This window comes from Anser brachyrhynchus (genome assembly GCF_964034855.1).
Source record: "Anser brachyrhynchus genome assembly, chromosome: 2".
NCBI lineage: Eukaryota > Metazoa > Chordata > Aves > Anseriformes > Anatidae > Anser > Anser brachyrhynchus.
In genome coordinates this window covers 15446802-15571086 of record NC_137695.1, presented here as the reverse complement: position 1 = coordinate 15571086, position 124285 = coordinate 15446802, and the positions used below count along the sequence as shown (strand labels likewise).

Genomic DNA, 124285 nt, shown 5'->3' with positions numbered 1-124285 from the left:
GGGCGGCAAGGTTTGGCTCATAAACCCTGCACATAGATTTAGCAAAAAAATGATGTGTCTGTTCAGATTGGAAGAATAGTTTGTTCTCTTATGAGTCCGTATACATACGGACTTTGTTAATTACTGGGGCTTCCATAGTGTTTATCTGTTCACCAGCATATTTATTTCCCCTAACATCTAACGCACCTTTGACCTTTAATATAGTACCAACATTAAGCAAGCAAACCAATAAAATGACATGGTTACTGAAACTTATGAGTTTCTCTTGTATTGTCGAACTATCCTTTTTGCAGTCTCACTCATTTCCTGTCAGGGGAGTTTGGCATTCAGTCTCCAGTACATAAACAAGCCCAGGAGCTGGCCCAAGCCAGACATTTTGCACAGCTAACTGCGGAAGATGCTTTACAATGAAGTAGATAATTCTCCCCACAGAACCTGATCTGTTTTTGGGTGTCCTATGTTCCTATGCCTGGCTTTTTAAACATCCCTCTCCATCCTTTTGGAAAAACAGCCAAACAAAAGCAATAAGAAAGCTTGCTATTTTTGTGCTGCATTTCAAGTGAAATTTCCCGTTGACTCTAAGACAGTTTCCTGATACACATGTGGTTGTTCCTCATGCAAATGAGATGCACTGGAACAGTACCTCTTTTGCAGGTGGCGAAAGGAGGTTACAGTTGCAGCTCCATGGGGGGGCATGTGCATCAGCTCAGGCAGTGTGGTAAGCCCTGTGTGGAGCACTGTCATCTCCAAATGAATATTGGCCATTAGCAGAGCATTGCATCTATATCATTTGGGGAGCCAAGGTAGGTCTTACAGAGACAACTTGTAAACCTCTGCTTTGCATCACTGCATTTTTGGCCTGCTGACATACTCATACCAATGTCTGAGCCTGAGTCAAAAAAAAAAATTCTTTTACTCCAATAGTGTTTTTTCTTGAGCTTTTGCCACAGAATAATCCTTTTCTCCCCATAAACATTGAGCTTTAATTGCCTTTTGGGGACTCTTATCCATTTACTTGTTTTTCTTTATGTAAAATAATTCTGCATTAAACTTCCTTGTTGCACCTTGGGCCGACAGTTTTAAAATATCCCCCTTTGCCTTGTTTTCTTGGTTGTTCTTTAAGTGATGCGAGTTTACTGCTGATACTGCATTAGTGATCAATCAAAGCTTTGCCAAGAGCACGCAAAATAAATAAATAAATAAATCCTCCAGTATATTTTGATGTGCCTTTGAAAGGAGGAAAATTCCTTTCACATGGCCTCTTGTCCCTAGAAATCTACAAGTTTCTTTGTCTTGGCAAGTGGCCAAGCAGCACCGTGATGTACCATTTTTCTTGGCTAGTGTTTTTAGGTCTTTTGAAACCAGACCAAGTGTTCACATGGTATTTCTTCATTTAACAGCTGCAAGACAGTGACCGCAGCTGCATGTGCCGTGAAACCCAGCTTCCATCTATAGTAAGGGTTGCTGTGTTTTTGTTTTTTTGAGATAGCTGACTAAACGAATTCAATCTCAGGGCTGATATAAGCAGCTCTGTGGCTTCCTATGAAGCCATTTTACTGTACCTATAAACCTTGGTGCTTTAAAAAGCAGAGCTGGAGAGAGGCCTTTGCGGGGTAAATGTGTATATGCATGCTAATTTTCTACATGCGTAGGATTGCATTAGCATCTCCCTAGGTGAATGCCATGCAAGTGGACTGAATCTGAACATCTGTAGCCCACCTGGCAGCAATCTTTGCAAGCCCACACTGCTTGGTTCCTCCCCTAAACCCAATCCAAGTCCCTTGAGATTACAGACTTGGCAGCCTGTTTAAATTGACCCTGTTTAGAGTGGTCCCTTACATCATTTCATTTCATAAGCTGTTAACTAAACTGCTTGTGAGATTGGCCCAAGTTGCTTGCTGACAAATTACAACGATGCTTGTAAAAAAAAAAAAAAAGGAGAGAGAGAGAAAGAAAAAAGGGAAAGAGAAAGAAAAAGGAAAAAAAGAAAAAGAAAAATTAAATGAGAAGAAAAAGAAAAAGAAAAAGAAAAAGAAAAAGAAAAAGAAAAAGAAAAAGAAAAAGAAAAAGAAAAAGAAAAAGAAAAAGAAAAAGAAAAAGAAAAAGAAAAAGAAAAAGAAAAAGAAAAAGAAAAAGAAAAAGAAAAAGAAAAAGAAAAAGAAAAAGAAAAAGAAAAAGAAAAAGAAAAAGAAAAAGAAAAAAAAGAAAAAGAAAAAGAAAAAGAAAGAAAAAGAAAAGAAAAGAAAAAGAAAAAGAAAAAGAAAAAGAAAAAGAAAAAGAAAAAGAAAAAGAAAAAGAAAAAGAAAAAGAAAAAGAAAAAGAAAAAGAAAAAGAAAAAGAAAAAGAAAAAGAAAAAGAAAAAGAAAAAGAAAAAGAAAAAGAAAAAGAAAAGAAAGAAAAAGAAAAAGAAAAAGAAAAAGAAAAAGAAAAAGAAAAAGAAAAAGAAAAAGAAAAAGAAAAAGAAAAAGAAAAAGAAAAAGAAAAAGAAAAAGAAAAAGAAAAAGAAAAAGAAAAAGAAAAAGAGAAAAAGAAAAAGAAAAAGAAAAAGAAAAAGAAAAAGAAAAAGAAAAAGAAAAAGAAAAAGAAAAAGAAAAAGAAAAAGAAAAAGAAAAAGAAAAAGAAAAAGAAAAAGAAAAAGAAAAAGAAAAAGAAAAAGAAAAGAAAGAAAAAGAAAAAGAAAAAGAAAAAGAAAAAGAAAAAGAAAAAGAAAAAGAAAAAGAAAAAGAAAAAGAAAAAGAAAAAGAAAAAGAAAAAGAAAAAGAAAAAGAAAAAGAGAAAAAGAAAAAGAAAAAGAAAAAGAAAAAGAAAAAGAAAAAGAAAAAGAAAAAGAAAAAGAAAAAGAAAAAGAAAAGGAGAAAAACCCTCAAAGGATGGTTCATATGCAAGGTGAAGTCAGCCAGGAAATATTTATGCTGGGTCCTGAATGATCAGATGTTCTGGAAGGGGAAAGGAGGAACAAATGTTTCCCTGTCTGCTTGTTAGGGGTTTTTGTGGTGTTCCAGTGAAGAGTGATGAGGTTTTTGTGGGGTTAAGATATCTGAAACTAAGCCTGGCAGGATGGAAATATTCTGCCAATGCTTAAAAAGAGACCATGCATCTGTGCACTAAAACATGCTGTTTTAAGACCTTAATAATAATATTACTAACTAGTTGGTGGTGGTTTGAACATGACCTGAGAGTGGAACAAATTCATTTTAAAAGCCATAACAGGAATAGTACCTCATAACTTCTGAGACAAAATTCCCAAGGATTTTAATGGTTTTTGTCAAGACCGGAGGACTGAGTCTTGTAGTGCAGTGCAGTGGTCAGTCAGGTGAATGTGGTCCCCTCTTAGATTTTGGAAGATACAAGGATGTGCAGATTTTTTTATCAATTTGTTTAGGAATTGGGATAATCTCATCATGAAAACAGGATTACTGCCCAGATCACCTAATCTACACACAATAAGAAATAGATAGACAGATGGGATGAACTAACAAAGACAGCATGAGATAACAGCCATAGTTAGTAAAATAAGCACACTTTTCCCTTTCTCCAGGTTATTTTTCATTTTTGTTCTTGTAGAATAGTGGTGGCTTGAGGCTGGCAAGCAGCTGAAATGTGGTACTTGTCCTGGGGCTAAACCTGGGCAAAATGTGGCAAAGGGCCTGTGCAGGGAGGTGGTATGTGAGCTGCATCTGTTGAGCGAGCCAGAGCCCTGGTAGCAGAGGCAGCCAAAATTGCCATTGAGGGGGGGGTCACTGGGAAACTCAGCAGAGCAGCCTCTGCACACCACCAAGTCCTCGGCCGTGACGGCAGGGCCCTGGGGAGCAGCAAGTGTTTCCTGCCTCTGAAACTCTCCTGGAGGTCCCCTTCCCTTCGGGTCCCTGAGGTATGCGTCTCATGGCCCTCAGCCACACAAAGATTCAGGCACGTGGCTCATAGGGCCAAGAGGAATGGCCACCCTTGTAGTAAAACAAAGTTCATCTGTGTTTATGGAATTCTTTCAGCATGTTGTTTTTACTGAAGAGAAGCCATCTCAGCCCGCCTCCTCTCCCAGCACAGGCCACAGCACGCTTGCTTCGGCCCTCCTAACATTCGCTCTCTCTCTGTTGTTTATGCACATACGCCTCTGCCACCTTGTCTTATGCTCCACTCTGATTTTAGAGATTAAAAGCAATGGATTGATAAAATTAAAGGGAAAAGGATTACATGTTTTACTGAGGATTTACCTGCAAAATACGTTCAAAGGTTTGCTAACACCTTTCATAGCTGTTCATAGATGTTTAATAAGGTTGTGAGCAGTCCAATGGGTCAACAGGTTGCTTTATCCATGGTTCGTCACTAACAATAGTACTGTATGCCAGAACACTTACATCCAGCTGTGGCATGGCTTGTGTCTATTATTTATTCAGACATCATTAATAATTGATTAACCCTTTACAAACCACTTAGATGTGGAATGTCTCTCAAGTAGAAACGGGAACTGATCAGACAGAGGCCTGTCAAGGAGGCTATTAGGCAGCCTCCTTCCTGTCCAAAGAAACCACATCAATGATCTCGTATGTTCATTCAGGTAAATTCTGCTCCAGTTTTATTTATTTAATTTCTATAAATTAAAGAGTTTAATATAATTATTATAAATAAGTACTTATTAATTTGTATTATTTATTTCTTCTTTGTCTTTTTCTCTGTTTGTTCAATAAAGTTCTCAAGTATTGTAGGGGATTTGGGTTGTATTTTCTGTGAAAGGGTTTTCTACCTATGTTATTTATTAGTTCACTCATCCTCCATGGCCTGGTCTCCTCATGACATACCAGGAGTTGTGTACATGCACTCAGAGATGAGCTGTAATGATTTCCCCATACAAGGTTGCCAGTATGTTCATTTTCAAAACGTTACTATACAATAGCTGAGCTCTGGAGGGAGAACACGTGGAAATTGGACAATGGCTTTGTCTGAAGTCTTGTAAACATGAACAAATGGAATTTTTATCACAGGTGTAAAACATCATAAAATGTATAGGTGTGTGTCTACCAGTGGCCAGGACATTGGTGTCATTGTTCATGCTGTGCCCAGGCTATAATTCTTTAGAAGTGCAAAGCATACTCATCCTTATAGGCTCTGACAGAAGGACCTCTCTCGCCTCCTTTCCCAGGCAGCATCTCCTAGGCAGTATGCGATAACCTGCCAATGGCAAAGAAGGGATAAGCACACATGATTTACAGTAACTTTAATGGAATTCACTTGATGGCTTAAAAGCTTTCTATATAACAATATTAGCTCCTACTGACTCCCAAACAAGCCTTTTTCTAGTTAAAAAACACAGGCCTGCAAACGGGGAGGCACCAAAGGGACTTGGTTCAACAAGAGAGTCTGAGTTGCACAATTGAAAGGTATTCCTGGCAGCATGCTCAGGGGATTTGCTATGGAGGTTTCATAAATTTAAAATAAAGCACCTGCTTCTATGTTGAGTCCTTCTGTGTTTCTGTGCTACTGAATGCTCCTTTGAAACCAAAGATATTGATATATTCTACACTGCAGGGAAATCAATAAAAACTTTAATCACAAAATTAAATAAAAACCAAAGCTACAGACATTACATGGTAGCATTTTGGAAGGAGCAAAATGATGTTTTATGGTTCTGCTGCATGTGGACTTATTTACAAAATAAATAAATAAATAATCATTAGCTTCTTTAGCACAGTTGAAGTGGAGAATAAGGACCTTCCCATCACTTTGAGTTGACATCTTAGTGGTTTTACTGCAGTTGCAAAGGAAGAGCAATGCCTAGGTCCTTCAGTGATGTAAGGGGTTTTGACAGAAGGAATTAGCTCTTAGATCCACCTTTATTGTGGTCTCTGAACTTTGTTAAAAGTTTGTGCCACCATCCTATTCCATTCATCATTGTGAAATAGCAAAGTACATTGTACAGTGAAGTGGCACACCTGAATCACATATACATTGCAGTAATGGACATGAAACTGAAGATCCTACATTGTATCAAGCAAAATGTATCTAGAAATACTTTTTGGCAAGTTTGCATATAGAACTGTGCAGAATAATATCAAGTAAACATAAAGCTACATTAAAAGTCCTTATTTGTACAAAACCTAAAAATCTTTATGTGTAAAAAGATTAAAGCCAAGAGTTTCTTAACAAAATGTACCTGTTTTTCTATGAACACATTTCTTTGAAAATGTGTTGCAAAAGTGCAAAATTGAGTCCTTTAGCATATTAACATGAAAACACTTTCTGAGAAGAATAAAGGTGACAAAATTCCATGTCCGTGTTCTTCATGGAAATTCCTGGAAAAACTCCACCTCAGGTTTCCTTCTTCTAGCAAATATGCTTTAAAATGTGAAACATTTTTCTACAGGATTAAAAACAAAAATAAAGTAAAATAAAATAAGATGCATTTGTACATAATTCTACTGTATTCAGCAAAGATTTTCATTTCGAATTCTGCAAGAAACCAATGACTTTATTGATAAAGAGGAAGATTTTCCATTTATAATATTCATAATTCTTGCTATGATGATAATTATTTGCAAAATCAGAGAAAAAAATCTGATTAATCTGAAAATGTTTATGAATTTGACCCATCAGATGATATATATCTTCTACAACAAGAGAAATAACATAACCAGGATTCTATGAACCTATAGTCAATCTTTGCAGTTCTGATCTGATGGAAACCTGTGTAAAAGGAATAAAAGGAAAAAAATATATAAAAAACAAACAGAAGCAGATATTTCTTCCCCCTTAAATGAATAGGTGTATACAGGTAAATGCTGTATACAGGTAAAAGCCAACAGATAAATGCTGCTAGAAAAATGAAAGGAGAGATTATTTTCTACTTAAGACTATTTAATATTGTGTAAGATAGAAGTAAATACAAGCATTCATTCTAAACCTAGGGTTTTTGTTTGCCTTTTTTTTTTTAACTCTTTAGATAATTACTTCAAGAATATGAACAGTCAAATTAATCAACAATGGCAGCAATTCTTCTCCAAGGAATGGCTTTATTCTATAGGTTTCATAATGGGAGAAATGGGAACTGCAGGTTATAAGCCTTTTTTTCTAAATTGGTTTTGGACTTACTCTAGAATGATGGACAGATTCCTAGTTTTTCACATGGATGGGATTTTTAACACCAATTCCTGCTCATAATCAAAGGCAGAAGGAGAGTAGTGCAACACTTTTAGTTAAGCTTACTCATGCCACATTTAGGTTCATTTATTCTGAATATGTTCAGCGATATTATTCTTTTCCTAATTATCACAATAGTCTGCAAAGAGTTGCTCTGTAGGGGTTACTTTGAATTCAGGCCAAAGAACAGGAACCACCTGTTGAGAGATATGTCCATGCAGCCATTTCCAGAATGGGGACTTGCTTCTTGAATGTTGCTTTTCATGGAAGTAACCTTAAGGGTAGAACTTATATAAGAATCCATTAGGGACAGACACAATTGGATCTATCATAGCATATAATGACTTTCTGGGCTACATGTCACTTTGCTTTGCATCTTACAGGCAATTTGTGAATGGCAGTTGGCGAGACAAGATCTGCTATATATATTTTCCCGTAGAATATTGAACATGACACAATAAAGTCTGATTTTAAACTCAAGATAAATAATAAAAAATAACATAGAAAAGCTGTTAGTAAATACTGCAAAAGGAAGTGCTTGAGGGCATTTTCTGATAGCGTAGTTATTTATAAACCTTTCCCTTCTACATGCTAAAAGACTCATTAAGGATGGGGATTCTGGATAAGAGCAATAGAATGTATTGTGCAGTGGGTAGCATGAAGTAAATATTCAATAGGCACTGGAGAGTCCTTGTTCAGGGACCAAGCTCGGGAAGTGATGTAAACTGTTCACAGAGCACTTAATTTGATTCTATCAGTGATTTATTTCAGCATGTGATTGATGGAAACTGACTAAGTGGTAGTGTGGCAAAAGTACAAAAGCTATTGAACTATTAATGTTATTTATAAGGACAGGACTAACTGTGATAAGCAAGGACCAATATGAAATGTTTGCTTGCTTATTTAGAGTGAAAACCCTTCCTTTGTGAGGAGAAAGCACTATTGCACAGGCTTAATGGAAACTATATTAAAATGTAGACCTACCGGAGTCAACATAGACTCAACTCCACGCTGTATGATGGTGTGAAAAGCAGGTTAGGGCTGAAAGTTTTTGCAACAGATTTTGGAAGCACTTTATGGTCAAAATGGTAAAAAGCCATTAGCACAAAGATGCTGAACTCTCTTGGATTCAGAAAATGTTGTTCTTCATCTGTGACCTGTCAGCCGCACTGGGCTTTGCCATTTTATTTCTCTGTTAAGGATGGCAGAAATGGGTAAGCAAAGTGGAGCAGCAATCAGTATTCTTTGTATTTGACAACTATTTCATCTCCCAAAGAAATCACCCCTTCCTTAGGTCCACATTTCCTGAGTGCTTGGAAAGCATGACAATATAAATATATGCCAATCAAGTGGTTAGCATAATAACATATTGTGAAATTATATGTAAACATCAAACTACATTGATTGGGCAATTTCCTATCCAGTTATTCTTGAATTACCACTTCCCTGAATATGTCTTTTAGGAATGTCTGGGCTAAAAAGCAATCTGCAATGTTTTATTCTCTTTAGACCTAATTTATTCAAAATATACCAACTACCACATACTGGTTGATATATTGCAGGCTCGTGGGCCAGCAATAGCAACCTAAATTGGCAACCGACTGACCAGCTACAGAACTCAAGGAAGAATATGGGTAATTGATTTTTAAATATTTGCATGAAATAATTTAACAACATCTTGCATGTGATTTACTGCATGAGCTCAATCTCTAACCCATTTAAAACCATTTCCCTGAACTCAAGCAGAGGGATCAGACAGACCAGCATTCCTAGTACTGGAATCCTCATGGTACCATTTAGCTTGTAGAAGGAAGGAAGGTTTAAAGCCGCAGGTGGCCTCACAATTCCTGGGAAAGGTCCCACTTCCCATGCAGGTCTCCTCAGCAGCTACACAAAGCCAACCAACCTGTCAATCAAAAAGTAGTGATTAGAAGTCAGTCCAAACATCTGCCTTTCTTGTGTGGTTTCCCTGGGTGTTCTGCTTAGATTCTGTTGTATAGAAATACGTGACATGAAAGAGTTTGTTCACTTCACAGAAAAAGGCACAGCAGCTTCTTGGACTTCTGTCTTATTTGCTTTAGCCAGCCAATCGTCTGCATGACAGAGAACATTTTTTAATTTGATGCTGGCACACTGATTAACAGCTCAGGTCCCTTTACAGATATATATTTCTTAGACTTGCCAATCAGCAAGATTAAACAGTAAGCTTGTAGTAATTTACTTATAAAGAGTGAGCGGGTGACAGCCTCATATCAGCTAATGTTGGCATATTATCTACTAAAAGAAAAATGAAACCAAATATTTTGTCTCCTAAGAATCAAAGTAGGAAAGAACAGGAGGAATGTGTGGCATTCTTCCCCAGTGGATAAGGCAGTCACATCCCAGATAGTAATTAGGTCTTTTTCCTTCATGGACATTGTAGGCTGGATTTATGCAGAAAATAAAGTATTTGAAGTAATGTGATATCCATGATCTACTTTTAAGTTTATTCAAAGTTCATAAAGGCCAAGGAGAGTTTTGTCTTAACGGAGCTTTGAATTGAGAGCTCTTTTGCCCACAAAAGTCTCCACTACTTGGTTATCTGGAATAGTTTTTTTTTGTTGTTTGTTTGTTTGTTTGTTTGTTTTTCCTGTAAGAACAGGCTTTCTGACAGTTCTTGTAGACAACAAGGTCAGAATAACATCTAAATATCTTCCAACTGGCTAGATACTAATTCTGACAAGAATCAGGATGTGTAGAGACCATTTTAATTTTCACACAATTTTAACCATATTTTCTCAGAGGCATCCACACAAAAAATCCTGGGTTTGCAGTTTTAGGCCTAACTGTACCTCATCTGTCATTAGAACCACATAAACTCAGGGATCTCTGGAACTTAGGGAAAACATTTATGACAGAAGGATCTTCAAAAGGTTCAGGTGAACATAGAATTAGTTCTGCCTGTCCATTTTGTTCTGTATGTCCAGATCCCAGTCACTAGCTGGAGCACTGAGATCTCTTGGCCATGTCTGCTGTATCAGAAGAATGAAATAGTAAAATAGATAAAAGTACCATGACTGTGATCTTCCTTTCCTCACCGTTGGCTTCAATTGGTCTGTTGACCAGCCTCAGTGGGGCCACACAGTGACTGAGTTCAGACTCCCAGCTGTTGGACATGTCCAGCCCTGCCCATATCCAATGCATCCAGCATCAGCATGAACCCTACAAACCAGCAAACCTGCCTGGGCTTACCCAGGGCAGCCCCAGTGGTTCAGTGTCATATCTGTTAACAAGCCTCAACAGGCAGGCTTGGTGGGGCTGGGATGGACACCTACGTGACAGTTTGAACATTTGACTGTGTCTATACTGTGCAATTAACAGTCATTGAGCACAGGATCAAGACTTGGTCCCCACTGTTTACAGGTACAGGATCCCTAGTGCTGCTTTGACCTGTACAATAGCATGCACAGGTCAGGTGCTTGCACTGGCTAGGATGTCTTTCCTGCAGGCACTTGGAGGAGGATATCTGGCTTTGTGAAAGAAGAGAGCACTCTCTTCCTTGTTTTGTATCCTGCTCCTGTGGCTCATACTGTTTATGTATACACATGTAATGAAACTTCATTGCATGGTGTCTGAAATATAGGTTTGATGCTAATTTTTCTTGTCTGGTCCGTATTTTAATTTGACCCGACATATTTTTCCCCTTGCAATCATACCATCTTGAGTGTCTGTTACAGTGATAAAATGTCTCACATGCTCTGCCAGAAACTGTCATGTTCCCATTGTTTAGTGATTACAGGCAAGCTGAGTCATAGTGGCATTCAAAACAAAACAAGAAAAGGAAAAAAAATGTCATGTCTTCAGCACTTCAGGCAAAAGAGAATATAATTTAGAAAGGTAAATCATAACATTACAGGAGGTCAAAAATAGATCTCTTGCCCAGTTTCTTAAGATGAGACCTGTATGCAGACTAAAATTCTATCTAGGCTGATCAAACTCAGAGGATTTGTCAGGAGTGCCATGATTATTGAGCGATAAGTAAACTGGAAGAATATAGATAAATAAAGATAAAGATAATGGACTAGTCATATATTTTAGGCATTTAAGTTTGCTATTATTTTTTCCTTTTATGGAGAATATGAATTATTTTCTTGAGGTGCTGGACTCTGTGTTGTTTGTTGGACATTGCAGCTGCTTGCCCTATCTTGGCTTTTTAATTTTTCTAATTGGTGAGGCAATAACATAGGGAAGATGGAATGTGCTACACAAGTGCAAAGCACAGGCCAGGCTCATTGATTTTAGTAGAAATTAAGGCCTACATCTATATTTTATGCTTATATAGCACATTCCTTCTTCCACACTTTTCCATTTATGGGATAACGTTGTCACTGGAGGGAACACATCACATTCACTTCTGTATTATTTAGCCATGTAATGTGATAGTGATAAGATCAAGATGTTTGGCACTAAAATCCCAACTGTTTCAGCAAGTGCTTCATGGTTGCTTGGGGTGTCATATCTGTTAACAAGCTTGTTCATCATCTTTGCTTTTTCCTTGTGGAACAGGTAATGAGTGGTAACGTGTATCTTTTTCTCTAGTCATCCACTGCCCTGTTACCGAAACAATTGTCCTGTACTGAATGGGAGTAAATATTTCCATAAGCTGGATTTTTTAATTCATGCTAAAATCTATAGACTAATTCACTTAGGAGATTTTCATGCAGAATGGCAAAACCTGAGATGCAGAACTCTCTGTTTTTTAAATACAGGACAGCTGGGAATCCCCAGCCCGACACATGCTATTATAATCATAGACCAGTCACTTTACCAGTCTCCTTTTCCATTTCTCTCTCTATAAAAATGGGACAATCTGCTATTTACCCTCCTTGTGGTCTTGTTGTGTGACTTAAGAAATGTTTATGACACAAGACTGTTACTAGCATAACATTGTTTACCCCTCCAAATGTTGATTAAGGATACTGAAATTATCTGGATGATAACAGTACAGTATAAAAGGAAATGAAAATGAGTCTTTAATCACCGTCTCTGTGCATAAAGGAAAACAGATAAGACCATCCCCAATCAAACTATAAATGGGACCTTGCCTACTGAGTACAATTTTGTCACACGTTTTGTCTCTGGGTATTGCATCATGGCAAAACCTTCTCTTTGCTGCCTGCTGCTGTCAAACATAATGAAAAGGATAAAGACAAAGAAAGTTAATGGCCACAATATCTCATATGGGCTTTGCTTCCACAGATCTGGTAACCTTGTCTGGAGCTGCTTTCACTACATGCAATGGCATGCTGTGGCTTCAATTACATGGGTGCTGCTGTGTTGCTGCTCTGCCTACTGACACTAAGATACTGCCTGGATAAATATTGCCTCCTGAAGGATTTCACTGAGTCAAGAGTGATGAGAATTTCTTCTGGACGAGACAAGTTAGCATTGCTCTTGCTGACTCAAGCAGTGGGGGGATCCTTTGTGACTGGTGTAGAAACGCTGCTTTGTCCAAGTCTGCAACTGCTCCCCTGCTCAGGAGGCACAACCCCAGCTCTGTTTCTCCTAATTTGGTTGGTGTCTATCTTAGCTTGCTGTGATACTAGCACATCAACCCATGTGTTTCTTTGTCCTCTCTGAGAAACTGAGCCACTGCCCCCACTTTCATTCACTTCTTAACAAGCCCAAAAATTCTCAGAAATCTCGGGAAATCATAGTGAATGTGAAAACGTGGAAAGCTGAGAAATAGTGTCTTTGATGCCTTCATGAGCCTTATAAAAATCATATATTTACTGAGTGTTTTAAAAATCTTCAGTTCATTACTGTTTATTTCACAGTGTCGTTGTCGTTCCACCTCCCCCCCCGCCCCTCCCCCCCAGTCTTTGACCCTTGGGTCCCTAGCAAGTGCATGTTAACAACGTGCATGTAAGATGCTTTGTCTTACAGATGCAGCAGTGTGCAGTGCAGATCATAAAGCACCTTTAACTGAGTACCAACTCTCTTTCATTCGGAGTCTGCCTTTGTCAGCTTTTCCCCTCTTGCAGCTCAGAAAAAGCAGAGGAAAGTTAAAGGTTTGCCATGGGCTCTCCATTACTTTCCTATTCAAATTTTCAGTTATTATGCTAGACCTCCATAAAAATCATTCTTTCTACTTCTTTGTGCCAGATCTGGATGATCATAATCTCTTACAGTGTTAAAAGTTTCTAGCCCCATGAAATATGAACCACTCATCTATGTAGGCTTCAGCAGCACATCTACTGGAGCTGGTAATTGAATCTGGTTTGCCTCTCTCTATCCTCAAAACCCCTACCCTTTTTCTGGGATGCTACAGCTACACCTGTGCCAGTAAACTGAGTAAGATTAGGGCATGCCCCAAGCACTGGCACACACTATCCATACTGTAAAACTACTAACATGGTACGTGACATGTCTTTGGATCAGACAATCCAACATTCTCTCAGACAAGTAGTGGGCATGGCTCAGGGTTCAGCATGGGCTAGAGACTGTTCCCAGTTCTCCATGTAGATACATTTACTCTGCCTGGGAGTTAGACAGAGTGAGAGAGAGGTTAGGTAGACATGAACTGTGCTGTATCAGTTGGCAACAGGTGCATCCACATCAGTGTTTTAGTTCAGATATGAAGTGTGTATTAGAAACTAATTTCCTGATTAAAGTTTCCTGTTACCCTAAATCCCATCCTGAACAAAATACAGGGTGCAAATATTCTCTGTCATTGAGGGCAACACTGCACCATGAAATAAAATGATTGTAAGTTAGTGACAGTATCATAATTCCCAAGCTACTAGCTATGGTAGGTAAAACAAAATAAAATGTTACTGTTAAAAAAAGTATTTCAGTGTCTCAATGTACCTTTGAACATTGGAGGCGACCTTCATTACCACGCTGAGCCTTGGGGCTCGAATACAACATTTGATATTCTTTTTCTTCATGTCCCTGTAACAGTGCTATAATGTGTAAAATGGTTAAGGTTTTAAAGGTGCCATCTAAAAACTCAAGGCTCAATGTACTAAACCTTTGTGCTCCAAACAAAAGATGTCTAGGTTAGATCCGCAAAAGATGCATCAAGTTCAGCATAAAAAAAATCATATAATAGCTGCACAATAGTTCTCACTCAGCCACAAAGATTAAGCAGCCTTGAATGGCAAGTGTGCAGTGATGTCATGGTCCTAACTGGTATTGCTGTTACTATATCCTCTAGTCACTTATATGAAGGATCTACTGCTTAGAACAAAATTTCCAGGGAGTATTGCAATGGGATCTCCTCTCCAGATGATATTTCCAATTCACACCATTATTTGAAGTCCCACGTAATCTCTGTGAGGTTGTAAGACTTTTCCTTTGAAATATTGCTGCTGTGTTTTGTATAATGGACAACAGTCCTCAGGACAGAGAAATATTGATTGAAAAAGAAAGCCTTTTTAGAGGGGTACCTAAGGAATGGATATCTACCTAAAGTTTGGTAGGTTAATTTTAGGGACAAGTACCATGCTTGTCCTATGCCCAGCACAGGGAACAAGTTAATTCAAATGCGTATCTCTGGGAGGCCATTGCAGAACTTTCCACTGCTACTTTGGGCTAGTACTAAGATCAATGACCCTGTACCAAATGCTTTGTTTTTCTACATTTCTACAGTTCTTCTGTTGCCAGTCCTCATGTGCCCTCACAAAGGAGATTGGACAACCAAATGGGAGTATGGAAATGAGTACTAGAAGATAGGAGATACTTCATCTAATAGATCTAGAAAAAGATTGCCTGGAACACGTCTACAAGACATCATTTTGTATTGTGCAAAGATAGATATCTGTTTGGTATAATCTGTACTCTGAGGAATTATCACTTAGGTCCAGCCCTGGACCATACTTACATGGGACTATGAGAACTCCTTCTCTGGCTGTCCGTCTGCCCAACAGATGGACATGATAGATCTGGCTTTTTGTCTTTTTTCTTCTTTTCCCATATCCAGTTGGCAGATCTTGTAATTTGCTGGGATGACCCTTCCAAGGGCTTGATATTGAACCTGCCATCTGTCTAATAATGTGGCCAGCTGGACACTAACACCAAGATTCAGTTCCAGACTCACATTTTCTTTCTCTGGCCCCTTTTTGATCTGTTTGTTCTTGCTTTTATCTGGACCCAGTAGACATGATGTTGTGCAAAGTCTCATAAATTCCTTAGCCAACCTTTTAGTTTCTGGGTATACTTCATGATGGCAGGGGCATTGTTTTCCTGTCCCCTCAGACAACATTTTTTTGTTGGACTTGGACCACATAGGATGCCAAAAAGGGGAAAGCCTGATGAAACTATTCTATCTGCTGATAAGCAGCAATATCTTCTGGTTGAAGCAATCGGTTTACATAAATCACTTGATCATTTCCCTCTGAGTTTAATTGAACCACTGCACTAACTCATCAGTTTGATTCACATGACAGCATACACAGATTCTTGATTCATTAGAAGCACATACTATGTTGTTGTTCACTAAGAGATCATCCTTTAGGACATTCAGAACATTTGAATCTGACGAAGACATTGGGTGTTATTAGATCCAGCTAGGTTACTGAGTAGCAGGTCTGACTGTAAAAGACCATAAAAGAATTGTATTCTGCATAAGCTTGCTACAGGACCCCATCATGTCAAGGACACTACTGTCAATGAAATGAGAATTACTGCATCTAGGTGGCTTTGCTGGCTACACACAAGTGACCACACACACACAAAAAGACCCTAGATGTCAAGGAACGGGAGAGTGGGCTGCTCAGTAAAGGAAGGCAAGTCAGGAGCTGAGCACAGCAGCAAAGCAAGCAGGGCATGGCTCTCAGCAACCTAGCCCTGCAGCACCCCAGCAATGCGGGCAAAGCAGGTCCAGGGACAGAAGCTGGCTTCAGCTAAGAGTCAAGATTACTAGACAAGCCTGTAGTGACCAGGCAGGTCTGAAGTCAAACCAGGAGGCCAAATCTGTTTTTCAGGGTCAGAACCTACCTCAGTAGGTTGTATAGCCAAGAACAGGAACAGCTGAAACTTTGCTCAGAATAGGACCAAGGCTTTTGAGCAACAGGTTTAATGGTTCCTGTCAAAACATATAGGGTGAATCAGATCTGTTATCCTTTACAAGTTTAGTTTTAGTAATGTGACATAACAGGCGTCTCACTTTCAAATACAAAAATATGAAGTAGCTATCCTTTTTCATGAATATACCAAAAAAGTCTTTATTGCTCCATAAAGAAGTGTTTCTCTTTATTAGCATGATTTTCCTTGCTTGATCCATGAGAGGCTGTAAAGCCAATGTCTGTGCTCTGATAGTTCCCCTGCTCCTATCCAATAACATGTCAGTGCCATGTCTTCACAGAAGAAAAAGATCATTCTCCCCCAAGGGGAGAATCTTGTTCAACATCTGTTCTATGTCTTCTGCAGCTTCTGCTGTTGCTTCTAACACAGATAACGCCACTCTCAAGTGTAAAGACCTATGTTGAAAACGATCAGCTTCTTGCCAGATGTTAAATGAAGTACAATACAAGGACAGTCCTTCACATGTCCATGGAGATAAGCTAATGATACTATGCTAATCAGGTGTGTGTTGTCCCCATTTAGCAAGCTTTACTGTGTATAGAGGAAGGTCTACTCACCCTGAATCCACTGAAGCTTGTCGTGGCAGACCATTGATTTATGCTGTTGTTGTTGCCTTAGAAAGCACAGAAGGGTTCATATTGGCAGGGATGTGGGATCAATCCTGTAATTACAGTCCATTAGCAGGGATGCCACTGTCAGGGCTCTCTTACATTAGAAATAGACCATCATTTCTAAAACTGTCTAAAACAATGAGGTCTATGAAAATAGCTCCCACTTGTGAGGAAGAGACTTGTACAATCAGCAGCAGAGGTAATTGCATTGGAGCACAGGTCAGCATGGAGGGGAGATGGTCCTTGTCTCCATGCATTAAAAGCACTATGGCTAGGGCTGGCTCCCTTGGTTTCAGAGTGATTTGCAAGACCACATTTGAAAGCAATCTGCCTGCAGGTGGTTTTCCCCAGAAAGATTTCTCACCAGACTTCTAATTAGGGCTTTGCACTGTCTTCTTCAGCTGGCAGAACTTTAAGGAATTGCTTTCAGATTCCCCATTCAGCTTCTTACAGACTCTTCCAGGCCTCTGCCTTATCAGCTCCATCTGTGACTTTAGTTTTGAACCAATGCACAGCCACTCCCCTCTTCTCCTAACCAAATCTCTTCTTGATGAATTCACAGTTGGTATTTCCCACTGTTTAATTCCAGAAGGTGAAGTATGACTGTAATTAAACATGGTGCTACTCATGGTCACATTGTCAACTGCTGTTGCAGAGTGTAATACACTAGTTGCATTATTTTTGTGAGAACAGGTGCCAGCCAGCTGACACAGGGTGCTGGGTACTTGTGAGCTCAAACAGCGAGCTTATCAGTTGTAAATCTGGCTGCCATTGGCTGTCTGGCATCTCCAAACACTCAGGATGCTAATTTGGAGATAGTGCTGCTGGTAAATTATCAGCTCTAGTATCTACAGTTGACAACTGTCAAGCATCCGCATTTTCTTTGTTCTGCTACTGCTCCACCCAGTGAAGTAGTAGATTGAGGACCCTCTCTGTTGCTGTTGTTCCAAGGCTCCAAACCCTTTTAATGGGCCAACAGTAGGATCATGTCCTGCATTATTCAGAATTTATTTCTTTGATACAGCCTACCATCCTGTGCATTGACCGAAATGCAACTCAATTTCTGTGAATTGTATTCACCTGAATGTGCTGAATGTGTTCAGCATTGCCTTCACCACCTGCTTTTATCTCAGAGAAAGCCTCAATGAGAGAAGAATGAAAGAAATCTAAAGATTATTAATAACGTCTTCTTCCCTTCCTCATTCCCTTTTGCCCTGTGTAAATCATTTAGCCATGCCTCCGCTTACCCGATCAGACCAATCTATCTCTCTGTCTGTCAGCTCCCTGTCTGAGTGTCAGCAGTTCCAGGTATGGTGGTGCTCAAGCCCTCCAGCTAGGTGGGGCTGAGCAATATATCCTCGGGGTTACTGGAACAGTTTATGCTAATTCAACTCCCTGGATTTCAGCCCAAAGACTGCACATAAAAGAATTGAAATCAGCACTCCCTAGTCTCTAATTCCTAGCTTAGTCTCTACACACTTATTGTAATCTTCCTGGACTGTCTGGGCAGTTCTTCTAAAGGAAGGGCAATCTTACTCGCTGACCTATAGCTTTTTTCTCTCAGCTAGGTCAGCAAGCTGCCTCAGCCAAGAAAGTGTTTAACCCTTTAGCAGCAAGGATTGCACTGGATGACATTTCCCTGGCTCCTCTACAAGAACAATGTCAATGATCATTAAGATCATCATTAATGATCATTTGTTTAAAAACTCAATGATGCGATTTCTTGGCATGAAAATACAGCCCGGACCTTTGGGAAATTCAAATTCACTTGCAGAACTTCATTCTTGCAACCTCCCCGTAACATATGCACAAACAGGTTTAGAGAAACTTGGAATTCTCTGCAGTTTTTTATCCAAACTTTACAACTTAAGCCTTTTTCAACCTGTGTGTTGAACGGTACCTGAGCAGTACATTAGGAGCACTGGCTCCTCTGAAGCACAGTACTCATGGCAGTTCCCCACTTTGCCCCGTAAGTTGCACTTAGTAGTTGAAGAGTTTCTTTTGCTTGATCTTGGTACAAAAGTATTAAAATAAAAATCTAAGGAACCAGGAAGCTGCAGGAAGCTGCACTTCTATTAAGATAGCAACTGTTCCTCACTTCTGTTGCTACCCTCACTTTTATATCACCCTCTGTGTAAAAACGGCTCGGTTACACTGTAAATAATTGCATTTTATTCCTCTCCCATGTTCTCCTTCTTGTCCCAAGTGACCTGTTTGAGTCTGGCAGCAGCTGTCTTTTGAAAAAGAGAAATCGACATGAAATATCAGTGACAGTCAATATTTAAGGTACATCTTCAATATATCCCCGTACTGCTACACACAGATTTAGGGGCTCTTGTACCACCTGTCTGAGCAGCAGGTAGCAGAAGGTGTTGCCATCTTTCTGTGTTGTTTTACAGAAGAGAACTGAACAACTACCCTGCACGTGCTTCATAAAGCCACTCATTCCCCAGCAGGATCAACAGCCGTCTTTTCCATCAGATGTTTGAGCTGTATAGATGGATTCCTGTCATATGGTCATGAGGTATCTGCTGTCCCAGGCACCAGGAACAAAATGGTAGTCAGGGCAGAGCAGATCAAAGCTGTGTGACAGGGGACAGCCACCTGGGTTGGAGAGGACAAAAATCTAACCCTCTCCAGAGAAGGTCCACATGCAAGGGAATTCTCCTGCACATTTCACAAGGGCACAAAGGAAGCAGGATTTACTACTCCGCCCAAGCACACAACACACCATAAACAAGAACACTTTTTGTTTCTCTGCCTCATGCTCTCTTGGCTCCTGCTGTGCTCTGTGGGTGACTGGGCCAACACAAGCCCACCCTGTGGGACTGTGCGCAAACAAGGACACTCACCTGCCAGAGTGGGTCACGGGAAAGTGAGAAGGGAGCTTGCAGGGTTTGGCATGACAAGTCCATGCTACACAGCCCCTGCCACCCCACTGCACCAGCATCACAGGAGCCATAGCCATCAGTCCGTGTAGGTGCTGCTATGACTTCCCTTCAGGTCTGGAGGCTTCTGTGGGAGCTCTGCTGTGGCATGTGTAAACAGAAATGCGGTGTTACAGCTAAATGCTTCTTTTCAACCAAGATAAAGGCCATTTTTGAATCCCTCAGGAACAGGAACAAATTTTCAACAGTGACTTGCAAAAATCACGGGAGAACCTTTGCTAATATTGCCCTTCACTGGCTGCTGCGCAGGCACAGAGACAGCCCCATCTTAAAGTTCTTCCACTCCAAGAGAAAAGACAATAAGTGGGTATGAAAAGCTATCTAAGAATTACAAGGAAACAGCTAGAAAACTGGTCAGCACAACAAACACTAGTTTCAGCACAGCAGCAGCCTGCCAATTGTCACATCTTTTGCAGCCATCACAGCAAGAGAGAATTTTAAAAATGGATTTTAAGGAGGGGCAGCCTCCACAGAGGTGCTTGTTTGAAAATTGAGAAAGGAAAAGAAAAGAAAAAGAAATAATAATTGAAGTCCAGAGTGACATTGAGTGTTCCTTGCCTTTGTTTTTGAGACTGAGCTGTTCTGGGTTGGTGGGGGGGAGCAGGGAGGGAGTGTTTCTTGGCTGAGAGAAAGAATCTTTTTGAGTATGTGAAAATACACACACGTGCACACACACATACAAAACATTTCCCTGTTAAGATGTTTTCATTGCCTACATCTCAGAACCTTTGTTACGGTTACATTTGGTTCTCATTTAATCTGTGCTGCCCCCCTCACGCCTCTGTCTCTCATCCCTCTATTGTTGTGCTGAGGCTTTTTTCAAGCCTCTCTCCTCACAGTGCCACCAAGGCCTCATGCCAGTCTTTCTTCTCTTCCCCTCTTACTATTGTTTCTATCTCTTTTTTCAGCATTCCGAGTACCCACTCTTATTTTAAGCCTTTGTTTTTCTTTTTTCTTTTAATTTTCCACTCTCTCCCTGTCATTATTCCTGTTTCTTTTGTCTGTCATCTTCTTCTCCTGTGCTTTAAGCATGCCCTTGGACTTTATTTATCCTCTAGATCATTTCTAGCCTCTTCTTTTTTTCCTTCTTTTTTTCCCTTCCTTCCTCCCTTCTGATTGTTTCATTCCCCTTCTCTCTTTTTCATGCTCTCTTCTCCTGTGTGAGCCAGTTGTTACTTATTTAAACAACTCTTCAAGAAATAATTTTTGTTCATTGTGAATCCATGGGTCAAAGTCCATCTTGGCAAAGAAGGTACCTCCGCTGACTTCAGTGGGTCAGCCCGAGTGCTGAAGCTTGTATGACTTTTTCTTTTCTTCCAGAAACTGAATTTCTGAAGGCTTTGATTACAAACAGAACTATTTACATATTAAGCATGTTTGTGGCCAGAGTTTGCACTCAGTGTGCTGCACTGAGATCACTTAATTCACAACAAAAATATTTTTTTTCCTGCTACCTATTTATTTCTTATTAAAAACACGTGAAATTTTGTTGTAGAAACATGGTCTGAGATGGGGACCTGCTAATGCTCCATTCTGTTTAAAAGGAACAAATTTTCCTGACAAAAATGATGCTACAGCAACCCTGTGCTTGTGAAAATATGTTGATGTTAGCTTTTGGGGTATTCTAGACTCTATCTGCCATGATGCTCTGGATTCATCTTCGCTGAGTGAAAACAGTGGGACATCTGAGTCTTATTCTTTTAAACAGCAAAATATAATCTACTTCTGAAGACAATGTTTGAGTATTTTGCTGCTTTCTGCAGTTTAAATAGTCACTTTTTTGTCACCTATTTCTGTTATTTGTTTTTTGTTGTTGTTGTGTGTTTTTTTGTGTGTGTTGTTTTTTTTTTTTTCCCGATGAGAAGAAGTACAGATCCAGAGGAATACAGATGGGCTGAATATGTGGGAAGCAGTCAAAGTGATCTTAATGTGAAAGGTCAGAAATGCTCTTTATTAGCCATATGAGTTTTATGGGTTGTAAAAGGAACCATCAAATTCAAGTCAGGTTCCTTGAATTGCAGGAACTATGCCTTTTCTCCATTCTGGATAGTTAGAGAAAATGAAAAACATGAAAAAAAAATACATACATAGGACAGAAGAGTTCTTCAGTTGAATATGTTTTTAATTAAATCTCAGCATTTGATGTGAATATCCATCCTGCATGAAGAAAGGCATTGGGAAATTTTTGAGTTGTATCACTCTGCTGAAGTTGTTGCCTACTTCTGACCAATGGTCTATTTCCCTATTAAAAAATATTCATAGTTTTTTTTTTTTCTCCCTTTTCATGGTGTTATTTCTTTTCAGCATCTTTTCTTTTTCAGTCACAGCCAGACAAATTCCTTCTCACAGCTACATAAGTGTTTCCCTCTTCCACTTTCATCTGTCATGTTGCAGGATCCATTTCCTCTTCCGCTGCCATTATCTGGAATGGGCTTCTCTGTATCAGGGACTCTTTCATCTCCTTTCAAACATCATGTACATCAGTCAACCTCTCCCTTAGATAGCCTGCTAAGGCCCCCTGTCACTTTTACATTTAAATTATGGTTTAAATTATAGCCTCATTGTATAAGCATTTAAGGGATATAATTTGTGAAAACGACTACAATAAGACAGACTAGTTCCGTTTTATACAGCAGCCAAAATGCACAGGTCGTGGACATGTTTAGCCCATATCTCAGCTTGATTGAAAAAATAATAAGAGAAAGATGACTGGGAAGAGGGCTAAGAAAGGTGATCCTGTGACCCACCACCTGCAGGAAGGGCACTGCTGGTGCAGAACCACCCCCTTGCTTTTGACATCTCACCAAATCACTGTTTGGAGCTCAGTCCTCCTGCACTGCATCGATAGCCAAACTTGAAATCAAGGCACGAGGTCATAGCTGACAGATAACCTCTCAACCTCCCTTCACCAATGATATAGCTTAGGTCTCAGGTGCCTAAAATTTAGTTTGACGAATCTGGAGCCCAGCCCCTTGCCTAAGGCATTGCTCCCTTGGAAAAAGTCACCACCATCTCTACCTGGTTTCCCTCCCCACAAAGAGCAGGCCAAAAGCACAGTGGCAGCTTCAATCTGAGAGCAGACCCATGGGTTGCAGAAGATTATTTGTATGAATGCGGAATGAAAGCCATGCACGTAGAGAAGAGCCGTTGTGCTGCTGGAATCCAGCAAATCTCTAGCGATGGCCACAGATTAATGCGCTTTCTACAAAGCTATCTGCAGGTGTCAAGCCCATGCCTGAGCTCTGCAGCAGCAACACCTCGAGTCACAACATTCCTGTGCCCTGCAAACCTCTGGCACGCCACTCTGCTACATCTTTCTTGCCTGAGTCTTCCTCTGAGCTCTGTTATGGCTCTTAGAGGCAGAACAGAGTCCAAAGCATAATTGTGCAAAGTTGCAAGAACAGGTAAGAACACATCTTATATGCCCATCAGACAGGCTTGAAATTAAAATCTGGTATAACAGACAACTACTCTCAGATCTAGCTGCAAACGGTAAATAAATCCAGCTTGTAACTTAATGATCCTTGTGTTTGCAACCAGCATTGAAAACTGCCTGGGGAACAAAAGCTGGAACTGTACGTGGAAGACAGAATGAAGTCATCGGCAATCGTATACCAAAAGCACCTGGATTTTATCATTCTGACCTGGAGATACACTCACGTTGGCTCTGGCCAGAAATCCACCAGTCAGGGAGGGCTGGGCTTCAGGATCAGTCCCCTGGATATTAGGTCTGTGCTGCTGCTCATTTCATGTTCGTATCCCGCGTTAGACACCCTGTGCTGTGCAGAGGCTGCGTTACGTTATCCTGCTGGTCCCTCCTGCTACCCCCTCCCACAGCTCGGACCAAAATTGTCTGCCTTACTTGGAATTCATTTCAAAAACAGATTCATGTGGTGCCTGCTATTCCCCAATAAACAAATAAATTAGCTGCTGTGATATGGAAATTTGCATGATTCACTGTACTTAAAAACTGTTAGCTGTGAACTTATTAATTGAAAACCACAGGACGATAATAAGTGTGTCCTTCAGTCTGAACATGAGTCCCTTGTTATAATGAATTTGTAAAGCAATAAAGATGTGTTTTTCCAGGAAAACACCACTGCCTCAGGACAGTTGAGGCTCAGTCAAGCCTCACAGGAGGCAGAGGCGCTTTCGGGGAGGGAGGCGCAGGGCCCCCTGCCAAAGCTGCGATGCCCTGGCTGCTGGGCACGGCAAGGCGCTGGGGTACTGGGGGGCAGGTGTGCTGCTCTGCCTGTCCCGGCCCCTCCAGCAATCCTGCCCTCGCCTTCCTGCTGGTTATTCCCTTTTCCCTTCCCTCTGCTACCCCCTGCCCCGGGGGCTTTCCCTGCTTTCCCTCCTCTGGCATCCCCACAGATGGGCGGGGAGAAATGATTTAGCCCTTGTGTAACGGCACCTTTCAGCTGACTCTGCTTTCCCTGCAGAATGCTGCACGTATTGATTTACTCGCTCTGCTTTAGTCGTACGTACTCAGATGGGATTCTTCTGTCTTCCATTTATGGCAGAGAGACCATTTCTCCTCTATCTTTTCAGAAAATTCTTAAGCAAACCATTTAGTTTGCAAATGAGACACAAAGGCTAAAATCTGGCAAGCCTATGTTCTCTTAAGGATATGTAGGCAAGGCAGATCTCATATGTAACCAGCTACCCAAATGCATTCATGTGTCGAACACAGAGGGCCTGGGCCCCCTTCTGAGTGGCGCTCTGTGCAATCCCAGTGCAGCCAGTAGTAACCACCAGTCTGCATTAGGTTATTGTACCATGCATTTTCATAGTCACTGTGATTTTCAAACAGGAAACATTACACCTGTATTGAATAAGCACGGCAATATTTGGTGTGAATCTTGGCAGAATCATCCATTGCTTTGTTTTCTGTATTTTTCCTTCTTCTCTGTTTTCCTTCATTTATTCAGCGAGAAAGAAGGAGACTGCCTCTAGTGCTTGAATTTTAATTCTTTGCTGCACTGTCCTTGGGCAGAACTGAGTGTTTCAGAGAGGTGTAATGCATTGTACGGAAAAGCATGAACGTGGTGCCAGTGGTTCTAGTGCCAGGATTCATCACTGCTTTCCTTATCAATGGCCGTTATATCTTATTTTTTAAATACATTGAAAAATACTGATATTTAAGCTAACTCAGAAATTACAACCCTCAGAAAAAAAACCAACCAACCAACCAAAAAAAAAAAAACAGAAACAACTGTCAAAGAACCATAGCATTTGTAGGATTTAATTTAAACGCAGATTTATGTTTCTGTTGTTCTTGACAACAGTAAACTACTGCATGCACTGCAAAGCCAGGGTTTTGTTTTTTCAGAAACATGCAGTAACCACGTGAACCTGCTGCCGGTATTGGCCCAAAAAGGAGACCCATATGCATTGCTGGAGATATTGTTTTGTGAAAGATCCATTTTATGGGGTAGGACAAGGGCATGAGGCAAAGAACTAAAACTTTTACAGGCAGGAATTGCAGAAAAAAATATATAGCAATTTAGTAAGATTTTCCTTACCTGCCCTGTAAAAAAAAAAAAAAAAAAAAAAGAACTGATTTTGCCCTGTCCCAGCTATATCTCAACTAACTGGTGTTTCTCAATCTAACATGTTATACCACTGTGATTTCTCATCTACTCATCTACTGTTAATGGACACAAATTGCTGCAGTGGTCCAGCCAGCAGGGCCACGTCTGTGGGAGGTTCAGCAGATGTGCATCATCCAGGGATCATCCAGGGATCCTTCTTCAACAGGGATTCCCCATCACTAGATTCTTACTGTTATATATCCCATAGCTATTTTGCACCTTGCATCAAATGGATGAATTTAGTTCACTCACTTTCCTCAATCCTTCACTGAGGGGAATTACAATGCTTGTGCTTTGAAACGTAGAACAGAGTATCTGCAACAGATCTAGCCACTGGGTAACTAGTGTTCCAAAGCTCCTGTAGGAATAATTGATTTCAACTTGTAGTCCATCCGCTAATCATCAGTACATACCAAATAAATAAATAAATAAATAAATAAATAAATAAGCTTATATATACTATCAGTATCTACACTTCCTCTCTAAAATTTATAAAAATTCAACTCAAAAGAAAGTCAGGAGCATGGCAATCAGATTTCGGAGGAAAAAAAAGTACTAGTCTGTCTGTAAATTTTGGTTCTTGTTAACTAAGACTGCTATTTGTCGAAAGGACACCTTTTAAAAAAGGCATAATTTAACCAGAAAGGCAGGAAAATTATTTGAGCTCACTAAATGAATGCACATGACTAAAACGTGAAAAAATCAAGCTTGACATTCAAGATACATCTGAAGTTAAAGGGCAAGAAAATCTAACAAATCAAAAGAATACTTTTATATCAGAAAAGCATAAAAACCTCTTCAATGTCTTTCAGAGTCACAGAAGCATGGCCCATGTTATGATTTCCTATTTATTTTAAACTAAGTAATATCTCACCATTATCCCACAGAGTTCAGAGAAAATTGGCAATTGTACTTATGAGCAAGTACATGAACTGCCCAACTCTTAAGACACCTTTATTATATGATTCTTAGTGCCTGATTCTAGTTGCTTAATGCAAATTAAAGGATGTCTTAATGAAGCGGGAAGGAGACTCAGGAAATGAACAGATAAAAAAGGAATCCAGTGACACACTAGCCTAGATCCAGATCAAAACCACAAATATTAAAATAACGTCTCTTTTTGAAGCATTTTATTTCATTGTCATTACCCTATTTTATCATTCTGACTGCCCTATCCAGTTTTGCGTTAATATATCATTAATGTGTATCAACACTTTTAAGGAGGTAAAAAAGAAACAAAATCACGAGAGATAAAAAGAATCAAAATAAAGAGTAAAAATTTGACTCTTACATATCCAATACTCAGGCATGTTGCAGGGCTTTTTGTTTGCTTGTTTATTTGTTTTGTTTAATAAAAAGTACTTGAATATTAGCTTTGCATCTATCAAAACCAGCTTCTCAGGCTACCTCCCTTTATCAGCTCCAGTATTGTTATCAGGCATTTTTTCTACAACAATCCTTCTGAAGACTTTCTTCAGTGATAACAGGAAAACAACTGACTAAATAGCAAGGAACAAAACTCAACTGAAAAAAAAGAAAAGAAAAAAAAAGTACTTCTTAGATCATTTAACATGCCAGAAATAAATGATTGCTACATGACCAGGGTCCCCTTGGATTAATCTGGGTATATAGACAGGGTTGTAATGCTCACTTTATGAATCAAATCTTGAATCCGCAATTTTAATTCTCAGTAGGAAAGAATCTGTAATGTTTTTCTCCCGGAAATATTAAGGACATGCACTTTTCATCCTGGCATGCCAAAGGCTGCAACCCAGGAAGTCAAAGAGGAGATGGACATGAGCATCACATGTTCTTCCCTACTGGCGAAAAAGGGGAAAAAAAAAGGCTGCACTCATCCCACTCAGACAGACTCTCGCTGACAACTCCTTAAGTTAAATATAGTCATCTCAGTTTGAGTGTCTGCTGCACTGCAGCTGCTGCTAAACACCATTTCCCTGACATGGATGTGCAACTCACAGGCTGCATCTGCGGGTAAGCCCGCAGCCAGCTTTGGGGATGGCTTTCCCTGATCTGAGGGCACTGGGGAAGTGACACATATGTGCATCCCCTTGCTGTGCAGGGCTAAGACATGCTGATTTGTCATTTCACAACTATTTGCTCAGTGGAAGCCATCAGATGCAAAGTAAGTATGATTTATTTATTTATTTATTTATTTGTTACCAGCAAAGGAGAACATGAACTTTTAGAGAAAAGTTGTTCTACCATCCTACTCATGAGAGCTGTTTTAAAACCACTGCACTACGTTAGTAGCAAGAGGTCTCCTTGGAAGAATGAGTCATGTACTTTTTGATACTTGTGGGCTTCCTTTCTTCTGAATCACAGCAAGTTTATTGTGGGATAGGGATACCTTCCCAACAAGAACCAAAAAAGAGGTGAGGGAATGAGAAAAGTGGCTTGGATTAAGCAAACAAATCTCTGAAAACAGAGGATAAGGTCAATGACCTTCATTCCCCCCCCCTTTTTTTTCCTCCCAAACTTTAAGAAACTGAGTGAAGAAATTGCAGTGCATACACTAAGAGTGTTTACAAATAGCAAACTATGTCCTACACAGAGGTCATTATGCATTTGGAAGTGAACACCATCCTCTGTTTTTCTCTTGGATCAGCTTGGTACGTTCTCATCACCTCCTTACTTTATGTCTAACAACAAGTAGCAATAGGTGAACTGCAAGACGCAATGAGTTCTGCTTTGTTTAGCCTGAGAATTGCTATATGCTTATCCAAAACTTATCTGCATCCCCCTACAAATATGTGAACCTATGGGCATTAGAAATATTCAGGCACCTGTTATTGAAGTTAATGGGAACTGCAAGCACAGAGTTCCCAGGACAATCAGATATCCTAAGTCCGCAAAATTAGGTTGAAAATCTCTCAGGGACAATTTTTCTCTCTCATCATGTTTACTACTTCCCAACAGGCAGGAAATATTTGAAGCACAGGATCACTTGTGGTATGCTGGCAATCCTGAATTTTTTTATGGGAAGAAACCAGGAGACAGGCAAAGCCATCACAGATGGAAAAATATATATATATATATATACTTTTAAAGTAACTGAAAAGATTCAGTGTCTGAAAATGCTCAGTTTGGGATTGTCTCAAGATTCTGGGTGGATTTTCAGTTGGTTGTAATTTTCATCCCGACAGATTAAGTACTCTTTACTAAAAGGGAGGTTCCTCTGGAAAGTGCAAGGAAAATGGCTTCTTAGGCCCCTTCTTATAATGGAAAACACATGGGCACGCTGCTAAGCTCATGCACTGCATTTCTGCATTCAGTGGGTCTCTGCAAATGCAAGAGTTTTGGGAAAGAATGAGGGCTGCAGGTTTCAGGCTGGTAGGATCAGGATAGCATTTTACACACTCTAAATCCAGAGAAGAGGATTCTTTTCCATTTAAATACTGCCTTCAGGAAAAATGGCTTTAGGATGACTTCGGCAATTTCTAAAGCTTAAAATGATCCCCTGGAGAAAAAGGATACCGTTATGAGGAAGAATAGGAACAGTAAAACAGCTTGCTGCAAAGGTCCTTAGCAGAAGAGAGAAACTGTCTGGTTTGCTTGTAATTCTGCCTTGTTTGGCTTTATGATTTTGGTTGCACTTTTTAAAATAAACCTAATTGGTGGCTCAATTGGCTGTTTCCAACACTGATCAAATACTGCAAAATATAGACGTACACACACATTTTAGTGGAATGAAAATATCGTACTCGATCACATCAAATAAGCTCCTCCACAAACATTCACAAAAAGTCATTTTTTCACAAATTTTGACATGCCTGAATATGCAGTACATTCACAGCAACCAGTCTCACATAACTGAGGACACAGCTGACTGCACACAGACCACTCCAAGCCTGAGTAAGCCTGTCATAACTCTTTCCTTCCCCTTAGCCTCAAGGCACTGAATGTAGTCCAAAATGTAACATCTCATGTACATAGATGGAGATGATCCACAATGTGTTCCACCATTTTATGAGCCTGTATGGGGCACCTTGAACACCATCTATCGAACCCAAAAGTTGAAATCAGCCTCACTTCATCTTGTAGAAAAACTTGGGCATTGAGTCAGCAGCTGAAATTCAGACAATGGAAGTTGTGGTTGTGGAAAGCAACCACAACCTTCCCAAATGCCACTACTGCATTTCCTCAGGGTTTATGCAGCATTTATTGTCCCAGCCTTTGCAGAGGCAGAACAGGCTAGAAATGTCCTTGGGGAAATGAGTGAGTTGTCTCTGTAGTTATGGCACTCTCCCCAGGCACGTTCCTGTGGCGCTGACAGGCATTTGGAGATGGTGCAGGAGCAGCTACCTCTCCTTTACTGCTCTCCAAAAAGGTGTCCATGATGGCTTTGAGTAAGCTTTCCTGTTCCCCTATCCTCTGTACCTTATAAAGTCCTGCCTAGGTGGTAGATACAGGGAAAGAGAGAGGCCCAAAGAGACCTTTCTGCTCTTGCATCGTGTGAATTTGGAGCCCTGTTAACCATCTGTAAATGTAAGCTGGCTGGTGATCAGCTGAATATTCCCATAAAGTTGCTTTCTTTTAACCCTTGGGGGTTTTGTTTCTCAAAAGGTCTTCTGCAGCAACAACATTGGCTGTGAATTCTTCACCAACCTAGATCATTAGCCAGGGTTTCTTAAGACTAAATGGAGCTCTATGCACTCCTCACATTTGCAGAAAATCAAAAATGTGACTTACAGTGTGTGTGCGAAGGGACTCAATCTCGCATAAGCACAGTGAGATCAGACAACTTTTATAAAGCATAGTTAAAGCAAAGGAACACATACCTGTAGGCTGTTGTTGATGGTGGATATTTCTGTGCTTAAAGAAGTTTTTAGAAAAGTGCTTAGCAAGCAGCATCGAGGTCCATCCAAAAGGAAGAAACCTCCTTTGGTTCAGGAGTGCCCTGACCTGCAGATTGATGAAAAGTGGAACGCTATACAAAATGTCACCATATACTCACCTTTGACTGACATTTTCATCCCTACTGGCCATAAGCCATTTGCCATTGTTGGTGACATGCTGACTGACCTAGACAGACATTTAACCTGAATTTTTGTGGTCATTTTCACATTCTTTCTTTTTAAATAGCTTTGCTCTATATAGGTAAGTATATATGTTATTCATTGGCAAAGGGGCCCTTTCAAATTGACAGCCTGGGTTATGGGACAAAGTCATAAGACAGGACTATCCTAGAATCCATTTTGAATCGCTGCTATTCAAGAAGCAGAAGGTATTATTGCCATAGGTCAAAGTCTTCTTAGGTTTTCAGCTTTTATACAGAGGTGGGCATCAGTCAAAATCCTAGGTCTGAATAATCCAAAACTGAGATTTGAGGTTTCACAGACTCATGGTGCATGTAATCATTTTCTTATACTGTCTTGCAGAAAGACTTGTTAGAGAGTAAGGTTTTCATTTTCTTCCAGTACGGCTCCCCAAAAGACATTTAGCAGTGTGTAAATTAGCTGGTGTAGGTAGCCTGTCAGCTCCACCAACCACTGCATTCACCTCAAGGGCTAGAAAATCCCTGCTGAAGATCTGCCACACCCTATTGTGCTGGAGATGCATATATATAGAGATACACTGAATGCAATAAGTTCTGTTTTCCATGTGTTAATAACGCTAGAAATGCTTACAAGGATGCATAATAATGAATGTAAGTAGAAAAGAGTGGGAAGCACATGTTCATGGGGTGGGTGGACATAGGAAAGAAGATGCTTTTACCTATTAAGTGCAAGATATATGGGAAGTCTGCACAAATCTTCCTGGCTTTCTGTCACATAAAGGTAGGCTCACTTTCCCATTTTAAAGATGAATTTAATAAAGTGAACGATAGGGCCAGATTAATTTTGTTTTCATCTGTAGGTATTGTACCAGTGGGAAATGCCATCTGATAAAGGGTCTGATTCAGCTACCAACCTTTCTTGAAAAGGCATAATAGAATAAAAGCTATCTTCAAAGGACATTGATGTATTTATGTACTGAAATTAAAAAGTAGATACTTCTGTCTTTGCTAAAGTTGACTGAGTTTATGCCACATTTCTCCAGCAATCTAGCAGCTTGGCTTGGTGTGAACAATGTTCTGCTTTTGTGTCTCGGGGTCAGTGGCCCTGCCTGTTATTCTTGGAGCCTTTTTTTGGTGTGTAATAAGCTAACTATGTGAGTTACCAGATCTCAGTTCTGCATAAGGAGATGAGCATTGTTCACAGAGAGAGAAGAGACAGTTTTGAATCTAAGGAAATAAAAGGCAGTGCAGTGTCTTTATTTTCATTCTAGCCTAGCAAAGCTTGATGCTGGCATGCTTAAATCTAGGCAGAATGCTCAAATCTTGACAGTCTTGGAATATCAGCAAAATTAAAACTCTGAGCACAGAGGGTTTTTCTTTTAATTGGGCTTACTGCCTCCACTAACAAATTGCAAACATAGACTGAACATAGCTGTAAACAAAAACCTGCGTGTAGAACCCCATGTATTGTTCAAATAGACACCAATAAACTTCTCAGCATAAATGCTCCTTCTGAACTACCCCCTACACTCTCTTTACCTATATACAGATATATAAACAAAGCCACACATTTTCATTGGCTTTTTTTTTTTTCCTTAGAAATTATGGGCATTTATCCCCACCAGACTGTTTATAATGATGCTCTAGGTTTAGCTGCATGTCCCCTTTGGCTTTTCTCCTGAAGCAGAGAAACATTTGCACAGAGCACACCAGGTGTTACTTTCATATCCTCAGACATACTGGAATATATTAACACAAACACTAAATCAAAACACAGCAAAATTAATGATCATGGCTAGGCTAGAGAAACCAAACTCCTTATTACCAAACAAGACTTGTGTGTATTGTTTCTGTTATCTTAGTTCCCAGATTATTATAAAATCAGATACCAATATCTAATTAGCTGTTCTAATTGTTGGTTTGAGTTTGCATAAATTATGCAGAAATGCCCAACTTTCTCCTGCTTTAATCAATATAATATGTCAGAAGGTTGCTTGGGGTTGTAAGATAATGAGATAACTAAAGCAGTATCCTGTACACTTCATTATTATAGGCCACAGCCAAAAGAAATATCAGTATTTCCAAATTATCCCCACTTAAGGCATGCAGTCTGAAGCCTACTGCTCATCAAGCAACTGCTTATCAGCCCTGTTTTCTTGTAATACTGCCTGACTATCAAATAAAATGATCGAATGATGTAAATTGATATATCTTTTCCAAAACCCTCCGATTCCTGAACACTATAAACTGCATCGTTTCAATGTATGGATTTAATCTCTGTATGGATAGACTTTTAGAGAGGAACTAGTAAACCTCTGAGGGCATAATTTTGGCCTAAACTAACTCTCATTTCAGGTATGACCACACTGCAATCCAAGTTCACTTCCAGAGCACTGTAACCTGCTCTTGCTTGTAATGTTAATACTTTAATATAAATGTTACCTCTATGAGTACTGTGGTTATTTACAAATGAAGAAAATTCTTTAATTTCCTACAAAGCTGACATCTCTCTTCCACTTTCATCTGCTGCTTTAACAGCCTTAATTATGAAGAGATTCAAACAATTTTATATAGAATATAATTTTATGTATTAATGATGTAAGTGTCATTAATAAGAATTAAGAAAAATACCATTGCAGTGGAAGAGGTGGGAATAAGTACAGTGAAAGACGTATTACTGCTTGTATATTCTATATGCTAATCTTCATAGTATTAGGCAGCACTATCACTTCAGCTGTACAAATAAAACAACTATTCATCCCAAATCCCCCCAAATTACCTAAGTACCCAAAGGGCGATTTAAGTGGAACTTAGGCAGCTAAGTCCAAAAATTGGATTCTCAAAACGAATTATGCACTTACACTTGTGCAAATTAAGTTCCCTTAGAGACAAAGGTTTTGTCGGTGTTCAAAGCCTCTTCCACCTTGTCCATCAAAAGCAGGCTGGCACGTAGACCATACTTAAACTCATTAAAGGTCTACTATCAAGCATTCCCCAACTAGATCCTAAAAAGGAGTGATCCCACTGATAGCACACACTGGAAAAAAAACAGATTGTCCACAAAATACAGAGAATTTGATAGTTGATGGCATCTGTCAAAATTAAGATGAAATCAAGACCCAGCTAAACCAGAGGGGGGAAAAAAGGAGGAAGAATGATTATTTTGGTGAGAGAAAGGTTCATTTAGTTGGGAAGCTGAGAACTTGGGTACTAAACACCAGAGTCCTACCATCTTCCCCTTGCCCTTTCTGTTGATTGTCGTTGATAAGTCCTCACTCAGCTTCTGGCTGTTTTGAATTCCACTGAAAGTCCTTGACCAAGCAGCAGCAGAAGTTCAGCTTGAGCTTTGGATTCTACAATAAATAAATAAATAAAGGTACTTAGGGTGGCTGTGGTCACAGAAAATAACACAGAAACAGTGGGGGCAATGCAAATTAAACCCTAGGTTCTGAACAATCTTTTGTCATCAGAAGGGATGAAGGAATAGAATGCACATTCAGATCAAAATTTCACACTGTCTGTATATTTACTTAGGCCAAGATTTTCCTCATATGTTTCTCATGCTATTAAACCATTAAAACGAGAAGAATGTGAAAAGGAAGATGGAAATCAGGCTCCAGACTTAAAATTTGCTGTTGGATTCTTCCACTAACATCAGAATGTTTACTTTTCAAAATAATCATGGGTGCCTTTCTATCTAGAATGAGTGGGATTGATATTATTCAGAATCTCAGAGAAAGATCAGGGAATGGGATATGGCTGTGGCTGAACCAGTCCTGGCAGAACTGAAAATAAGTTTATCCATTGATGTAATGTAATGGAAGTAGTTTCTGCATAACACCTTCAGCTATGACCTTGAAGACAAATCCCTCTGGATTCAAAGGCCATTCTTTCCCAATGAAAAACATGGAGACAGTTAAGGTAAACTATGTAAGAGCACAAATATAAGAAGTCAGATTGGAATGGGTGCTCTGAGAGAAAGTCTGAGTCTTTTCTTGAAAGGAGGTGAGGACGCTGTTGAAATAAATACATTAATTAGTGCTTTGTCATAGAACTTACAGAGGGGGATGGGTGGCAGATGTCAGAAACACATGGACATCTCCCAAGTGGGGAGGAAGAGATATTAAAAAGAAAAACAATTGAGGGTCATAACCTGACAGGTAATCAAGAAATTGAAATGTCTGAAGAATGACAGAACTTTGAGGCCAGATGGGATCCAGCATGCTGGAAAAATATGGCATTCAGAGACATGGGGGAAAGAGTAATCACTTTAGTGCCCTGCAGATTTATAACATACATCCATAATGGCAGCACCTGTGTATCCAAGTTCACTGTATGCACCCATTTCATCATTTATGACTTCTGAGTGCATAGCATATCTCCTTTGTGTTTATTTTTGTTTCCTGCTAAAAAGCTTACATTAGATGGAATTTTTTAAGTTGCTTTTCTTCCTCCAGCTCCTCATCATTTCAGTCTGTACTTCCTTGCCCTCCTCTTTTGTCCTGACTTCCACTTCACAATTGAACAGCAAATGAATCCACTTACTGCCTCTTTATTTTTTCGTTGGTACAGAAAGTGAACAAAATTGATCCTAACACTTATCATTATCCCCTTCCTCAAGGCACAGCCCTCCATAGTAAATTGTTCTCATTCAAAATGTCTGTCTTGGTAGCCAGACTAATTCTTTGTTCTTAAGCACCCAAACCGTTTCCTAACCTATTTGTTTGATGAATGACCTTTGCATGTTTTAGCAAAAACCCTGGTCTCTTTGGAGCAGATTTGCAGGTTACAACTTGGTATTAAAATCAAAATCGAACAACAACAAAAAAAAGGGAAACTTCTTGAATACTGTGCAGGGCTGAACACATCTGAGATGTGGGATGAGGATGAGGAGTTTGCAGCTGCTCCCCCACTATGTGATCAGAAATACATACAATACTAGCCAATGTTCAAGAGAAAGATACGGTCTCTTTTGTCCATGCCTGACAAATCCATTCCTGGTTGTAAATGAAATTTAGAGTTGAAGAAAAGAGACAAAATCCAGGATTCTCAGCACAGAGCACTTTCAGGTATCCTAAGAAAGACACAATTTTACTTCTATTAAGCCAGGCCATCTGCAAAATAGACCTAATAATGTTATGTACTGCTAGTGAAGGAATCTTTTTCTTTTTTTTTTTTTTGGTAAGAAGCTGGAGACAGGGTGTCCTGCCAGAGGAATGTTAGCTGTGGGGTGACTGGGTGAATGAATGTGATACAATAGCAGGCATGAAGTCTTTTTTTTTTTTTTTTTTTTTTTTTTTACTTTATTTTTCTACAGCTAAAGCCTTCCTGTTACTCCAGTATTGTACATCTTTCTGAAAATCAGCCAAGGAGATTGAGCGGGTCCTCAGCTTTAAAGAGAAAGGCACTTGCTCTGTCCTCCCCCTGAGGAGGCTGGGAGAAAGGGAGCAGGAGCCAGTGCCAAGGCAACACGGGAACCGCACCCCAGTGGAGCACAGTGCCTGCCAGCAGCCCCTGCTCAGCTCAGGCTGAGCGACCGCAGAGACAAGTCTCTACAAAGACATCTTCACTTACAGTGGAGTTACAGCAGTGTCAGCAGTTACTTCGCCAGCTCTGTTTAAAGAGGCTGGACCCCCTGCTAAAACCAGTCTGATGATGTAACCTTGGGTCCAATGCCTCAAAAATATTTGCTTAGATGTCTAATCCATAGTTAGATGCCTACAACCTTTGAGGAGTTCCATCTTCAGCCAAGACCATTTGATAAAGAAACTCTACATTGTTGTGCCAATCATTTAATACTTATTTTTTCATGGATCTCAGTGCCTTACAGTTATCTGCACAAGATTCCCGAAAGATAGGAAACTATTATCTCTGCTCAGAAACGTGGTACTAGAACATATGGTAGGTCAGGTCCATTGTCTAAATTCACACAGGAAACCTGTCTGAGCCTGGGTTTAGAGCCAGGTCTCCAGAGTCTCAGCCCACTGCACTAGATGATAGGCTGCCTTTCTCCTCTGGAAAGGTGACTGAAAACCCTCTGAAGCAAGAGACCTGCATTGCTTGTCTAACTGCAGCAGTAGGAAGAAATTTAAATGCTAGTCAGGGTCAGGCAAGGGGGAAATTATGATTTAATTACAAAAAGTCAGCATGGATTCACAAAAGGAAGCTTGTGCTTAACAATCGACTGATGGGATTTTTTTTAGGTTGGATAATAAAAAATATCTGATAACAGGAAGCTATACATTCTGTTTAACTATATTTTTATGTAGAAAAAGATCAGGTTCTTTGTGTTCTACATCTGACTACAGGGATGCAAAAGAAATCCCCTTTTAGCACCTGCTGATGACAGCTTTCTGCTAGAAACTACAAAGACTTCTCTCTCACATCAGAGATGGGGATGAGAAGACAGCTTTAAACCTCCAGAAACTTCAAAACATGATCGAGAACATTAAAAAGGAGGGAGTCTCTCATCGGGCCATTCACAGTGAGACTCACCAAGGAGATGTAAGCCCAGAGCAGGATACATATCAGCCTCTGCTCCCCACAGCCAGCTTGCCCCTGGCTAGAGAGGCACATGGAGGTGTGAGAGGGCTGGAGACTGTTGGACTCTGGTACAATAGAAAAGTCTGACGGCTACCAGGTAATGCCCCATCTTCCTATTCTATTTCTCTATATTCGCCTTCTCTGGATATCTAAATTTAATAAGCTACAAAGCAGCATGAGTATTTTTTAAGATGCATCTGCGAATGTTAAAAGTTTAACATGTAAGGATGTGACTAAAAGAGAGTCACAAGGATTAGTATGAGGATCAATTTTCTTCACTTTCTATATCAGTGACCTGGAAGAAAGAAGATGCAGTAAGTGGATTACATTCACTGATGTTATAAAGTGAAGGGGCAGTCAAAGCAAAGAAGGAGGGCAGCAAAACTCAGAATATACAGTCTAGGAGCCACAGACAGATAAGTAGTTTATAGGTTTCAAAGTATGTAAGGTAATGAGTCTGGAAACAAAAAAAAAAATCCACTCAATAGTCATGCATTATGAGACATTAAGGAAGTGCAGTATATGGGGTTAGTGGTGGATAAAACTCTAACATCGTTAGCAAAAGTGCTGAACAGCAGCAAGAAAGTGAGAAAAAAAAATCTCTAAGCTGTAATATAGAGAAAGGTAACTGTAAAACAGAAAAAAAAATCATTCAAATCCTGCAAATGAGGCTGGTTTTGTGACAAAATATTGCATATTTCTAACCAGCTATGAAAAACATGTTGTTGAAAAAAAAATGTTAGAATAGGCTTCTGCCAGAAACTGACAGCTGTTGAAATATCTTGATTATCCAGGGACTGGAGATGAAATCCAGGTTTGTATTACTGAGGATAGAAGATTAAAAGGAGGCCTTGCTGCAGCACACACAGTCCTAAGGGGAAAAGAGGAGAAACGATACCTGGTTCTTGGAGCCAGTGACAACAGTGAGGGCAGGGAGGCATGGACTTCAGCGAAGGGCAGGCCTTAGAGGGGCCGGGGGGGGGGTGGGTTTCTTTGCACAGGGAACGAATCATGTAGCAGACCAAGGGCAACAACCGAGACTAGGAGCATAAAGAATTTTAAGAAGGAGTTTGAGGTGTATTGACAGAGCAGGACCAATATACGGGGTACACTGGTAGCCCATACAGGAGGCCACACACTGACATGACTCCCATACCTGTTGTTCTCCTCACTGTCTGTGGGGCTGACTGGGAGGCTGCAGGGATGAATAGGGATCATTGTGAACACTGGATTGGATTCCATATGAAGCATGGCTTTTCTGCCATTTTTTTTCCTTCCAACAGCTGCTAATTAGCTCACTCGTCCCCTTTTGCTGGCTGCACTACAGTACGTAGGCCGGGGTGGCTGCTTGCAGCTGCTTCAGGAAATGGCTGACCCGGCCATCCCCAGCACTCCTCTTTCTTTTTCTCTGTGTGATCTGTGCTTGCTACCCATTTGTCACAGCCAATAAGTTGTCTCAAACCTTCCTCCCTGGGCTACTGACAGCTCTCCCCTCCCCAGCCCTCCCCAGCCACAGGAGCAGCCATGTCCCTCACCTCTTAGCCCAGGCCCAGCCTGCATCTTCTCTTCCCACCACCCTTTCACAGCATTTCTCTGCTCTTTCATCCGCTCTGGGTAATTGCTGCCTCTGAACGGGACCTTCTTGGCCACCCCTGACACACACCACATCCAGCAGACTCTTGAAGTCTGTTGCCAACTGCCTCCAAAGCTGCTGCTCCATTAGTCCCGTGTCATTTGATTTGCTGGCCTGATGTAATGCACACTCTCTTGCTCGCTGCTTCTAAAGAGAAAGATCCTACTACATAGTTTGTGTGATTTTTGGTCTTAAAAGAATTTCCTGAGTCCACAGTGTCTGAGTGGGTTGGAAATTTCCATAGTGTTTTCCTCTCAACCTTGAAATAAATGTTAACTGAACTGTGAAAAGCAAACCATTGACCATGTTTCTGTCTGAACAGATTCATGCTAACAATATTCAACCTTGCACTATCACCCAGCATTTCTTCTTTGCATCAAAGCCCTTAGCAGACACTTCACAATCAATGTTGCTTTCCCAAGCCACAGTAATTCTCATCCGAGCCAACAGATTGGTCCTGCAGTACGGATGGCTGTACTAGTCATTGTAACCAGCCTCATGAAATCAATCCTTGCTGTGGGCTTACAATGAGGTCTTGGAAACCCTATGGTATGGTGCCCTACATCGTGTGATGTGAGCAGCTGGGAGTCCTGGTGAAGCTCAGGGACAGACCCAGCTTGTACCTTCCCAACATCTTCTGAGTCAGCCTGACTGCATCACAAACCATGGAGTCAAAAACTGAATTTTTTTTTTTCTAATATTAAAATAAATGGAATAATTTGGCTTATGTGAATTTCTTTATGACAGATAAGGCCAGAAACAGAAAATTCCCTGGTGGGTATATATGATTAATGTATGATGAATTTATAACATTTTTGCTTCTGACAGACATTCGGAAGTTGGGGTCTGGTCTACAAACACTCTCTCTAAATAAAATTTCACTTTTTCTTTTTCTGTCAGCAAACTTCCTGCCAAGCCAGAAAAGATCAGAGAAATAGATACATTTGGGAGAAGGTTTTACATTATTATTGGGTCTTTGTTCCAAGCAATTTCTGCATCTTAGGGATCAAGGTGAGCCTCCCATAATGCACCTGCTAGTAAGCAGGTATAAAAAGAAAGTATTTTTAGGCATTTATCTTTGAGATATCAGACTCTAAGATGAAAAGACGACTAGGGATTTACTGACCATCATAGACAATGGCTTGCTATGATTAAAGCTACGTATGGTTACCTGGACAAAACTGCATCAAAGTGCTAATTAGGGAATATATGCTCCTGACTGGATCACCTCTGAGGCTAATATGCTTTCATTTGTGTTAAAACCCCTGGCAGATGCAGAGAATCAGTGTGAGCTAGAAAGATATATCCATGTAATGGACAGTATTACTGCACTCTACCATCTTCTCTGTGATATATTCTCTTTATGCAGAGAAACAAAATTTGTGTTTATCTCAGTGCCGAGACATCCAATTAAAAAGCCTTGTCCTAAAAAATTATTTGGCTGAAAGTAAAAATGAAAGAAAATTGGTCTGATTCACTTATTCCCAATGATAGGTACTTAACTGTCACTTCTCAGGAGCTCCTAATCCTATAATATTCCCGAAAGGCTTGCTGTAATCAGGATAGAACATATTTATGTGGAGAAGAAGGGAAAAATACCACCCACATCTTGTACATGAATACAGAGGCATTTGAAAAACAAAAACAAACAACAAAAAAACAAGCACACACATATATATATAAACTAATATATAATGTATAAAAATATATCTATATTTATATATATATAAACTAAAACAATGGCTAGGTGACAAAGCAACCCGTACATGGAGGAAATATATACATTGGCAATAGAGCAGCCAAGAGTACTTTATGCTAGAGAGTTCTGAACTTCCCTCTGGTTGTGGAGGGTCTGTGGGGAGCAAAGCTGCACCTGCTCTCTGGGGAACACTGTCTTCCTCTCCAAAACTGACACATAACAGACAGTGGTACAACAAATCAAGTCATACTGAAGGAAGGACGACATTGTTTAACCTGAAAAAAGCAGCACCCAGCTAGTCTCCTACTGAGCCAGAAAACTGCATACACTTAAAAGTAAAAGAAACCAGACCTATCTCTACAAGTCAGACAGTCTTTGATACTCTTTTATCTAAGAAAGAACAGATCCCCATTGTTTCCCAATTGGACATGGACCATTTGGAGGCCATATGGACATACAAGTTTTACTGCACATGCGAAAGATATTTTACAGTAACAAGTCAACACTCTCAATGCTTCTTCACAGAGTGAGCGTGAGGCTGTGGGGTAGATCAAGGTCTTCCTTAAGGAAGAAAACAAAACAGTAGGACTAATGCTACTAAGTGCCTTACATTTAGCGCTCCACTTCATCTAGTATAAAAGTAGGTAACAGTCGCAAAGGTGTATTGAAAATGACTGCAGAGGTGCTGACCCTCCGGAAGCTCAGCCGCTTTCATTTATTGCTTACTTGAAGAAGTAATTAGGGTTCTCACTTCTTGGCTAATGCCTCCTAATGGTCACTTTATTCTTGAAAATTGTACAGTACTGTAACGGTTGGAAGGTAAAGTAGTTGTGTAAAAAGGTTTATTAGGAATGGCCCAGTAAAAGTCTAAAGGGGGGAAAAATTTCTCTCAGAACTATGAAGGCTTGTGGCCTTTATTTCTGGAGAGAGGAAGAATAAAATAATTTGTTTGGTAGTGTGCAGACAATACAGGCAATAGGAATACATAATTTAGCCCAAGTGCTGTGAATGCAAAAGGCTGATCTTGTGGCCAAACAATGCCCTGTCAATATGAGCTCCTGCTTGTCTTTGTCCTTTGGATGTTTTTATTGGAGAGCAGAGTTTCTTGCATCCTTCACACAATGTAGTTTCAATTTATATTTGAGAAAACTAGAGGCAGCGCTCTCCTCTATTCAGTTATTTTATTCTACTTACCCACATGCTGCTTCCACTGCAGTGGTGTTAGTTAAATGCATGGGCGAGTGAACAAATCTGGAGTCTTTTCCACATGAAGGCTGTGCTTCTGCTCACAGTGAGTGTTCAGGCTGTTGCACCTTCACCTGCTGGAGCAGCTTCATGCAGGACAGCAAGTACTTGCCAACCCGACACATGTGAGGACGCAAAAACTGCAGTTTAGCAAATACTCTCAAAGATGGTGAGTGCCCAGCACTGGTGGGATGCACACACTCCTGGTGGTGCCAGGACTGGATGGGTGTGGGAAAGATAGCAGTTTTTATTTTGTCAGTGGAAGCTCGACTGGCTTGAAGCAGTACTGGCCTGGCTAGGAGATGAGTTATAGCTGAGGAAGGGTTTCAATACCTGATCTATCATTTGTCTTATAGAAATTTCGTCTTATTCGGAAATGCATCATTTCCAGTGCTTTTTCAGAAATCTTTGGCTTCTTTATTACACTTGATTCCCTACTTCCAGTGACGAAGCAAAAGAAGCCTTTAAATCCACAGACTCCTGACTCAGCGTCATCAATAACTAAGCTGTTAAATCAGCTCCTTCTTGCTGAATGGCGCTTTATTCTTGACTAGAGCCAGTTGCATGAAGACCGTGTTGCTTTTAAAAACTAGGTTGTTCTGAGCTAAAATTCTCCCAATATAAACATGCTTTTCAAACCTCTGATTGGCTTTGTCAATGTGTAAAATCCCATTTTTTCCACATATTCACAGTAATTCAAACGTAGATGTCAATCACTTTTTCATTCCCAGGAAACAATTTTGTACCATGGAATACATTTCATTCCTGTCACGGCACAAAGTGAACTATTTGAAAAGGATAAATATCACTTAAGGAAATATATTTTTGCCCTGCTCCTGCAGTACTGCTTTTAAAATGTTATTTCTTATTGTATTTTCTCCTACAACCTGGCTTTGTGATGCTGCTGTTTGCATGCAAAAGCTGGTTAAGTGGAACGTTGCACCTCACTTGTTCAGAGCTTATAATGAAGAAAAATGTGCAAAAGCATTACTTTGTGAAAACCGATAAGTAAGCATACTGACTGTCAAATGATGTCACCCATGCTTGGCAGACAAAAAAATAAATGACTGCATAAGCCCAGTACAAGAGTCTGCGATCCACAGAGCATGAAATGTCTTGGGGACTAAGACTCTGTATTCTGCATTTCTTCACACGTCTTACTGATTTTCTGTTTCTTTTACTGCCATGCAGATTCTGCAGCGTATTGCAAAACAACTAGCTGTGAGACCCCTTAAATGTATGTGGGATCAATCCCTTATGAGATATTATCTCATTAAGACTGGCCCAGACCCCAGCCTGCTCAGTGATATTTAGGTTACTGCATTAAGTTGACAGAATGCAAAGAGTCATTACACTGAGGTACTCGGCAGAGAGTATGCATTTCTCCATTAAAAAAAAAGAAAAAAAAAAAGGGGGGGGGGGAGCATTTTTAGCTTAACTGTTCTCATAAACAGACAGAGGTAAGAAACCCCGTATTAAAACTATTGTTACTCTCACCCAATATCTGCCTGGTGCTAGTTCTGTGTTACTCATGGCATCTGGCAGTGTTTTCTCTTAAACAGGGTTGTTGTTTGTTTTCCTTGCCAGCTCCGCAATCCGTATCTGCTTTTGTTTGGAGAAAGTGAGACTATTTGGTGATGCTTCTGACAGAAAGACAATAAGCAGTTTGTATGCATCCCATGTACGTGGGCTCACTCCTCCGCTGTGCCTGGTTAATGGTGCTGTGTTGCAGAGGGGAAGGGCGGTAAGGTAGCTGTGCCATGTGGGAGCTCTTGAAATGCTGAAACCAGGACAGCAGCTGCCTCGTGCTCTGAGCTGTACCTCCAAAAATGCTGCCTGGAGATATTTTCTCCCAGCAAAAATTTACCGAGGGTGCAGGCTGCTCTGGCTTTGCCCTCTCATGATCTGACATGTCCCCTGCCTCCAGAGATGATGAAAAGGTGGCTTAAAACCATAGTGGGGAAATCTCAACATAATATCTTATTTAGAGGAGTAACTAAATTGCAGTGTGCTAGAAAAGAGCTACAGTATCCTCCTTTGGAGGGCTTAGAGTGGGGGCAGGGGTCTTGTGTGAGATATTTACCCTTGCAAAAAGGAGCAATTTAGGCTCCTCTCTTAGCAGCCAATTACTCTGAGTAACAGGACAAATCATAACTAGAGCTTTAGAGCTGCTTCCCTACCTGGCCATGGAGGCACAGCAATGAGGAACTCATGAATCACGAAGATCTGTGTGACACTGAGCTATAGATATGACTAGATATTTCCTCTAATGCTATCTAAATGCAATGATGAGTCTTCCTTCTCATGCCTGTCTGAGCAAGAGATGTGGCAACCCCAAAGAGAGAAGAGATAAGGGAAAGTGTAGAAAATAAATTAATACGGTTATAACCATATAAAGGTACACGAAGCACGGAGCGGAGCTTGAAAAGGAGAACATTTTGCTTTGTAAATTCAAATCAGAAGAGCTGATTCTTTCTGCTTTCAAGAACACTGCAACACCACTTGTCTCCCACAGCAGGCTGAAAATCAGCATGAGGGAAGGAAGTGAAGACCAAAACTAAAATAAAAGCTTGTGGCATCCAGGTGCTCAGGAGAGACAAATGTGCCTTTGGTTATGAAGTTACTGGCATAATTTTTGAAATAAAAATGTTGCTCTGTTAGACAAGAGCTTCTATTCCACGCCATTATTTCTGAGATTTGTCATTCCAAAATTAACCACATTTCCTGATGAAACTGGAAGCTCCAGGCTTTTTCTGCATTATTTTTCATGTGTTTTGAAAACTTGGATGACCAATATCATAATTTAGACTAGGTAATAGTTGTCTTTTTAAAGTATATCTCTGATTGCAGCAACTTCCCATTGCTATAGTGAGCAAGCAAATAAATGCACAGATATGTGATAATGGAAATGTTTTCTTCCTTTGCTCGTTGAATTTTTCATTAACATGCTTCAGGAAAAATATAGTCAAGTGTAGTAGCATATTTGGAGGTACTCTTTCCCTCATGGTCTTCAGAGAGGTTATGTACAGGTGCAGAGTGGAGATTGTATGCCAACAGTATTCTGTATGCTCTAACGTATCTCTGAACTGCTTGTGGAGATTTAAGATACTATAAAGAAAAAATGAACAGGATTCTGCCGTTATGCCTTTCTTTGGTATAGCTATGGGAGAGACTAAGGAATATCAACTGAACTGAATAAATTGATTTTAATCACTAATTTGCTGGGGAAAAAAAATCTTGCTCCAATCATATGACGTTCTTGAAAGATCTTCCTTCTTCAACACCCACTGTGCCAGTATTCCTCTGTTGCTCATTCATGAGCAGTACATTACTGACATTCAATAATCAACATATTTTTCCTAGAAATATTATGTGGCATTTACTGAAAAGCAATGTTTAAGGAGTTGTTTTGATGAAATTGCCTTCCAGGAAACTCGTTTGTACACGCCTTCTGAAAAATGAACAACATGATCTGACACAGATAATGTTAATGTACTCATAAAGGTGAATAAGAACGTGAGTAGCCACCCATACAAATAATACTAAAATATTAAAAACTCCATATCTATCTCCCCAACTTTTGAAATGTATTATAGGCCATATGTTAGCCTGTACCACCAAGCAAGATGTCTTTTTGTACATTTTTCAGCAGCAGCAGAGCTTTCCAATGCAACAGGCTGAGTCCTGGGGAAATTTCCCTTCATTTCATCCAATTTTTCCCACAAGTGTACAAGTGAGATAACTTGACTTAATGATGTCATTTCAGTGCCAGCCTCTTCAACGGTAATTACTGAAGGGGAAAAAAAATAAAAGAATGAATTCCCTGGGTGCTTTTGTTAGCTCTTCATTATTTTCTCTTCGAAAATTATTCTTCCATACTTCATCTTGAGCTGCCTTTTTTCAAGCTGAAAAGCCCTGTTGCTTCCGCTGAATACATGGACATGACCACCCACACTAGAAAAACCTTACCTCTTGCTGAGCTTCTCTGAAATGGTAGGCAGCAGGGCTCATGCAGCAATAAAACTTCATGATCACAGGGGAAGGAAATAGCGCAAGGCTAGGAATCCTCCTGCTGCTTCCATATGATTTCCTAATTTCAAAATAGGTTGAGAAATAATAGGGGGGAAATATATTGTGAGAATTTCCTCTGTGTTCTTCTGCGATTTCCCGCCTGGCCAGTTGTATGTGCAAGGAACTCTATTAAACTGCTACCCCGACAGCAGCAGCTTGGTACTCGGTCTAACAAGCAGGAAAACTTTATTCTCCAATATTGTTAAAAGGAAGTTTTCCTCTTGAATCAAGGAAGTAGAATCACAGGGGTTACTCTGTCTGGCTTTTGATTTTTTCCTGCCCCCCAGCATGAATGAGATCTTGATTTTGAGCATGTGAAAGGTTATGATTGTTTACACTCAGTGCTCTGTTTTGGTCCAGTATGGAGGTGAGATCCAGCTGTGATGATTTTGATGCTGTCACACAAACAGTCAGAATGGCTCTGCAGTTTGGGATGCAGACACTTTGTGTGGGCTTCGTACTAGGAACAGTTACTGGGAACCACCTTTCATATGACATTTTGGGGCTGAAGTAGTTCATATTACTGCTATACTTCCCTCCTTCCTTGTAAGCCTTTTTCTGTGAAGGGTCAACCTGTCTGTTCCTACCTCAGTCTAAAGTTAGAGTTTCAAATAGTATAATAATTTTTTAGGGAAAAAAAGGAAACCTAGGCAGAGTTTAAGTTTCACACTACAAATGCCATGGCAAAGTGGCAATGCTACCTAGAAAAATAATGATCTTAAACTTCCTTTTTAAGAAAAATAGCTAAAATAAACACTGTTATAAAACGTATTGATTAAAAAATCCAGGGCAAGCCCCGATTTACTCCTCCACCCAGAGGACTGTCAGCTTTACACTGCATTATGAACAATCACAGCAAAATCAGCTAGGTACTAAATTACCAGTTCTGCCATCCACACACTTGAAATATCTTTATTTCAATGTACCATTTTCCACACCTCAGTACACTGAATTCTGTCGAGTTGTCCCATCAGCCACGAATCACCTTTTTGTGTGTGTGTAAGTCTGTGTCTCTGTCTGTGTGTATGGTGTTTTGGTTTGGTTTGGTGTTTTTTGTTTTTCACTTCAGAAATTTTACTTCAGTTGATTATCATTATTTGAACATGCATTTTTTGTGGTTTCCTTTTCCTTTCTGTCTCTAAATTGTTTAAAGAATAACCCACTGAAGGAAGTGAATGAAAACTGACATCACACTGTGTCAGATGATTAAGCATTCCAGAATTTTTATTTCAAAATATAGTGGATTATTGTCCCTTTAGACAGTGGATTTTTACTGTGTTACCACCTAATGAGAACACATGTGGTCTTCAGAGCTGAAGTCACAGAGGGGCACTGCTTTTAAATCCCATGAATTGTCTGGTAGACTTGTTATTTGCTTTCCCCTCTTCCTCCCCAGAGTTTCATAGCCTTTGAACACCTCAGAAGAAGTGCTAATGCTCTACTTCACAGAAAATGTCCTAGATACAAACTGGCCCGCTACAACAACAGCCTGAGTCCCATTGCTCCCCAGTGCCGGTCTGGCTTCACTATTTATTTTTAGCCAGATATGAGAGCGGGGAGGCAGTGAAAGGTCAGAAGAATGGCTAAAATATGTACTTAGGGGGGTCACAACTGTGGGAAGAGGAGCTCAGCCACGCCAGGCCTCTCCGCCAGCTCCCCCTGTGCTCTGATTTCTCACTCCGGGTAGGTTGGACTCTCCCACCGCACATTTGCTCAGGCTGAATCCCACCGTGGGACTGTTGCTCAGCAACAGCAGCTAGAACAATTTGTTTTTGGACCATTCGGAAGATGATTACATTTGCGGCATGTTTCCCCCCCCCTCTGGTACCTATTCCTGGATGTTGTAAATATTCATCTGAGTTTTGCATATACAGTAGTTTCCCCTTTAGGTAAAAAACATACCATCTAAATGAGCTTTTAAGAGTACTTTACTCTGATGCATGCCTACATTTCTTCTCATTCAGTAGATATAATGTTGCACATGAAATGGCTTTGTTGGGCTTCTGGGGGTTTTGTTTTGTTTTGTCTATGTCAGACGGATTTCAGCTGGAGCAGGGCCGGCCTCTTTATGACAGTGCTGCTTCATTGCTTTGTTTGAGACACATAAAACAAGTGAAGGATTTAAATAGTTGTGAACACCTGAATGACTTTAAAGCATTCTACTAAAAGATAGGTTCAGATCTCCAGATTTCCAATTTCCTTCCTAATTGTTTCTTTATCTACAAATCTTTCAGCGTCCCATCAGAAACAGATTTCCAACGCTTTTATCTTAAAAGAATTTGTATAAGGACTATAATGCAATATTCAAATCTTTGTCATACATTTGCCTGTGCTTTCACCTGCAGTAGTAATTTATTCTGAATCTTCTCCCTTTCTTACACAGAAAATACAGTTGCAATGGTCACTTGCCAGTACTGCTATCCTGACCTGGCACCCTTTTGGCAGGGCATTCTTTCATTGCTGGAGAGCAAATAAAATGTTCTTACTTTTATGTCTTTATGTACCTGCTTCATGCCAGCATATGGACATCCACCCATCCCTTCCATGCTTGGTGAGGCTAATTTAGATATCACAGCTACAAACATCCCCTATAGCCACTCCCTAATGTCTTGTCCTCAGACCTGATGGAGTACAAGAAAGGAAAGAGAGAAAAGGTGAGGGAAGAACCAAAAAAGAGTTCAGAAGTCAAATATTACTGGCTAAAACAATGATATGGATGTGTGTGCGTGCGTGCGTGTGTGTGTTTGTGTGTTTGGAGAGGTTGGGTCCCAGCCCACTGAAGCACATGGACATGTTCCTTTGTTTGCCTTCAGTACTTTGTTTTTAGCTAGGTTATGCTTCTGTACCTTACCGCCTTGGACAGGGGTAGTTTGCTTTCTGTTAGAGTAGATATATGTTGGGAATCAAGCATTTTAGCACAGCCCTTGCTACACCTATCCTGTCTCAGTACCCCCTTCTGGACTGCCAACTTACAGGTAGGGAAAAGGAAGAAAGCAGAAAACATGGCATTTCTCTCAGGTTTTCAAGGGCTCTGTTGTTAGGGGTACTGTTCTCATTGGGCTCCCCAAGGAACAGAGGATGCATCTGTTCCTCATGGGGGCTGGCTCTGGAGCTAGCACACCGTGTCCCAGTGCTCGCACCACTTCGGAGGCTCCAGCTAATCCCTCTCCTCAGCACAGCACGGCTCCTCACTCCTGCAGCTCTGCCCTGAAACCTTTAACAGGGAGCTGCTCTGCACAGAAGAAACCTTTTATGCACAGCAGCCCACAAGATACGCAGGGAGGAGGCAGGCAGGTACACAAACACACAGAGTCAAGGGGCACTAGGATAAGCTCTGCTTCAGACTCCCCTCTGTGCATGCCCAAAAACAAAAGCTATTTTTTCTTCCTAATTAGTTGTGTAAGAGCAAACACTAATGCACGGTTGACCTAAATACAAAATCATATTTTTTCTCACTTTCCTCAGTGCAATCTATATTTAGCTTTTAAGTGTACATTTTATTCTTAAACTTTTTATTATTATTATTATTATTATAAAAATGCAGGTTAAATGTTAATCAATGAGGTAATCTTCATTAAAATTTCTATATATTGATATTCAGTTCAAACCAGATATTCCCTCATTACTTTGAAGGAACAAATTGCCAACTCCTGCTTCACTGAACTCCTTGATACAACACGCATTTATCCATGCCCCATGGGGGTCATTACAATGAGATTCACCTCTCTGTGTGCACATGTATATGTTTAAAAATAACCCCCTCAAAACTTCCCTTTGGTCTTTCAGCAGGAAACATATCAAACATCAACTGCAAATTTCAGACACACATCAATATCATGCTAACGTAGTTGAGTTTCACTAAACCCAATGCCAAATTAACTTTTACAGAGCAATTACAAAATCTTATAATCATGCAAATTAGTAGTAAGCAGCTTACATCTTCCAATTAAATTGCCACCTGCTATTCTAAGATCCAAGTTAGTCGTGGTAAACTTTTTCTCCTTCCGCTTTAAAGAAAGACTCTTAATGTGGAGAGGCATCAATGTATGGATTAGCCTTCCCAGGGGCAGGGGGTCCAACTCCAAGCAAGCATAGGCAGGTTGTTACAGCAGAAGAAAAACAAGTACATACGATAGTGAGAAGAGAAAAAAGAATCAACCCTTGAGTCTTTATCAAGTTTGAATGTCCAGATGTATGTCATGAACTCAGAACCACATCCTGGCTGCATTATAAGTCCATAACCAGGCATAATCTACGCCCTTCTTCCATCCCCTCCTTATGTGAAGCAGAAAAGATGCTGTTGCCTGGACAAGGGCTGGCCTCCGACTCTGGAGATCAGCACAGTATTCCCCAGCACAGTGTCTCCCTTTCTGCTTAGTCCACAAGCAACTAGATGCACTGTGCAATTTTCCTTACAGCACAACCACACAGCACATTGCACAACTTTCTCCTAGTGCTCTGTAGGGTAGGCAGTGGGCAAAAAGGACCAGTGGCTGTAGTTCTCTTTGAGGTAAGGCAATAAGGTGAGGCCAGGCTGCTTAATGGATTTACAGAAGCAAATTAGGGTTTTAAGAGTTAATTTCCTAAGTTCACCACAGTGAAAGTGTCGTTGCTTATTACTCATTAAGTATGGGCTTTGTAGAAAAGGAGAGATTTTTCTTGCTAAAAACAGACAAAAAAAAAGAAAGAACTGCTTGGGCTTCTAAAGCAGCAAAGATGCCAAAGCTTACTGTGGCCTACAGAATTAACTACGATGATGCAAATCAAATGTCCCAGAGTAAAAGTCAGGCATGAAACATAGCAGATAATGAAAACCAGTGTCAACTCTGGAAAACATTATGGAATTAATTTTTTTTTTTTTCTTTTCTGTCTCCTTCTCTCCTCCTTACCTCCCTGCTCCCCAAAGGGTACACTCCAGATATGATTTGTGCAGCTGGGACAGGATGTGTGCATGTGTAGCGCACTGCCTGCAGTTTCCAAGAGGTCAATTATCAATGGTTGTAGCCAACAGTGCTGTTCTTCAAAATCAGTTTAGCTGACATCCATCCTGATGAGATTCATGCAGTTTTGACAGAAAGCTGTGCTCATACAGAGAGCTGCTGCTGCTTAAACTTTCGAGGCGTCATGAGCAATTTGAAGCCAGCAATCCAGGTTCTTCTCAGGGACAGCTTTTCAGGCCAGCTTGGCGGATCTCCCCAGGAGCTCAGCATTCCCTGGGCTGGACTCTGATCTCAGGTATGTTGCCCCCCTGGCAGTGTGAGTTTGATGGCTTTTCTGGAGTGGGTCCTTACTTATGCAGCCTAGTATAAGAGATCTTTCATGATGTGCAGTTCATAAAGTTGCTTGTAACTAAAAGGAGTTGGTTTTTCATTTTGTTATTTTATGTGAAAACTAAACTTCTAAAGAGAAAAAATAAACAGCTACTAAGCTGTAAAAATGAATTCTTATTTCTTCTGCCACCAACCTCACTGCAGCTGCACATAACTGCAGACATACCATGTTAAGTCCAGCACAAAAAAAAAAAAAAAAATCCCTGCAAAGGATAACAAAATCCATAGACATTTTCATTCAGACTAGGAACTCCACTGTCTTCTTTCATCTGAGACATGGCAAATGCAACAACATCAGAGGAAATGTGGATTAGACTTCTTGTCTTTGGATGCATCAGTGCTTGAAAACTCTGAATATTTTAAAGCATCTCCTTCTCAAGGATTTGCCAGTGGACTTCCATCATGACAGAGATTTTGATTCATGACTGAAGACAAGAATGTTTTTGTTGTTATATGGCTAGTTTTCACTGATGATCAGAATACCAGATGACTACAGAAATTCCTATCTTGCCTTACAGCCTGGCATTTCTAAGGATAAGCCAATATATTTGCAATCAGTAGCAGTTACAGTTTGTTTACAAGCAGTGTATCAAAGCACCTTTTCATACATGGAAACTAGGGAGAGAAAAAAAAAAACACGGTTCTTGTGCCAAATAGATGTGAAAGATTACACAGCTGCAGTGTCTTGAGGTTACAAAACTGCCAGTTTAACAAGCAAGATAAGCAGCAATGCTGATGTATTTATAGGAGTTTAGACACTTATATTGCTTTTTAAAAGAAATGTAATGAACCAATCCATAAATAGCATGGAGATCATAGGTTTATTGCCTTCTTAGCGTAATGAAAGCCTACAACATAAAAACATGCCAATAAGAAACTTCTGTGATAATGTCATTGGCAATAAGCTCTTTGGGGCAGGGACTTTGCTTCTGGCATATGCGTGCAGAGCCTAGCGCAAGGCAGCATCTGACTGGGACCTCAAGCTACTATTATAATGTAAATATTAGAAAATAGTGATAGAACTGAAATCTATACCACCTTGTGATAGGAAACAGGTCGTTATCTGGAACAACAAAAAATCAATACCTGTTTAATATTTGGGGCCTAATCTAAAGATCTTGTACATACTTCAATAAATTTTGGAGCAGGTCCTTGGACATTACAGGTGGCGGATGTGCTGGATGAAGCAACTCAAATCTATAAACAGTGCTGTAGGAAAAGCAGGAAAACACAAGGCTCTACAGGCTCACTAGCCTTTAGGGTAGTGAGATATTTTCTTGTTTATGTTAAGAAAAGGTATGTCAAACAATGACTTAAATTCTTGCTTGTATATATATCCAGCAATTTACACTGTCTGTTTCACCATTGACTGGGAAAACAAAAGAGATATAAAATTTACCACCAAAAATTCCTTCACTTTCCTTGGTCATATGTAAATGGCAACATTTTCATTTTTTTAGTGTTGTCCTAGGTTATCGAGTGGGGTGACTTTGCCTTTTCCTATCAGCCAAAATGGCTTTGTGCCATTTCTTTCATAAGGGGAGTGCTGAGATAACTGAGCTGTCACCACTGAATTCTCACCCCTCTCCATGTCATGCAGCTCTCTTCAAGAATAAAGTTATTGACTTTCCCCCTTGACCAGCCTGTGTTTTAGCAGCATAAGTGAACAACATACTAGAGGTTAAAAGTGATTTCCCTGCCAAGAACACTTTTCTGACTGGGGACTTCCTTTTGAAAATTCTGGCTCCAAGAGGAAAGTAGAAGAGAGTATGCTAAATCTTTTACCACTTAATTTTGAAAGTATCAGGATGATTCTCTCCAAAATAAATATTGGAGAGGTTCTTAAGCAATATATGCATTAGACTGTAGCTGTAGGCTGGCACTCAGCCACAGTTAGGTGGTGTTTGGTTATGGTTTCCCAGCCAACCTCTCATAAGTAAGTGTTAAAATGTGGTGTGAAAGAGTGATGAGGGAGAAGTGATGAGGGAGAAGTTGAGATTACCTCTCTGACACAAATTGCCCTACTAAGGTCAAGGGAAATGTTATTAGAAGGAAAAGTTGATCAGAATTCAATACTAAATGTAACCTAGTGACATGGAATTTCCTCTTTCAGAAATTTCAAGCCTGCATTCAAATGAGTGATGTCCCACCTAAACTGCTCTTGCTCATACTCTTCATCTAAATCCGCTGCTCTTCAGACATCTCCTAAAAATGGAAGCTCCAGTTTTTCACTTTTGAATCCTCTGATTTCCTACGAAGTCAGGGAAAGCCACTTTGCCCACAGCTCTTTCTTGGTACAACTTGCACAGCTATGGAAGACTCCCACTCAGTGTTGCTGTCACTCCGTCACTTCCATCTCTGAACAGAAGCTCAGGATCCCCAAGATGCCACTGCTGTTACATCTGCATGGGACTTTCAGATTGCTGTACATCAGTGCACATGTGTTTGTTTTCAAACTCAACAACAAATGTAACATTAAACACCCTTGACTGCTCCACTGAACAGCCTTGTCTGCCTCATGTTGCAAAACAGACCTAATTCTTAGTGTAGCTGGTTTGTGATTGAACTAATGGTGCATGCAGAATCATAATTCAGCAAAGTGAATTAAATTATCAAAGAGTCTTTTACACTCGACACTTATCACTGCCTATACAAAAACCAAAACAGTGTACTTGTGGGAGGGAAAATTTTTTTCACGCAGCTTAGAGGTGGACCGCCAGCTGTGGGCAAAGAGGAGGTAGAGCTGGCAATTCACAGAAGAGTTGAAGGGCTGGAAATATGTAAATGACAAATCTAAACAAATCAGCAGCCCTCCAAAGGAGAAGCATCAGTGGATTGCAGGAATAATTTCCTCTTGCAGATCCCATCTGTAAGGCACTGACTGTCATTCATTATCGATGTAGTTTAATAAGGGACATGAATTATTTATTTGGGATTATTTTTTTTCTTTTGGGAGCAGGGTCCTCCTGTAGTTCCTGGCTCTTTCAGGCCCGATTTTTCCAAATAAGAACCTGACTAAGGATCTCTGCATGTAAATTGAATTTTTTCTTTCAACATGTCCCCAGTGCACTCCAAAATAGCTTGCACTGTCACCTGGTCCAGGTGCCATCAAGGCAATGTAGCTGCATTTTACACAACTCACCAAATGACACATCTTCACCTGACACAGGAAAACTGTTGACTTTCAGGAACATGCAGAAAGGCATGTTTATGGAGCCTTTTCTTTCTCCCCTGAGGAAGTTATCTGAAGATTGCTATGAAGTTTTTGTTTGTTTGGCTGGGTTATTTTGTCCTGCTCAGTAGGGAAGTTATTTTCCTTACAGGATATGCTTTGGCTAATCTTTAGGGCCAGAACACATCCCAGGGGACACACAGCTGACCGATCCCAAATAACACTCTGAGTCCAAGACAAGCACTAATCTTCAATGGGTTTTGTACAGCAAAGGAGAGTATTGGCTTAGTAAACACTATCTCTTACAGGAAGTTAGCTCTGGAAAGTGTCTAGCCAATCCATCTATTTTCACAGGTTTAAAAAGCCCTTGTATTTTCTCAGCAAAATAAACAGGTCTGCACTTGGTTAAGTACGGAAATGTAAGGTGCAAGAGAAGAAGGTGCCACTCTGCCCTTCTGCCTCTGTAGAGCTAGAGACTATCTCATTCTTCTAAAATAAATAGCAACCTCGGCTTCCGTTGATCTCAGATTCTCTGTTCTTGAAAGATCATCCTTTTTTTGAAATCTTAATTCACTTCTTTTATTTATTTATATTTATATTCATATTTTTGTTTTTGTTTCTATTTCTTGACAGATTTAGGACTGGACCTGAAGTGCAGCAATTAATTTTTTACTGCAAAGCTGCTATTCAGAACTGTTGCTGAGACTACAGCCAAGTTACTCCAAATTGGAAAGATCAGAGAGTTGGAGGCTTCCAAAGCAAGATCACTTTAACTGTATCCTATCTGAAATCAGTTTGTTCCCCTTGTTTTAAAGATCTGTACAGCTGGAGATTTCACTGCCTCAGCAGATGATCTATTTCTTTCTTATCTCTACAATTTGAGAGTTTTTTTCTAAATGTCTGGACTCATTTTTCTTTGTAACCATTTAACCTATTACTTCATGACCAAGACACAACACTATATTAAGTAATAACTATATTAACAAACTTCACTGTCTGTTGATCACACTAAGCATCATTTGTTCCTTCAGTCACCCAATTAGTTGGTTTTGCTACAGCTCTGATTTTTCTTATTTCCTTTCCTCTGGCCTCTCTTCCTTTGGTCACCATCTTTCTCAGAGTGCCTCAAACTGGCAAGTCTGTTGCTGAGTCCAAATTGAGCTGTGTGGAGTGTGAAAGACAGCTTCACCTGTCTTTCCAGCTACGCTTGCTTGTACATTCCTGTAAAGGAGGAGAACATCATACAACAGATTGATGCTATTGACTCATGTTCAGATGCTGATCCGCTGTAATCTCCAGCTCTACCAAGCTGTCTGGTCCCCATTATGTATTTATGCAGATGATCAGCCCTGCCCAGGTGTATTACCCAGTGCTTCTGCCAGATGAATAACATTCTGGCCTCTAGTTTGTCAAGACTATTTTACATTCAAGGGCTGCCCTGCAGTAAATATTCTTGAAGTCCTTTCTGGGTTTCTATCGTCTGTATAATCTCTATTCTATCATCTGTTAATGAAAATACTAAGCCAAGAACAGCCCCTGTGGAGTCCCATTTGATGCACCCTTCCATTTTTATCCTGCCTGTGGGATTCACGTCTGGTCCATATTTTGTTGACCCCGGGCTGCTGATGCTGGGCAGGAGAGAACAATTTGAAATTCTGACACAACCCCTATTATTTTCTGCTTCTATTGTGTCCTAGAATACAACTAATAATAAGGCAATGAAATCATTGCCTCCAGCTGTTTCCCAATGGAATTTACCAAAAGGGTAGTGAAATGATCTCATTTAAATCCCTTTCCACACAAAGCATTGAACCGTACCAGCCAACACCAACAGTGGTTCCAGTGTGGTCATAGTGCAATTTCCTTGACAGTCCTGGACAGTTTCAGGGAGATTACAGATGGATGGGGCCCATTTGGTTCCAGCTGGATTGGAGTGCAGATGGATCCCAAATGTCAGAAAAAGGATCCTCACAGTTGAAATACTTGTAGATACTCAAATTCCCTTCGAAAGTGACAGTTCTGGAAATAACATTTTCAGTACCAGTAAATTAGCCCCAGAATGGCATTTCCTGGCATGTCCACAATCTGGATGTGGTTAGCTTGAAAGAGATGCAGAAAAAATATTGAAGCGAAGATACTATTGAACTCAGAGGTGCCCCATGGGAAAATATCTAGGCTTGTTCTCTCACGTTTTAAAGCCCTTCCTTTTGTTTAAATAGTGTTAAGATGGATACAGGTAATGAAATTTGTGGAGGCTGCTGGCTTGTGTGAAAAATAGGACAGCTATTTGGATGTGATAAAGCAACTCAGACAGACAGCTAACATAATCTACTGTGAATATTTTATTTCCTCACAGTGGAAGGATAAGTCTATTTGGACAAAGCTGTTCAGCCTCTGACTCTGGTGGTGGCATGTGGTAGGAGCACTGCAAAGAATTAATTGTCCAGCTAAAGCCCTGTGATATTTGACAGTGCTCAGCATTTTGCAGGACTGGATAACAGCTGGTAGGAAGAATATCTTGAAGTGAAGGGTTAAGAAGATAATCAAGCATGTTTTCCTAAAAGCAAACTGAGCTCAAATGCACTGAAGGACCTGAAGCCGGTGCTACCACCAGGACTGCCAACACCAGCGGGCTGAGAAACCTCTCCTCCCTGGGGTGCTCCCGAGCACCTACAAAATGCCTGGCAAATTCCAGCACTGATAAATGCAGCCATAAGCACAGCAGGTTCAAGCCAGGATTTTCTCCACGCAGGCAGAGAAGAAAGAAAACTGCTAAAATTCCTGCTGATATCAAAGGAAAATCCTCAGAGATTTCTGCCAGTTAGCTCATTCTGTACTGTCCCTTTCTATAATGGAGCCGGGAACAGAGATATGCATCAAATATAGACCAGCTGCTCAGAAGTACATGCAGATACCAACACTTTAATCACTTTTATAGGTAATGCTTTATGTCAGTTCCCAGTAGGGACTGTAGCCTGGACTATAATTTTGAATGAAAGACCTCAAATTCAAGATTAGTTTTGAATGTGTGTGGGAGAGAAAACAAGAGATATCTCCTTTATGTGCTGTCCAAATTGTTTATATTTGGGCTGAGTGATCTGCTGAGCAGATGGCTAAATAATTTCCAAGCTCGCCATAGGAGGCTGAATCCTCTATGTTTGCAGGTATGCACATATAGATACAGTATACCTCCCTCTACTTTAGCACTTACTGTGAGATGCTTCAGTAGGCCTCTGAGCTGCACACAGGGCACCTCTGTGTCCTGGCTGCCTGTCTACAGGAGCCTTCCCTGGGTCTTCTGTGTAACAGACAGACTAGTGAAATAGTCTACCACACAGAAAAGCAAAATATTTCAGTCTAAAAATTGATGCATGTTACCTGTTATGATATATGAACTATGGTAGTCCAAGATGCAATGCATGCATTGCTTTAAGCTCATAAGAACATCAGTGGATATTTAACAGATTTAACTTTTTTTTTCTTTTTTTTTTTTTTTTTAATTACATGAAAGGAATGTTTTTCTCCATTCTAATTTAAATAAGAGCATTGAGTGACATTTTCTCTAATCTGGAAATAAAATATGGCAGAACCTCACTCAACTTGTGCATAAGAAAATGGATGCCTTACTCCTGTTACAGAGGTAAAGCATGGCGTAGTAAACTATACAGAGGATATAACATCACTGAAGTAGTTCACCTACATCTTTGTGGTCTTTTCCATGACTACTGCTACAACACTAAAAAGGAGTTTAACTGGTAAAAATCACTGTATTCTGTACTTATCTCTCATTTTGTGATTAGACTCGGCAAAACCACACCCAGAGAGTGGTGGTTAATGTCTCTATGTCCAGGTGGAGGCCAGTGACGAGCGGTGTCCTTCAGGGGTCTGTCCTGGAACCAGTACTGTTCAACAACATAGACAGCAAGATTGAGGGCACCCTCTGCAAGTTTGCAGGTAACACCAAGCTGAATGGTGCAGTCAGTACAACATAAGGAGGGAATGCCATCCAAAGGGACCTGGACAGTCTTGAGAAGTGGGCCCATGTGAACCTCATGAAGTTCAAGTCCAAGTGCAAGGTGCTGTACCTGGGTCGGGGCAATCCCAGACATGAGTACAGACTGGGAGAAGAACTCACTGGGAGCAGCCCTGCAGAGAAGGATTTGGGGGTTCTGGTAGACGAAAAACTTGACATGAGCCAGCAGTATGTGCTTGCAGCCCTGACGGCCAACTGCATCCTGGGGTGCATCAACAGAGAGGTGGCCAGCAGGGGAGGGAGGTGATTGTCCCCCCCTGCTCTGCCCTTGTGAGGCCCCACTTGGAGTCCTGCAACCAGGTCTGGGGCCCCCAGCACAAGAAGGATGTGGAGCTGTTAGAACGGATCCAGAGAAGGGCCACGAGGATGATCAGAGGGCTGGAGCACGTCTTCTGTGAAGAAAGGCTGAGAGAGCTGGGGATGTTCAGCCTGAAGAAGAGAAGGCTCCGGTGAGACCTCACTGCAGCTTTTCAATACTTAAGAGGGGCTTATAAAAAACATGGGGAACAACATTTTGTTCCAGCAAATAATGCTAGGACAAGGAGGAATGGTTTTAAACTAGAAGAGGTTGGAACCAGATGATTCCAGATGAAGCCATTCTATGTTTCTATGATTTATTTGCTTATTTTTAGCATCAAAACTGTCTTGTTAGCAGGACCCTGGCACATGAGATGATCATGCTCTTGAACTTCAGAATTTGGGAAGTCCTGCACCGGATCTTACTGCCTTCTTCAGCAGCAGTTTGCCAACCAGTACCCTACCCCCATACTAACTAGATACTAGACCTGTTTTACAAGAGGTATTTTAACATTTTACTATCAAACTGCCTTATTGAGGGTGCATGTTGACTCACCATTTTTTATTATTAATCTATGTATTTTTCTTGCTGCTAGAAGGGATTATTTGCAGATGTTAACATATTTATTTTTTTTCTTGGGTTTAGTATTCATGTTTTGAACCTGAAGTTCCATGGCTAATTCCATGAACATGATTGCCACAACATACACTCCAGTTTTAGCTGATTATTTTCTTTTAACATTGTCATTAACAGAGCATCTCCATTTTATAGAAGTGAAGTGTCTCCCTTAGACCCTTCATAACCTGAGCTGTATCCCATCAGAGAGCACTTCATCCTCTTATGCTTCTAGAAAAATGCCATCCGTGTTCTAAATATCAATAGAGCTGGAAGTAAGCAACATCAAAATCTCCAAGACAACACAAAGATACAACAAATCAAAGGCAAAATAGTAATGGTTCGATTAGACTTTTAAATAGGATATTAAAATGAGGTTTGTAGTTAAGTACAATTGTCTCTCTGAATTTGGCAGGGAAATCATTAACCAAATGATGTTAAATTTGCACAGATTGTTGAATAAATGAGTAAGACTTGCTCTTCATGGCAGCAAACCAACCAAAAACACATACACACAAAGAATTGCTAGCAGTCCATACGAACAAATAGCTTGCACTAGGATGAGACTGTTTTTCAAAGATCAGTAGTTGAATAGTTACTACTATCATCAGCTAGCCCTCCACATGGAGCAGCCCTCCAAAAGTCTGTGCAATTGTGTGTGTGTGTGTTGAGGGGGAGCACATGTTCCTGTGTAATAATCTAAGGTTTCTTGAATTTTTAAAGAATGGGTGCCATTAACTGTATTGATATTACTTAGAGTTTATAGATATATGTTCAAGATGCCACATCTTAAAAGCTACATAATTTTGCATACTTGTTTATCTTGTTATTTTGGTATAGATACTTCCTCTCTCTGCTAGAATATATCCAGAGAAGTCCAGGTGTCTGGATACACAGATACAAACAATGTGGGGATTTCTACGAAAAATGGAATCATTCAAAAAGTACTTTATAAAGCTCAACTTATGAGGCATTCAACAACAGCTTTGCGTTTTATCATTGATTTGGCTTTAGCTATGACTAGCAATAAATATTCAAAATATTTTTATAACTGGGCTGTGATTTCTTTTAATGAAAAACTTATTTTCTAAAATCCATCAACTTCTGGATATGTATCACCTGGAGGTAAAGATTAATATACAGTGAAGTATGTGTAAGAAAGCCAGAGGAATAAACAACATCTAGGTGTAACCTTTCTTCCAAAGGTGAAATGTAATTTTAATTAAGTCTTTAAAATAGGATTATTTGTTATCATGTATTATACTGGTACTCATTGGATTAACATTGTACAAAAAGCAGGGAAAAGGCAGTCCTTCATCATAGGCATGTGCAGCCTAAAACTGAAATGAGATTCCAGTTCTCTTCTAGGCATACGTAGTGGTTACTTATGGGGTAGTCCCAGTCCAGGTAATCATCTCTCAGTCAGAGCAGGAAAATTATTATCAGATCCTCTAGACATTTACAAATCAGCTATATGTCTGCTAATATATAAAACAGGCCAGGATGATGAGGGACACATAACAGCTCATGTGCATATATCAGAACTCCTTGGAAACGTTGCTTGACTCTTGTTGCCCACTGGGAACAATCTCCATCCCACCCTGTTCTCTATATCTCCATCCACAAAAAGTGACGGCTGGCATGGCAGAAGCAGTCTAGTCATTTAACAATATCAACAACTGTGGATGACTGCTTGGTCCTTATTCATTGGTATAGACATGGCTAAAATAGGCAGAAGTGGGAGATGGTGATGACAGATGGGCGTGAGTTAAAGTTGAGACGTGAAATGAGAGACCTTGGTGGTAGGCTGGTGAACACATGTACATATACAGAGGTCCATGGAGAGATGTTTTCTTTTGGAAACTGGAAAATCAAAAAGAAGTATGAGCTGAAGCTAATGGTGACTGAATGGAGGGGAAAGAGGAGAGTCCAACAAGCTAAAGGTCAGACTGGAACTTACAGGTGGGTGGGAGATGCAGCACAGATACACACTTGAAATAACAAATTCTCAAAAGTGATTTCCCCCAAGTATTTCCAGCAATGAAATAACCACACTGGTCAATGCCTATGATGTGATCTCATTCGCAGAAGTACAGTTCCAGTTTCAAATACCCTCATAAAGTGGTTATGTCATAGACATGCTTCCAACTTTACAATTGAAATAGAGTCAAAAAACAGCCTCTCTACCAGCATAGACTAATGAAGCATATTGGAGAAAAGACCTTCCCCACACAGTAATAAAACTAGCATAATGCCCCTAGAGGAAATAAAGGAGTTGGGGTTATAGTTAAAGTTGTGCTGTATTGAAAAGCATTGATATTTCCATTCCAAGGACTATAGCACATCCATTTAAAATATCTAGGTTCACAAGGCAACTCAATAAAGCAGTTCAACTCCAGTGAGTTCAGTGGAGTTGTGCCAGCCATGGATTTGGCCTCCTGACTGTAAAATGTGGTCGGTTAAGGTGTGAATGATATGAAGTTTCAGATCCAAGTAAATATCAGACAACAGCAACTGTATTCCAGAGTTCACCTGCAGACTCTGCAAGAAGAGAAGACCCTTTTCTATTTGAACAATACTGGGATGATTGTAATATCTGAAAATTAAAGAGAGAAAAAAGGCAAATAAAATGCTAAATGGCAGAAGAGAGAAGAGACAAACCGCACTAGGAAAATGACACACAATGGGCCAAATTTATTGAACAATACGCAATAGTATGGGAATCTGATATTTATTTTCAGTGCTGAATATGCACGATACATCTAATATGCTCAAGATGCATTATTCAATCTGCAGCAGCTGTCTTTGTACAGAACTCTGCAGAAAAAGTCAAAAGGAGCAATGTACAATAAAACAACCACACTAAGCACCTTGCTATGTCCCCGGCTAGCTGTCACAACACTCCTTCCTTCTATTCAAATGCATCACGTAGCTGATTTTTTTCCAAATAACATTGTTAACTGTTTCACAGGAAAGAAAAGACAGGCAAAGGAGAATAACCCCTTTGTGTGAAATGATCTGTACCCAATAACATTTCCACAGGAAGAAATAACTATTTGTTGTTAAACTATCAACTCAAAACAATGAAACATCAAAGACTCAAACCTAAGTGAATTGTTTGGTATTTTCCCCAAGAAGCTGGATCCATTTCAGAACTAGATCTGCGCTGACACCCTACTTCTGGAAAGCATCATTATTCATTTGTGTTTTGCCTTGGAGTAGGAATGGATGTAAGCCTGAGTTTCCGTGACTTAGAAGAAGAAACTATTGTGACACAGGCCATAAAAAAGTACAAAAAATGAAAAAGAAGCTGCAGCTAATGGCCACTAAATCTGCTCTTGGTTGCAACCACTTTGCAGTTGAGGAGAAACAGCATCCTTTCCAATCTCTTACTTCTCTTAATGCCCTCACACTGTCCTTTCCTTATGACATCTTTGCCATTTGTTCCATTTCTGCATTTATGAACTTAGTTTGACTGTCTCCTCTAGTTGCATTAGATGTATGTAATCCCGCCTGTCCTATTTTAAAGTCAGAAAACATGAACCAATGGTCAGAGCATGTGTCAGATTTTCCAGGTGGTTTTCTTCTGTTTCTGTCACCATGTTGTTGTGGCTTCCTCTGTATTGCCATCTTTTACGCTCATCACTGCTAAGAACATTGTTAAACTGAAACACAATGCTTGTTTACAGGGAGACATACAGGAAAATTAGATACAGATTAACCAAAGCAATGCTTGTTTACAGGGATACATGCAGGAAAATTAGATACAGATTCACCGAAGTCAAAGATCCACTTCTGGAGGTAGCAGTGCCACCTACAGATGCTGCGGCTCCCGAAGGCTCCCAGCTGGTGGTCAGAAATAACCATCCTGCTCAGGGAAAACATGATGTGAAAACTGCCTAACCCATGTGAACATAGATCAGATGGGTTGTCTCACCTTCAGGAATGTGCCGTCGTTCTCAGAGCATCTCATTCAGGGAGCACAAAACGAAGGGCTCCTAGATTTCACCGTAAACTAGAGGGAAAAGATGCCCTCAGGCTGCAGGGACACATGTGGAGAGGAGCAGCAGCTGCTTTGAAGAGTGGGGTGCGCAGATAGGAGCTGGGTTTCTGACAGGTAGTAAAGATGGATTTTTATTGGGGTTTGTAGCTGAACCAAGCTACCACTGAACCAGAGCTGGTGAGAGGAGTTTACTATCCCCTCCCTGAGGTGAGCTTGCTGTGAGTTCATCTGTAGTTCTGCAAGGGAACCATTTGTTATTGCATTGCAGGTTTCCGTAAGACGGCAGCACGGCAGAAGCCTTCTTGCTTCTTTTGCTCTGGGTCAGAAGGAACCTTGAAGAAGACAGGTTCTGGGAAAACAACGGAGCCTGGTGGGGCATGGAAGGCTTATGGAGCACAGGATGAACATGAGGGAGACAGTAAGGGAGGACAGAACCAGAAGTACCGAGACACCATTAAGAAGTGCAGGGAACAGAGGTGCAGCAGAGATTACAGGGAAAAAAATAAAATAAAGAAAAAAAAAAAAGATTTTGGGGGAGTACCAAAATTTGGTGCAACTTAGTAGAACATTGATGAAGTTCAGAGTAACCCCTGCCAGCAAGCCTCTGTCTGGACATGGTGCAGGCGGAAGTTAATTTACAAACTCTCACTTTTACTACATCTCATTCTAGACTTCCTCCATGGTAAGAAGCTTGTTCCTTCAGCTTATGTTCAAATAAAAAATATGGTTTTCAATTTTAAAAATATGGTTTTGGTCTTTTGGGCAGCTTACTCCAAGGAGAAGATACTGGCAAATGACGAGCAGCAAAGAGCTGAGGGAGTGATCATCTTCACCTGTCAGAGCTGCCTGTGATGAACATTTGTCCGTGACCTAAATTGCTTTCAGCTCCTGTGTGGACTTTCTCATTCAGAAATAAAGTCTGGAAGATCAGAGCACCACCTGGGCACCTGTGACATGCTAAGGTATCACAACTAAAGTTTGCTAGCTGCTGGGTATGCTGTAGCAAGCATCACATCTGCTCCTGCACACGCTGAAGTTGGAGTTAGCAGATAGGCATGTGTGGCCAGGATAGCCCCAAAGAAAGGCACTGCTCAAACTGCGGGGCTCCCCTAGTCACCAGGCACTGCATTCAAAATCCCCATGGGCCAGGTAAATTAGGATGAATAATGTCACATCTGTTCTAATGTTGAATTAGTGTACCCATGCACTAATTCAGTTTAGAGTGTTAGCTAAATCTCTTTTTTTTTTTTTCCTTTTTTTTTTCCCTGCTTCTAGTTAATCTTGATTAATTGCTTTGTATTTTCAATTATTGTGGGCAAAACCAAAATGAGTGTAAGTTTGAATTCTTTTTGGATATATATTCTATATACATTAGGAGAAGCATTTTTGTTTTCAGCTCTTTCAAAACCAGCAAGGATAAAATCACATTTCTGCAGCATTTTCACTTATTTCTAATGAATTTAATGTAGTACCCTTTTATACAGCAAAACAGAGCCACAGAAAATTCGACATTTCATCCTTCTACAAAGCAGGAGGAAAAAAAATTACCAGCTAACTTAGATTTGCTGAAGCTCTAGCTTTTGTAACACATAAATGACTGACACAGTAAAGAGATTGCACAAAGTTTCACTGAGTTTCAACAGAAGGACAGATTTATTCCTGACATAACTCAAGCAAAGTTAAGGGAAGAGTCTGGCTTGGAGACTCTGAGTGGATTTCTACAATTTATGGTTTACAAATCCACCCTAATCCTTGTCCTTCCTATCAGTTATGGGCTACTCGCAGGCAATAAGTATCTGTCACATTGCCAAAGAACAGTTGTTTATCTAGTTTTAAGTGAGTTTGGGAGTCCACTTGTTTGTTTTTACAGGAGGTATGATGGATGCAATTACAGGAACAATAATATGCATGGTTACAGCATAACTGCTCTGCGGATCAGACAACAGAGAAGCCATCCATCTTCCATGCATGCAACCACCGCGACTGTTACCTCCAAGTGAATGAGATCTCTCCAAAAATGTGCAGAAATTTATCTTTACAAAGTTTGGGGTCAACACAGATTAAATCATACCCCAGCATGCCTGTGGTATTAGAGTAGCAGGAAGGGAGAGTCAATTTCTACTTTACTATGGGATGATTTATGTCTGGGGAATTCCCTCAACTCCCCTGTTTACTGCTTGGGCATGAACATTTGGTATTATTGTCAGTACCAGGTCTCTGTCTAGGCAGAGGATGTTGCGCTCCTCCATCACAAGACTCAATATTTAAGCAATCAGATCTGGTCCTTCTGCATCAAGCAACAAATTGATTTTGATCTTTTTTCTGCACATTCACCTGTACACAGCAGATAAATTTCCCCTCTGTATCTCCCTCCTCTATAAGATGTGCTCTGCTGGGCACTCTTGCACTAGATGTGTGCAAATCCTGATTTGTCTTGTCTTCACTGACATATGCTCTCTCCCAGCACTTTTAGGGCCTGCAACCTTTTCTTCTGTCTAGACTCTATCGTTTGATTTATTCTCCAATTTGATTTCATTTCTGATTTAATAGCTCTCTCACTTGCACCTGCCCTTTTATTTTGTTATTTTTTTCTCACCTCTTTACTATTTGACCTTTCCTAGACCTTATTCAAAAGACATATATCGCACTTTCTATTGCCATATTGCTCTTTCTCGTCTTTTTTCCCAGTCCCTCTCCAACCTTGCAGTTCACTCAAAGAAGAGAGGTAGGGGAAGTGAGGCTGACAAGGCTGACACTGACTTCCACGAGACTTGATTTAGGCTCACCACAGTCTTGAAAAATAATGGGAAGCTGTTTAGGGATCAGTCCTGCAAAATCTGGGAAACAGTGAGAAGCTGCACAATCCTGGGATCAGACACAAGCAGAACTGCATTATGCATATTTATAATCACTTCTGCATCCTTTTAATGTTATATGATCAAACTTAAGGTTCTTGTGAGTTACATTTTACTATATAATACTGTGTATTAAATTGAGTGAAGACTGAAAACATAAGAGTAGAAAGTATGGGTGGATGTCAGGATTTGGCCCAGTGTTGAAAAGGAGGATTTTTTTCCAAAAAAAAAAATAACCTTCACCATAAAGAGGTTCCACCACATTTAGGGAATTCCTATTCTCAGTGTTAGCCCTGCTGACCAGCACAGAAGCATGAATGAAACAGCCTTCCATAGACAAGAAAGGCATTGTACACAGAAATAATTGGAAAACCAAGTTCTGTTACCATGATAGATTTGTGTAGTAACAGCCAAAGATGATAAATTTCACAAGTTAGTCAGGGCTAAATTGGTAAATCATGCAATCAGTTATGGGTTAAATATTACCAGAAGATACTCTCTGAGAAAAAGGACAAAGTTGATTACATTCTTTCAAATTACTCCCAGATGTTAAAATGTGCGTTCCAATGAAAATAATTATATATTCCATAAACCTGAACACCAAGTTAAAGAAATTGTAGTGAAAATTACAGAGTAACAATCTAGGCCCATGGCCATTTTTTCTCTCTAAAGACAAACAAGAAAACTTCACACATCCTGAGAGCTGTTGAAGTGAAAAATTCTGAATTTAAGAGATTTCATGCTTAATGCATTAACTATAATCTTTTCACTCTAGGCTAAAATACGGTAATTTTTGCACTTTTTGTGACACCGTGATTTATAAGAAACATTTCCTTTTCCTATGGCTTGCAATGTATGCTTTGGAACTGAGGAGCAGAGTCTCAAAGCTGTTTAATGCCGTAACTGTAAATGTCAGTGGCATTGAGGCACATTTACTACACACACCTCACCTGAATATTTCTGTGGAGCAGCTTGTCCCTATTTAATGCACCCTTCTCATTTATTCTTCTTTAGTCTTCTTTGAAGAATTGACAACTCCATGTGCACAAAAACATTCAGGTTATCAGTTCATCCCTCACATAGCAGAGACTACTTATAAATGATTAGACTAAAAATAATGTCTACTTCTTATAATTTAACTTCTATAAGAAGTCTATAAGAATTCTTGGAATACTAGTCCTGGTTTCAATATTTGCTTCTTTGCTGATTTCCTGTTGTTTTCTAGATTAGAGCTAGAATTCTAATCTAGTCCCAAAGTAAGACTTTCAGAGAATATCAAATGAATGGAGCTTCTGGGAACTGGTAGCATCATAACCACTTCAAAATGGAATTAAAATAGACACTTCGTCATTCAATATCTTCCTTATTAAAGCTGTGAGAATTACTTTTGAACTGCCTGGTTAACTAATTAATGGACTCATAGGTAAATGTTTGTCCAACAGTTAATTCCTTGATTACTTTTCTTTTTTGCTTGTAACAGTTATATGAATCTCTGAGTGACTTCTCAATAATGAAATTTGCTGGCAAATGTACTTCTTAATTAGATGTCTGAAGAAGACATACTGAGCACATCTCAGATAGGGACCCCACTTGTGACTGAGCATATGCAGAGCTGTGGTCAGTGCTTAAAATTGTTATTGAAGAATGTGAGAATAAGACTTCTAAAAACTTTTATTAATTATTTGTAGTAATTAATGGCCTTATCAATAGTGCAGACCAGATTTCAACTGCAAGACAACCAGAAGACCACAAGACAGAAAACACCACACACAATTTTTCATCTCTAAGTAAATTTCCTCCTCTGATTTTTTCCTTGTATATCATCCTTGATGGCATTGTTATTATGGTTATTATGACAGTTTTAATGCCAAGAATAAGTAAAGAAAAGATAGAGAAGTGTAAATGCTGTTTTAAAAAGATAAGATTGCTCTTCTCAGAAATGTGGTTTGCTAAGCATGCATATATATTTCAAATACCTCATACTGACCATAGGCTAGCTCTAATAACTAAAAGCTAGCTATCCACGTCAGTGTTAATGACTTCATGTCTTCTTTATGACCAGTGGAGAAAAACAGGAACCATCAGACAGTAATCCTTTGGACTTGGCTTTGGTGTCTAAGATGGCTCAGATCTTGGGGATCTGGGAATGAGATGAGGCACCTCCTAAGGTGACTCTTCTCCTCCTTTACCTACGAAAAGCACTTATGGTAACTAGCTCATGCTAACTTTTGATGCTTGCCTTGGGGTGGATGACCCCAGTATCCCAACTGGAGCTACAGATAGGTGCTCCATGCCTGACCAGAGCTTTGGAGGCCATGGGGACACCCCCAAAGCTACAGAGTCTTTGACACCACTGGAAGGTTATTTTGTGAATCAACGGTTGGGAGAACTGGTGTCCATGCAGAGTCTGAGAGCAATGTGGAGAAATTACACTTAGCTGAAAATCCCACTAACTTGTTGCAGTTAAGAATGTGTCATGTTCAAACTGATGTTTTCAAATGAACAGATAAATTAGTGGTGGTACTTTTGAAGTGGTATCATCTTCACCAGTCATAAAAATTCCGTTAGTTACCTGACAGAATTGCTTATATTTTTCTTTAAGTGCTGACAAATATATTTTCTGAGATCAAAATGATATTGTTTTCCCTTGAGTGTACTAATGTTTTATTTATATATATAGATTTATTTTTTTTAAATCTCTCTGATATTTAAGGAGTTTATGAGTTTTGCTTTGGGTTTGTTTTTTTCTTAGTAAAGGTTTCTTTTAATCAAATGTGAGTATTAACTATTTATTAGCTATGGTCAAAAATAAACTTTCGGATCTGGAGGGCAAACACATTGTAAAGCTCTCACAGTTTAATCCTGGATTATGCAAACACTCAAATACAAGGAAGCTCATTTAAGCAAGAGGAGCCGCAGGCCTGGGAAGGCTTGGGGCAGCTCTCCCTCAGCTCAATTCCCAGACATCTGCAAATCTGGATCTGTGTTTAGGAAAGGGGTGCCCAACCTTTCACAGAACAAGAGCCAAGAAAAGCAAAGGTACAAAGAGCCCCTGGCAGCAGTACTGGTACCATCACTGGCAGCAGGAGCTGTTTTTCCTTGCCAGACCATGCACATGGACCAGGGAGCTCTGTGCTCGGTATTTCCAGCACTGCCTCACCATCCCAGCTTATGCAACAAGCCTATGCCACCACCCATCCTCATGGCCTTCCCAACAATCCACAAACAGGCAACGTTGACCATGACACCCCGGCTTATCCAGTTCCCACCCCTCCATGCCATCCTTCATGAATCATATGACCATAGAATGGTTTGGGTTGGAAAGAACCTTAAAGATCATCTAATTCCATCCCCTCTGCCATGGGAAGGGACACCTCCTACCAGACCAAATTGCTCAAAGCCCCATCCAACCTGGCCTTGAGCACTTCCAGGGATGGGGCATCCACAGCTTCTCTAAAGTTGAAGACCATCATTCCCAGCAATGTTTTTGCCTCCCATCAGCCCAAATCAGACCCTGTTTCTGCTTCACCCTGTTCTATTTGGGTGTGTTTGTTTGTTTGTTTGTTTGTTTTTGTTTGTTTGTTTGGTTGGTTGGTTGGTTTTGCTTTGCTTTGTTTTTCAGCCAGAATGGCAGAATTTTTCTTTTCCTAACTTTTAAAAATATCTTTAAGGAGCTTAGAGGAAGCAGTTATGAAATGTTAAGTTTTTGTTTACTGTTCAATGGACATAACTTTTCAATAGTATATTGTTCAGAGTTGCCAGCAGCAATACAGGCAAGGAAAACAAAGTGTCATTCTCCATAAATGCATGTTGAAGTGAAAAGTAAACTTTCAGTGATCCAGACCATAAAAATGCAAGATAAGAGGCTGCCATTGAAAAAAGTGGTCTATTAAATTAAGATGCTACTAGGTGTCATTGTGACTCTGTGGGTAGCATGTCTGCCTTACAGCCAACTACTTGCAGGTTCAAGTCCCATACTGGCACCTTGGCTCACATCCAGTGTGCTGCAGTAATAAGCAGCGTGTGACACTTTCAAAGGTGTCATCCTTCAGAGGAAATGTTAAACCTACTGTCCTTCTGCCAGCTCTCCAGTTGGAAATTAAAGATCCCCCAAGTACCTTTTGAATACAGTGAGTAATAACCTTGGGGCCCTGGCCAAGATTCCCTCTCTCAATAAAAAGAATTTGTAATGGCCGGTGCATATTTCAAAAAATAGCAGAAATCACATAAACCAATGGAAAAGCATCATTAAAGATGGTGTGCTGCCTTTATGTATTTTTTAAAATAGAAAGTCGCCTATTTGATTAAGTGTCAATAGAATTTTTAAACAGCTGCTATAAATTGTCTATACATGGACACTCAAAAATACAAAGGTCAACTTCCATCTGCTACATAGCTTTAGGAAACAGCTAACTCCCATGCCCATCTTTGAAAAACACAGCCCAGGTTCATGAAGGTCCATGAAAAATGTCTAACAAGACTGTATTTTGGAACAAATCTTCAGTGCAGAGGACCACAGCAACATTTGTGGACTACTAAGTGTGAAGATACTGAGGAGTAGTGCTGCTGCACTCTCAACGTACCATAAGCACTTACATTTCCAAATATATTTTTGCACTGCGGACTGTTAACCTGTCTTTCTGGTATTCACATGCCATTAAATCTCCCTTTGAGACATTTTCTGAACAGCAGGAATCATAGCAAGGTTATTTAATGGCAATGAGCAAATATTTACCAGTGGTGTATGTATATAAGTGTGAAAGAGATTGTTAGCATCCCTTGTGTTGGTCAAGTGAAGCAGGACAGGCCCTGAACTAATTCATCTATCCTCCACTAGCCCTGAAAAGGTAACCTGAAATACAGTAGTTTACTGTGCCAAGAGAGTATAAACTATTTGGGAATAGTTGTTCCCAGATGTTGAGACCAACCTTTCTCCCAGCTGATTGCCTCTCAGCAGCTCCACTCTGAGCAGGGGCTTCCTCTCTCCTTGTGATGTGCCACCCAGCTGGCACCCAGGTGGGCAAAGCAGCAAAGAGACATAGGACCTTAATCCCAAGATTTCTTGTCAGGAATCCTTATGAGAGCCATGGACAGATCATGTTAAAGGGTAAGAGCTTTAATCTACTTCTGTCCTCCCTGCTTCCTGATTGTAATGGGCTCCCAGCTCTGCAAAATGGCTTGATGATGCCACTCCTCACAAATCGTATTCCCTAACTTGAGCAAATAAAAATTAGCAGCCTGTTTTTCAGTCAGCCTGAAGTCACTCCACAATGGGCAGGGAGAAAGTATTTCTAGACAGCAATTCATCTCCTGAAGGATATACCTAAGACAGGTCAGAGGAATTTGTTCTCTTGACTGCCAAGGAGACAGGAGTGACTCACACAGACTTTGACCTGAGACAAAACAATTTGACCCCTACATGCCAAAAACCTCCCAATTTCAAGTGAGGAGATTCTGCCTATGCAGAGGGAGGAAGGATGAGTTGCCAGGGCACAAAAGGCTGCAATGATGCACCAGGCTCTCCTTTGTGTACTTCACCATTGATGTATTTTACCACTTTTTCTTTGGAAACACAGAATATACAGTGAGGCCCTGAATTCCTATGTATGTTATGGAGAGCTTGCCTGTACTGTCAGTCATGTAATTTTGTTGTATTTTTTTGTGGTATTTTTTCTTCAAGAAGGCAACAAAATGAGCTCCCCTGATGGTGTCTGGACTCAGCAGCAGTCCTGCATAGTACTGGGTAGATGTGTGCCAAAGATTTCCCGTTGTCGCCCACTCATTCTCACAAATGTATTTTTGATACAGCTAGAAAGGTTGGTTGTTGTGGTTTCTTGCTCCGAAGTTTCCCCTCTCTCTGATCACTGGCCTCTCATGAAAATGAATGGTAGGAGCAGAAAATGGCTTCTCTCTCCCTTATACCTTTCTCGTTTCAGTTCTGCTATTCATTTCTCATACTTCCAGTCTCGAGTGCTCTTCTGAACTTACTTTGGTGACCTCCTTTCTTAATTTAATCTGGACAAAGCACCAAGTTGATTTCAAGTCATAAAGCCTGATTTGCTGTGTGCTCTTGGCGAATGTGGATAAGCTCCCTTGCTCCTTTTAATCAGCTATCATAATTTTTTTATTTTTTTTTTAAACTGCAGCAATTAGGTCACCAAAGCAAGTAGTCTCCTGTGTTCTACTGAGAACAAATCTGTCCTCCTCTGACTCGCTTCATAATTTAATTATTAAAGCTTGATATCATTTTGGTTTCCATGTAAGGCAACCCCATAAGAGCAATTATATCCTTTCGAAAGCAAGGTTACTACTGCTAGAGCCAGTACTCAGAGCGCCTGGTACTGTGCTGTATATGGTAATAATACTACTTCCTACCACTTGTATTGCAACATTTGTCTACCTACTCAGCCAACAACAGCATTCTGCTGGCACCCTCCCTGCAACTCTGCACTGAGCTAGCATGTGGAGGATCTGGGATCAATTAGTTAATAATTTAGCAATAGTTTGAGGATGTAAAGCAGCTGCTAAAAGCTAAGCCTTATTATTATGTTAACTAATTATTTTATATTTTACCTTTACATCTTTTATTTTGTTTGTTTCAGAAAACTTCATTGTGTTATTAACTACATTTAGCACCTCCTCATCTTGACATTTAAATGTCTGAAATGTTTCAGTGTAATTACACTGTTTTGTATCACAGCACTTTAGGTACCTCCCTCTGCATGAAACTTTGCATACCTTAATTTTGTTTTAAGAACCCTAGCTGTTTCTATTAGCTGCTTTCAAAAAGACAAGAAAACACTGTGCTGTAACATTTTATTCATCTGGCTAGAGCAGCCTTACAGATTAAATGATTTAAGAAGTTTGGAGAAAGCTTTTGGCCACTGGGTTGATTTTCAGTTCCAACCACTGCTTTTCCTGGTTCCCTCTCAGTTTCCCTCACCACCTCAGCAATATCTGATACTTCTGGTGCACTGGGAAAAATCTCTCCTGAGTCACATGTTTTGAGGATCTGATTGGCACTCAGATTGGACTGCTAGGCACAATTAGAAATCCTGAATTTCAAGAAAGGCTTGTAGCAAGCACATGTAACTGGAAATCTAAGAGGCACAGCACAAGAATCCTGTAAGACGGTTCCAAATGCTTTTGGTCAGAAAACCAATACATCGCCACATTCACATTAATACACTGTGTAAATTGCTCAAATACAAACACATTTTTGTCTGACACATGCAGACACAACAAGATCTAACTGTGGCATGTTGAGAATAATAGACCACTGCTCACTAAGTAAGCTGTGTAGGTGTTGCACTGCACATAGGTAATAAATTGCAATTATTCTAAAACACAAATTAGAGCAATTGTACTATTGTATTTATGATGTTGATTTTTTTTTTTTAATTTTTTTTTGTAGGACTGGAAGATGCAACCAAAACAATTTGACCCTGCAGATACTGCCCTACCCCAACAATAGGAGCTTGCTTAAAGGCTAAGATGACTTGTAACATGCTCCTCTCATGAATTTAGTTTAAGTTCCAATAACCCTCAGTAAAGAAACTTAAAATGATCTGTCTCATAAAATTCACAGCCTTTCAAGGCTGAATATGTCAAAATTCTTCTAGCGTTATAAATCATTAGATACCTTCAGTCCTGTCAGAAACACACCATTTGTGTAACAACACTTCAGCTCCTTCTGGAACAACTAATTAGATGTCCCTTTTACATACTTGCCTTGTCCTGCCTACAGCTATTAGGACACGTCACGCACTTCCAGTCAGTGTGGGGGCACTGGAGTTGGCTTCCTGGAATTCCATCAGAATAAAAATAAACTTTTTTCTTAATGTGTGACACATCATTCGGTATGGCTTATTCCAGAGTCTCTGGGAGAGGAAAATAATGCATACGTTGTCACTTGGGGCTATGTTATGCACTGTGGAAATAGTTCAGAGCTCAGTGCTTTTGATGGGGGACTACAGCTAATCCCATTCTCAGGTACCAATAATAAAAAAGCGTGACTAATGTGAAAATCATACACAAAACCTGCGAGCCAGCTTGAGCAGAAAATGAGGATCTTCACAAGCCTCCCTGCCATGAGCAGTGGAAGCTGCACTTCTGTGCTGTACCTGGGCCTGGCTTAGGAGGCAGCACCAAGCAGGCCTCAACATCTTTCAGCTCCACCCAGAAGGTCCCAACAGCCCTGTCAGGCAGGACAGACTTGGCCCCAAGCTTAAAGCCTGGAAAATGCAGTACTTTTTGCCATGCCTGTCAGTGTGGCATAGCTGAGCATGCTCTCCAGAAACATCCAGGGGAGCTTTCTGGGGAACGCAGCTTCCAATGAGCAATCGGGCCGTAGCACCCAGCTATGCTCTTTCACCCATGGCTAGCAAGAAGCCAGGAGTAGGGCTTTTGTCTGAAAGTAGTCTTTGGCCTAACAATTAACAATACAGCAACCATTAAAATCTAGTGCTAATAAAGGAAGAAGAGGCAGAGCTGCCCAGGTGCCTTACATTGCTAGTATGAAACTGAGTAAAAGCAGCTAAGTTTGCACATGCCAGGGTTGTTAATTAACAGACATAAAACCAGAACTACAGTGTTTTATCCTGTAGTATAGTGTAGTATCCTGCATTCGTTAGTACCTTCCTCACGTGCCTGTTTTGGTATTCTCTTCAGGACTTCCTCTTCCCCAGTGCTCTTTCCAGCTGCTGAGGGCTCTGCACAGCCTCCTCAGGTCCTTTCCAGCCAGTGCCACACATCTCGCCATGAACCTGACAGTCTTTTTCAGTGCCAGCAGCAAGAGCAGCAGCCAGCAAGATATGTGCATTTATCCTCTCATTCCAGTCTGTGTATCAATTCTGCTTCAAGCCCACTCTCCAGTCTGTGCTGGGACTTCAAAGTTGCAGTCCGATGCACTGCATTGATTTTGCCTCCAGAGACCATGAGGATATTTGCTTTCTCTGGGAATTTTTTTTTTTTTTCTACTGTGGTAGAAAATAAGATGTGGGCATATATAAACAAAGAAGTCTGGAAGAACATCTGGGACAGCAGACTGCCCAACAGAGACATATCCTACCCTATTTCCACTCTTTTGCCTCTCGAAACTCATCCCTAGAGCCATAAACAAAGTAAAGAACAAGAGCATCAACATTTTTCAAGGAACTCTCATCCTGTGTCTCATAGTAATTGCTACGTGCCTTCGCCTGCAACCTTATTTAGTGCAGAACCTTCATTTGCCCTTCGACATCAAACACTCCCAAACTTTGAAGAAGTCTGAATACAGATCTGGTCTTTGCAGTTGAAGCACACCTCTAGCATAATGATAAAAAAAAAAAAAAAAAAAAAAAAAAGGAATGTATTGAAGTAGAATACAGACAAATTTCTTCCAGAAATCACTCTAATCAAGCAGCTGCCTCCAGCATGAGATCATGCCAAAATGTTCTCCAACATGATGAATATAGTTCTGATGCACCTTTATGAAAAGATTATCTCTATTAGGCTCATAATATTACTGGATCCCTACACTGGCCTCTTAAGGCAAGTGCTGGGGTGCTAAGACATGGGTTGGTTTCTGCCTCAACCAGATCTAAAATGAAATAGCAAGTTGTGATCAGTTATATCTGGAAGTGGCAGATCCACAGAGAGATTTTTTCTTAGTGAAGTAAATCAGCTATACACTTTGTACTTCAGCAGTTGCTCAAACACATTTTAATATACTGCTCGCTAGGTTTAAAAAGAATAAAACTGTCATTTGAATATCAAAGTTGGTGTAAGAATACTATTGTGTTGTTGTCATCCAGACATCTTAACCATTCATTAGAAATCCAGTGGTTTAGGCATTGCATAAATATATAACAAGGAAGATGGCCTAGCATAAGCATAAATAATATTTAACTTGAACATACATGACACAGATGCATGATACAGCAATTATCCTTCTCCAGCTTGATCTATCATGTTTAATCTTAGTCACTAAAGGTGTGACATTTGGCTGTAAAAGGTCAGGGGTGTCCTTGAGATATGGATCGAAGGTACGTATATGTGATTAAAAGCTCAGCAGAAGAAGAGGGATCCTTCTGAGGTTGAATGGCAAGAATTCCTTACAACATGAATTCTTAAAGAGCACCTGATTTTTACCATGACTGTGGCACAATAGGACTAATTATGGGACTAATTATAATGGCAATAACCATGATAACAGTAGAATGAGAACACTGCAGAAAAAGCTAAAGAAATAATTTTTGTTCAATAAATGGGTTCACATTTACAGAGGCTTGTTTAAACTCTTGGACAATGAGAGAAGGTGATTACTAGCAAGCTTCAACGTTCCCTGTCAGAATATTTGTTCAACAACGTACAGTTTCTAGTGTTATAGGTTGAGAATTACTTTGTAGGAAATAAAATTCCTCTAAGCTTCTCCATGTCAATACACTTGTCAGGTCTGCTTGACAGTTCTGGTCCTCCCTCAGCTGGAAAGCCAAGAATTACAAGTATGAATCAATGTTCAGAGTATTTTCCTTCATCTGCATGGTGTTTGGCCATCCTTACTGGTAAACAGCAGGTTTTGGAAAGCAGCTCAAATAAGAATGGACAATGGTGCTGGTGCACTATGAGGCTTTTATTAATGTTATGTTCATTAACATAAAAAATGCCAGATTGTCTTGGCTAGCAGAAATTGAGCAAGAAATTTGACAATAAGCATCAAGTCAAGCTCAAGGAAATTAAAATGTGAACATCACTGATGGATTATGAGAATATCACTTATTTATGTTCAAGCGATGCTTTCTTGTAGATAGCTGAGAGTACAAAGCATGATGGCGCTACAAGATGAAGTAGCAGTTGTTGCACTTTTGCTAGTTCAGCACATCAGCAGAGGTATGTCACCACCTTTGGTGGTGTTAAACAGTTTGTGGGGAGGAACATCAGTTCATTTCTTTTTCCTGTGATCATCTCATATTCAAAATAAAGTCCCCATAAAAGCTTGACAGATCTGAAATGCCTTCAGTGGTGGTAATAATGTTTTTTTTCTCTATAAAATTTCAAGGAATATTTTTGTATTTCTCAGACATAATTAGTGATCAGTCAGAATTATCTTTATGTTTGTCTGGATGGAGTATATAATTTGTCCTTGTAACCCTCCCAAAGATATCCTAGTATGTAGCCAGGTGAGCCAAATAACTGCTGTCATTATGCTTTCAGAAAACAATATCATATTTACTCCCATCTTTTACTCATCCTTTGATAGCTTTTCATGTTTGCTCTCTGACTTTTGGCATGCAGCCATTTCCTGTCCTAAAGGGAATGACAACCAGAGATAGTAAGAAAGAGAAAAAGATGACAGGAAGAAAACAGTCAAGTGAAACAGGAAGAAATTCTGGACAGTAAGATTGAAGGTTTAAAAGAAAAACCTAAAATACAGTAAAGCATAATAAAATACTTAAGACATTGATATGAAGATAAATGCAAAACATTCACGTCAAATACATTGAACAAATACTGTTAGACAAAGGTAGATAAAGAAGAAAGGAGAAGGACAGCAATGGACAAATTGTGGTTCTTTGTCACAGGCTTTTCTCACAGCACATTTTTAATCCATACTTCAAGGGTGGCTGGTTGCAATTCATAAAATAAATATCAGAAAACCTGCCCATTTCTGAGTGGAGAGAACAAGAAAATGTCTGAGCCCAGAGTCTCTTAGGAGACATATCTCAGCCACAGTATGTTTGTTGAAAATATAAAGGAGTGTTTGACAGAAATTTTCAAACATGTTATTTTAATCAACGAAAAACAATTCATTGAAAACATTTTTTTTTCTTGAAAATGTTTATACCAGTTATAAAGTATGGAATTTCTAGTGAAATTCAGAAAATGCCACCTGCTCTAAGCAGAGCACCCTATATCCTGAAGGAGTACTTGGTCTTTCTCTGATACCGATGTTGGGATGGATGAGAAGCTTCATTTGCACTGAATTTTTGGCCTCTAGGTTCATCTTGATTTTGAACAGGAATGGTTTTGAAATCATGAAAGTTTTTACAAGATATGAAAAAGATTTCCTGTCCAGCTCTAATATGAAGACTCTTATATCACCAAGTAAAATGATCTATAATGGCTAAACTAGCTTCATTAGTTAGGTTTATTATTGTGTAAATTACAGAAAAAGCATGGGGGCTCAAACATTCAAAGGTGGCAATTCCATTACCTAGTTTCCAGCAGAACATATGTTTTCAATTTAAGCAAATTTTACCATTTCCAACTGCAAATTGGATGACATACAACAAAAACTGTGTTTTAACAGCTTTAGCATTTTATAGACATTAGAGCTATGCACCAATCCTTTACCTTAGGAAAAAAGTAAGAATTACAAAGAGCTTGCTATAAAAACACCTAATCACTAGCCCCCACCTGGAAGTTGTATGGCCTACTGCATAGCCAACTAATCTAAGACACAAAACACATGGGCTCTTGTCATTGAAGAAAGATGCTTTGCCCCCTTTGTTTCCACATCTACAAAATGGGGCAGTAATACTTATCTGCTGTGTAATTGAGTGCTTTGGAAATAAGATCTTGGTGTTTTCTGCAAAGTGGAGATCACTTCGTATTACTAACAGCATGAGTAATAATAATGCAATGTCACAAATACAGAAGATATTTAAGCAAGCTTTGATGAATAAACTCAAAATACCTTTAAGACTGTACAATGTTACCATGTGAATGCAATAACAAATTCTAATTTGGGGGTCCTATTTTCATTAGATTTTGAGTTCAAATAAAGTACAAAGATAGGATTGTGCATAGTAAAAATGTTCCAGTATATTTAGAATTTAGTAACAAACATGGCAACATCTTCCTTAGCCATAGTATGTGTCGCAGGCACCATTAATATCAGGCCTAACATTCTGAGGCACTTTGGGGCTCATCTGTCAACTGGCAGAATATTAAGTATAATGGCAAAAAATGTTACCAATAAAAGAAAGCCAAAATCTCTCTCTTTTTCTTTTTTTTTTTTCCAGTGTGTAAATAAACTACAGATTAAAATATCGTGAAAGCCTGCAAAAATAATTTCTTTATTCTAGATCATCGATAAAATCTTGGCTGCACTTAAGTCTCCTGGAGTTTTGCCATTGATTTCGTGGGGTACAGATTTCAGAATGAACTTTGAAACAATCAGATTAGAAACAGCTACTTTTCTGATTTCCCATATTTCACAGTGGAAGATGAGAAAGGACATTTGGAATACCGAAGACATTTAAGCCAGCCAAGAAGGATGAAGTCAGTAAGCTTGTTACTTTACTTAAATATTGACTGTCTGGAAAATGATACAAAGCTGGACAGTCACTATTTTTGCATTAGTTCTCAGAGATCTAAGGCACGATCCATGGTTATCAATCAAAGGTGTGTGTGTACACGCTATACTCAGTGTAGTTCTCTGTTATCATACATGAACTTATACCCATATACAACTTCATTGGTACAGCAACAGGTTCACCTAGCTTAAATTAATTTTAAGCTGACAGTTATACAGAGAAGACAAAGGAAAGACATGAAAGATACAGGACTGGTTTCTCTAATTAATGTCTGGAGAACATACTTTAACATTTTCATTTGTGCATCTATCACATTTTTTATCAGTACTTCAAAAATCAGTAATATTTTTGCTGTGATATTACTGATGACAGAAGGGGTTTTTTTTCATTTTTTTAAATTTTTCTTCTATTTTGCTTTTTCCTAAAATTAGTATAAATGCACAGTAGGACTCTTGTGTAAAATTCAAAACCCGGGTACTATCAGTTAAACGTCCAAAGGAGCCTGTTTCACTCTTTGCTTTCTCCCAAGACCACTCTGGGAGAGAAGATCACCACAGTGATCTTGTTATGTCACATAGACATAATCAAAGCAATTTTACTTCTCATGCAGGAAATCCTCCCCCATCTCCTTTAGTCAAGGTGTGCCCCAAGGACAGTGATTTGGACAGTAGCACCTATTGTTTCAGCTGTCTTCTTCCAAGGAGGAGCTTAATTGCTTCTCCCACGTGAATGACAGAGAGCTTATGTACTACTCATCAGTGTGGCCCATAACTGCCCAGAGATAAAAACATTTCTGCTGCACTTTACCCTATTCTGCTGCCCTCTACCACATTACTATTTAACCCTGTGGGCTGATGTCAGCCTCTATGCACATGTTCTTATTCTGACAATAATTAGGAGCTAAACAGCCCTTCTAAGAGACTGTTTTCTGTTGTTGTTGATGTTGTTCTAAGAGAACAGTAACAGATATATAAAATTACTACTACTTGAATGAGTGCTATCCAGTAAATTGGAAAGACCTCCAAGATATACAAAATTTTAGTTTACACACTAAAAAAAAGGGGGAAAAAAAAGAAAGAAAATATTGTAATGATCTTTGCAATCATATACCATTATACAAATCAGTTTCTCCACTATTGAAACCAATGTTGCATAAGTATCCTGCTGTATTGAACTTTTTTCTAAGTGCCCTGAACTATTTAGAATAATGGCCCACCTGTTTGCCCAGTTTTGCTCTTCAGAAGGACTGATTGGGATAATTGATTGTGGGGGCTGATGAAGGGGGTGGGAAGATGAGGTCAGTTAATTGCTGCCTGGGGAAGAGGATGTAGGAGGTCTCTTTTGTTCCAGGATGAGGGCTCATTTGTAATAAATGATATACAACAGAGATGCTCAGAAGACACTCTTTTAAGACCCTTCCCACAAGGGAATAACACATGTTCTCTATGATCTATGGGTCTGGGGTTTGGGGTCTAATACTGTAAAAAGTCTACAATCTGAGGTAGGTGTCACAAACAAATGTAAATAAATATATCATGATGGGAAGTTCTCATTATGTATTAAGAGAATAAAACTGCAGGTACCCAAACTAGGTAAAATACTTCAAAGTTCTTGTTTTACACTACTGAAATGTATGCAGACCTCACACACTTTGAGAATTTCTACAGCCTGTGCTTTCTGGAATAAAACAGCCCTGATCCTGAACACTGCTGTCCCATGGGTTCCCTGCCTTCAGATTATAAGAGATCTCACATCTGCTCTCAAACTCGCCAGCTCTAATAAAATGTATTTATTTCAGGCTTTGTTGATGACTAAAGATAAAATCCTAATAAGTATTGAAATGGAAATCAACAACTGTTCCAGGCCACAGTAAATGGGTTTGAAAACTTAGTCACCTGGCACCCCTGAAAATGTCTTCTATGTAATGCCAGACAAATTGAGCATATTTGGGAGCATTTTGTCAGCTCTCATGGATGCTTACTCCATTACTAAACAAACACAAAGTTTTTTTCTCATTTCTTTTTTTCTTCTCCCCTCTAAAGTAAGAAAAAATACAAAAGCCCAACATGCAATCTTTTCTCCTCTATCTTCCCTCTTCCTCTAGTAAGTGTCTTTGACGTAGATGTGATTTACAGCACTGAGGACAGCAAATCATCCATACTCCTAACACTGTTGTTTTGAGAGAGGACAAGGAGCTTTAGAATAGCACAGTCGTGGAGCAAACAGGCCTGCTCAACAAAGCCATGAGCAAAATAACCTGCTATACATTTTGTATTGAAACACAAGCTTTTTCCCAGCCCTTAATGAATGTTTGAAGAAAAAAAAAATCAAGACTAATTGGCTTTGAAATTTGGCTGGGGGAATATTTAACATGTTTTCACTTACGTTCAGATGCCATGGCTAGAAAATGGTATTTGTAATGGTATTCATATGCCATACCTCCCAGTTCCCTGCCAAAAATCTCTTATTGTAAAGGTTTTTATATAGGAAAAATCTTCATTTATCTCAAATACCAAGGAAAAAATATATTTTTAGACCTATTTTCTCCCCCTCCCCCAGCTCCCTTCCCATATGCATAATTAGCCAGCAATCAGGTATAATAGCTAGACATGTAAATGCCTTTAGTTTTGTGCAGGTGCAAAAAACCAAGGTTACACACAAAATCAAGCCCTAAGGATTAGTCTTCCAATATAGGACACAAAGGCTTCTCCTCTCCTCCACACTGATTCCTCATATACAGATACTTCTTTCACATATAACATTTAATAACATAACCACATCCCAATCCCTATGCTGTATAATGCAAAAACTATGTTGTGCAGGCATCTATTATGAATCAGTTTGGGCAATCTAGAAATAGCAATAGAGTAAAGAGAAAATTAACTCTGGAAGATGAAGTTATGACCAGAAGAGCAACATAAAAATGGAGATTTACTTCAAGAATAAATTGGGGAACAGATTCCTTTCTGAATTAGAGGCAGTAAGCTATTTTTTCAGTTACAAGAAAAAGAAGAAGGTACAGCTTTGGGAATAACCTATGTGTTTATGAGAACATACATAAAATAAGAAATAGGGAATAATCTATAGGGATTTCTTGTTTTCCCATAGTCAGTGTGTAGGTTACTCACCTCTGTCTTCCACTAAAGCTGAATCGGCATTCTGAACATACAAGATAAAAATCTTCTTCTGAGCAAACATTGCTTACCTAAAGGTTGTGAATAATGGTTCAGAAACATCTTCCCTCCCAGATCATTTATTGATATTCAAAGATAAAACCTTGGATGGAACTAATGGTTGGAGGTACAGACAAGCATTCCCCAAGGGAAGCAGTTGTGAACACAGGGGTAGTAATGTGGCTTCCATGAAAACCAACCTGACAGTGTGTAAGGCTGCTGGTTTGTGAGGGATAGTAGTTAAGAAGAAAAATCACTGAAGTGGCTGTGTAGATGGGTTAAAAAGTTTTCCAGCGTGGAGGAAAAAAAAAAAAAAGTCAGCCAATTTTACAGAGAGAGAAGACAAATTAGTGTAGCACACGACAAATTATTGTTTCTATCAGTTTTCAGTCTTAAGCAGCTGAAATTCCCACCTCAGTGCAGATGCATTTGTGTGGAGTGAAAGCAAGCTCCATCTTGCCTAGTGCTAAGTTAAACAAGTGCAGGAAGGCCAGGTCCCTGTAAGATCTGGCATGCCCATACTTAATAACGTGTTTAGATAGCAGTGATTACAGCATGTCCTCTGTTACGTTCCACGCCTGCTGTGGAGCCAGAGCAGTTCCAGGAGCAAATGGAAGCACTGAGTACTCTACAAGAGAGTAAACATTGAAAACATGTCTTTGTCTGCCATATAATCTAACACGGCTGGTACTGAGGCAGATGAAGAGGGTTTACACAGTGCGTTCATCTGGCTCTGCCGGGCTGCCTGGCAGGAAGACAGTAACACACAGCGGCCCCTCTCCCAGCACAGCAATGCTGATGGGGAAGCAGAGAGAGGCCCTCTCAGCTTCCAAGCAATGGAGAGTTAGCTTTGCCATCTTTAAGCTGTCAGGCTGGCTCTTCTTCTTTGTTTGCAAGAGAAATCAAGCTGTCTCAGAGTATGAGAATTATCACATCATTAATCTGCAGATCCTTTGCCTGGAATGGTTCTGCGACATCCTGAGGTTTCAGCCCTGCCATCCCATATAATGTCAGTTTTGTATATTGCAGCCCCTTAACATCCTTCTAACTCAATTTTCACACTACTTTTTGAGCTAAGTGCCCTGACACCATGCACCCTGGACTATACCTGTTTCATTGAGGCCCAGTAACAGCCTGCAAGAGCTTCTGAACTAAAAAGCTGTGCAAGATGTCCAAGAAACTACATCCTTGAAATGACAGCACACGCTGCTGCAGTCATTTGGTACCTCTCAGTCTATTCAACATGTTTCTCTGTACAAAAACGAAATACTGTGTTTGTCCTCCTGAGCCTGGCAGCTTGGAGGCACTGCCAGGCTCTTTGGAAGAGCTCTCTGCAAACACCCCTGTAAGTCATCTCTGCTTCCCCTGTGTTCCTTGTCCTGTTTTGTGAGCATAATCTATACTTTCTTCCCTTTGCCACTGATGAGGCTCTCACTCTTTGAGAGCCAAAAAGCCACCCACTGCGGCTTTCTCCATTAGGCCATAAATGCTCTTGAGCTGCTGGAATCTGTTTTGTAAATAGACAATTAAAATGAAGAAGAAGAAAAAAAATCTCTGCTCAGCTTTGCATAGTCAGAGCCCAAAGACAGCTGTCTTGAGGGGCTAAATCCTGCATGTCATGGGAAGCTTCTGAAAAGTGCTAAGCACCTTAAATATGTAAAGAGATTAATTGGAGATAAAGGTAGTAAAGCACCTTCAGCACCCCACTGGATGAAGCCATGTGTTATTGGGACTCCCACTGATTTCTGTCATCAGAGCAATTGGTTTTGAGAATAAGTAAGGAAAAAAATCTCCCACTGACACCAGTGGGAATCCTGGGCACACACAGGGAACAAAACATTATGGTTGAGATCGTCTCTGGATATGAGAACAGTCTTTTATTCTGCTTATGCAAATTATATATACAAATTATGCAAATAATTACCAAGTCATTCTGGTTGACTCTGTAATAATAACAATAATAATTATTATTGTCATTACTAATGTTGATGTTGTTTGTCGCTATTGTTGTTATTCACATTTATTCCAATTGTGCCTTGGGGCCAGCCAAGAAGAGTGTCCTCTGTTGCTGCATGCAGACAAGCAGTTGCTGCCCCCAAAAGTTTACAAACTGAAGGAACCCTACGGACCTAAAAGGGAAGAGAGAGCTCACTGGTGAAGCAAATAGCTGGGGACGACTTAGCTTCCATACAGGCTTGTTTCTCCATTGGTGGAGTCATTCTAAGCGAGAAGACGAGAGGGCTGAAGGGAGCAGAGCAGAAAGGTGAGGTAAGGCAGGTATGGAAGGGCTGTATGGAAGGGAGTCAAGGCCAGCATATCTGCATTTCCTTTGTGCTTTTCTACCACGGCCACACAGGTGTTCACATCCAGGCATCCGTGACAGATACATCTCCTTGGATCTGGGTGTATAAGAAGTCTGCCAGTATGTACAGCATATCAGCATATCAGTTTTAACCTTCACACCTATCCTCCAAAACTGCAGTGACAGCAGGGTTTCTCTGAGCCTGTTGTGTTCACACCTTAAAGAGAGGAGGAAAATGAAGAAGTAAAAAAATAATAATAAAAAAAAAGTGAAATCTGGCCTGAACCTTCTTCATTCCTTCATCAAATTGTTTCCAGCTGCTTACTGACACAGAGAATGAGCTGTTACCAACCACTGCTCCCTTCCCAAAGTTTTTCGTTTCCTTCCCCAACCCTCCTGAAGCTTCACTGACCACTTCTGTAGTGGAACAAGCTGCGGCCTGTTCTCTGAGCTTTGCAGAAAGTAGCATGGCCCAGCCAAACCCACACAGCTAAACTCTCCTTCCCTGCAAAGCAGGTTGGCTTTGACCCTCCTGAGCGTCAGGATCTGGCCCTGGCCCATGCTGGGCTTGGCAGAGGACATGAAGGCAGGAACAGGCCATGCTGTCTCAGGCCAGGGCCTGCGCCCATGCTTTGGCCTTGATAAGTTTATTAATAGACCCACTAAATGCAATGCCTTTGCCAGAGTCCTGCTGCTGTTCCTCCTTCCTGCCATTTTCAGAGAGTTTGTTCATTGTTACTTTGAATAAATGAAAGAAAAACCCATACAAATTATTTGTTCCCCTGAGTAATTCAAGGAATGGTCTCATTACTTGAGCTGTGGAGATAACTGATCAGCCTCTTGCATTTTGGAACAAGTATACGTAACATCTAATGGCTTTTCACCAACAAGGCTTTCAATTACAAGAATGTAAATCCAGACAAACTCCACTGAAGTCAAGTCTTTTATTCTTGATTTACTCCCTTATAATTTAAAGCACTGTAGCTGTATTGTGCTGGAAAAATAGAGGAACTTTTCAAATCTCAGAAGTCTGAATTTCTCAAAGTGACATATGTGGCTATGATTTCCTGTGTGAAGTACAAATTATCGGGAATGTTTCTGCAGAGCTGAGAGATGCCAGAAACCAATTTTTTTGGTCTACATTTCAACAGTTATTCCTATCCTATTTTAACTTTTGTGTAAGTAATAAGGATGGATGAACCTGCTTCCCTTCATTTCTCAAAGACTGTATTTTCAGTCTTCATTAACTTTTGTCTTCTCTGTTCTCTCCTCCTTTCTCACAATCTTTTATTAGCAGAATATGAAGTCATTTATTATCAGCCTGAATCAAACTTTGAAAACTACAGTGTTCAAGTGGATCTTACGTTAGGCACGAACTAGCCTGTTCAAAATGTGTAATACATCATCATCTGGTTGCCTGAGAGTATTTAGAATGAGAGAAATGTATAACACTATTTTTCAGACGAGGTTTCCTGTAATCAGAGAACAACTAATCTATTTATTTGTATTGAATGGAGTGTGGGGAGTTCACAATTGCATATAGTAACCTGTCATTCACGAAAGTCACAGATTTTGTTTTGGAGGACTCTCTGTCTGTCGTGGGAGGGATAAGACAGATGAATGTGAGGAAATAGTTGAAAGGTTCAGCTTCCACTAGAATAAATCTGAATAGCCTTGAGTTGACAGATGTAAAAGGACAATTGTTTAACAACTTCCTTTCTACCAAGAGACAATATTCCAAGCCCCTGTAATATACAATGCACCATGCAATACAAACACAATGCAAGTATGCTTAGCAAATTAAATAACTGGGATAAGAATATTTGGATAGCTGGCCTTATTTTCTTTATTTTTAATTTTCCAGAAATGTTGGCTAGATCTCAGCTTACAAACGTCGTAGTTAATTTAAATCTCCATTCCTATTATCCCTTACTGAGCCTCCTGGTAAGCTGAGTAGGTTTCCTAGTTCCACAGAATAGTTTTGCTTAATAGAATACTATTTATCTTGGCCATTAAGAAGTTCTCTATGTCAAGCAGAACTTCTCAGATTAAAAATGTGAAATCTGAAGGAAAGACTGTGAAAAACACTCCCTTGAATAAAATAAGCAGAGGCACTTCCAGATTGTAAGACCCTCACAAAATAGGAAAATACCCACATTTTGTAAAAGGTACATTCAGCCTGTTGGTGCAGGTATCTTCAATAACTGTACTCAGTGATGAGGAAAAGAGGCAGAGAAGTACAACAGTATTCAGTAGGTGCATGATAGAGCTAATCACCACTCCAGCTCTCAATATGGTCAGGGAGTATCTTGGTTGCATGGCTCAGTGCCATTTCCATGTCCTCTACTACTCCCATTGGTACTGTTGAGTTGAAAAACAATTATTTTAGGGATGGGAGAAGGTGGAGCATCAGAGCAGGAAATCCATCATGATATTCCTTCTAGGCTAGACATACATACAGCAGGTCGGAGGTAGAGTGTAGCCCTGTCCTTTAGTCCTTACGGATCCATGTAGCCTGTGTTTCTGCAGAGTATTGCATCATGGCCATGCACCTGAACTACTTCCCTGGTTAAATTAGGGCAGTCAGTCAACTATTACCCCCCGAATCAATCACCTTCAGCAATGAGCATTTCAAGCACTTACTGTACTATCACCCCATGGACTATGGCAACAGATTTCTCCATCCTTGTCCCTTTCTGCATCTCACCAGAACCTGAAGTGCTGGTGAAGTAGAATTCAGTTTACTTTTGTCCCACTATGACAAAACACTATGTACATCAGATGTGCGTCAAAGGAATCTCATTTACCCTGTCAAATTGGTTGTCGGGCTAAATAGGTTGAATATCTATACACCATAAAAATAAATGTTTTCTATATATTAAGTCATTGCTGTATCCTGAGCTGAAGAATGCCACAAGCACCATATAATTATTAGCTTGAAATAAGGCTAATTCTGAAATAGCAAGGAAAAAGAATTTCAAGGTACTTCTGACTGAATTCTGGTTTGGGGAAACTTTTATTATGAGATGCTTTATTGTCAACCTGGTAGGAAAACAGAACTGCACTTGCCATATGGGAATTGTAGCACATAGATGGTAAGTTTTAAGGTCAATTATAAATCACAGTGAATACATTTACATATTGCATAGCGAGTGAATATGAATGTGCTATTGTGAGCATCTATTCAAGATACCCACTCTTCAGTTGGCTCTGCCTGCTCCATTTCAGTATAGTATCTGGTAATAGAATTATACTTGTGAACAATATACCATGCTGAAGAATAATAGGTTGAAATTAATTCTCCCAGTGGTGTTTTCACTGCACCTTCACCTTCTTGGTAACAGTGCATATGTGTAGCTTATTCTAGACACTAGGAACAGACATTTAAATTTATTTTAAGCAGCTTGAATTAAAAAAAAAAAAGTCTTTTATTCTTTTTCAATTTGCCTCTCTTCTAGTATTCTCAGCTCTTCTTCCTCTTCTTCCTCTTCTTCCTCTTCTTCCTCTTCTTCTTCTTCTTCTTCTTCTTCTTCTTCTTCCTCTTCTTCCTCTTCTTCTTCTTTTCTAAAATACTTGCATGTATTTGAAACAATAATACTGTACCCTAAAGCATTTTCTCAAGATTAATAACATAACTGAATATCATACCATTTTCTTGGCAAAAGTCAGGAACTCATTTCATCCCTGGAGTTTATCAGTTCAGTTCAACTCAGCAAGACTTTATTTTTATGTAGAGAGCCATACAAAGATTCTCAGACCATAAAAGAGACAGACACCCTCAGGTACCTGTCATATGTAAGCAGAAATCATGCTCAGAATGTGTAACTTTGCCTTGTATGTCCATTTGTCAGGAAAGTCCAGTCTTGGACACAGATCACTGCTATATAAATGGATCATCAGTTGTCTAAAATACTGAAGTGGAAATAAATCTTATGAGACAACCTGAGCTTTTCTTCTGTTGATTTTCACTCCTAAATTGGGATAAATTGAGGGATTATATCTTGGATTTCATAACTAAAGAACTTAAAGAAAGAGTCTTAGAGATCTAATGAATGTAGATGTCTCCTGGGAAAGAAACAAAGAAAAGAAAGAGTTAAAAAATAAAATGATTGCATAGATAAGCAGAAAGATCTTCCTTATCTTACAAAGCAAGGGCAAAGAAATGAAACAAAACTCACCAATGGAAACAGCAGCAAAATATTACCAGATTTTGCTAGATCACTGGCAAAACATCATAGCAGAGGTAAGCCTCAGCAACCCCTCTTAGTATCACCATGAATTTTCCATAGCGGACACACATGAAAAGCTTCTTTTAGTTCAGGTTATATGTACTGGCTTTAGCAGTAGTTCCTGTTTTAGGTGTATTGTACTCTTTTGATGTTTCTAAAGAAAAAGAAATATTTTGTGGAGGCCCACTATATAACAAAATGTAAAATGTGACTTCAGAATGAAACACTAGAAAAAAAATAATTTTAAACATAAGGTAATTATTAGTTTGGTTCTTATCTTTCAGGACAAATAGAGCATCATCCTAGACAGGTACTTTTGACATATCTTAGTCACTAGCCCTCTCATACCCAGTGCAAGGAGGCTCGGTTAATGGTTTTGATAACTGTATGGGTCCAATGCCAGCAGCTTTATCAATGTATGAGTGTCCGTGATGAGGATACAACTGACCTCAATTCTACTTTCAGACTCTTCCAGTGACTTGCTGTATGACCTTGAGCAAGGAACTTCTGCACACTGTTATTCCCAAAGGGATAAAGAGATAATGATGTCTACCCACCTGGTAATGAGATTTGAAGGCTGCTGATAAAGTGCAGGCCAAATTCTTGGTATTATCAGCACTTATATGACTTCAGCAGTCAGTTAGTCTTTGCGGAGAGCAGGAGCTGGGATAGGAAGCAGTAATTGGAAGTAAAAGCAGCTGATACAGAAGGCTGCTTAATGCGGTGTTCTGGGCATTGAGCAGTATCACAGAGGGGTTTAGGTGTGTCTTGTGTACCTCATTATGACTCAGATAAAGAGAAAGCAAGCAGCTTACTATATGAAAATACCTTCTCCAAATTTTCGCTTCGCAAATGAACTTCAGTCTTCTTAATCTGTAGCTGGATGCTCCCTGCTGTCTGCTTTGAGTGGAAAATGGGGCCAGATGACCTCCAGAGCTCCCTTCCAACCCAGACTGTTCTATGACTCTAATCTGCTGTGGTTGCCTTTATTTCCTCCACCCAATTATTGCTGCTCTTCTAACAATACATTATTTGTCTTTGGAATCCACAGTTTTTTCTTTGATATATTTCTCTAATATTTTATGTGCTCCAAATATTGGTCAAGAGAAGGCTGTAGTGTGTAGTTGCTTTTAATACTGGGTCATCCTTGTTAGCAAAATATACCCCAGATACAGGCAAAGGTGCTGGATGTATCAAGTAAAAGCCAAAGCAGTTTTGATAATGCAAATTGGCAAGGAAAGTTCTCTTTGAAATTTCATTTCCTACTCATTCATTATAAGTTTTCAGTGGAAACTCAAGAACATCCTGGCACCTTTCTCATTATTGTCCATAATCACACTGTTTTCTCTTCAAGCACAGATTCCTATCCAAGCACATAAATTACTTTTTCAAGCTTTGGCTTGTTCATTATAAAAATTCAGAACACTCTCATGCCAGAAAGTGGGAAGCTCCACCCCACTGAATTTGACCCCGGTATTCAGCTATCTTTCTTTGTAAAGATTTCAAATGCAGAAACTAGATCTAATAGGAAAAATGCTGTGTTATTTAAAAAGGGTGTAAACCAATGATTATAACAGACGCAATCTTTACACAAATAGTGTGGTGATTCCAGCAGGAGAGGCCTTTCTCTAGAAGTCAGTTGCTCATCTACTGCAAATATATCTGGAACTGGTGTGGTTTTTTATTTTTATTTTTTAAATAAAATATCAAAGAGAGCTTGTTTATCTGGAAAATAATCATAAAGAAATTGCATAGGACATTGCCACAGCAGTCCACGTGGCAGTAATTCTACAGTCCCTGATTGTTTACAGAAGTCTGAGAAATTTTGTAGTTTATACATTTTTTGTCTTTCGCAGAACCCATGTATACAGATATTCTCCTTTTGGGTGCATATGCAGCATGGATTAGAAAGCACACAGTGTTCTGATGTGTTTCTACTTTTCATTTTTATTACATTTAGTAGAAATTTTGAATCATAAAACAGAAAAAGTAAAGGTGGCTTCCACTAAAATTAGTGTAAAATGTGACTTTTTTTTTTTTTTTAATCCTACCTAGCCAGAGAGGAGGAAAAGAGAAAAAGTAATGAAGCTGATCTTAAGTAAAGATCAGCTTACCTAGCATTATCGCTTGTGTCCATGGAAGTGTGAGGGCTAAGAAGCACTGTTTTCCAGTGTGAAGGACTTAATGCACTGGTTCCCAGTTGTGACCATGACAGCATGGAGGGACAGGCTGTGAATCCTCTTTACACATAACACAACTTCAGCCATATCCACTGCACAACAAGGATTCCATAAATGCAACCAAGATGTCAAAAATAAATACATCAGAGAACTGGAAAAGACATTTGGTATGTATCTAGAAGTTTAATTAGAAACAAGTCAAATAAAATCACTACCCATCTAGAGGACTGGAAGCACAAAGAATCATGTATATTGTAACTGTTTTATTTTGATAAACCAAAACCCTTAAAAAAAAATAGAGCATCCCATCACAGAGTGGACAGCATACATGTTTTAGCAAATATATCTGGTAGCAATGTACTCATCCCCAGGATATTTTGGCCCCAGATGCAAAAATTAATGGCTTTGCACTCTACTCTGTCTCAGTTCTAGTATTAAGACTTGACTAGTTAGGCTTTTTATTAAATGGTGTCCAAGTCAAATACTAACATGGGAAAGCACCAATGAGAAGCATTAAGCACATCCTTCCTGTCAGAATCAATGACAGCTTTGTGAGTATTTTATTTGAAGAAGGGCTTAGCCAAATTGGGAAGGAAAACTGTGTTGAAGTTTTGCTAAATTTTGTTTTATTTTTCATTTTAATTCTCAGAGGGCCTAACACACAGGGCAAGTTTTCTTTCCTGCAAACATGTCTGAGTTCATGAGGCCCTTCTAATGACCTAAAAGGGAAAATCGTGAAGCATGAAGGTGATCAATGTCAGAGTGGTGATGCTGGAAGCACCAGGGGCTAGTTATGCATTACAGAGTACTGTGATAGAGGGGGAAAAGAGACAGACCAGTGGAAGTCAGCTGGTGTTCTCATCTATGCATTACTTTAGATGCACTGACAGAACCAGACATAATGATTTATCTGGGAGAAAGTAGCCAGGTAGTAGGTGTAGAACTCGACCTCATTAAGACAGAGATGCATATGATATCCTTGAGGCAGGCAATATAGAGTATAATGGATCTGGAAGAAGTACTGTCAAACCAAGCTTAAACGACTCAAAAAAAAAAAAAATACAAAGATACAATTGAAAATAGTTTGATGGAACAGAGATTTGATAATGTGACCCTTCAGGCTTAAGGGTATTAAAATATGGTCTAAGATGTATTAGTTCTTTGTGTTAGCAAACTCCAAAGGCTTACACCTATTCATTAGATATTCCAGCAGATGTAATGAATGCAAACTCACCAGGCCCTTTGAAGAAGCATCTGACATGATGAGTTTTCTTCCTCCCCAAGAAAATCATTTACAGACAGAAAAATCAACATTGATGTCTTATCACCCACCAGATAACAGTGTCATTGACCCCAAAGTGATAGCACAAAGGCAAAGCTACATAAACGAAGAAAGAGGCATGCAGTTAGGAAAAAAATTAACCCATTCTGGAACACATAGTTACAAGACATTTTAGACCATCATCTATGCCCATCAAGGGTTAACTTCTTTCTGTCGCTACTGGTTGGAATAAGGAGAATGAAGTTGCTTCCAAAAGACTGTGACAGATGAGCACTGACCTTTGTTGTTTGACTGATTTGGTATTGTTTGCTGATATTTATTATTTAGCATTACTGATCAGAACAGGAGAGAAAATTTGCATGGTTGCCATCTCAGATTTGTGAGCACTGTGGACTCCAGAAGATGTGAGGTTTTGTGAAGACCAATGAGACACTGGGCAATATTAGTAGATTTTCATGTCAAACTTTTTCTGGAAAAGAAACAGATTAATATGGAGCAGGCATTATGCAGTTTAAAAATAAATTTCCTGTTATTAGAGTAGGTCACTATTACAGGATGTTTGCTATGTAGAATAAACCTTTGGGGATAGCAATCATATTGGACAGAGAGCAGATTGTGACAGCAATAATAAAGTGTGCAGTTACAACAGTGTGGGAAAAGGCAGAAGAAAGAAAAAATTACAGCACTGTATATTCTTGACATAGACATTTGCATCAAGCTATAATGTTAAAGAATTACTTCTTTTCTATACATTTCTCTTGTCTATAATAATCAAAAAGAAAGCACACTTTAAAGAATTAATTTCATTGTATTTTTTTCCTGATAAGTACAAGAATCAGAATCCATGTGCAGCAGTGACAAAAACTACATGTCACACTATTGATCAGGGCCAGCGCATAATCTCACCGAGACAATAAACTAAATGCCAAGCCCTTTCTGACAAAGCCTAGGAGGAAAGCTGTATTGGATGCCAGATCCTAAAAACATATTATTTGTTGTTGTTGAACAGCGAAGATGAGACTGCAAGCCCTCCACCCTGCCTGGCTGCCCCCAGCGACAAGATACGAGCACAGGTTTCTCTGTTGGCTTTTAATATCAGTGCAAACGTGTTACCGTGAGGTTGAGGCAGTCACAGCAGAGCAGGACTTCAGCCATGCGGGATTTTAGAGAGCTATCTCAGCAGCTTGACTTGAAGCCAGATGCAAACAGGAAACCAGTACAGCTGTTTGTATCTGCTGGTGTAGTTATTTTCTTTATCTGGGGTTTTATTCTACGTTTGTCACCCTGGTATCAATGCACCTCTACTCACGGCACCTAAAGCAATCATCTGCACCAACTCAAGTTTCCAGAGGGCTCTCAGAGGTATCGCAGGAAAAGCACCATGCAGTAATCAGCTCTGGGATCGTGCAAAATCAAGGTAACTGCTGCCCAGAGCCACATTTATAACGTGAGAGTTTAAACTAAGTCAGCTGCAGCATCAAAACCATCTTCAACATGTGACCTTTGGGACCTGATATGTCAGTGACAGGAACAACCAACACTCTTTTGTCATTCATTGACACCCTCATGAAGATGAATCACCTAGCACCTACTGGTATGGTATGGTTACCATAAACACCTCATGGCAGTGACTTTGGGCACTTTTCTTGAAGATACAGGGGATAGTACAGTGCAGGACACTGTGTCTGGATAAAATTCTTGGGGTTCAGTAACAAAAAATGAATCAGAAAGGATTGTGTTTGTCTGGCATGAGTTTCTGTCACGTCAGGCAATTCTTAAGCAAATGGAAAAGGTAGGCATTGGTCATCACATAGGTTCAATACCAAAGAAGTGCAACTCTATATTTCCTGACTGATGACAGGACAGCTTAATGGTTCCATTATCACTCTATGCATTTTCATTTAAAAGTAGCACTGTTTAAGCAATTTCAACTGTGTTTACATAAATGGGATTGTGATTAGTCAGTGGACAGCTGCTTAAAGTGAATGAAGATCTATTGGACAAAACCTCAGCTCCCTGGCTGTGGCCAGCTATACAGATGCATGGATACAACCCAGTCCAAGTAGGAGATGGAGGAACTGTGTTCCTAAGATGTTCCAGTGTCATTATTTCAGAGACTCAGCTGTGCAAAACTGCCCGAATTGCACTGTCTGTCTAAAGCATCCTTTCCAAATTAAGAAAGAACCTCTGCACACATTTACTCTGTGATTCTTGGGGTGTCTGGTGTTACTGCAAAATATTTGACTGTTTTTTCTTGACAAGGGATGTGGTGCTTGCATGAATGGAGAATAATCTCCACTCTTCCCGGAAACATTCCCATAGCAGTAGGGTGAACACAGGGTCATTGATTTCGTACTACACTGGACATCTATCTTTAAAAGAGGAATCCTGTGCTGATGGTGGCATGTTGAAGCACTGGTCCAAGGACAGCAAACAGTGGTTTGGATTCTCCAAGGTATTGACGCTATTCTGTTTCATTTTGGCACTGAATGAAAGCTTTAACTGCTTATTTGGCTTATGTCCCCTTTGTATGGTCCTGATACCAACCCCCGGTTGACCCCAGTGCATTACCAGAAGGGGGAGGAGTGGCTGTGGATGTCATGCCCACCTTCTTGCTTGTTGCCCAAGCCAGCTGTGCTAGTTATTGCTCGTCACTCTAAAACAGCCTGAAGTCCTTTATGCCAAGGACTGGCGTAGGCAGTGCCCAGCAAAGGCAGAACAAACTGCTGACCTTTGCCATTCTGTTCTCATAACTTGCAAATGAGCACAGCTTAGCTGGTCCAGGAGCCTGGCCAGCATGTGACAAAAGAGAATGAGGAGTTAAGTGTTCCTTTCCTCTCTCAAATATCTGAAATTCATTTGGCCACTCCATGGCTGGAAGCCACTGCACCTGTGAGTACATCCCAGGGGGTCACTGTGGCCTGTCTGCTTCAAAATGTCAAAAAAACTCGGCAGATTATACAGTGGGAAAGTGAAGAATAACAGAGTCTGCACCACTGGATTTTCATTTTGGATAGTAAAATACTATTTATTTTCCTTTAATTATAGAGCAATCATGCTCCTCTGAAGCAGGGCTTGCAGATTTCACTATAACTTCTCTCTTAATTGGATGTTTGTGAATGTAAAGGTTTCTACCATGACTTGTGGAATGAAACAAAAACACCGTTTCTACTTTAATTTAATTCTCTTACTTCCACCCATTCTCTCACAATCAGGTTTCCTTGATATGCTTAATCTTTTGCAATGGTTTCCATGGCAACTCCTCTTCATTGTGGTGCCACCAAGGACTCCTGTAATCAGGAAGCCCAACTTTGCCAAGGGATTGGTTTTGCCTTTTTCCCTCCAGCTCTGCTGCGGCAGACCCTGGCAGCACCACTGCTTCCTCCTGCCTGCCCAACCTTCCCCGCTGTCACACCCAAGGCAAGGGCAGGAAACCCACAACAGGACGCTATAAATCTTTTATGATTGCTGCTACAGCCAAAGCTCCCTTCTCGAGCCCTGCTGCACATCAATGGCTGCTGCTACATTCCCAGCAAATTTCCATCAGTAAGGTGAGGTTCTTGTAGCTCCGAAATCCAAAACATTATCCTCGCCGTAGTGTCCAAACCTACAAAATAGGCAGTCTACAAAGCACAGCATCATCTGCGTGGTGTTCAGTTACACAAAGCAGCCTCTTCTGCACAGCACAATACCACAGCTGTAGTGTACAGTGTGTGAATTATCCCGTACTGTACTGCATACATCCAGAGCAGTAATATACAGATACATAAATTAACTCCTGCTGTACAGCACAAAACCATAGCTGTAGCATACAGCTGTATAAAAATAGCTGATGCCAGGCTGCGCTGGCTCCAGCAGTGTTTGGATTATAGATTGCAAGAACTGTACTTTGTTGCTCTAATTTCCTTCCTCCAATTTACCGCCCCCTCCCCCAGCCCAACCCACTCTGAGGAATGGCCTGTGTGACTGGCAAATCAAACATTATTATTAATCACTGTAATTACTTTTCTTGGCCCCATTGCAGAGCCTGGGAAGCTAACCACAGTCTCTAGAGTGCAACCTTAACTACAACATGTTTCTGAGCCACCATTACCTCATTGTTAGTCATTTTTAACCAGAAAGAATTCTAAAACAGTGTGTTTTCTCCCAAAACCTCTCAAACCACGTACGCTGCACATATCAGCTTGAGAATCTCTGCTTATGTATCTCTGTGCTTCCAGCTAACCACTGACTTTGCCAAAACCTCAACTGTTTAGTCCAGGATGAGGGATAGGCAAGCATTTTTTGTTCTACTACTCACATGTATCGTGGACAGTTTAACCACAACAACAATACAGTTTTCTATTGCAAAGTAGATTGTTCATACCTATTTCTTTTTTAAAGAAAGAACAGGGAAGGGAAGGGAAGGGAAGGGAAGGGAAGGGAAGGGAAGGGAAGGGAAGGGAAGGGAAGGGAAGGGAAGGGAAGGGAAGGGAAGGGAAGGGAAGGGAAGGGAAGGGAAGGGAAGGGAAGGGAAGGGAAGGGAAGGGAAGGGAAGGGAAGGGAAGGGAAGGGAAGGGAAGGGAAGGGAAGGGAAGGGAAGGGAAGGGAAGGGAAGGGAAGGGAAGGGAAGGGAAGGGAAGGGAAGGGAAGGGAAGGGAAGGGATCATATGTCCAGCCTACTGCTTCTGTTCAAGTCTAACAGTTGGAAAACATGTTGTTTACTAATTACACTGTCTTTGAATGCCCACATAACGATAAATACTTTGAAACATGGCAGATGAAATATTCTTTCTGAACCGCGATACCTTATTGATGACTGTGAGGTCACTGAATACAGGAGGTGACTTAAAAAATATCATGCCTCTGTAGACTCCCTGCTTCTCATGTCTAATCATCTGCTCCTTGTGTCCAGTGTGGGAGGTCAGGGTACAGAACCAGCGTTAAGCCACCTGGGGCTGTGCTGCTGCTGGCAGGGAGAGGACCCACAGAGTCCTAGCTCTTCCTGCCCCATCCCATGTGCCTGTCTGCACAACTCTGTAGCTACCCTGAGAACTGACTTGCAGGGTTAATTTTCTCATGGCTCAGCTCACCTTGCCACCACACAGGTGCTGGTAGCAACAACAGGCAAGCAGCAGGAGTAAGTGTGCTAACTTAGGGGCAAGTGGGGCAGAGGGCACCTTTCCTTTCAGGCCAAGAGCAGCATCCTTGGTTTTCTAAGGAGTCCTATATGATGGATGATGTCTGACTTATCAGTCCAAGATGAGAGGTTTGGGAAAGGCCAGAGGAAAAGCTGAATGCTTCTGTCTCATTTTATGCATTATTCTTCTTACTGCATATACTAAACTTCATGTTAATTAAAAAGAAACAGGAAAAAGGAGAACTTCTGGAGAACTCCTTGTATGATTTGAATATCAGAACCTTTTCCTACATTAGTCTCATCTTTCTGCAGGTACTCACAACACTGCTTTACAAGTGAGAATAGATCTGCATTTCCCTGCTGCACAGTGCAACCCAAGACAGAGGAAGGGCTCTAACCTGCTTATAGCTTAAGCTAAATTTGTACCTGGTGTTGTCCACATTATAACAGAAAAATTACAGATGCGTGGCAACATCACAACCCTTCACAACTACCCAGTGAATGTAGTTACCATATGGTTATGAAAGTGAATGGCATTTTTCAACCTCTGTTCTTCAACTAACTGCTGTTTTGCAGGCTGAGTGGCAAGGGCTGGTGATTATAGAGCCAGCTGGGTGAGGGAGAGGGAGGGAACAGCCAGGACAGTTTTTAGCCAGCCTTTCTTAGCAATCACAATCAAGCAGAAGGAGTGTTAGTTCTCATCATCTTTGTACAGGCAGGGGTAGGCAGGTTATTGCTAATTGCCAGCTACCTGTGAACACTTGAATTAAAACTCTGCAGCCGCTTTGGGTTTTTCCAGTGCTTGAGCAGTCATTTGTGAATGCGTGAAGTGGCAGGTGAGCACTGCAAATGCAGAGGACTGCTTGTTGTCCACAGGGAAAAGCAACTGGCAGGAGAGCAGAGAAAAATCCCAGCCGAGGCAGCCAGGCAAGGAAGGAGAGCGAGAGCTCGACAAACAGCTTAGCCCTTCCAGCGGCACAGCCCTGCTGCCTCAGGCAGCTGTCCAGGGGAAAAGTGGGTTCTGAAACTCCAGCGACCGAAAAGCTGGAGGGAGGTTCGGGGTTTTGTAATAGCTCAAATGACAGAAGAGCTATAGCCTCAGCTCCACACCATAACACACAGGAGAAATTTTGTTCACCTTACAAAACGGTTATAAGGAGATAAAGGTCTTTCTGAGGCATGTGGTTCTACAGCTCGGTATGGTGAACTTGTTGACATCGCTTGTTGTAGGTGCTAACCTTTGGTGGGGACTCCCAGGCTGGATGCGGCTCTGGGCAGCCTGCTCTAGTGGTTGGCAACCCTGCCCAGAGCAGGGGGGTTGAAACTAGATGATCTTTAAGGTCCTTTCCAACCCAGGCCATTCTATGATTCTATGACTCTGAACCCAAAAAAAAAGTTATCACAGTACCCCCAGTTATAGAGGGCTTTACTGAGCAATCAGCTAGCCAAAAATCTGTTTCTCACATGCTTATGTATTCACCATGAGGTAAAAATGATGCCGTCTTATCATGGCATGTGTGTAAAAGTGGGGTATAGAATTATCCCTCACTAAAAAAGAAATATATGTAGGAGAGACAGTGTAGTAGTTGTTCCTGAGTGTATGAGGGGTACCAAAGAGTCTCAGATTAATCTTTGTCAAGAACAGGTGAGACCAGGGGAATAAGCTTGAAAGAAAGAACACTGAATTAAATGTTAGGACAAATCTTTTGAGGCACGCCTACAAGCCAAAAATCTTGCAAAAAAATATATATTTGGAGAACATATCTTTTCATGAAACTGTTCTAATTTTTGTCCAGCTTAGATCTTTGTATTCAAATAATTGGTACTTTTAGTCAGAAAATGATTTATGTGATCTTTTCTACCCTAGTCACCAGTGGGGATTATTGTCACTACTTAAATGGGACAAGCAAATGTCCTAGGGTTTGATTCTTTACCAAAGCAAAGTAGACCTGAAAGTCCAGTAAAAGTACCTGTAGGTTTGACCTCTCATTTGCAGTTGTAAACATTTGTATTTAGCTTCTAAAACTTGAATGAAAACATGAATGTTTATATGAAAAAAAGGTTTTGTAATTATTTACAAATTTGAAATTTTATCTGCAAGAAAATTCAATACTGAAAATCTGACCTTAGAAAAATTAGTAATGAATGTTCCAGTTAGTATTTCCCAAACATTTCTCTGTTGCAGTGTTGGCCTTGCTTTTTTGCACTTGCATTTTGGATGAGGCACCTGCACACGTTTTGCTCTAAAATGGAAATTCTGCTATAGCACAGCAGAAGAAATCAGGTCAGACATTTTTTATGGGCCCTAAAAACACACAGACATTGAGACTGCAGATATCGGGGTCATCATTCACTTAGTCCTAACTGCTATTTTGCTTTGGTTTTCTGCCATGGCCATAATAGGATCTTGCCTTCAGCCTTACCTCCCTGCTCCAGTTCCCCAGACAGCAAAATCCCCAGCCAAGAGCTCAGCCATGACTGTGGGAGTGTTTTGTGTCCAGATCCCCCTGAGCTGAAGAACCTTGTAGTGTGCTCACAAAATCCAGCTCTTGACATGTTTTTTACACTTTCTAAATCCTTAGTTAAGACTAGGTGCATGCACCTCACGCACACCTTGAGGAAGCTTTCTCTCCACTTTCCCTTCCCATTTTCCTTAAATTCCCTGTTAGGGTAAGTCAGCAGGAAAACTGACAGCAGCAGCAAAGTAGAGCACCAGATGATTCTGCTCGTTTGCTCTTCCTGCAGCCAGTGCTGCTGCTGTGTCAGCTGTCCCCTGGATCCCCAGCAAAGGCATGAGGGAAGCTGCAGGCACCTTCTGCTGCAATCTCTCCTTTCCTCCATGCACTGTCCCTTTTGGCAGCCCTCCACAGGGAAGGAATTCAGCCCATTAACTAATTTCTCAATATTTACATTGCAAATATTAGCTAATTAAATAACAGCACTTCTTTACCATTTACTGCATATCTCTAGCAAAACTTTGCTAGCTGGATAAAATATCTCAAAGGGCTAAGGAGTTTCAATTCCCAATCACTCATTCCATTTGGTTTTATCTATGTTTATTTTTGTTTTTCCACCTACAGATATGCAAAGCAATGAAAACAAGCTGGAAATCCACATACTTGCCTTTGGACTCTTTGATCCTTAAGACAAATGTACGGTTATTAAAACAGTTATCAGACACTTACAATCTAAGTGTTACTAATGGATTTTTTTTTCCTCCTTCTCTTTTCCCCTGTTCATAATTTATGCAACATTTGCTCACAGGAGTGCAGCTCTGGCTGAGGCAGCAGTGTAAAGTAACTTACCTGAAGCAAAATAATAACAGATCTTTGGGGAGATCCCACCATGAAAGGAGCCAAGATTAAGGAAAGCAGAAGTTTAGAAAGCTGGACTGAAATGAATCCAAGCAAAACATGCATACAGCAGCTACTTCGTTCCAAAGGAGGCAGGTGGCAGGCTTACGTCCTCCTGTTCTTCAGCTACCCATTTCCTTTTGTGGTCATTTTTCATATGAGTTGCTTCCTTTTCTTGCAAGCCAGAATCTGAATATGTTCTTTCTGTACTGTGCTTGCAGTTTCTGACCCAGCTTACACATAAAATAATTCAACCGCAGCTTCCTACATTCCAAGTTTATCTTGCTTCTGCAATCGCTTTCCTCTCCTCTCTTTTGGATACTTCAACACCAGGAGGATGTGGGCAAATCAAAGGGAACTGAGAGAAAACAAGCTAAAGGAATTGAGAGTCTGAATGAAGTCACATTAAAATCCGGGTAAATTATGACATAAGAATATGATATCAGTCCAATAACATTTTATACATTTATTTGGCATGAAGCAGTAATTAAAGATGCTATCCTAGGCTCTCAGTGTCTTAGCATGCTATAAGCAGTACAACTGAATGACAGATGCACTCAAACAATCGGTTTGGGAGTAGTTCAGTCAGCCAAGCACATACAAAACCTTCCTTCTGTTTCTCTGGTGTCTAGGAAGCACATGCTTATCTCTCTTTAAAAATCCTGTCAAGCAGGTCTTCTTCAATATGGCCAGAAGGTCAACAAATTCAGACTGTTTGAGACTACAGGAGATGAAGTATATTGGCATTTGAATATTGCAGACATTCAACAGGGAGAATGAGTATTGAAAGTAATAAATGAACTTATAGCTGGGGCTAGATTAAAGGAAAGAAATATCTCATGAGAATACCGGAAAAACAAATCTTAATAATGAGATAATCATCAAGCAAAGCTATAGTTTGTCATGAAATTATTTAAAAAATAAAACTTTAAAATAGGAAAAATGGAACTAAAAATATGTCAGGATTTCCTATTACTTTACAATTATTATTGTTTTTATTGGAACAAAGAGAGGATAGGGTGGAAAAGTACAACAGGTCAAAATGATCATGTAAATGACTACTTCATATGCAATACAGAATAAGGCCCATAATCATAATCGAGGACAAAGTAAATGTCTTAAAAGTTGTTCTTAGCTCTAGTTCATTGATTTTGTTATGACTGGGTAATAGTTGGGGCAAAAATAGCTGAGACTTATGTCTTCAGACAGAGCATATATTTTTTAGATATATATGTTCAGCTCCCAGGACAAGGAAGCTATGATGATATTGTAGCTATAGATTGTGTAAACCTTATTCAGCTTTATGTTACTCAATATACACTTATGTAAGTTGAATAATAAAAAGATGCATCATATTTGTGAACAACACCTTTTACTTTAGCTAAGAAAGTTTCACAAGTGCATTCTTTTAGGTGCTTTTGCAAGTATTCGTGCTGCATCTGATTGAGAGCTCCTGCTGCTTTAGATATTAAGGCAGTGTCATTTCAGCACAGATACAACAACAAAGATATGAGTCAAATCTAAAAAACAAAACAAACACTGGACCCAACCATTCCATGTGTTCCAGAGCTAGTGAAGGCTGTTTGCATTTGGATTTGTATCCTACATTCACCAGCATCACAAGTAACTCTACATTTCATTGTAATCACCCACCCACAGGTCCCTAAATCTTGCCCATGTGTCCCAGCCCAAACCAGTACTGTAAGGTTACTGTACTGTACTGTAGTACTCCCAGCGTCTTCAAATCAAGTCCCTGTATTAGCTGTAGCTGCCTTCCACTTCCCAGCACCCACTGATCTCTCCTCCAGTTTTCCTCATCCTCTCTGTCCCCCGTGATGTTGCTGTGTCTCTCTGCCCTTCTTCACGAGTGGGGATCACTTTTGTCACCCCTAGCACAGCAACCTGAGATATTTCTTGTTCCCACAAAAAGGCCTTTGCCAGACCTAGCCAGCAGACAGGGGATGGAGAGATGGACAGTCCATCATACACATTCACTGTCACCACCTCTGTGGTCAGTGGCCTGGACAGGCAGGTTGGTCTTCTGGCTGCCATGGCATTGCTGTGAGCATGTTGACTGGGATGACTGGGATAGCAGGGAGTGAATGCTCTCTCCCAGATAGGATCTGTCTACAGACTTCGATAATCATAAAATTTGTAGGCACTTGATATGTGTGAAGCATTTAATGCATTGATAAATTTGCTAAGATTTTCTCGCAGCTTCTAAAATTACTGGGGGAAGAGATAAACAGACAGTCAGACAGACAGACAGACAAACAGACAAATAGCACTGTCACATAAGCCTCGTTTCCTTAGACAACGAGGGTAAGAAATTCAGGAGATGAAACAGCAGCACTGCCTTTACCTCATGGAAGCAGCTACTGAAACAATACAGGAGGCTGCTGAAGATTTCTGCCTTTCTCATCCCTATTTATCAGAAGAAAGATTTTATTTCATAATTATTTCTGTGCTTGCTAGACAGTATGGTTGTATGAAACCATATTCCTCTGATCCAACATACCTGGATATCATTCTCCCCTAATCTTTTTCTCTACTGAAGGAACTATACAGATACACACGCATATAAAATGCATATGTCCCATCTGCTTGGTCAGTAATTTAGCATAGTTATTTAAGACCTAATTCAAGATTTTTCTTTTTTTGCCAGAAAAGCATAACTATTTTCACCAGAAAAAATAATAAATAATAATAATAATAATCCAGGTTGGCAATTTAAAGTTATTACTGGATTCATTAAAGCTCCAGTATCCTACTTACTGCTGAGCTGCTGACAGGACAAGATTTAGCTGAAATCAGTGGATCCAATTAGAGCCAGGGGTCCGCACATTGAGTACTTCCAGAGTACAAATTATTGGTGACATTTCTAAACGGTGATTGACAGTTGAAGCCAGCACACATTTTCTAGACCGCTTTGGAATGCCATTATGAGCACGAGTGGACTTTGCAATGTTTCTACGGTAGTAGGAAAAAAAAAAGTTTTCAGTTTTTTATTCTCTCATTCATTTTTTAGCACAGATTTTTTTTCTGGAAACAGTGGACATGCAAAACATAACTTAGGATTCTCACTTGTATTAAAATTTTCCAAGGCTGTGAATTTGCAAAGGGCTGTCCTAAAGCCTGAATGTTAGATCCATGTTTGTGCAGAAGCATCTTACTACGTGGACACTAATAGCTACTTACTATCCATTATCTACCTAACATTCTGAAAAAGAATAGTTGAGAAGGTGTGTGTTTATTCATTTTCTTCTTTAATACAGCTTCTCTGAAATAATATTCAAATCTAATTAAAAATAATTTTGGTGTATTTTTTATTATCCCAATTGATTCCCAATTATATATCCCTACAAACCTTGCCTCCACTAGAATAAGTACAATCCAAATATATAAATAATAAGACAAGCGTGTCTTTCTTATCATAGTTTGTTCATTATCAAATGACTTACAGCTCATGTTTGGTGCTGCAATCACTTTGCTTCCAGCATCACGGCTCAAGTATCAGTTCTTGTTACTATTGCAAGAGAACAGACTTAACCATCTTGCACGTTATATGCGGTAAGATAAAGAAGCAGGCATGTATGAGAACTCAAGGTCAGTTATCTCTGTACTTTTTTCTGTTGTTGGTATAACAAATTGTTAAAAATTTAGGGCTGGATCATGTAATTATTTTGTGTGCAAAAATCACATGGACATCAAAGTGAATTAGTTCAGCGCAGAGAGGGACTATAAGATCAGGCATCTAGCAAATGTTTAATATTTCAAGTGTATCTTTCTTCACAATGTTGCACTGTCAAAGTAAATGAAGCAGAGTAATGTACTCTGAAGAAAAAAAAAATTCCATTTCCATCTTCCCCATATAAATAAATGCTGAAGATTCTATGACATCAAAGAGAGCCCCCAGGAATAAAACCTGATTGGTAAAGGATGTTGTAATAGACACCCCAAAATACATGCTTGGAAGATGAGTTTCCACTACATTCTTCATTATAGCTTCAGCTGCCTGAATTATTTATTAGAGATAACATACCCAGTGAATTTATCATATTATTTATACAATAGGAATGATCACCTGAGGCTGATAGCATTTGTTTATGTTCTCCACTGTATGGGCAAAGATTTATATAGTGGGAGCATTTGTATTTCCCATTCGTAAACCGACCAATAATATTAATGATAATAATAATCCTGTTTAATTAATTATTAGTTTAGAATAAGGTAGAGATTTTCCAAATGACAGTTAAAAACAAAGTGTGAATAATTATATGTATACTCACTGAGCTTTACAATAGTTTCCAATCAATCTGCAAATAGAGTCTCATTCTGTCAGGTAAGTCCATGAAAATCTCATTCTTTATGAGTTTAAGCAAAGAAGCATTTCTAAGTCACATCAACTATTATTATATTGTAATAGAAACTCAAGATAAGATGCTACTGCTCAAGACATAACTGAAAACCATACAGAGGGGCTCAATAAACCTGAAAATGTAATTCTGCTGTCAATTGTTTGCCCCAAGGGAAGTTGTGTCCTTCACCAACAAGAGAGCTGTAGGAATCTCTGTCAGTCATGCACTGGAGTCCTGATCCTCTGTCAGTCCTGTGGTACTGCAAGAAACGGTTGCAGAAAATTGAGTTGGTTTACTCCTAAAACACTTTGCTGTTATAATCCTAAAGCATCCTCTGCATTCCTACAGAGCCTTTATGGGTCAGCCAGACCACTGATGCTATCAGCAATACTGTATCAGCAGTACTGATCAGGGCTCTAAGACAAGGAGGGAAATTATCTCCATGTTTAGCTAACACCTAGGCTCACCACCCTTTTCTCTGGCTTGGTCCCTCTGGCCTATTGGGTTTCATGAAATGGTGTGTTCTTGCCACACATTAGCTTCAATATCCCCTCCATGATGCCTTCTGTTACACACTTCAGGTACAGCAGAGAAGAATGCCCTTGTTTTTGTCTTCAAGTTTTTTTGCAAATCTGTCCAATTCCAAGTTTTCTCCTTCAACACAGAATTATTTCCTTCCTTATTCCCTTAAACACCGTCACATTCACACATTCCTGGCTAGCAGACCCTGGCTACAAAGATGTCTCACATGATACTTGACTGTAATCTGCTGTACACAAATACCCTGAGACAGAGAGCAGGAGGCCACCAGGATCTGCTTGCTCAACATCCACTGTTTCATCTGGGATACATAAAACTCCTCAACATTATGTTTTGTTGCCTAAAGATACTTTCAGTCTTCCTAGTCTTCCTAACTGTAGCTGTGCTACTGAGTAAACAAGTGCCTCATTGCCAAAAATCCCAGCCAAAAATAACTATCCCATATACTCTTGGTTGAGCTTGGCCTGAACAGTGGCCTGAGAAGGCCACACTACAACATCTGACCATTGCTGCAGCTTTCAGAGGATATGTCTGTTTGGTTATATGCTCCCCTTCTCAAATCCTTCTGAGACATAGAGGTCTAAAACATATCTGTTGTCGCAAAACTCAATGCCTTTAGGTTAGGTTATGTTAGTGCACCATGAATTATGGCTAAACAATTACTAACTCCCAGAAGAAATAGCTGCCAAGCTGTCCATAGGAAAAGAATACTTTCCTATAAATAGCTGCTTTCTCATATCCTGTCACATTAGGATGGTTGCACAAAAAATCTCACTGCAGAGCTGTGCTCCAGGCAGTTTGGTTGAACTGACTGTGAAAACTGCCTCCAGCAAACTACTGCAGCCTCTGCCCCTTCTTCTCCCAGGAACCACCCATGTTCAGATGTTCAGCTGGGCAGACAGTGCTTTTTCTTGTTGGCTCACGCTTGTACCCAGAAGACAAAAGTAAAAAGGAAGGCAACCTTTGCTGGATCCCTCCCTTCACTTAACGCCATCCCATAACCCACTGTTCTTGTTTCAACAGCACTTTCATGCTTCTGATTGAGGCAACAGAACCAGCTGCTAGACCTTTCTCGTTCCTCTGGAGGCCTCTGCACCAAGGCTACGTGTGTACAGAAATATAATTCTATTCTAACATAGGAGTCGGATCCAGGGGACTAAAAAGATGTTCTCTTCCTCAAGCCTCTCTAAGATCTCAAAAACAATGGGCCAATCTTCATCTCTTAGATCCTCTTTCTCTCATCCAATATGAAAGATCATCTTTCCAGCACACACACAGGAAAGCACATTCAGATCTAAGTCTCTGCATACACTGTAGAGACACTGTTACTGCTCCCGTGGTCCTTTTCTGCAGTCTTTTGAGATCAGATATGAGCTCATGCTGTCTGTACTCCAAGACAGCTGCTGCTGCTACCGTCTTTTTTACAGCAGAATGTATTTGTTTGGCTTCAGCACTGGACTATCCACATCCTCAAAGCTTATAGTCATGTTGGAGCAAAAGCAGAGCATATTCCCATAGACTTGGAAAAGATATTTTGGAAATATCCTTCTGTTCTACTCTTTCTCCCATGCTGTTTTCCTCTGTCTTTATTTTTTTCCTGACAGTTTCGTAACCTTCAATTGGGAAACCTCCCAAGTTCTGAGACCCTGATTCCAAGTCCACTGTTTTTCCCAGACACTGTACAAATCCATGCCACAGTAAATAGGTTTTTGAAAGTCCAAAGACTTTCTGCATCTCCTCACTCAAGGTAAGATACAATAAATAAAACCCATTACCCACTGGAACTGCACCAGTGCTGAGTATTTCAGAGCATTTCAGCGACAATAGCCTCAGTGTACTCCTGGCACATTCTTCCTTTCTTGTAAAGAAAAGCAAGGAACTAACCCTAAGAAGTTATAGCCCCTGTTTAGAAGTCTGTCACATCCTCAGCTTCTGCCATTCCCAGGAGTCTGAGATTCCTGCACCTTTATCTGCGCGTATATATGTTCTTCTCCCTTTCAGATGTTTTCTTTTTCTGTTAATCCAGTAGCATCACACTCCTGGTATGCATGGTGTGTATGGCCCCTTCATATCTTAACACCATACTCCTTTCTAGACCTGTAAAGGACAATTTTTCCGCCACCTAGAGCTTGAAAGACCCTTGCAGGGTGCTTGGAGTCCTCTGGTTTAGGGAAGAGTAAGGCTCTGAAAACAGGAAATTAAGCCTTTCCTCATTTTTCTCTGCTTATGAGTATTGCCACTTCTTGTGAATATTACTTCTAATATACACTCCTATTTAGAAGGTGCTTAATTTACTTGGGCATTTATTGATCTTCCTTTTTAGATGTGGGATGGAATTCTCTCCAGTCATTTCTTACACACTTAAGTTCACTATTCATGCATAACCAGTCTGTTAAGAGATATTTCATATCAGGGAGCTCACCACTGTCTAAAATGGGAGGTCACGCTCGTCTCACTCTTGCACTAGCACTGGCATTCAACCGTCTCTTGCAAGCACTGACGTAACTCACTAACTCAGCAGAAAATGAAGTTGGCCAAAGAACATCAATAGTTTTGTGCAGGCCTAGTGAGCTAAATCATCTCAGTGAAGAGCCAAATGGGTGCCAAAACTGGTGCAAACTAGGGAGGAGGAAGGGCACAAGGCACAAGGTGAGGCACCCAACACCACAAGACTCAGGAGTCAGAAGCAGAGAGAACAGGTGAGAGGGCAGGGAAATAACTGCCCCTTTGCAGCAGCAAGAAGCAATTGGATCCGTTGTCCTCTTATTTTCACCTCAAGATGCATTTTCAGCCTGTTCACCACAAATCCTCATCAGTTGAAACAGTGGGAAGGAGTTGCTGAGGAAGGATGCATGAAGCAAGACAAAAACAATATCCCTATAACCTAACCGTGAGGTGGTCATTCAAATGACAAGTGAATACTACTTCAGATGTTTGCATTGTTAGCAAATTTTTGGGTGCCATGATAGGCACCTATTTTCCTATAGGAAAAATATAAAACCTTCAGACTGATTTCAAAGAAGAACAACAAAGGTGGTGAAGGGTCTAGAGGGGAAGGCGTATGAGGAGTGGCTGAGGGCCATGGGTTTGTTCAGCCTAGGGCAGAGCAGGCTGAGGGGAGGCCTCATGGTGGCCTGCAACTCCCTCACGAGGGGAGCGGAGGGGCAGGCGCTGAGCTCTGCTCTCTGGGGACAGCGACAGGACCCGAGGGGACGGCGTGGAGCTGGGACAGGGGAGGGTCAGGCTGGTGTTAGGAAAAGGTTCTGCACCAAGAGGGTGGTCGGGCACTAGGACAGGCTCCCCAGGGCAGTGGTCATGGCACTGGGCCTGCCAGAGTTCAAGAAGTGTTTGGATAACACTTTCAGACATAGGGTCTGATTTTTGGGTGGTCCTGTGTGAAGCCAGGAGTGGGACTCAATGATCCTTGTGGGTCCCTTCCAACCCAGGATATTGTATGATTCCAATTTCTCTGTTCATTAAAGCACTTAAATGAAAGTTCATATTATGAAAGAGTGAGTGAAGTTTGATTTTCTTGACAAGGGGTCTGATTTCCTATTATTTAGGCACATTGAGATAGGTGGATTGAACATTGCATTTACACACCCATTCAGGGAGTTATAGTGGTGTGGTAATTAAGCCATGTGGCATGGGATGACCAGTCCTGTACCACAAGCAACCAGTAGACAGTTTTCACAGTAGAATATTTCATTTCATTGGAAAAGACTTCTGAATAATGAGTGCATTCATGGAATCCAGAATCAGAGCCACTGAATTCTGGAGAGTAACATAATCTTCACCAAAATAGTTGGGATGTCCTGCAAAAATACTGTTAGCTGCAAAATCTCCACTGCTTTTTGAGCATAGGCTGGTACATAAAATAATGAGGGCTTCAATCATTTCCTTGTCTCAAAACTGTAATTTATGTCAATAGGTAGGAGGGGATTAATGGAAAGCATGAATTATCTTTTCACTACAATACTGCTTCCAAAATGCGTATTTTTAGCATTCTAAGACAGACTGCACAAATATGAAAGTCTTTGAAACTATGTTGATTAACAACTGCTAAAATAACCCTTAAAACTTAACACTATAAATCCAATCTGTTAAAAATATCCACAGGTGAACGTAAGATTTCTGAATATTTGCTTACTCTTTCCAACATCTCTTTTTAATTTTGCCCTTAAAGAAATTGAGATTAATTATAAAAAATGAGGACATTCCTAATAAGATTTTTACCGAAAAGTTACAAGGTTTAATTTGTGTGAAAGTACTGACAAGTTTATTCATTTTGTAGGAGTGTGGAATTTGCCTCACGTAACACTCAGGACTTAGCTACAGCTTTGATAGAAATGTTATTTGGTAATTATATGCTCTTCCCTGAGGGACAAAGTAATTAATTCTGTTCTGCAGTTCACAGCATATTCTGTTTTTACACACATATGAAGGATGAATTCTAGAAGATTATGATCAATAGTTACTGTATTGACAACCAATAACTCATCATCCTGGCAGCTGTATCATGACTTTCAAAGAAAACTCAGGAATGCAGAAGTCTAACTTCACTTCTTAACCTTGTTGTTTGCATTTTGGAAGGGAAGAAAAAAATTAAAGGAAAATAAATACTTAAAAATTAACTTTCATCAAAGAAGTAGATGGCATTTTCCACAAAGAAAATAGAAGTTCAAAATAGATAACTTCCACAGAAGTTATCTTTGTGACATAACTCAGAGCTAAAATATAACCCATATGTTTTTCCATATTTCTCGATTCTTTATTCTTTTCTTTCAGAGTAGAGAATAAAATAAAGTTGAGATAAAACACAAATTTGAGCAATAAATTGTAGGCATGGGTAAGGAGCTGAACCTCTCCCTAAGGTATAGTTTGGGACATGGGATTTTTTTATAATTTTTTTTCATTACAGAGAAACTCTGTGTGTCTGGAGTTAAGATGTTCATCACAGCTCATTCATTCACAGTGTGGTGTGTTTCCTAATTTACTTTCAAAGAATACGTGCAGAAGAACTACATGGCAGCTGATAGAAACCCAAATACAGAGGTGCTGGAAATGTTATTTTGGTGAAGCAGAAAACGGAGGAGAAATGCTCCTATCATCATTTTGAACGCAAATACTACTCAGTGGAAGTCACTGCTCCCATAAAAACTGTTTGCAGTAATTGTTTTTCCAGCTCTTTTTGCCCGCAGCAAGGGAAGTGCTAGTTCAGTAGGGCTACAGGAGAGAGCTCTCAGCACTGGAGATCCTCAAATGAGATCTAAACACATCTCACAATAGAGCCCTGGAAGCTCTGCCTCATTCTCCATCCCAGATAACATTGCTGGAGCAAGCCATTTAAGCCAAAGGAGTTAGAAGTATGATTTTCTCCGAGAATTTGTTGTGAAAAAAATCTCCAGGTATAGATGGAAAAAATACAACATGGACTTCCCTTTTTTCAGTCTAACCTATCTCTTGGGGGACCCAGTATAAGTTTTGTCAAAAAAGCACTCCTGTATAGCCTACTGTACCTTCTAGGGAAGCTTGTTTCTGTTGCATGTAAGGTACTTTCTACTATTTACGTGGCTGTAGTTTCTTGGGGTTGTGGTTTACCATTTGCAAAATAATTTTAACAACATTTCCCACCCAACAGAAAGATAGTGTAAATAAATGTGTTAAAGATATCAAAGAATGGAGCTATAGGAACACAAATACCAATACTGTGGCTAGGAACCAGGGACTTAGTTTCCTAAGTTTGTCACTGTCCAAAAAAACGCAGCCAGCTCTGAAACAACTGAAATTCTCATTTATTCCATCAGCAACTAAGGGACTTGGCAGGAGCCACTTAATTGGTGCTGGCCTTAGTTTTAAAAAAGCTCTTGGACTTAATCTGTCTATAAGCCAACAATTAGACGTTTTACAGGAAACTATTCCATTGACAAAAATTAAGTTTAGGAAGGAGTCAGAAAACTGGAACTGGCTGCACTTCACAACAGTGCTGGTAATAAATCTTGACAGTAAAAGGGAATGAAATACTTAAGCCAGAAAAATGAAATCACTAAAAATAAAACTACAGGCAAATTACATTGGTCTCTCAGATCTCATTCGAATATCTGACTGGAAAAATTTCTTGCCATGATAGCTGTAGTATCCCAAGAGATCTAAGTCTGCCTTCACCCATACAACTCTGCCAATCAAGAAGACAAATAATGAGTGATGTTCCTTTCCTCTTTATGTGTACTTCAGTTTGTGGCCAAGATTAAACACAAAGTGGATAGGAAAACAGTAGTTATGTCCAACAAAGATGCCCCTTTAGGATTCCTTCCAGACTCAGAGCCAGATTTGGCAAAAAAAACTACACACCATCAAACGTATGAAAACAAACAAACAAACAACAAAAAAAAACTTTCCAACTCCAGACCACAGAATGCTTATTTTTTTCTTTGCACAAAGCAAAGACTGGCTCTGGGAGATCAAACACCCACCCGTGACTCAGACAGACAGGGATTCGGGACATGAGTACTCCCTGTACTCATCACACAAGTCATTAGCCCTTTTTGACAAAACAAGCTATATCCATTCACCATGGATGGGAAAAAAACTTTATGCCTATCAACAGGAGAAACAGTGGAGCACCCATCAGCAGTTCCGCCCTGTGAACTTCCTGGGTCTTCCACATAAGGTCTTTCTTTCATCTGAGAGTGAAACATGCAGATTGCAATAAGACTGCAGCATGAAGCTACACAATGTCTCCTCCCTGCCTTGGCCCATCTTCTCCTAAGCAAGGGATACCATGGAGCTCCTCCAAGCTCAACCTCTCCTGCAGCATCCTGGCATGTGTATTGCCCAGGATATGCACACTTTGGCCTTACTGTGTGCTAGACTTTGCTATGCTGGAGGCACCCCAGTTAATGCCATGGGATCTGGCACTTCTCCATGACAGACTAGCACAAAGCGAGTGCCGCACTTGGTTCACAGAGTTGGTTCCATAGGATTAGCACAGCACTGTGCTCAGCCTCATTAACAAGCCCTCCTTCACTGCTTACAAGCAGGGCTAATTACCATGGATGCAATACTGGCTGATAAAGTCATAGTGTCTTGCTGGTCTGGTGCTATTTTAGTTGTTACTAGTCTGAGATTATCCACAGCACACTCTCAGCTCTGGTGAAAGAAAATGAGAAATAATGAGGTGAAAAAATTTCCTTTTTTTTTTTTTTTTTTCTTTTTCTCCATACTTCTGCAAAGGTTTGGGTCATTCTTGATTTCAATGCAGGGTGAAGGCTTGGGGTCAGGTTTCACTGGGGATAACTCAGCTCTTCCTGTTCTAATTGCCCAAGCCATACTCTTCATGATTAATTCTTTCATCAGTGCTTCAAGGTCTTCAGGGATTTTGGCAAAGATGACTACATTATCAGCTGATCTAATGTGGTTTAGGTGCTCTCATTTATCATGATGCCCTTTCCCTCCCTATTCAAGGTTTTTATAAACTTTTCCAAGCACGAGGTGAACTGTTCTGGTGTGACAATATCTTCTTGTCTAGTTCTATTCTTCCACTTGATCTCTTCACTTTTCTTGTCAGTGCTTAAATGTCAATGCAATACGTTGTTCACATGCTCTGGGATTCTGAGAAATCCTTCTCCAATGTTTCTCATGCTGACTGTGTCCAGGTTTTTTGTGTGTACGCTGTTTCCATTATACACCTCATTAGGGGCGTGCACCTGCTCCTGTCAAAGCCAATGGCAATGTTCCCACTTATTTCAGTAAAAGCAGGTTTGGACCCAGTGGTATGCCAACTGATAAATTAACTTTCAGACAAAACTCAAAGAGGCAGGATATTTTCCAGGAATATGCTTTGCCATTTGAACAAAGGAGGATATATCTAATTGAACTTGTCAGAAACTTTTTAGTATATAATCAATAGCTCCTTTTTTGCCCACTGCTTAAGACCTGAATGAGAATAGACTACACAAAACTGTTAATAAATAAAATAAACCATACTCCACTAGCTTTTTCATACAGTGAACTTTATCAATGTAGACACCATTAACACTGTAGACTACAATTGCTTATGACGTAAAGGGATGCCTGCTATTTGAAATGAATGAAAGCACATTCCTGAATGGCCAATACTGGATATTCTCCAAGTAATGCCTCTGTACTAAATTGTATTTCATCAGTGTAGAAGCACAAGGTTTTGAGTTAATCATCTCCCACAAAAGAAAACAGAATAACAACAATAAAAATCATAAGAGTAGAAGAGAAAGTATAAAATATTATTTTAGCCTCTTTGGCAATTTTCAATAAGAACATGTATTTTTTCTTTTAACCTTTTGGGGACATGGAATGAAAAATATGGATTGAAATGCCTTTAACATTATTGTACCATGATTACTATTTTGGCTTTCTGGAACTGCTTCTTCTGTGAGAGACGTTTAAACAACGTCTTAGCTGGCAGTGGTTTAAAAAGAACAAAACAAAACAAGATAAGCTGCATCTTCCTATACAGTCAACATCAATCCCTCGTTTCATTAACTTTGAGTTTCTTTCCACAAACATTCAAATGAATCAGGACATATTTAAAGTTTGTTTATAAAATAGAACTTCTTTCAACTTCTTCAACCTCTTTCCGAATTTGAGTTGCTATTTTAAGTTAAACACTTCAGAAAATTGACATCTGGTCAAAATTTTCTGAAAACTGCAAAATTTTGTACTAGTTCTTGTTTGACCCACAGCTGGCTGCATTGTCAGTATTCTAATCCCAAACACAAATTGCTACTTTCACTGGTTATGGAGCTGTAATATAGATTAATGTCCACTGAGCTATAGTTTGAGACCAAATGAATCTGTCTCATGATGTAAACCAGATTTAAGTCCTAGCCTCCAGAAACTGTTCCATTAATGAATTTCTTTCCTATCCCTTCATCACAAATAACGAACCCAGTCTGACAATCTTTAATCAAACTCTCATGGAGCTCATTAAAGACATTGGAAGTTTCTCTGAGTGAACTATAGCATCAAATATATTCTTTATATCACTGCTACTGTAGCAAGTTTTATAAATCAGCCTGTAGCTCTCAGTGTTAATGATAAATTAAGCTGAACTGATTATATGTGTGTGGCCATGTTGTTCAGAGCCTACCATAAACAAGCAAAAATGACATGTAAACCTGAAAGAAACTGTGCTTGGTGTCCAGCAAGTATCAGATAAGGCAGAACCATTTTTTCCTTGCCATGGTTGCACAACCCCCTGGTTTCCTTCTGCCAAGGACCCTTTTTCTCCAGCTCTTTTGTGCTGATAGTCTTGTGGAAGAGCGATTGCAATGAGTGCGTGTCACCTCCCTTTTCTATGTGCTATCCTGCTCCATAGTATTTATTATGGAGTAATGACTCTGAATCATAGAATCATGAAGGTCTTTTACAACCTTAAAGATCATCTGGTCCAACCATCCCCCTACTACCAATGTCACCCGCTAAACCATGTCCCTAAGCACCATGTCCAACCTTTCCTTAAAAACCCTCAGGGACGGTGACTCCATCACTTCCCTGGGCAACCAGTTCCAATGCCTGACTGCTCTTTCTGAGAGGAAATATGATTCAGTTATCAATTGCACAAGGTGACGAAGTCTGAATCCTTGTGTTAGTGATTTGAAGGGTAATTGCCATGGAGAATAAGAAACAGATCTTCATGCCCTCTCCTGCTGATACCTTTCCTTAATGACTTGATCAGTGCTTTGGCACTGTGCAGGCTTGCAGAAGAGATCAAGCCAGCTTCCTTATGTTGATTTTCATAACAAAAATCACTGATGTCTCCTTTCCTTTAATAACAAATACCTGTGAGACATTAAAAACACAAACCTGAAAGTACCATGAATTGCCTCTATAATGCTCTTCACTATAAGATTAGTTTTCATATGAGGTTATTGTACTTTGACTATCAGATACACTGATCTTCCCGAGTAACGCAGTCAGTTTTACTGTGCACTTCAAATACACTGATTCCTTGGCTCCTGAGAACAGACTAATTGAGAGGGTGTGCTGTATTACAGAATACGATTTGCCTAAAAAGATTACCATCTAGCTCATTAATTTTACATTACCATACCATGCTTCTATTGACTTTATCACAATGCTTTCTACAGCTACTTACTGCAATAGCAAAAATGCACAGAAATTGCATAGCCATTAAGGTGATGAAAAGATTTGTAGAGATGCTATTATTTATTTATGCCATACCAGTGTCTCCTGGTTTTGGTCAATATTGACACCCACTGTGCCAACCCAGAAAATGCATTCCCTGTCCTGAAAAACTTGGAGTCTAATTACTCCTAGAAGCAGCACAAGTGTGACACAAAGAAATAGAAAGAAGGAAAAAACAGTACTTATGACTTGCATTTAAATTAGCCAAATATTTACACAACTAGAGACCTTATGTGTATTTTATAAGCACACACTATAGGATAATTATGGTAAAAGTTGATAAGCAATGGAAGTGAGCAACAGCAGGGTCGAAGTAAATGACAAGAGGAGATGATTGAGGGCCATTGAGGGCTTTCATCCCAAAGAGACAACTTGGGATGGTATTTGAGAGAAATTAAGCCAAATGAATCAGATAGGAGCTGATATCATCAGTAAAACCAATGTTGCAGTGTTAGCACAATTAAATATAATACTTTTTGAATGAAAATGGCAACATTACAATAATTTGTGGAGTGAAATACATTAATTGAGTATGAGACACAGTATTTGAGCATCAGTATGCTGAGAGATGCTCTGGGAGTAACAAAGAAGGAGATTTTATCAGCAGAGGTTTGAAGCAGTCAGAAGAGACCCAGGTCCCTTTTGGTCAAAAGCCAAAGCTTACATGGTCTAAAGGAAGCATTTCCAGTTTATGAGAATTTCAGAAATTCTGAGAAAAATGACCTTTAGTTTCAGAATGAAAGGGTTAGTAGAAAGCAGAAATTTCATTTGAAAATGAAGTTTAGTGAGATTCTGTTTGAAAGAATCAAAATATTTCATTCGATTGATACAAGCACAAGCTGTGAGGTACCAGAAATGGCTCCTTTGAATGAGGGAAGTTAAGAGTGCTGGAAATTTGCAGCTGAGTTTGGAAAACTTCTTTCTGCTTTGCCGCAGCAATGGGTCTGAAGCCCTGAGATTTCTGGCTCAGAAAAGGACATCCAAGGATGCTAGACACAGTTTTACAAAGCCAGAAACTGAATAATAAGGCTGAAGTCCTTAGGGCTTCCAGGCTCTTTGCTGCAGAGGAAGGATACTAAAGCAGTGAGGTTTGCCTTTCCCTGCTCATCATACTAAGTCTGCACAAAAATTGTGCAAACTCTCCCCATTAGTCTCATTTTCATCTTTTCCCTCTGGCTGCAAGAATATCAGAAGATCCCATGGGCAATGCAATGTCTCTGAGCTTGGTTGTTGACTGTCAGTCTAGCATGGGAGAGCATCACTTATGATGACGTGATGCTTCTGGGGCTCCTTACATCCGCACTCCATGTTAGAAGACTCTGAAGACTGAAGAATATCAGTTGAAGAAGAAGATGAGCCCAAAAACTTCAGATCCACCTGCAAAACTGATCCAGAGCTCCCTTGGCTCATGCATATATGGCAGGGAATCTGCAGACCTGCAGAAAATTTAGCCTGAGGGTTTCTCAAAATGGCAGATACTACACAACACAATTGCTTTGAAGCCCCTAAAAGTCCATAAAATGAGCTAGCAGGAACTCAGTGTTGCTGTCAGAAACCCACCTGTGTGTCTGTTGTAGTTCATCAAAAACAACATACTTCCAGAAAGTAATCTGGATTTTATAATAGAACACAGCTGGAAATACCCAATACCCTCAAACAAGAAGGTCAAGCAGGGAAGATAAAAGATAAGGAAAAATTAGACCACTTAATCAGGTTTTCCCTCTGTCCACACACAAACAACACAAATATAGTGAAATAACCCGTAAAGAACAAACAGCAAGAAAATACATGTATTTCAAGCTAATATTCATCATTTACTTTTTTTGTACTCACAGGGGGGAAAAAAACCTGTTCTATCAGATATTCTTCTTGCAGTACAGTCAGGGGTGTTATACAGCCATAGTATCTGATATTTATTTTCCCCTCACTAGTTCTGTCTTTACTCAGAAAAGATGCAGCTGTGGTGATGCTCCTAAAGACATTAGTCTCTCTGTCTCACGGACATGGTTTCAATTAAGTTTAATTACAGCCCCTGTAGTTTCAGACCAAAGTCTGTTTCACACCACGTGCAGCTTGTATTTCAGGATAGCTGAAATGTGGAAGTGCTGCAACAAGAATAGACAAACTGCTGCCACCCCAATAGTATTATTTGCCATAATAACGGGATGATTTGAAAGTTTTGTTTTGTTTTTTAATACATTAGTTGAGGTTTACTCAGGGCTCCAGTGCTGCAACCCGTGAGCAAGGAAAGGAATGGAATGAGTAAAAGATGAAAGCAGCTCTCCTGAGGCAGATTTTTGCCATGAATCTCATTGTCTCTGGTGCTTTTTCAGAAATCCCAGCTCCTGCTGTCAATTGATTATAAAGACCAGATTCACTTTTTCTTTTTTTTAAAAAAAAAAAGTTATTAGCGCTGGCAAGTACAGAGAAAAGTCATGAAAACATGAGGGAAGTTTTTCTGCAGGTCTCTAGAAGGAGGCAAGGGACACGAGTTTAGCAGTTATTTGTCTGAAATCATGATTTTACGCGAAACTCAAGGATTTGGAAGGCCTTTGGACTGTAAATAGACATCTACAAGGAACAAAATAAAGAATAAATTTCATGCCTAAAAGAGTTTCAGAGCAGGGAGAGTCACCCCATTAGTGCTGAAGACAGAGGTGTTGGCACAGGTGCTGGTGCAGTCACAGCAGATTGATGCACTGTTTAGCCTGCTCAGAGTTTAATTTCTGCCCAGCAGCAAAGCTGAGGCAGCACTGGGTACTCTGGGTGAAGCACCAGGTTTAATCTCAGCCCAGATCTTTGTTGTTCAGAACCCAGTATTTGCTTAGGTGGATGAGGGAGATGTTGTGCTTTAACTCTCTGCTCAAATGGCATGTAAAAATCTGTGAAGTAAATGCAAATATATCATCTCAAGAAGCCAGAATCATGGCACCCACCATATTAAGATTTCTATTTCTTAGGCATCAAAAAAGTCATTTTCAGATTCGTTGATATCATGCACAGGATCCATAAAAAGACAGACACAAAATCTAAGTGAAAAAACAACAGCATTTTCTCCCAGCAGCCTTGTTCTGATTGCAGACACATGGCAATATTGGCTGCCATGTGGAAAGCATTCGTTAGCCTATTTAACCAAAATTAACTATGAAAATGTACTCTGAATTTTCTTCTCTTGCATTGGTAAGGTGTCTTTTAATGTGTTTTCAATCCAATTTAAGCAATTTTTCCTGTAAATGGTATCATTATTATCATTATGCTGGGAAAGGTTAGGTCATGATTTTTCTCAGAGTTCTCAGAATCACATTTTACTTGCTAAAATGTCAGGAAAAAAAATAAAAATAAAAAATAAAAACCCGCCACGTATCTTAGACTTACTGAGGTGCAGTAAATTAACTTGAAGAAATAAAACAGAGAGAGCATATGACTGGACAATACAGAAGTGGTAAACTTTAGTTACAGATACATACACCTACAAATGCTTTTCTTTACAGACAATTTGAATCCATATCCCAACTTCAATAGTAAGGAATTAAAATTACCTGGTCTTGATTTCACAACATGGTCCTGGTTCTGCCAAAAACAGAAACAAATTTGTTTAAGTGGCATTCCAGAGCTTAAGCCACTGAATCAAAGTACATCTGTGCCTGACTTCACACACTTCTCCTCCATCTCTATAATGCAACGAATCAATTTAACTGTACTTCCATTTCTGGGAGATCTGAAATCTCTATGTAAATCCGTACTGACTACCACATGTACATTTCAGTTGCAAATATATTTGTATTTGAATTAGGTCTTTTTGTGAAGAGAGAGCTTTTGAGTGAAACTTCTTTCATACTCCTGCTGAAGGCAATATAGATTTTTTTGTTTCAGCAGAGTTGGTTTTTCATTCTTTTTCACTTTTGTAACCCCTCATTTGTCATAAAAAGTTTGTGCTGGACCAAACTGGTGGTTCATTTTAGCTCAGCATCTTTTCTCTAGCAGTGTAACAAGAAGGCAAGCACAAAGTGACACTTTCCCAAGGTACAGTCCCAGCTTCAGCAATTTACAGCACAGCTTCCCTAGCTAAAGATGAGGTCTTTGGACCTATTAGCCTTCATACTATATATTTTTGTAGTTATTTTCTGAACTCCATAAACTTTTAGCATCTGCAATATCCGGTAGCAAGAAATTCCCCGGCTTGCTTACATGCCACATGAAGCATCTTGTCTTCTTTTATGTTGAAATTTTGACTACTCGCTTGTAGGTATAGCTGGTCTCCTAGTTCTTTTGCTGAAAGGGATCCATTCTCACCTTCTCCATGCCTTTCATGGTTTTGTACACATTTGACATAGCCCTTCTTGCCTGGTTTTATTTCAGTCCAAAGAGTTATTTGAACTATATGCTTAGTTGCTTTTCATATAGGCTGTGTATGTGGTGTCCCTATCACCTTCTCAGCATCTGTTCCAGGTCTATTGTTTTTTTTTTTGGTTTTTTTTTTTTTTTTAGTGTAGGAGCTGTGGCCATATTATTCAAGGTGCAGATAAATCATGAATTTATAAAGCAGTTAATATTTTCAGGTTTATTTTCTATCTCTTTCCTGGCAATTCTTAACACTCGATTTTTATCTTTTTCTTTTTTCTTGACTACTAATGATCACTAAGCTGATGTTCTCACAGAACTGTCTATTATAATCCCATAATTTCATTCCTAAATTCCTCATCAGCTCAGAGATCATCATTTTATAAAGTTAGAATATTTTTTTCTCTGTGTATTTCTTTGCATTAAAGATATTGAAAGCACGTGCCATTATATTGTCTAATCATTCAGTATCATAAGGCCCTTCTACAACACTTTATCCATGTTGGCTGTCATTTCTACTACCCTGAAAAACAGTCCCATCTACAGGCTTTATCACCCCATTCTTTACTTTCTCAATAACTGCTTATTGTTTAATCCCTACTGCTTGCAGTTTCAAGTGTTAAGTGGCATGAGTTGTGTATGATTACAACACAGTACATCAGGAAGGAAAGATTTAGAAGAATTATTGCACAATATTTCTATTCCTTTTATCACCTTTTCCTCTTCCCATCTGTCCTATGTTCTCCCTGTTTGCAATACTCTGCAGAGAAAAAATATATGTCATTTAAGGAAATTATTCTCATAGATGTTCTCTGAAAAGAACATTTGGATAATTAAAAAGTGACTTTTCTTTGTTCTGGAGTCTGTTGTAACTGAGCTAGAATTGGGGGGAGCTCTGAAAAAAAAAAGAATTTTGAATGTACACGTAGGGAGAATCATCATTTTGTTCATTTAGTGTGATGTTCTGACAGAATCAACTGCAGTTTTCTTCTTACTGCCTGGTGGGCTGACATGAAATCTCTCCAAGGCCAGAACAAAGAATGCTCCAGGGACCTGACAGCACAGAGGATTTATGTAGCAGCAGACCATCATCCTATTCAGAAGCATTTAGCCAGAGTACTTTGCCTTGCCTCTACATCCAATTTCCATCAGTCAGAAATGTCAAGGGACCAGAAAGATTTAAGAGCAGAGGGTAACCTTTGTTTGGAGGATGGCTAGTTCATTCACAACATGTAGGAAGTATGAGTACGCACTTTAAAAGGCAGGAGAAATTATGCAAAGTTGTTTTAAAATCAGGCTAGCAACAGATTGTTGAAAGAAGTCTCTTTCAATCCTAAGAAATTTGACATTCAGAACTCCTGAAGTTCCTAGGTCCAGTGACAATAAAATGTTCCTCTTTTGTTTTGTTTCCCAAAGTCCATCCTCTGAGTATTGAGCTCTAAGTAAACCTTACCCAAGCAAACAAACTTTGAACCCCACAGCTCAGACAATTCATGATTTGGAATTCATCTTGGTATTCATTACACGTTAAAGAAAAGAGTATCTTTCCTTATTTAACATTTATTTTATTTTATTTTATTTTATTTTATCAAACTCTATTATTTCTCTTTGGGTTGTTTTTCTTCCAGTGAATCACATATATATGTGTAATAATTCCAAAGTTTTCTGAGGAAGAAATGATGATCCATGTTTATTGTACATGAATGGAACTAGGATAAGGACATTCCCTTATTGTACAAAACTTTAAAGTTTCATGTAAATGAGACAATATATATACATATTATAAAACCAGTTTATATTTGAAATAGTGCAATATTTTTTGCAACCACCATCTTAATGTAGCTTATGAGCTACTCAAGTCATATACCCATATTTTCTAAGAATAAATACCTTCACCTCAGTCACACCCACTAATTCAGCCCTCTAACTGGATGACAATTATTTATATTACCAAAATTGAGAGAGACGTCATGGGAGTTTCAGACAGATGTTCAATTTTGTCGGCAGCTATTCACAAGTATCGTAAAACTTTTGTTTTCTACAATCATTCTTGTGAGTATTTACTTTAGCCTACACATTTTCGCTGGAAATAAAGGTTGTGAGTATCAGAGTTGAAAGCCTGAAATTTTTATTCATAAGCAGTTTTTGCAGTCAACACTGAGCCTGAAAATGATGCTGAGTTTGCCTTGAGAGTGGAAAATAGCAATTTAAGCAAAATCACCGACCATCATGCACAAAAAAAAAAGAAAAAAAAGAAAAAAAAAGACAAGTTAGAAATGTATTTGCATGAATAGTCAATGACCTGAAATGAAAATTCCAGTTTTGATGTATAAGGCTTACCAAAGATTACCTAATGAAGATTACAATGACTCTCTTTTTATATTATATATATATATATATATGTTCCAGAAATAATTTTGCTGGGTTTCTTTGCAAATATTATTTGTTGACCACAGGGTTCAGCAGCTATTTCCTTAACATTTCAGCAGGCATCACATTTTAATTCTGTTTTCCTTCCAAGAAATGCCATTTCCAGAATAACTTTGTTGAAAATATTATTAGTTGCACAAAAAGATGTCTCAGAACATGCATACATAGAATAAACCCTCAAGCTCACCTTTCTGTTACGAAAACTCATTGTTTGTTGCAGGTGGACAGATTAGACATTTCCCTGTCTCCTTTGAGAACCAAAAAAAAAAAAAGAAAGAAAGAAAGAAAAGCAGCTGTACCTAGCACAGGGCATTGCCATCTGTATGCATTAGAGTAAGCCAATTTAATTCTTAGGATAATAGGACTTTCAAAGCTTTCAAAGCTACAGGCAAAAGGAATATATTCCACTTCGTTTTCTTAGATCCTAGACCTCATTTTCCTCCCATCTGAAATGATTGCCTTAATGGTAAGTATTGATATTGCTATGTTTATTTTGGGAGCACATGTTTTGAAACAATATTTGGACAAAAACTCCGTAAAGGAAATAACGAAAACAGGTAAGGTCATCTGACACTTTTTGAGCCTTTGGAGAACATATCATTCTCGGAAAATCAGTTTCTGTATTAAAATTGTGGATGAGAAAATGAATGACAGAGGGGGACAGAGAAATCAGAAGAGCTACTTTGTTTTTCTTTTTGGTAGAAAAAAATCTGTATCAACCAGATGAGGTTTTTACTGTAGCATAATTCAGATGAGTCATAATGTTGATTCTTATACTAAACGCATCAGAGTGTCTGTGAGATAGCAAGTTCAGACCTATAGTTGAGAGAATTATTTATCAGTCTGAGTTGAAAAAGACATCATTCATTTAACAGAAATTAGAAGTAGCTGCCTTGGCAGAGTTTGCCTGTGGAATTACAAGAGGATGGGCAAGAATTCTTATAATGCTGAAGAAGTCTGTTTACTGACTTGAGCAGACTTTGAAGGGAATCTCTTTGCATTCTGCTTGCAGTGCTCTGTGCACAGAGTTATCCTTATCTTTAAATGAACAAATGCTGAAAATCTTCTACCCTACCAGCCTGTCTCATCAGAGCAGCATAAACGTGCTCAGCTGAGTGCATGGTTAACTCTCTTCACTAGAATTTTACACGTTGACCATATTTTCATCTTTAATGTTTTGTTTCAGTTTGAAATTCCAGTCAGCTTAAGTTTTTTTGTACTCTCACTTTGTGAATGTTGCTACTTTTATTCTCCTTGAAAATGTTATTCAGAAAAGAGCTATATATGCTAGGCAGACAAGTGCACAGTTTCATTTTATAGTGTTCATGGCAGAAAAAAAAAAATTGTACTTAATATTTCAGTCAGGCCTCTATTATAATTTATTGTTTTCCCTCATTCATAATTTTTTTGGAAAATGACCCTGTGGACTTGATAATCTCTATGCTTACATTAAAACATTTTTTCTTAAGGAGAAATCCTTTCTTCTCTTTTAAATTGTGGTTTTTTTTTTCCAGTTTTAACCTAACTTAAGCTACTATTGGTGAAGCAATAAAAGAATAACAGCAGATCCAAAGACTTCTAAATTTGACATATTGCCAATCATGAGAAAAATAAGTCTTTGAATCCAAATT

General features: G+C 39.8%; 2 long non-coding RNA genes across 7 annotated transcripts; one reads left to right on the top strand and one right to left on the bottom strand.

Moving 5' to 3' along the window:
• Nucleotides 1–8566: 8566 nt before the first annotated feature.
• On the bottom strand, nt 8567–17151 carry LOC308190185. Its single transcript, XR_013946989.1, has 3 exons — nt 16755–17151; nt 16111–16198; nt 8567–9037 (listed from the first exon to the last, which is right to left on the bottom strand). It is a non-coding gene; the product is annotated as an uncharacterized lncRNA (long non-coding RNA).
• A 9693-nt stretch (nt 17152–26844) lies between these two features.
• On the top strand, nt 26845–68571 carry LOC308190184. Of its 6 annotated transcripts, none has more exons than XR_013946984.1 (5): nt 26845–27493; nt 50465–50793; nt 54694–54835; nt 55942–57224; nt 57861–68571. It is a non-coding gene; the product is annotated as an uncharacterized lncRNA (long non-coding RNA). The 6 variants fall into 6 exon arrangements; XR_013946985.1 differs by having other exon boundaries at nt 55942–57815; nt 57911–68571; XR_013946986.1 differs by having other exon boundaries at nt 55942–58892; nt 63776–68571.
• The last annotated feature ends 55714 nt before the right edge of the window (nt 68572–124285 follow it).